The 144,179-nt window shown below is 40.7% G+C and overlaps 3 protein-coding genes across 6 annotated transcripts in view; 2 read left to right on the top strand and 1 right to left on the bottom strand.

Annotated features, from left to right (window-relative positions):
• rbfox1 (RNA binding fox-1 homolog 1) overlaps positions 1–23,682 on the bottom strand; it is a 2,011,452-nt gene extending 1,987,770 nt beyond the window's left edge. For 2 of the 3 annotated variants that reach the window (XM_059654018.1, XM_059654023.1), the window contains exon 1: positions 23,251–23,681. Coding sequence is in view for 1 of the 3 variants with exons in the window: in XM_059654014.1 (XP_059509997.1) it covers positions 23,251–23,253 (3 nt within the window). In the remaining 2 variants the exon portion in view is untranslated. Of the gene's footprint in view, positions 1–23,250 lie in introns of all 3 variants that reach the window. The other variant, XM_059654014.1, reaches the window with a different exon arrangement.
• A 30,255-nt stretch (positions 23,683–53,937) lies between these two features.
• gid4 (GID complex subunit 4 homolog) lies at positions 53,938–101,575 on the top strand. 2 transcript variants are annotated; one of them, XM_048552657.2, is made up of 6 exons: positions 53,938–54,265; positions 72,147–72,206; positions 77,889–77,996; positions 83,324–83,425; positions 94,915–95,045; positions 99,226–101,575. In XM_048552657.2, exons 1-6 carry the CDS (start codon positions 54,110–54,112, stop codon positions 99,287–99,289), a joined length of 621 nt encoding a protein of 206 aa, XP_048408614.1. In that variant the 5' UTR covers positions 53,938–54,109; the 3' UTR covers positions 99,290–101,575. The 2 variants fall into 2 exon arrangements, with proteins under 2 accessions (XP_048408614.1, XP_048408615.1); XM_048552658.1 differs by lacking the exon at positions 99,226–101,575 and adding an exon at positions 91,985–92,120 and having other exon boundaries at positions 94,915–95,042.
• Positions 101,576–103,904: 2,329 nt separating this feature from the next.
• On the top strand, positions 103,905–137,942 carry drg2 (developmentally regulated GTP binding protein 2). Its single transcript, XM_048552655.2, has 13 exons — positions 103,905–104,087; positions 106,979–107,139; positions 108,670–108,759; positions 114,255–114,315; positions 114,770–114,860; positions 115,826–115,898; positions 122,433–122,523; positions 127,476–127,573; positions 128,850–128,926; positions 130,756–130,844; positions 130,926–130,984; positions 135,659–135,712; positions 135,824–137,942. Exons 1-13 carry the CDS (start codon positions 104,024–104,026, stop codon positions 135,908–135,910), a joined length of 1,095 nt encoding a protein of 364 aa, XP_048408612.1. The 5' UTR covers positions 103,905–104,023; the 3' UTR covers positions 135,911–137,942.
• The last annotated feature ends 6,237 nt before the right edge of the window (positions 137,943–144,179 follow it).

Raw genomic sequence — 144,179 nt, 5'->3', positions numbered from 1 at the left:
AAAGAATCAGTGGAGAGTGTAAAGGCTGCCGTGTGAATTTATTGCCTTCTGTTAAAAAATGCAGCATCTTATTACTACAGCCCAGGATGTTATGGGAATTCACACCATGATGTTGTAATGGTTTAGGGATTGTAAAGCACTCCCACTAACAGTGTTGAACGAATAACTCCTGGATCAATTTAAGCATGTGGAGAACTTAGAAGTCTTAAGAGGTTGATTTTTCCTTCTGTTAAGCATTCCTGGTTGGCAACATTCGATGTTAACAGTGAATTATAGGTTCACCAAACCTTAATTACTGTGGAATCTGCAAATCCCTCTGCTGATTTTGTGCCTCAACCCCTCTCCATCTCACATCCTGGAGACTCTGTGTGTTGTATTTCTCTCATACAGCTGATTACCAACTTTCCTTTCTAACCCCTATTCCCTCTGCCACTGTGAACAGTTCTTGTTTCCCAGGCGTTGTTTGGCTCCCTTTCGTAACCACCACTTCTTCAAAGAAACCCACTCCCAACCCACTCCACCTTGATCAAAATAAGGACCTTCACCCTGTGACGGTGACCATAACGTACTTTTGTCTCCACATCTCTAAGTTTATAAATGTATCCCAAAAATAGAGTCTGAATTATTAAAGAAAGCCAATGATATATGTCAGAGTGTGTAAATTGCCAGGGCAGAAAACAGAGAAAGGATTGCAAAAACCCAGAAATTCAAAAAGCTTCATCTTCAGTGAAGAGCTTCTTAATATTCTTTCTAGTTGGACTATCATTTAGCATAACTATTGGTTCTGATGCACCTGCTTGTGTGGAAACAGCCAGTTCCAGCTCCTTTTCATTTGATGGGGTGGGAAAATGAGCTCATTGTTGATTCACATTCAAAGAGAGCAGCCTTATTATACCTGTCCCAACCAAACCATACCGCAGAGAATCTGCCCTTCTGTATGGCAGATGGTGGACAATCTTTGGAATAGCAGAAAAGCAAGCACAATGTCTCCCTCTGATCTCACAACATGAAGTTGCTGTCCATGGGAGTATCTTGTTATTTGGAGCTCACGCCTGTTTAGCAACAGAACATTGACTGCATATGACATTCTAGCTGGAGTTTGGGTTTTTATGTGGGTTCATGGGAGTTCTAATGTTTTCCATGCTGGCTAATGTTGTGTTAGATAGATGCAAGTGGTTTCCTCAGTTGTTATCACCGTATATTGAAGGGTGGTTAGTAAAGCCTCAGTGACAGTGGCAATAAGTGATAATCAGATTACATCCTTTTAAATGAATGCCTTGTGGATGCTGTATCTCAGGGCTTTGTATTGTGTTGTACAGGTCTGAAGTGCCTTTGGTTTGTTTCCTGCAAAGAGTCAAACTCCAATGTTTGTTTCTTCATATGCTCCTGTACAGAACCAAACTGCTTTAGTGACCGTGCATGTATTTAAAGATGTTCAGAGCTCTGTTGTTCAGGTAGGGCGCAAGCTGGTCCTCTTGTGTTCTTCTGTCACCACCAGCTATTCCTGCTCAGCAATGCCCTCTGATTCTCTCATATACCTAAGTTCTCAGCTGGCTTTGACGCTTGCAATGGATGCAATAAATAAAGCTGACTGCAGAGAGATATTCGTTTCATGCTACTTGGGCTTGCAGTAAGTTCTCAAGGGTCACCTTCAGAGACAAAAATGCATGATGTTAGAAAGATTGGCTGTCTTGATTTGAGTCTATATCAATAGCACAGAGTACCAGTGGATTTCATTGAATCTAAATGGTGTTGTATAAAAAGGGGACCATTCAATCTGTTGAATCGATGCCAGCATTGTGTTTCAGGAGTTGTAAAATCAAAATTTTTTTTAAAACGGGGCCTATCTTTGGGGAGCCCTCCAGCATCAAGCTGTCCTAGTCGCTCTCTAGACAGAATTTACAGGGCCTCAGGGACTTCCCAAGTGGAGGGATGGAGGAGCATAAAAATCAGATGGCATGGCAGTCTGGCACGTCACTTGCCTTCTGACCAGTTGCTGGCATTTGACCAGCGGGTTGGGAAGGTGACAGATAGTTAGCCTTCAGCTAAACTTTAAACAAATTGAACGGATAACCGGGGCACCCTTCTTGCAAGGCTACTATTGTACCAACAGCAGGCAAGTCTTCCATCACAGAGGGTCTTGGTATACCTCATGGCCCACCTTGCAGACTTGGAAGGACAGGGGAATGGCACCCTTCCCAATAAGCATCCTGAAGAGGATACCCCACCCAGCAACAAAAGCCACCTTGAGGAATGTGCTCTCCCCACTGTCTTCTTGACTGAGTCCCTGTCTCTCTCTCACCAGTACCTCCCTAACCAACCCTGGTGAGCTGTAAAATGTAGCCATACTCTAAGCCTTTTTTTGGTTTTGCTGTTCCAGGCCTCCTGTAATCCCAATAACAGCTTCTGCTCCCATAATGCTGCTGAGACTGGCATCCCCTCTGCAGAGACACCAATAGCTCGGTATAGGAATAGGGTTCAGGACTTTTACTCACGTGACTTAAAAGAATGATGAAATAGTTCAAGTCAGGATGGTGTGTAGCTGGGAGGATCCCTCAAAAGGTGGTGGTGCTCCCATGCATCTGCTCCATCTGCCCAGATGGTAGAAGTTACACATTGACAGCATGTGCTGTCTTGGCCAGTCACTGCATTGCATCATGCAGACAGCACATGCTATGGTCACCATGTGTCAATAGTGGAGGGAGAGAGTGTGTTGTTATGGTTGATAGGGTACCAACCAAATAGACTACTTTGTTCCAGATTATGTCAAACTTCTTGAGTGTTGTTGGAGCTGCACTCATCTAGGCTAGTGGGGAGTATTCGATCATGCTCCTGACATGTGCCTCTTGGATGTTGGTGCAAGGCCTCAGTTATATGCCTCAGAATTCCTACCCATGTTTTTCAGTGGGAGACCCGTTGAGCATAAATGTGCAGATTGGACTGATACAAATGGAAAGATATTCTGAAAACTGGTGTAACAGGAGCTTGGAAGGGGCAATGGTAGAGCATGAGGGAATGGAATCAAAGTATTTGGCTCCTTTATCTGTGATGACTAATATCGAAGATGAGGGGCTGCTGATCTGTAATATCAAAACCGAATGACACAGTGAACTTTCAGAATAATGGGTGCTAACTCAAAATAAATTGGACTACAGCTGAAAACAGTAAGATGCATCAAATGGGAACTCAAAAATGTCACTAGGTTAATCATGTGGGAACTGCCTCCAGCTACTCAAACTCCAGTTCAGGATTTTTGACCTTCAGCGATGGCTCATGTCACTGCAGAGCTGTTGAGTGTTTAGGAATAATTGGACGCTATGCCTTAGGAGGTAGTCAACCTGCAGCTAGACATTTCAAGAGGACAGAAAGTGACCGATCATTCAGCAGGATCAGAAAGAGTCTGGTAGTGCGACACACCAGCCAGTTCTCAAAGCTGAATAGCAGGGAGGTGGAAAATACCCCAAAATGAGTTTGAGCTAGAGTGTATCCATAGCACCGGGAGGTAAATGACTGCACAAAAAGTTCACAGAGCAAAGAAGCTACAGGAAATTCAATTGTCACCAGGATTAATAGAGATTTCTGTAACCATTATGAATCCCCCACAGTGTGTTTCCTCCATGTGTCAGGCTCCAGGATATCACTGGACAAATGCAGGAATTTATATTTAATCAGGCACTTTTCAAAACCATTTCCATGTGCTTTACATCTAATATTTTGAAGTATAGTCCCCCTTCTAATTCAGGAAGAATGGCAGCCAATAATTTCAGATAGCAACAGCCACAATTAGCAAGATGATAGTTACCAGATATATTGCCATTTGTGATGTTGAATTAGAAATGGGTAAATGATCCCGCTCTTCTTCAAGCAAGTGCTTGTTTATTTTTAAAAAAAAACTTTCTAAGAAAGCAGTGAGGATCCTTGGTTTAGTATCTCACCCAAAAGGCAGCACCTCCAATTGGACAGCACACTCCTTTCAATGCTGCACCAAAGCTATGTTTTTGTGCTCAAACCCAGGAGTAACACTTGAATACAGCATTTTGCGACTGAAGAAGCATAAGGATGACCAGCTCAGCTATGGCTGATAAATAAAAACATGTCAAAGACAGATGGGCAGCATCACAAGAAAGTTGAGATCAATATCTTAACAAGGTGGTTAGCTAATGCCGTGAGGATGTTATAAAATCAATTTGGCAGGGCGAGGACAATCAGAACAAAACATATGAATGTATTTGCAAGCTGCAGAGAGGTCTAGGGGAGACAACCAGCGTTATAATTTTTTATTTAATTAAACTGAGAATGCAGTTAAAATGCATGAAAAGACTTAATAGCAGGAGCACAACATGAAAGCCACAAAATTACGCTAAGCCTTTCAAAAACACTGGCTACACTTTAGCAGGAGAATTATCAAATATGGCATTTGAGGAAGTCAAGGTCTTTGAATAAATTTAATGGCATATTTCCATGGAACAGGAGTTACTGTTACTGATTAGACCGGAGTAGAAGGGTTGTCCTTAGTTTTGTGATGAGGTTTAAGTAAGTGATATAACTGTTGCTTTCTCCCGCTGTCAGAGTCAAGTTATCAGACTTGACTGACCACGTTGAGAGAGGTTACAAACAAAACACTAGAGAAAGTAGGATGTAGTATCATGCCATGCAGATGTAAATAAAGCAATGTTACAGTATATAAAAGGAGTGGAAAGAGCAACTAGCTTCAAGTGCTGTATATGTAGGCACCTATGGCTCAGAGGTACTACAGACCAGTATCTCAATGTGCAGGTGCTAGAATTGGTTTACAAGCACAACAAGGAGTCATGGGTGGCTCTTGGTTTTGCAGCAGAGATTAAAAAACAAGAAAAAGAGAGATTTACAAGATGCTCAAAGTTGTAGTATGATATAATGTTAATTCATTGACTATAATCAATGACATAATAGCACATTGAAATGGGACCCAAACATTTAGATTTCCAGAAATGGCATCTCTTGGAAATAGAGTTATACTCCATAAAAAGATTGTTGATATTCACGGGCACGGGTGTAGACTTGGTCTTACAACATGATGGGAACAGTTTAGAGACTCTCTACACAGAATGAATTCTAGACGCTGGTGTGCGGTCAGATTGAGGCTTCAGATTCAATGAGCTGGACAGGACATGGGAAAGCCTGTAAGCTGGCCGGCGATATGATCTCAGGGTTGGTCTTTGTCATGATTGGAGAGAAGCTTGAAATCAAAAAAAAAGTCAGCCAGCTGACCAGGCAGGGAATGGAAAAGACCAGTGAACACACTGATATTGCATGGTCCAGGTTCATTGATACTGTGTGCTGCAGAAGACAGCCAAATCAGAAAAAAGAAAAATCAGCCGGCTGAACAATTGACTCAATAACTGACCACACTCAAAGTTACTACACAGAAGTACACTTAAAATTAGGAAGGAGTATAGTGTGCTGTTCTGACATACTTATCGGAGGAAGAATGTTCTTGTGATACAGGGAGTACAGCAAAGATGTATACCAGAATCATTCCTGGGATGGTGGAACTGATATGAGGAAAGGTTGATTTGGTTAGGATTATAATCACAAAGTTCAGAACAACTATGGTGAGTGGAGTGGGTCTTACAGAAACCAATCAGATTCTAACAGGATTGATTCAAGAAGAATTTTCCTGATGGCAGAGGAGTCAAGAACCAAAAGTCATAGTTTAAAGATTTGGGGTAAGTAATTTAGGACTGAGATGAGGAGAAATTTCTTCAGAGAGGGTGGTGAGTCCGTGTAGTTCACTGCCACAGAAAGCAGTTGATTCCAAAAATGTATCATTTTGAGAAGGTATTGGGTGTAGGACTTGGCACGAAAGGGTTCAAAGGACTCGGAGGAAAGCCAGGAACAGGTTATTGAGTTGGATGATCAGCCATGATCATAAGTGAATGGGGGGTGCAGGCTTGAAAAGGCTAAATGATCTACTTCTGCTCCTATTTTCTATGTTTCTATATGGCCTCTCTGAATTTTGTAGACTCTTGACTCCAGTCAAGCAGCTTGTATTTAGCAACATATTTCCATACTGTAGCTCATGCCCATTACTTTGCAAAGTGTTCTTCTCAAAAAGTCCAGTCAACTATACATACAATATTTCAAGTAACATCTTCATGACTATCTATGCTCGTCATATCCTTATTATTTAATGACCTTGGTTAGATCATCTTATAACCATTTAAATTCATGAAGTATACTCACACTTACAGAAGCTTAAATAAAACATAAAAACTTAGGCATCTTTCTGATGATCAGTATTGAGCATCTTCCAAGGTCAATCTCTCTATTCTGAACTTCAGCATTCAAAACAAACAGTATTCCCAAAAGGACCTGTCTACAGCTCTGTAGAACTGAAAACAGAGCTTTCCCCCTGTGAACACTTGGATGAAATAATTCCATTCAAACAAAATGCAATCAGAAAGTCCAGATAAGAAAAAGGAAAAGTTGTGTCCATGTTGCGAAGTAGTTTTAATAAAGCAAAAAAAATTTTTAAAAAACCACATCTGTTTTTTTAAAAACCAAAGCTTTTCTTCCTTCATTTTAATCAAAGAATCTGTGATGTCACATTCAAACAGCCTGGTGCAGATTTACTCTGAAGAAACTATCACTTTCCTAAATTGAAGCTCATTTATTCCTTCAGCCCAAATCATTTCACACCACACACGTTATCTGAAGTGTAGACTGAAATTAGTGAAAGGAAATGGCACTCAGTTGCCATCACCTATTTCTAAAAGTTAAAATTTCCCTTGTTGTTCATTGTTGATGAAAACAAAAGTCAGTTAAGTCTGACCCCAAATAAACAAAACTGCTTTGCATTAGAGGCATTTAGTTTTAACAATAAAAATGTTTCCCTCTTAAAATGAAGCAATGTCTTGAGTTACTGTAGAAAACAAATGAGATCTGTATACTTAGTTTAAATAAGTGGATTATTAATTTTTTTTTAAAATAAGTAAACCTGCTCAGATGAGTTATGGCATACATGAGGCAGGTGGGACTTGCGCCCACATCTCTAGCTCAGTTAGGGAACAGTGCACCATAAGAGCCCAATACGTGGATTAAATGTTTGAAAACAGAGAGTGTAGCTTCTTTAATTAGAAGATTTTTTTATTTCGCACATTGAGAAGTATAAGCAAATGCATTATAAACCACAAATACACACATTCCCATAAGGACCAAAATCTTTTGACGGTAAGACAGACTAAAATGGTCAGTAGCACACAGATTGCCTCCTAGTGACTCAAGCAGCTGCTGCCAGGTCTTTGCCAGTTTTCAGAACATGGGCAGCAGAATTTCAACCTGTTGAGGACTGACCTATTAGAGGTCAGCTGCTTTCCTTTCAGGGCATTGGTGTGGCTGCCGTGGTCCTTGTTGCACAATGGTCTGCATCAAATCCAAACCGTAATGATAAATCCAGCATGACAAAGTGTTGTCAGAAGTGTACCCAGGTAGGATCACAGGGGAAAAAAGGAAGACAGGAACAAGTGTAGGATATTGAGCTTCCAGCTGGTTCTGCCATTAATTTAAATAATAGTTTAAAAATCTAAAAATCTCCTTGGTTCCATGGCAATGTGCAACTTTGCCTAAAAAGGAAACCATCAAACCCAAAATTATAACTTTTCAATTCTCTTTTTGGGAGAAGAGTTCTAGATGGCACCAGCTTTTACAAGAAGAGCAGCTACCTGACATCCATTTGAAAAAAAGTTAAGCTGAAGTGAGGGGGCTGACTTGTTCTGGACTGCATATGCTCAGTTGTTTACACTCAAAGCCATAGAATTCTCATCATAAACTTCTCCAAATAGCTATTTCTGTCACTCTCTCCCCTCCATTGAAGTGTTCTTGGACCACTTATTAATTCACTCGCAGGACATGGGCACCAATGGCTGAGCCAGGATTTATTGTCCAGCCCCAGTGCCCTTGAAGGGTGGTGGGGAAGCTGCCTTCTTGACCCTGCAATCCATGTGCTGTAGGTGGGCCACAATGCTTTTCAGAAAGCACATCCAGGGCTTTGTCCCAATGACACAAAATGAAAGGCAATACATTTCCAAGTCAAAATGGTGAGTGGCTGGGGAGGGGGAACATTTGCAGGTGATGGTGTTCCCATATATCTGCTGCCTTTGACCTCTAGATGGTTGAGTGTTTGGAAGGTGCTGACTCAGGAACCTTGGTGAATTTCTGCAGTGCAGTGCAGTGAATAGTACACACTGCTACTACGGAGCATCAGTAGTGGAGGGAATGGATATTTGTGGATGGAGTGCCAATTAAACAAGCTTTGTGCTGAACGGTGTCAAGCTTTGAGTGTTGTTGGAGCTGCATGCAAACATACACATGGAGAGTACGCCGTCACAACCTTGATTACACCTTGTGACTGATAGGCAGGCTTTTGGTATTCAGGAGGTGTTTGCTGCTGTATTCTAGTATTTTAATGTGTCTCAATATTAACTTGCATTTGATAACATTCTGATGAAGCACCCTAACATTTTGCCATGCTCAAGGTACAACTTAAATGTTGTCACAGAGTTGCACTACAATCAACTGATTTAACATCTGGGAACTTTCATTTGCCAGAAAATAACTTTAAAGTGAGCCAGGGCACAGTTTTAATATCATCTGATATATAAAAGTTACCAGATTTCCTCAAAACCATGAGGTTAGATTCCCTGGGCTATAGCTGGACAGTTCTTCCTGAAGACCTTCAAACTGCCATGATCCTGGCTGATATTATTAGACAAGTCAAATTTCAGACTGAAGTCTAACTTAACAGATCTTTTATTTTTGGGTTTAAACAGGACGATCTTTCGTGGAAAGAATACGAAGTATAGATATGGTTTTAAACAATACAATAAAAAAACAAACTTTGTTATGCAAAGAAAACATGAATAAAATAAATCAAACCATTGATATTTAACTCAATTTAAATATTTCAGAAGACACACAGTAATATACAATCCTATTAATGCCAACAGCACCCCTCGACATAACTCATACCAAAGAGAATTCCCCTTTCTATCGTACTAAACTTTAGAAATCTAACCTCTTCCTCAAACCTTTATGCAATTTAGCAAGACACTCAGCTTTAAGTACACTCTTCAAGATTTGAACAAAGTACTTCTGGTCTGGAATTTTTCAAACTAAAAATTCTTATGCTGAGGTGATCATTTTCCATCTTCTGGAGGAGTTGTTGTTATATATATCAACTTTAACCAAGTCATTTGTAAACTGAAAGCAAGAAAAAAAAATTTTCCAAATTATGAGTATTTGTCTCAGGCCAAAAAAGAACAATATTCCAGATGCTTCTAAATAAAGCCAAATGCACTAGCGAGTGTACCTTGTCCTCTTACAAAAAATTCTCCCAGTGTAAACAAATTCCTATTAGTCAAAGAACTCTTGAAATTTAAAAGGAAATTACAAAATGATTACAGAAACACTTACAAGTTTCACTAAATCCTTCGCACACGGAACAAAGCCCACATGCCACTTGTTCAAAATGCAAACTCTAAATTAAGAGATATTAAAAAATATACACAAAAAACATGCATCATTTGAATTCTCAAAACAAAAAAGGATAAATAAGCCACAGGAATATCACTTATAAAATCTACCAAAAAAAAGTGAAGGAAATGGACCAAAACCTGTTGTTAAGTAAGAAAAGGTGCTGAAGACTCACTGGTTTAACATTTTGATTATTTGGAAAATGGGAGACAGAAACTCATTAAAATGGATTATCCCACTGTCTGCCAACAGTTAGCTATCACATGACAAAATATTACCTTGTTGTAAGCTATGGTTAGAAACATGTGTTAGTTACAAAGGAGGTATCATCAAGAAGCCTGATGCTTAGAAATGGCAACAGCTCTGACTCTATACTGTTTTTCCATTTTGGGCTCAATCCTGGTTATGAATTGGAATATGTCACAGAGATAGAAAATTTTAAAATTTGAACAAAGAAAAAAAAAAAAGAGGGACTTGAAATATCATAATACCCACTTTGGAAAAAGACAAAATTGCAGCTTCTATTAAAAAAAGTGTCCAGCAATACAGCCAGCTTCCATTGGTCACAACTGTACTAGATATTCAAGACCCACAAAGGAACATCACTATGTACTGAAGAAGGGTCTAGGACTGAAATGTCAACTTTCCTGCTCAGCCTGATGTGTTTATCCAGCTCTACACTTTGTTATCCCATTAATTTCAATTGGTTCCAATTTGGGTCTCACTCAGCAATTTAATGGTTCCAACACATGTAGGGGAACTTTCCAGGGCGTGCACACTCCTGAGTACTAGCTTCAGTTTTCCTACTCAGGTCAGCCCTTGTATGGCTCTTTTGTTGTCTCAAGTCTATGTACCAGGAACAACTACAATGGGCCACCAGTCCTGATCCTAAGGAACCATTTAGCCATTTGGCTGGGGTTCAACTTTGTTGTGGGATTCTGCAGTGGGTTGACCTAAGATCCCCTACTCAGGATATACCCTCTGATTGCCTACACTCACATGGGATTCCCCAAGCTCAAATTGGACAGCTGAGGGTGTTCACTTGTTCAGGGAATGCACTGTAGTTCCTATTCTCCACTTGCCACATTTTCTAATGACAGTGCCAGTTTGAAGTCCAACTGGATTTCTGCTAGTAGGCACTTCTGCACGATTGAATCATTGACCCCACATACCAAAATGTGGTCAGTATTACATTCAGGGTTAACCCTGTATGATATGCCTATTCTAGTCATTGTAACATCAAAAGTCCTGATACAAACTCCCCCAGTTCTGACAGCCAAATAAAACAGATAGCATCTCAGGATTAGAGGAGGTTTGGTATTGTAATATTCCTCAACCAACTATCAACTCTTGGAAAGTTTTAACATCTGGTGCCACTGGGAATGATAAGCCACTTATAACCAAAAATGCTGCAGGTCCACCCATCGTCAGAAGGATCACCCATTGCTTTTCATCTACTCCAGTATCACTGTCCCAGTTAAAACAAAAATCTCCTTTCAACATACTGGGCCCAGTCTTCATCAGCATAGTCAAAACAGTCAAGCTTCCCAAATAGAGGCACAATGCCAGAAATGTTTACCCCAACCCAAAGATGGCAGTGGCACATCCTGTTTTCTCCTATCACCACTGAAATAACTGCACAGACACCAGTATCGTGTCATCAATTCACCTTCTAATTTACCAGTACACTGGCTATGGCCAGACAGCTTAGAGTCAGTCCTCAACTGAGGAGATTCTAATCTCCTGATTATACTGGTCAGCCAAGGCTTTCCTGATTGGCCCAGGTTAACAACCCCAAATCAAGAACCTCGTGGCTAACCAGGTCCACCTGGTTCTAATCAGCAGAGAAGCATTGTGTCGATATTCAAACAGAGTCAGAATTTGGAGCAATGGATTCACATGAATGTAAGAATTCACTGATGCCTTCCTTGAAAAGGATATTTAAAGCCATCACTGCTTACAGGTAAATTTCTTTCCCTGCAAAAGGCAAGAAGCCTGATACAGAGAGCAAGACAGCATGGTTGGAAGTTCTGAGGAAGGCAGCAGCAGGATTCTGTTGGTCCCTGTATAGAGTCCTAGAAGAGTTTTAGTGACCTAATCAACTTGGGAGAGCCTACACATCCCATCATGTTCCCAACAAGGTAACAAATCTCTCCAGCCAGTACCTTCCTACTCCAGTATATGGCTTCTGCCTTCATATGGAACAACATATTCTGCCGAGTGTGTAGTTTTTTTACCCAAAGCCTGACATTTCACAAGTGATTAAGAGTGGATTGGAAGTAGCAGTAAAGAGGGCTTAGAGCAGCTTTATTCAGTTGTGCACAGAGATAATGGGAACTGATGAAGGGTCTAGGCCTGAAACGTCAGCTTTTGTGCTCCTGAGATGCTGCTGGGCCTGCTGTGTTCATCCAGCCTCACATTTTATTATCTTTTATTCAGTTATGCAGTCTACTTCAGGGATAGTCAAGGATGTGAATGAGGGGGATGGCACATTGGCCAAGGGATACTGTAATAACTGTAAAGGGGGAGCACACAGTAGGAATTTAATGGCCTTTAGGGAATTCAGCAGTCAGCTAAGTTGACAGGTGTTTCTGCAACCACCTAAGAAAATCTCACACGGTGAGCTGCCTCTTTGGTGCCAGGGTAAAACATCACTGAACGCATGCAGAATACCTTTCAAGAGAAAGGGATACACCCAGAATGAAATAAATAACGGACAGGAAAAGTAAAGACCTACAGAGGGTTTCAGCAACAAGATGACTGGTTCAAGAATTAGATTGAAAGGTAATATTCTTTGGATTACTCTTAGTGTGTTGAAAACATTAAAAGGGCTTTAGATTCCTGGGTATCAGGGCTACTTGGGAGGAACCAGTACAAAGTGAACAGGTTGCATTTCATCAAGGCTGGGACTATTATCCTTGCAGAAAGATAAACTTGTGCAGTGGGAATTGTTTGAAAGCAATTGATAGGAGGATAGACACAAAGATCAAATAGGGAAATGATATAAAATGTATGAGACCTTAAGAGATACAGCATTAAAGAAAAATGCAGTTCACTATCAGGAGCAATCAGATGGAGGAATTGCAAGTTAAATGGAAGTGGGTATGGAATGCACACGTGTAAATGCGTAGGACAAGCACATAAGGTTATAATACTGTGGTAATAATGACAACTGCTCAAATAAGAAAATGATTGGGTCATAATACATTGTAGGCAAGAAAATAAAATGAAGGAGACAGATGGCTAGGGAGAGAAGAGGCAGTATTGATAATGGTACTGCTCAAGGACTAGAAAGGGATTTTGTTGTGGAAGGTTAAAAGACAGCTGTTCTATTAATACTTTCATCAAAATAAATGCTATCATGTTGCTGGTGGGTGAGACAGAGAGCGCAAGAGAGAATGAATAGTACCACTGCACAATCAGCTAATGAGGCCAGCATTTATTTACCCTTCCATAGTTTCTACAGAACATTGGACTGAGCCACTTTCTTGAACTGTTGCAGTCCATCTACTGTATGCACACCCACGGTGCTGCCAGGAAAGGAGATCCAGATCTCCATGACAGTGAAGGAATGGCACTATAGTTCCAAATCAGACATGCATAACTTGAAGAAGAACTTATAGGTGGATATGTTCTCATATCTGTTGCTTATACACTTCTACGTGGTAGAGGTTATGATTTGGAAGGTGCTGTCAAAGGAGTTGCTACAGTGCATCATGTTTGTAGTACACACTACCTTCACTGTGCAGTAGGGATTGAGGAATTGCTTGCTTGAGGTAGTGGACAAGCTATCAAATCATGTAGACATCTATGTCCAGGATACTGTTGAGCTTCTCAAAAAACAAGTAGAAATAGACTCATCTAAAGAACATGAAGTATATTCCAACACACTCTTGATTCATGCCTTGTAAAAAAAAAAAAAATGGACAGGCTTGAGGGAGAGAAGGCAAATTACTTGCCAGGTATTTCCAGCTTTGTTCCTTCAGCCATAGTATTTTTATGGCTGGTCCAGTTCAGTTTCTGATATTCTCAGGATGTTGATTTTGGGAGATTTAGTGATGGCAATGTCACTGAATGGCAAGGAAAGATGGCTCTTCTTGAAGACAGTTATTGCTTTGCATTAATACATCTCAAATAGTGTTTGACTCATCATGCCAAACCTGCATTTTGGTCAGATCTTAATGAAGCTGAGCCTGCACACAGCACCTGAGGAGTTGGGAATGTACTAATTGCGGTGCAATCAGCAAGCATCCCGCTACTCGTGATGGAGGAAAGATCAATGAAATAGCTGGAGATAGTTAAGCTGAGGACACACACCTGAGGGACTTCTGTAATGATGCTCTGATGCCAAAAATCACAACCATCTTCCTTTTGCGCTCAATATAAATCTAGCCAGTGAGGAGTCCCTGACATCCCACCTCCATGCAACTTCCTATTGACTTCAAGTTTACTTTGTCTCCACATGCTAAAAACAGTCAAATGTTGCAAGGCTAGTCAGTTTCAACTCTTCTCTGGAATTCATCTCTTTATTCCATGAGCAAACCAAAGCTATAAAAATCGCACAGCAACTTCGCCATGGGGGTTTCAATTATCTCAATATAAACTTGGAAGGTTAGAATATAAACAGAAATGAGGGAGAGGAACTCTTGAAATGTGTACAAGAGAACGTTCCTGAACTGTGTGTTTCTGAACCTATGATAGATATCAGGTTTGTACTTAAGGATATAATGAGATAAGAAAATAGGAACATGTAGGCCTCGAGACAATTAAGCCTGTTCTGCCAATCAATGTGATCATGGCTGATCTACACCCGAATTCCATTCACCTTGGTGTCTATATCACTTAAAGCCTAGACTAGCAAAACCCTGTCGTCAATCTCCTAATAAATAAGTGATGATAATAAAGGTCAAAGCACAGCATCAGAGTATAAGTAACAGAACTGTAACCAGCCACCTGGAAGACTGAATTGAGTAGGGGTATTTGATATCTATTCAGAAAGCTAAAAGGTGGGAAGTGGTAACAAGGACAATTGCTGTTGCACTTTTGTCCACAATACACATTGACAATTTAGACCTTCGAATCAAAAGCACAACTTCGAGGTTCACAAACAACAGAAAATTCCCAGAGGCTAGTTTTTACTGAAGAGGGCTGGAACAAATTACAAGACATCTATAAAATTGTAAAATGAGCATATGTTAGGAAAACAAATTTCAATATAGATAAAGCAAAGATTTTATAAAAAGGATCTAAGTGCATTAGAGGAGCAAAAGGATCTGGCAATACAAACTACACAAATCACTAAAAGTAGCCACACAGGTTAATGAGGGTACCAAAAAGGCAAAAGCAAACACAAAGGTTTACTTCTAGAGGATTTAATTTAAAAGTAGAGAGGTTATGCTAAATTTGTAGTAAACTTTAGACCTCATTGAAATTTTGTTGCCATATTCTGGAAAGGATGAAGACCATAAGATCCAGGAGCAGAATTAAGCCATTTGACCCATCAAATCTGATCCACATTCGATCATGGCTGATATGTTTCTCATTCTTCTACCTTCTCCCTATAACCCTTGATCCCCTTATTAATCAGATTTTATGTACACACAATGACTTGGCCTCCACAGCTTTCTGTGGCAATGAGTTCCATAGATTCACCACTCTTGACCTGAAGAAATTCCTCTGCATCTCCATTCTAAAAGGGTCATCCCTTCACTCTGAGGCTGTGCCCTCAGGTCATAGTCTCTCCTTCCCACAGAGGAATCTTTAAATAATCAATTAATCTAGGATTCTCTTTAATTTACCTACAAACAAACACGTCATGGGAAGGCTGCCCATCCCTAATATGCATTTTATTTTGGAAAGTCAATGATGCCATTAGCGCTATGACTGAATTTTCATGTCTCTATTGGGAGGCCCATGTGGGCCAACCATAATACACAAACCATAGTGAGATTCTGAGAGTGGACAGAAAGATCCAGATTTACTGTAGAATTCTTATGAATCAGGAATGCTCCTCCAGGCCTACAAGCAGTTTTGCTCATCTTTGGCTTGTCTCTCTTATCCATCCCCATGTTACCGATTTACTCTCACTCTTCAGATGACTAATTTTTTGAGAAATTGGCATTCTCAGATTCCTGACCTGGCTTTCCCTCCCACCTACTGGATCCAAAGACATTCCTGATCATTTCAGGCAGAAAACATTCCTACATGCAAATGAAGTTTGAACATTAAAACTGCCGTCATAGAAAGGTTTCTTCTGGCCCACCATACATGCCCACCTTGGTCGTAGTTTAAAAGTCAATCCCAAATATGTGCTGTGTTACTCCAAATAATCAGTTTACACTCCCTGATTACTGTATTATCTACAAACATTTAAATTTCATCCCTATGTATAGCATCATCGGAAAACAAGGATCTAATTGTTCCGTTTTTGTTATGAACAGTAAAATGCATCAGGGAGGAAAATCACTTTCCTGGCAATATTGAATGATTAGTACTATGGCTGAAAAATGTTTTCCATTCTTCCAGGCAGAATATTATTATAAATTATCATAGGCCTATATTCCCAATTTCCCTAGTCTATTGGGTTTACTCTGAATATCAATTACCCAACGCAGTTTTAACAACTGAATTTGCTCAAACTTCTTTATTAGAGCAAAACTGATGGCTAAAAAACCGCAAAAATCTTAGCCAATGCTTACAATCTCAAGTGAGCCCATTTACAAGGATCAGGCCAAAACAGATAGTCAGACTACACAATCCCAAATTCCAGCCATTGTGCAGGTGACCTCCTCCTGAACTAGCTAACTTTGCTCTGAGGCAAACTTACTTTCTACCCTTTTACCAGACAATCAAGCTATGCATTCAAATTTTTACACTGTCCAGTCTCCAGTAAATGATCAATTTGACCATTGGCAAAGATCACAAATGTGTCATGATTTCCACTTTGGTTTAATCAATTCACACATTAGGATTTGCTGGTCTGAACCTGGTAGGAGACGTATCTCTTGCTTTTATGGACTTTGACCTCATCTTTAGCTTGTTTTGGCTGTTCACCATTGTTGTCATCTAATCAACTATATGATATTCACACCACGCAACTCTGTGACAATCACAAATTCAGCTGATAAATAGTCCACATTATCACATCTGATTCAGTGTGTCGGTTTTTAAGTAATTCTTCAGCTGTGATTTTTCCAGTGTACTGCTGAGTTACAACACTTGCTATAAACACACACACACCTTTTCCAACCATTGGGTCATCATCAGGCTTCATTTTATTTTCTCATTTCATTCTACATCATTTAACTTCATTTTGACTAATCCAGCAAATTTTAGGCTAATGTCTGCACTAGCGTTCAGTTAACCTGAGAAACCTTGAACTCTAGAAAACACAAGAGTAAAAATCCATGCCATCAAGAAAGCAACCTCTGACAAATAAAATTGAACCCATAGAAGTACAATAGGTTTCCAGATAATTATGTTTATTCTTACTAATTATGTCCATATAGTCAACAGAGGTAGTCTAGAACTGGGTTGGTGTTCTCCAAAATGCATATTACTGCTTGATTTTTCTGCCTTAAATCAATTTCCAGGAATTCTCTTGTGTTTTGACTACGTCAAACATTAATTGTAGTTCAAAACTATTACAAATTGCTTCATCACCCCCAAGATACAAAATTAATTCAGATAAGTGGGCCGTGCTTTTATTTGATCTCGTTTGTCCTGTATTTATTTTCCATCACTCTGTACTATATTCTATTTCATGTCAATATTAAGCATTGATTTCCATGCACTAAACTCATTACTGACACCAGAAAGTGTGCTCATGTTAATGACTATGAAAACCCTGATCCACAGGGTTAAAGCTTTCTGTTTTTACTGAATGCAAGGGGTATAATATAATGTCATTCACAAAGGCAAAGATTACAATAGACAGAACTCACTATTTATTGGAGCCAAATTGCTAATTTGGAATAAAACCATAACTTTTACTTCTAGAAGACAAAGAGAAGTGTGCATGCATGGCTGGATTTATACTTAAGAAACAAAACAAAAAGCTGCTTTTGCAACTTGAAAACAACAATGCAGGTACAGCTGGAAAATTGTTAAGTTTACAAATTTTCACATTCTCAATCATGTGAAAGAGCTCCATGCAAAAGAAGGATCAAAAAAACATTCTGGCCTTATCAATGGGATAAAGTGCAGCCATAATACAAGATGATCAAAAAGAAACAGTACTTTCTCCCTGGAAGCAATCATCAAAAACTGTACATGGGGGAAGGGGGTGGGGTAGGAGGTTGGAGGGTGGTGTGGTCAAGGCCTGTGCGCAATTTTGTTTCAATCGTACTGCATCCCATCATTAACGTAATAATATGAAGAAAATCAGAAGGCACTTTGTACAGGTTGGTGACAAAAATCAATGTCAAGGAACATTTGAATTTATTCAGATGACCAAACAGATAAGTATTCAATCCCACTTACCAGTTTTTCATTTTATCTATGATCTATGCAAGCATCTTTTTCATTTTGAGCCTTTAAATGAGAATGACCAAATTAGGAGGTAAACTGCAACAAATAAAATAATCGAGGTACTGACATTATTTTTCCTTTCAGAACATTGTGGCAAAACAAATGCACTATTGTTCAAGTAAAAGGATGGAAGCTGCAATTTCTAACTGGATTCCACCAATCAGCAATCAAAAAGAAGACAATGGCAGGACCAAAATGGAGGAGTTAACTTACCAATTTTTGGATCTACTTAACTCCTGTTAGAACCAGTTGAAAGTTTTGAACATTCATGCAAATACGAGCAAAACAATTTTATTGTCATCTGACCCACAACCCCTGTTCTTCACATCCGATTAAGTTTCTGCCTACTTGACTAGAATCTGGTGCTTCCCAACAGCTATGCTGACAAATTAAGGGCAATGCTTATCTCTGGTATTTAAATGATACTCAGCTTCTATCACAAAATACTGTGTGCATTGGGCCTGGATACATTTTCCAGTCAGCAGCTTTTGACTTATCAGATTTAAAGTGTGATTCAGTTCCTCCTGTAGGTTATAAACAAATTGCTGGCTTTCGTTACTTTCTATTCTTGACAAAAATTGCACGACCCCTTTAAGCAGCTAGTGTAGGGCCTTGACACATGGCCAGTCAGCTCAATAGCATGCCTTAAATTCAGCCAGCTGCCTAATCAGAGCACATTTTACCCTGGCTAGTCACTGAACGCAGGATAGTGATGGATGGCCCCCATAATTGCACAGATTTCATGCCAACTCCTCTTGACATCTACTAAACCTGCTCCACCCTCCCGTTTATTGTGCGCAGGGGAAAAAAAAAATCACCCCACATGCTGTTTTATAAACCCAGGTACAGTTCTAACTGAAAATATTTTATCCTCTAGCCACATTAAAGCTGTGCAGAACTGCTGTTTTCTTCTAAAGGGCTAAAATATCTAATTGATGTCAAGGTCAACTGCAAGTTAATTGTTACTGGTAAACAGCTGAGGTCATTTAAAGAGCATTTCCTGTAGCTGGATGTGTTTCTCCACAGATTGACAGGCACTAATTAGTCTTCAGTTTCTCTGTAAGGTCAGAAGAAACCAAGAGAAAATAACTCAATTGATTTTTTTTAAAAAAAACCTTAAAACATATTGTGACTCAGAAATTTGACAGACCAGCCTTAATACGCATATTGAGCATAAGAAATAGCCAGAGCGGATGTTACAATCCATAAGCCGTTCTGCCATTGTGTCATGACTGAACTTTGACCTCTACGTTTTCACCTGAACAGCACATGATTCGCTTGATTTCTATCACCTTCAACTGTAAGTGAATGAGAATCCTTGGCTCTTTCAAAGACTCAGCAACCTCTATGTTTATGAATCGCTCCTCAGTCTGAAATTGCCAAACATTTTCCCAAATTCTAGACCAGCTTGTGAGGAGAAAAATCCTTATAACTTCTACGCTATCTACCCTTTCAGATCTTTTGTTTCAGTCAGATCACCTCCCCTCTCTTGTGAACTCAACACATGCTACTCAATTTCTCCTCATTGACTCCTGGATGAAAAGGTTGTCCAAAGCTTGTGAACGTTTGAAGCATCCAGTCTATTGGCAACTAAGGGGAAAAAAAACTGTACAGTATTCCAGGTGTGGTCTCACTAAACTCCTGGACTATTACAGCAAGACTCTCTCAGTCTTCCACTCAGATTGTCAGTAAAAAGCAAAAAAAACGTATCTTCCCAATTGCTCATTCTACCGCATGTTAACTTCATGTTGTGTGACTTAAGGGCTGAAATCCTTCTGAGCATTACAAATGACTTGCTTCCTACATTTTAAAAAGTTTGTTGTTTTTCTATTCTTCCCACTGACAACGAATTGTCTCCTGCTGCTCCAGATTGTACTCATCATTTGGTGAATTTTCTAGCAGTACATATTCCTTGCTTTCACCACCCCCCCTTTGTCATAATACGCGTGGTGCAGCCTTAAGACTGAAAGTTGGGACTTCTGACTCTAAGAAACTGGAAATCCCACTCTGGAATATAATCCCAGTGTCAAAAGAACATGGTAACCTGGGAGTATATGGACTATAAGAACTGAACATGTCTCCCATTGAAGAGAGATTTGGGAGTGCTTCAGGTTTTAGAAACCACTGAAGGATGTAGAAAGTGCCCAATCGGTGCTGGGTATACCCCCACCTCAAAAGAAGTACCCCCTTTGCTGTCTAGTTTTGGCCTACACAGTGAAACCTGCTTGGCTGTCACCTTCATTCTGTATTCTCCAGCAGCATGTATTCCCTCATACCCTCCACCAGTTGTGCCCTCTTCTTCCAAATGCAATCCCCACTGTGGCCACTTCTCCCTGTGTCACTGACCTACCGATCAGCTGACAGCTCTCTGGATGGGCTATTCTCTTTATGGGGTTAGATGCAATCCTGTGTCCCGCCGTTCACCAAAGCAGGGTCACACCTTGCTTTCAGACACATCAATTAGACCTTGTTGCAATAGATAATCTCGTTCTTTGTTACATTTGCCATCTTCCATCTGCTTTTGCGACTGCAGCATCTAGGGAATTGTGGAAGATCTCAACCAATCCATCCATTATCTCAAAAGCCAGGCTTTTAAAATCCTAGGAAGTCAACCAAAAGTCCATGAGATTTGTCACCTGTGGTTCTTAAGAAGATCCAGGAAGATTAGTTGACCTTTGCACGTAAAAACATCCTCCATTCTGATTGTAACTTTTATCAAGAATGAGGCTTGCATAGCCAGTAGGGGGCATCAAATCAGGTAACCAGACTGTAATGTCAGGGAGACTTTTACACTTGGTTCTCATTTACAGAATTGCTTATACACTGACTCCCAAAAGCTAGAGGAAATGCTTAACTGAAATGCAAAGATTATATTTGGTACTCACACTGCACTGTAAGAAAACATACAAATGTTGCACTGGATAGAACAATCAGAGGTGCTCACCATTTGTGTTTTAAGAAAATGGCATGAGAAAATTACATTACTTTCAAATTTGTATGTACTTTTGTAATAACTTAAAACTCACAAGCTGAGAAATAATAAAAATCTAGACTTGGTATTTGACTTCTTATTGAGCAGTTGGACTTTAATACTCAGCCAAGCATATTTATGGAAAATTTCAAATGATGTAGTCCAAAACTAAACATTGCAAGTGTAATTGCTTGAAATGTATTTCTCATTTACTGCTCAGTGTGCAACATTTGTTTCTGCGACACATATGCAGAATCAATTATGAAAGATTGTATTGTAGCTCAAAGTCTTGTTCTATTATTTGACACGGTTGGTTGAATTACTTCACTTTCTGATTTCAGAAGTGTTAACAGTTGTGGCAGTTAAAAAATTATTACCTTCCAGCTGTTTGAGACATTTTTAGTTAATAAAGTCAGTGATGTTTACAAAATCAAGCTAGCAGGTTTGACTTATTTCTTTATAATTTTCAAACTATATCCAGTTTTCTAAGTATGCTAAAGTAGTCAGTTAAGTGCTAACACTGTTACAAAATTGAAAGAATCAGAACATTATAAATAAATACAAAATGATGGCACATTGTGCTGTTCTATTTCTCTCTACAGTAGGTGTAAGACAACAAGCAATACAAAGATCTAAATTAGTTCCTGGCCTAAACACAAACATCATTGCATTTTGATTAACTACAAAGCAGTTCTATTGACAATTTCACATATCGATTGAATCACAAAATGTCAAAATATATGACAAAATGAAGTCATGGAACAGCTTACATCACAAATTAATACTCAGATAAATGTCCTCCTTGATAATCAGAGATTTATTGATGTTTTTTGATACTGACTACAATTACAATTAGGAGTTAACTCTGTATCAATTTACACGTACACTTTACACACATACTGTATGACAATGGTCTGCTCTTAGCTTACCTTGTGTAAAATATTAGCATAAAATAAGCTAATAGTATAGATATTTCTTATCCTATGGTTGATTGCATGTAGAACAGACACCTTATTTAAGTAGATAAACTACCCTCCAGAAAATAAAAGTTAATGACACATCTGTGGCCATTGGAACCTGGCTTAAACAAGTAATTGCTGCTTGAAATAGAGAAAACAAATCCCCTAAAAAGTGTGTTTTTTATATCAGCTCTCTTATTTGAAAATATAGCTATTCGTACATGTCATGTATACTTGTGTTTTTTCCTCAGTCCAGTACAAGTGCAGTTATATGTTCTATCAGGATTAAACATAGGTGCACCTTATTCTCTGTGTGCAACCCTGAACATTGCCTGTCCTTCAGTTGTACAGCCCATTTGATAAACATTTGATAGCAAAAATCTAATTCTGTAGGTCTGCAACTCCCTAATGGCTATTAATTTCTGTGTTAACAACCTACAGTCCTGTGCAGACATCTGGATGCTGAATAATATACCTTCTCTTCAAACCTCCCATGCCTTAAAAGCTTGTTAGCATTTAGTTAATTAGCTTTCAATAAAAGGTAAAATCTGATCAGCTGGGAAAAACTGGGATGTATAAATTCCCATTTTGAGATATTTACAGTCTGTCTGAAAATCCCAATAATCCAATACTACACATTAATGCCACAAGTAATTAAAAGCTGCTCTGAGGTCTGTAGCTTTTAGTTTAGACAATTACTGCCCATTGAAAATGGCTGATTTCAAAGAATGATGAAAGCAAGTAGAAAAATTTGGAGATGTGTAATTAGCAATCACAGCTCTGAAAACGAAGAGGAGTTTCTAAAACATTCTACATGATTTTTTCACCATTATCAGATATACGCTATGAATTTCTCTCTCAATATCCTTGTATCAAATATCTAGAGTTACTGTAAGCAAAAACAGTCAGGAGTTGACAAGAGTTGATGCTGGAAAATATAAACAGGCTACATTCTTCAACATGCCAACTTTCCCAGAGCAGAGCATTTCAGAGTGCAATAAAAAATAAAACTAAAATTCACATTTCTCCAACTCTGCAGAGCATTTCATATCACATAACTGCATATTAACGCAAAAAAAATACAAATAATACCTCTCACAACCTAGAGGAAAAAATGCTCAATTAAAATGCAACTGCCCAGGGTAGACCATCCAGTACACTCTCACTCCATAACAATCTCAATAAGTCTTTTTTAAACTGACAAGCATATATCTTAATACTGCCAGACTGCAACTAGCATTTCCATAATAACATTAAGGAAGGATCACTTAAACTAACCATAACAAGTCAGGAGAAGCCCAGATTTCTTGCAATCAGCTTGTAGAGTTCCCTTCGGTTTTCCAGGTTTGAAGCAGAAGGCTGTAGTCTCCAGTGCAGAGGGTAAAATGCCAGAATATAGGAATGTGTTAGCTCAAACAAAGGATTATCTTTCTCAGTCTGCAATTCTCCTCAGCTTCTTGAGACAATCTGTCTGGAGGCTATTGTAGCAGTGCTGATTATCACACTTCTGTGAGCAAGTACAAAGCACTGTACATACTGCAAGTTTTCCTTTTTTCTTAATTACTTCGGTTCAGTCCAATGCCTGACAATAATATCAAGTATATCAGTGTCCACTGAAGGTTCTTTCCAGAGGAAAGCACTCTTTCTTCCCTGCCACACGGTGTAAATGCATACAATCAACACAATCTGAATTGTAACTGCACTGAATTTGGATAGCAAATGACAGCATACATTTAGTGAACTCTTGACTCCTGTCATCAGATTGACAGGTAAAAGCTCATTTTAGCCAAACAGTCCTCAGCAGTTGTTGAATATAAAAAGGCAGGATCTGATTTTCCTATATTAATACGAATCCCCAGTTAAATATTCTACAGAACAAAATATTCAACAAAATGCCTGATCTTCAAAGATAGTTACACATACGTGGGGTACTCTTTTCCAAGTCAAGGAGGGCAGTATAATTACTTGGATTATGAAAATGATTGATTTTAGCTAACATCAATCAGAAATCTATACAAATTTAAATCTGAATGCACTACTTAAGTGAAATGATATCTAGGTGGCTGATGCCAGAAGTGTATCCGAACGACGAATATTCAGCAATAACCATGCTGCCAAATTGTGCTGTAGTTTAAAATTGGATTTAATTGAGGCTTTATCTTTTTAATACATACTGGTTTTCCAGTACATGATACAGATCACAAATCAAAGAGCAATCCAATTCTACTCAAAATTACTGTGCTAATTATCATGAGGGTGGACAAAACGAAAACAATACAGAATATTTACTGATTCTTAAATATTTAATAATACTATATTGTACAATTTGAAGATTAGCCTGTTTCAATTAATTTTAAAGCAGTTAAAAGTTTGTCATGGCACTGAAAATGCTAAAGGAGGAAAACCTCACAGAATCATAATATGGTATCTTGTTAATTTTTTTGAATACAGAACAGAAACATTTAGGTTGGCTCTAAAAAAATTAGAAGCAGTAAGTGTTCCCTTAGAAATGCACAATTTAAAGGGAGTTCAGAGAAGGTCATGAGTGACATATTGTTCCAGAGCTCAGAGAGTCATCAGTATTTTTAGGGCAGCTTTTATTTAACACATATATGTCTCATATTCAATGGCACACAACATCGGAACTACGCAAGCCCCGGACGATCAATGACAAAGAAGTCACCTAGGCTGGTTTCTTATTACAAACTGGGACCAAGAGTTTCATCACCTACATTGGCAACATTCCGTTATTCATCTCTATCTGTGTCACACAGTCCTCCAAATGTAATCTGACTTTAACCACGCAATTTATTGCCTTTAATTAGACTGAGCACTACAGTAAGGATACTGACAGAAATAGTACTGATTCAGGCTAACCTTTAGAAGATTTGAGGATATTAATCTAAATTTTAAATGTCAATTATGTGTTTTTAGGCTATTATGTTATTACCACAATGCTATTTGTTCACCTTCACAGCAACCCCATCACTTACCCCATGTGAAATGAAAGCAAGCATGTTGTCTTCAAGCAATTTTGATTGATTCGGGTTTGCAAATGAATAATCAGATGTAAACTGCTAAACTGGCCAAAACCTACATTGACAATTCTCATTAACGGTTGAAATTGTAGATAAATATTGAATCAGAGTGTCATACAGCATGGAAACACACCCATCAGCCTAACCAGTCCACACCAGCCATGTTCCCAAATTAAACTAGTCCCACCTGCCTACACTTGGCCCATACCCCTCCAAGCCTTTCCTATTCATGAACTTATCCAAATGTCCTTTAAACATTGTAATTGTACCTGCATTCATTACTTTCTCTGGCAATTCATTCCACAAAGAGCCACTCTCTGCCCTTTTAAATCTTTTTCCTGTCACCTTGAAAATATGCCCCCTAGTTTGGAACTCCCTCAACTTAGGGTAAAGACCTTTGTCCTTCATCTTATCTATGCCCCTCATTATTTTATAATGTCTTTGTGTATTTACACTGTTATGCAATTAAAAAACTTCTGGACCATTGTTAGGTTAGGAAAGAGCTCCACTCACTATGAGGGTAATTCATAGAACCCGCAACTTCAAAAGGAAAATTCAACCTTCCAGCACTAAGTGGCATTTCCATTTTCTCTTGTATTCTATCTTCCTGTTGAGCAAATAGCTACAGAGAGAAGTCCCATCTCACAGTATTCATACATGATATTTTGATGATATTTTAAATTGCATATTGGCTCTGGTTTAGCTGCAGCAGGGCATCTCACCTAATCATGGTGAGTTGAATCTCCTGCTTTACGTTTAGGCTTTAAATCTTTTTGTGTGGCAAGTTGCTGAAAATGCAGGTTGTTATTAGCACAGCAAGAAAACAGGGCATCTGGCACCTAATATACCAGGGAAAGAAACTGTATATCTCCACAAGCAATCTGTTTGAAAGTTTGTGAAAAAATATCTGGCTAAAAACAACTGAGACGGATGTATAAATTAGAGTGGATAAATTAAATGTCAAAGCAGGGACTGGAGAAGAAGCAGAAAGGGAAAGAAATATTGATTCAGGAGAATGAAGATAAAGGGGCAAAAGGGATAAGCCAAAACCGTTTACATTTTGGAAACAATTTAAGAATCTCCGACAATAAATAATGACCAAAATAATGAGATAGAATCATACAGCACAGAAACAGACCCTTCCGTCCATCCTGTCCATGCTGACAGTAATCCCAAACTAAAACTAGTCCAACCTGCCTGCCCTCGGTCCATATCCCTCCAAACAGCTCCGATTCACATAATTATTAAATGTCTTTTAAATATTGTAACTGTACCCACATCCACCACTTCTTCTGGACGTTCATTCCACACACAAATTACTCTGCATGAAAAAATTACCTCTCATGTCTTTTTTTTTAATCTTTCTCCTCTCACTTTAAAAATACGCCCTCTAGTCTTGAAATCCTGAATCCTAAGCAAAAGACATCTGCCATTCACTTTATCTATGCCCTCCATGATTTTTCCAACCTCAATATGGTCACCATTCAACCTTCTAAACTCCAGTGAAAAAGTCCCAGCCTATCCAGCCAATCCTTATACTTCAAACACTCCATTCCCAGCAACATCCTGGTAAATCTCTTCTGAACCCTCTCCAGCTTAATAATATCCTTCCTCTAACAGGGCTATCAGAACTGTACACAGTATTCCAGAAGAGGCTTCACTAATGTCATGTACAACCTCAACATAACATCCCATTACCTCTACTGAATGGTCTAAGCAGTGAAGGCAAGCATACCAAAACGCCATCTTAACCACCCTGCTAATTTGTGATACAAGCATCAAAGAATTATGTACCTGAACCCTTAGATCTCTCTGTTCTACAACACCACCCAAAGCCCTATTTTTAATTGTAAGTCCTACCCTGGTTTGTTTTACCAAAATACAATACCTTGCATTTATCCAAATTAAACTCCATTTGCCACTGTCCAGCCCACTGATCCAAATGATCAAGATCTCTTTGTAATCTTAAATAACATTCTCCACTGTCTAAAATGCCACTGAATTTGGTGTCATTTGCAAACTTACTAACCTTGTCTTCTATATTGTCACCTAAATCATTTGTATAACTGACAAACAAAAAAGTAAACTCAGCCCCAATCTCTGTGGAACACCGCTGGTCACAGGCCGCCAGTCCAAAAAGCAACCCTCAACCACTACCCTCTGTCCCCTACCATTAGGCTAATTTTGTATCCAATTGGCAAGCTCTTCCTGAATCCAATGTGATTCAAGTTAACTGATTAGTATATCATGAGGAACACTGTGAGTAACCTTGCAATATTGATAATTTTCTGTGTCAGAGCTTGAATGGCAATAATTAACAATTATATCATCAAAAAAGGGGTACTTGTGCTTGCATGTCCTGCTTTTAGTGTGTTTACTTTACATCTATCAAAAACAGCAACTTCATACCATTCAACGTCAATAGACAGTAAGATGCTATTTCTGCAAATCAGCAGAGTGGCACAAACCAGACAGTGACTTTCAGGTCCTGCGTGTGTCTAAAGTTATAATACCATTTGCACTTAAATAAGTGAGTGCCATTCCCCTGATGAATATTTTGACAGCCAAATCTAGGTCATCCACTATGTAAAAAAATACTGATTTATTCTCAGTTGGAAAGTTTACAGGCCTTGATTTATCATTTAGTGAGCACATATGTGGATATGAATCTGTTAGATTCATATAAGCTAATTTTCCTTGTCCTCTCCAGTGACCTTTTTGAACTCCAGATAGCGAGTGGACTTAGCATCCCTGACTTGGGACATGGAAGCATATAGCTTACATCATTTACACTTATTATTGAAACAAAATGGTGGTAAAGACAGATAGCTTCAAGTGTCCCTGTGAAGTTGGCTTGTCTGAACAAACTTATAGGGATCCACTATCAAAGCAAATCAAATTAACTTCTTTGAGTTAGGGTGCCTTAAGTGAAACTAGGTTGTTGCATATTTTGATCCTTCATCTTATTGCCTCATTTATCTTCTTGGCAATTTTCTTTGTGCTTCCCTGTTTCATTTTGTGCCTGCCTATTTCAGGGTGTCTCTCTCTCTCCCCCTTTGGAATTTTGTCTTTCTTCCTGCTGCAAGTTCATCTTCAGTCCAGATATTGTCTCTGCATAATCTATACACACTTTCTTCAAGATTCACCACCCACGATGTGAAGTGTGGAGATATATACATCTGGATTCATGAGAGTGTAGAAATGAATTTTTCCAGCAAAGCTGGGGCATTTAATCACCAGAGGCCAATTTTATTTATCAGTGGTACATTTACAAGTAGGTTTTGTGGTATTATTAATTCTGTGCAAAGTTCTACCTTGTCTTCAGTGTTAGTTACAGTCCAATTCCTTAGAATCTGACTGTCAACCAATGATTCTTTGGAATTCATTATCTAAAGATTAGCACATCAAATCAAGAAGAATATTGAATTGTGGATCCCAAGACAGATGGTCAAGTATAAAACCAGATACAAACAATTTCTTGATGGTTGCTTTAGTTTCAGAAAAACAGCAGTATATAAATCTATCTTCTAAACCAGAAGTCTCTCCTTATATGGTCGAAGAAATGTTCTTAATCACCTCTGGAGTAGATGGGACTTGAACTCAAGCCTCCAGGGTGGCAGAGTGGCTCAGTGGTTAGCACAACTGCCTTAGAATGCCCAGGACCCATTCAAAAACTCTACCTCAGCACATCACACAATAATAATGCCTCACACCTGTCTCTTACTGTTAAACATACCTCCAGCTATTCAGTCAAGACAGTGTCATGAAAAACAACTTAATATCAAAAAATGATTTTGATTCAACTAGCTGAAGATACTAAGGCTGCAATCCAGTGACATGAACTTACAGTCAAATATGGTTGCAATTACTGAAGTTTCCATATTCCAACATCACTGAGATGGAGTCTTACCTGTCTGCAGAAACCTAGCAAAGACAACAAGCTACACAATTTGCATCACAGTCCCTCCACATTCCAACATCATTGAGATGAAGTTTGAGTTCAGCCTCTAGTGACTGTGTGGAGTTTGCACATTCTCCCCTTGGGTTTCTGCTGGGTGCTTTGGTTTCCCCCCATAGTCCAAAGATGTGCAGGTCGGGTGGGCTGACCATGGGAAATGTGGGGTTACAGGGATAGGGTGGGAAGCTCTTCGGAGAGCTGAATGGTCTCTTTCTGCACTGTGAGGATTCTGTCCTTGCCAAAGGTAGAGACATTACTATTATGCCAAAAGACAACATCTCACCCCGCTCATAGATGCTTTGATATATTTTCTAATCAACCTGTTCAGAGACACTATTACACACTTTTGGAGCAGTTGGAACATGAACCCAGGCCTCCTGACTCAGAAGTGGGGACGCTCGCACCGCACAACAAGAGCACCCTCCGCCTGTGCACCCCCACCGAACCCCGTACACGCTAAGAGATTTTCTAATCAATCCAATCAGAGATGTTACTATACACCTACAGAGCATGTGGGACTTGAAACTGGTACTCTAGGTCCAAAGATAGGGACCACACAGACTAAAACATTTGTAATTAATCTGTTCAGATGTGCATTGACACACACTGTTGCACCTGCGACTTGAACACAGGCATTTGGCTCAACTGCATGGAAATTACAACTGTTATAAGAGGCCCATGTATGCTAAGATACTTAATCAATCAATATCCTGCAATCAGGGATAGCAAGAACTGCTCTGGTTTCCTCAGTCCAAAGGTGTGCAGGTTAGGTGGACTGGCCATGCTAAATTGCCCACAGCATCCAGGAATGTGTAGGTTAGGTGGATTAGCCACGGGAAATGCAGGGCTGCAGAGATACGGTAGGGGTGCACCGGTTGAGTCTGGGTGGGATGCCCTTCGGAGGGTCGGTATGGACTTGTTGTGCCAAATAGTCTGTTTACACACTGTATGGATTCTATGATTGATACCGAAACATTGTATCAATTTGTGGAAGAGATTAAAACTAACAGAGGCAGTTTAAAAAAAAGTTTCACCCTTTAAGACAGAGATGAGGAGAACTTCTTTTCTCTCAGAGGGTTATGAGTCTTTGGACCTCTCTACCCCAGAATGGCAGATGAACAGATATTGAATATGTTTAAGTCAGAGGTCATTTAATTCTTGATTAAAAGGAAGTTGAGTGATATTATGAACAAGTAACAAATTAGAATTGAGCCAACAATCAGATCAGCCAAATCTTATAAAATAACGGAATGGATTCAAGGGGCTGAATGACCCACATCTGCTCCAAATTTATTTGCTCACATTTAATCCATTTATGTGCCTGTGTATGTCCAAAACTCAGGGAGTATTTTATTACTTTACTTTGACTGGATTCAGTACAATAATATTCAATTTGAGAAAGCACGTCTGATTGTTATGACCACAGTGTGTAAACTGCTACATACACAGCAAACTGGCAAGTAAATCCATTTCCAAAAACCTTGGTGAAATCAGATGAGGAATGGGAACAGAGATGCATCATTTAATCTGCTCATCACCTAATTGTAACAAGGAGGACATCACCTAAATGCAGTCTACCACAAAGTCACTGTCTGAAGGTACCACTACACCACTGTCCTCTCTCAAGATAACACAACAAAGAAAAGAAGAACTAACAGGTACATGATCGCCTGCTCTAGAGAAAATGGCCCTCTGTCTCATGATACTAAGTGCAGTGGGGCTGCCATTAAAAACATTGATGATGATAGTATGATCCTCACTTATGTCTCTTCTCCATTCCAAACCCCTGAGCTCTGGCACACTGAGCAAGCTGCTGGTGATGTGACCATATACCTCCTGCTTCCCACCCTATCCTGCTTCCCTCACACCATTCTTCCAATTTGATTTTCTGCCTACAGAAATTAAAAAAAAAGACATTGCTTGCTTCGACACAGCAGGACAAGGAAGAAGAGCGAGAACAGTACAGCATTAATAAAGAGGCCTCCTCACTGCCAGCTCAAATACTGACACTACTAATGTAGAGTTGTATCCAATGCAATACAAGTCATCCAGGCACAAATGGCCCGCTACCAGCCCAGGGGTTAAATGAAGGTTTGTGTGTCAGCTTATGAATGAAAATGTCTTGGATCAGTTCTGCTCTAGTGGACCCAGATGAAAACCTTGATGAGGCAGGATACAGGAGGATGCTGAGGTATTTGCACACTGCAAGGTTCATCGATACAGTGCTTGGCCTGTCAGACAACCATCTGTTATTGCTGAGGGGCTTAAAGGAATCCAACAGAACTTGCCCTTTCTGCAACATCTATTCCACTTCCCAAGTGTGCTGCAAACAGAGCCGCTGCCCCTGCTACATCCATTCTTGTTGTTGTCTCTGTGAGGATGGGTCATCTGTTCCTGTGCATTCCCCGTGAGAATGCAGTAATATTCTTTGACAATTTCAGAAACTCGTCATTCAAACCTCCTGAAACACACCCGAGTAATTCCAGGCACTTTGCAATATCTGATGTTTTCAAGTTTATCTTTCCTTTGGGCGTCTGGCCCTTTAAATGCAAAGGCAGATTTGCATGCAAATTTGTGACCTGGACTTGTGATCTTCTTGTGTCCTGGATGACTGAATCTGCATGAAGTGCTGTCAATTGGAGGAACATGAGCTTGAGCAGTATCTGGTATCATAGGTGTATCTGTGATCTTAACAGGGATAGGATGTTTCTCAATGGGGTTAACCCACAAATTAAGAGAATGCAGACAGATTAGGAATGACAGGAGAAGATGGCAAGAGCAAGAGTTTCCTGGGTGCATTCTGGCTCTTCAACAGCATTCAGTTCTGAATAATGGTGAGAGTCACGGTTCCTCTGAGGAGCCACCAAAATCTAAGTGCATAGCATCATGAGTATCTCACCTCTACATAGGGCAAGAAGAAAGAAATAGAGTCGGGGAATGCTATGGTGATAAGACGAGAGATGTTTTTGTTACTGTAATTGTAAATCCAAGATGGTATGTTGCCTCTCTAATGCTGGGGTTGAGGAAGCCACCTTCCTTGACAGGCAATTGACAGTTAATTTACACAAAAAAAATTTTAAAAAAGCAATCAACAATTAATTTACATTAAATATCACTTATATAGTGGATGGAACAAGGTTTAAAGATAGAGAGTCATAGAATCATACAGAACAGAAAAGGACCTATGGCCCATCACATCTGCACCACATTAGTTTGCAGCTTCCAGGAGAACCTGTTGACCCCTTTACTAATGACTTTTGCATATTGTAGGAATTTTCTGACTGTGGTGACTTACTAACAGAGCTAATATAAAAACAAACTATTGTCAGAATTTCTGATACATCCCTTTACCATCGTGGTGTCCAACACCTGGATCACAGTAGCCAGCTCGATCCCAGGGTCTCTAATAGTTGATCTCACTGCCTGCCTGCATTCCCTTACCATGTACAAGTCAATCATTCCACCGCTGCATGACTTCTGCTTTGAGAAGCTGTGCAGCTAGAGAAAAGTGCACATATCACTTGATGCTACCACAGTTGCAAATCAAGTGGAATCTTTGTCCAACATTGTCTTTCAGCAACTACAACAGGACCTGGAGGACTTTGAATGTTTCTGACTACAGTTTGTTGAATTCATTGACATGGCTGACACAGCACAGGTTTTTTTGTGTGTGCACGCTTAACATCCATGCTTAAGACAAATGTGGGCTTTATTGGATTTTGCAGAAGTGAACCTGATTTTGTCAATTACCACAATACAATCCACCAGCAGACTTTAAGAAGTAAAGGTATGGACTTTTCTCATGTAATGAGAGTTGTTGTTAAGATTGTAAACTTGATATGAGCAAGAGCCCTGCGGCACTGCTTATTTAAATGCTTACTCCAAGAACTCAATGCTGCCTATGTTTAATTAATCCTCCATGCTGATGTAAGGTGGTTGAGTCAAGCAAAGGTCCTGCAATGATTTTAAGCCTGAAATCGTCACTTTCCTAAATCAAGGAATGAAACATGTAATGAGCGGTCACACAAAGTGCTGTAGCTCACCTTTGTGTTCCTTATAGACATCACATCAAAACTTCGAGCTAAACTGAAAACTACAGGGAAAACAAAGCAACTTAGCATATAAAAGACCATAAGACATAGGAGTGGAAGTAAGGCCATTCGGCCCATCAAGTCCACTCCGTCATTTAAATCATGGCTGATAGGCATTTCAACTCCACTTCCCTGCACTCTCCCCGTAGCCCTTGATTCCTTCTGAGAAGAAGAATTTATCAATCTCGGCCTTGAAGGCATTTAACATCCCGGCCTCCACTGCACTCCATGGCAATGAATTCCACAAGCCCACCATTCTCTGGCTGAAGAAATGTCGTCTCATTTCAGTTTTAAATTTACCCCCTCTAAAATTTTAAGGCTGTGCCCACTATGATTGATGCTGTGAATGCGTTTAAAATTAAAACTGAAGCTGTGGTCCTCCCAATTAAAAAGTAAAACACTGTGACACTTGAGTCTGGAATAAATGCTAGAAAAAAATTTAAAGGCAAAGAAAAATTGTTCCATCCAGAAAACTTCTATGCTGACCTGAGAAGTTAATAAAGGAATTCCACATGCGATTTCAGGAATTAGATGTGATCGTCATGTATGTGTCAAATCTATTTCTTCAAGTAAACGTTGGTAGGTTGGCTATCAAATTCCATGAAACAGTGAAGATGATGTGAAGATAATTATTTTGCAAAATGATATTGAGCTGGAAGTCAGATCATGGGACAGCGATTTTAGGGGGACTTACAAACAGAAAAAAATACCCACTCTTATCATCCTGTGCACTAATGTGAAAGTTTAGTTTGACTTCACATGCGTCTGAGAGACCACATTCTTACAAGTGAAGATAATCAAGTCCAAATATCACAGCCTCCACACAGATGCCCACTTGTTGGAGTCTCAAACCCAGATTCCATGGCACTGGTAGATAAGGTGCAGTCACAGGTGCCACACTGAAACTTGGCGAGTAGAAGACAAAAACATCAGTCGTATATACAGCAAACCTTTTATTAACCAGCACCTAAAGGACCAGCAGTGTATCGGTTGGTCAAATATAGCAGTTGATCAAGATAATCAATGCAAAACACACTAAATAATAGAAACATGATACACATCACTGCTATACTTTATTTTTGGTGTAGGTTACTCAAATAATAATGTAATTTTGTCTTAAATAGAACTTAGCAGCAGAGAATCTTCTCACTCGCACCCTCAACTGACAACTCTGCCATCTTGGAGATCACAACAATACAGTAAACTTCTGGTATTTGGGGCATTTTGTTTGCTGATTATTAAGAGCGCCAGGTCAGAAGGTGCCAGTTGAACAAAGTTTGCTGTATTTAGTTTTAGATTTATACAGCATAAAAAATAAACTGTTTATTCTATATTTCCTTTGGGGAAAATCCTGGGTTATACTACATTTTTAAAAATTATTCAAACATTCAGAGACCAGATCTAGAACAGATTTGTAGCTCAGGTTGAGGTTCTGGATGTGAGTTTGCTCGCTGAGCTGGAAGGTTAGCTTTCAGACGTTTCGTCACTTTTTTTTATTTGAAAAAATATACTTTATTCATAAGATGTACAAAAAAACATATTTATACACCTACCCAGTCGTGCAAGCCGCTCCGGGTTACCCGGGGGTACATACACCAACTAAAGGAAAAGAACAAAGAAGAAAAAAAACAAAGCAAAGAAAACACCCCGGCAGTCGTCACCCCGCACAGTCCCAGTTGGCCCCCTGACCAGTTGGGGAAGGCGCCAGCTGGGCCCAGTTACCAGATAGGGCCCTTTTCTCTATTCTGGACGAGGAGGTTCATACGGTGGTCTTTCCCCACCGCGCCTTGGCAGCGGCTGCCCCAAGCTTTAGCGCATCCCTCAGCACGTAGTCCTTGACCTTGCAGTGTGCCAGTCTGCAACACTCGGTCGGGGTCAGTTCTTTCAGCTGGCAGACCAGCAAGTTGTGGGCAGACCAAAGAGCGTCTTTCACCGCACTAATGGTCCTCCAGGCGCAGTTGATGTTGGTCTCAGTGTGCGTCCTGGGAAACAGCCTGGAGAGCACGGAGTCCCGTGTAACGGAGCTGCTCGGGACAAACCTCGACAAATACCCTGCATCCCCCTCCAGACCTCCTGCACATGGGCACACTCCAGAAGGAGGTGATCGACAGTCTCGTTCCACCCCGGCAGCCGCCTCGAGGGCAGCGTGCGGTGGCGCAGAGATTCCGGGCATGCATAAAGGATCTCACTGGCAGAGCCCCTCTCACCGCCAGCCAAGCAATGTCCTTGTGCTTGTTGGAAAGTTTTGGCGATGAGGCATTCTGCCAAATGACTTTGGCAGTCTGCGTGGGGAACCACACGACGGGATCCACCCTCTCCTTTTCCTGAAGGGTCTCGAGGATACTATGTGCTGAGCACTGCCTGACGGCCTTGTGGTCAAAGGTGTTTCCCTTCAAAAATTTCTCCACAAAGGACAGGTGGTACGGGACGGTCCAACTACTCGGAGCGTTCCGCGGCAACGAGGCCAGGCCCATCCTTCGCAACACCAGGAACAGGTAGAACCTCAGTAAGTCATGACACTTGGTGTTTGCGTACTGAGGATCTACGCACAGCTTGATGCAGCCGCACACAAAGGTAGACGTCAGGGCGAGGGTGGCGTTTGGTATGCCCTTCCCCCATTTTCCAGGGCTTTGTACATGGTGACCCGGTCCATCCTCGATCCCCAAATGAAGTGGAAGATGGCCCAGGTGACCGCAGTGGCGCAGGTCCAGGGAAGAGGCCAGGCCTGCGCCACATACAACAGTACCGAAAGCCCCTCGCACCTGACAACCAGGTACTTACCCGCGATGGAGAGGGACCGGAGTGTCCACCTGCCCAGCTTCCGCTTCAGTTTGGTGATACGCTCCTCCCAAGTCTTAGTGCACGCCCCAGCTCTACCAAGCCAAACACCCAGCACCTTCAGGTAGTCTGTCCTGACGGTGAAGGGGATGAAGGAGCGGTCGTCCCAGTTCCCGAAGAACATGACCTCGCTCTTACCCCTATTGACTTTGGCACCCGAGGCCAGTTCAAACTGGCCGCAGATGTCCAACAGCCTGCTCACGAACGACGATTGGTGCAGAAGACACGACGTCGTCCATGTACAGGGAGGTCTTGACCTGAAGGTCTCCGCTGCCTGGGATAGTCACGCCCTTCAGGCTCATGTCCTTCCTGATGGATGCGGCGAAGGGCTCCACACAGCACACGAACAAGGCAGGAGAGAGCGGGCAGCCCTGCCTGACTCCAGATCGGACGGGAAAACTGTCCGATTCCCACCCGTTGATCGAGACTGCGCTAACCATATTGGTGTAGAGCAGCCGGATCCAATTGCAGATGCCCTCCCCGAACCCCAATTTGGAGAGGACGTCCCTCATGTAAGCATGAGAGACCCTGTTGAAGGCCTTCTCCTGGTCCAGGCTGATGAGGCAGGTGTCCACCTGCCTGTCCTGCACGTAGGCGATTGTATCCCTGATGAGCGCGAGGCTCTCAGCGATCTTCCTGCCCGGCACAGCACAGGGTTTGGTCAGGGTGAACACTGACTCCAGGACAGACCTGACCCAGTTGGCAATGACCTTGGCCAGGATTTTGTAGTCCACGTTTAATAGTGAAATGGGACGCCAATTCTTAATTTCTTCGTTCTCCTCCTTCCTCTTGTAAATGAGGGTGATGATGCCCTTCCTCATGGACTTGCACATTTCCCCTGCCCGAAGCGCACTATCGTACACGTCCAGCAGGTCCTGGCCGACCAGGACCCACAGAGCGGAATACGGCTTGACTGGTAAGCCGTCGCTCCCGGGAGTCTTATTCCTCTCCGAGGGCTTGAGGGCTGTGGTCAGCTCGTCCAGGGATATCGGCCGGTCCAGCCACTCCCTCGTGCCGTCATCTAAGACCTCCGTGATAGACAACAGAAACGACTCGGAGGCCGTGCTGTCCGTGGGCTTCGTGTCATACAGTCCGGCATAGAAGGATCTGCTGATCCTCAAAATGTCGGGCCGAGACGACGTCACCGAGCCGTCGTGCTCCTTCAGCCGGCTAAGCACAGAGCTCTCTTTGTGCACCTTCTGAAAGAAGAAACGCGAGCACATCTCGTCCTGCTCCACGGAGCAGACCCTGCACCGGAAGATTATCCTGGAGGCCTCTGCGGCGAAGAGCGAGGCTTGCTGGCCCCTCACCTCGGAGGTCCTCTGTGACATCGACCCCCATCTACTGCAGAAGGAGTAGGTTCTGCACCCTTTTCTGGAGTCGCGACAGCTTTCCCCACCTCTCTCTTGCCTTCCGAACACCCTTGAGGACAAAGAACCTCTTGATGTTCTCCTTCACTATCTCCCACCAGTGACCCGGAGACTCAAAGAGGGGTTTCACGGTTCTCCAACCGGCGTATTCCCTCTTAAGCTCCTCGACGTTCTCTGGGGTCAACGGAGTCGTGTTGAGCTTCCACGTCCACTTGCCGGCTGGCTGGTCGTCCTGTAAGTGACAGTCGGCCAGCAGAAGGCAGTGGTCAGAGAAGAACGCCGGCTCAACACCAGTAGACCTGACCGAGAACGTCCGTGACACAAACAGGAAGTCTATCCTTGAGCGAATAGACCTGTCTGGCCGCAACCAGGCGTACCTCCGCAGCTCTCCGTCTGCAGGGGTGCTGAAGACATCGAGCAGCTTGGCATCCTTCACTGTGCCCATCAGGAATCTGGACATGACGTCCAGTTGACTTCCCCCGACCCGCTGTCCCCACTCGGGATCTTCCATCTGCATCGATGATGCAGTTGAAGTCTCTGCCTAGGATGACCGGCCTGGACGTAGCCAGCAGGGGTGGAAGCCGCTGCAGGACGGCCAACCGCTCACTCCGTAACACTGGGGCGTACATGTCGATCAGCCTTAGGGGAGCGTTCCTGTAGGTGACGTCAGACACTAGGAGGCACCCCCCCCACGACCTCCTGAACTTGAGAGATGGTGAAGTTGCGCCCCCGCAGCAGAATAGCCAGGCCCGAGGAGCGACAGTCGTTACCCCTCGACCAGATTGAAGGCCCACAGGTCCAGGCGCCCAACCATTTCCCATACCTGCCGAGGTGCGGTATCCCGCACTCCTGCAGATACAGGAGGTCCGCCTCGATGGTGGTCAGGTAGGCCAACGTGGACACACATCTTGCAGTGGACTTGACACTGCGCACATTAATGCTCGCAATTCGTACCCCCATTGTGGGCAGTGACCGCAGTACCCTCCCCAAGTCCAAGGTCCAGCCCCTCCATCTGTCCCTTCATGCCCATTGCCCGGGCTAACTGCTGGATGCTCTCCGGGCTTAGGAAACCGTCCGTGCTGCCTTCCGGGTGGCATCCCCCCGTCGGGAGTACGGGGGCAGGAACGTCCAACTCTGGGTCAGGCTGGGGAAGCGCTGTTTCCTCCTTCCCGGAAGCGGGGTGCTGCTTTCCTTCTCCCTTGAGATCTTTAACTTCTGCTTCGGGCGGGCCCTCTCCGAATCTCCCTCGTCAGAGGAGCTGTTGTAGCCCCCCTGTAGCTGCCTCTTCCCACCTGATGGTTGCGGTTCCTGTGCCCGCCGACGCGCCTTCCTCCTTGCTTTCTGGACCGTCATCCACTCCCCTGGGTCGCCTGTCGCCGCCTCCATCGACTCCGGGTTGTCGGGGGGGGAGCGGAGCCTGGAGGTGCGCTTTGCTGGCCTTGGAACCATCCTGTGGGGCTGGGCCCTCCTGCACGACCTGGCCCTCCTGCACATTAGTGGGGTCCTTGCTGGGCCCTGGTGCCTTCCTCTCCTCCGGGGACCGGGGGGGCTGGCCCCGTATTGCCCCTGTCGGCGACCTGGGCGTAGGTGGTCCCCCGCCGCGGGCATGCCCTATAGAGGTGGCCCGCTTCCCCGCAAAGGTTGCAGCTTTTTTCTTGTGGGCAATCCTTTGCAAGGTGTCCCTCCTCCCTGCAGTTCCTGCAGATGGTGGCTTTGCAGTCGGCTGCCACGTGACCTGACCTACCACAGGCATGGCAGACTTTAGGTTGCCCTGCGTAGGTCAGGTAGCCCTTGCACCCGCCGATGGCGAAGCTGGATGGTGGGTGTACAGTGTTCCCGTCCGCGCCCATCCTCAGCGTCACCTTGACCTGCCTCTTACTGGTCCATGATGTCAGTTAGGTCCCCTTCCACCTTCACATACCTTCCAAGGAAGGTCAGGACATCAACAGGTGATGCTGGCACATGCGCGTTGTACATGTGTACAGTCACCATACGGCTCCTCTGCGCTGGAATCACGAACAGCCGGACAGTAGTCAATACAGAGAGGGGGCCCTCACCTCCTTTCTCCTTGAAAACCTCCAGGAAGCGCTCGCAAAGCTTGGCACTCCTGAAGGTCACATCATAGAAACCTCCTCCAGGGAAATCCTGCAGGCAGCAAATGTCCGCAGCAGCAAACCCACAACAGTCCAACAGGACACTCTTCACAGAGAAGGTGCGGTCCACAGGTGCACCTTCATCCACCTTCTTCACGGAAACACAGACAGTGTTCTGGACCCCCTGAACTGGGGCAGGAGCACTTGCCACAACCATTGTTGCAGGTTGGCTGCTCACCTGAACCAGCATTAGGCCGAAGCCAGTATTAAGATCCACCGGTTGCAAGGATGCACAGCCAACCCGACGTCTTCAATTCACCTCCAACACAGTCGCGGTCTCCTCTTCTCGGTCCACAAAAGAGTGGGTCTGTATTTTGTTCCGGATGTAAGCTGGTTCACTGAGCTGGAAGGTTTGTTCCCAGATAACAAGTCACCATTCTAGGTAACATCATCAGTGAGCCTCCAACAAAGCGCTGGTGTTATATCCCGCTTTCTATTTATCTGTTTAGGTTTCCTTGGGTTGGTGATGTCATTTCCTGCGTTGGTGATGTCATTTCCTGTTCTTTTTCCCAGGGGATGGTAGATTGATTTGGAGCCAATGTATTTGTTGATGGAGTTCCGGTTAGAATGCCATGTTTCTAGGAATTCTCGTGCGTGTCTCTGTTTGGCTTGTCACCAGGATACATGAACATCAACTAGCCACAAAACGACATGACCCACTATCACTCATATCCTTACATACAGATGAGGAAGGACACCACTTTGATTGGGGCAACACATCCATCCTAGGACAAGCCAAACAGAGACACACACGAGAATTCCTGGAAGCATGGCATTCCAACGGGAACTCCATCAACAAACACATTGATTTCGAGCCAATCTGCCATCCCCTGAGAAAAAGAACAGGAAATGACATCACCAATGCAGGAAATGACATCACCAACCCAAGGAAACCTAACCAGATAAATAGAAAGTGCGACATAACACCACTGCTTCATTGGAGGCTCACTGATGATGAAATGTCTGAAAACTAACCTTCCAGCTCACTGAGCAAACTCACATCCAGATCCAGATCTAGAACAGTTCAGAAGAAGAGGCTGAAAAGGGTAAGATATTTTTCCACTAGAGCATAGGAGGTTGAAGGGTGATTTATAAAAGTTTATAAAATCATGGGGGTATAGATAAGGTGAATAGCAGGTGTCTTTTTCCCTAGGGTGGGGGCCTTCAAGACTTGGGAGCATATTTTTAAGGTGAGAGGAGAAAGACTTAAAAGACACCTGAGGGACAACTTCTTCACACAGAGGTTGGTTTGTATGTGGAATGAGCTTCCTGGGGAAGTTATGGATGTAGGTACAGTTATGTTTAAAAGATACTTGGATAAGTACATGAATGAGAAATGTTTGGAGGGATGTGGCTGGTGCAGGCTGGTGGGACTGGTTTAATTTGGTAACATGGTCGATATGGACTGGAGGGTCTGTTTCAGTATTGTATGACTCTGTAACTCTAAAAGTGATATTGGATTAGTAATGTTAACACTGTTTCTCTTTCTCCACAAATGCTGTCAGACCTGATTAGTTTCCCCAGCACTTTGTTTTTGTTTCAGGTTATTGTTTCAGGCAAGTTCTGTATCTGTTGCAGTTTCAGCAGCAGTAACATGGAATTACTTACATCGAGCCTGGTGTCTCACAAGAACCCATCATCTATCTCACATATAATGGAATCAGCTTATACATAATACATAATAAACCTAGGGTAGGGGAGTTCAAGACTCAGGAGCATATTTTTAAGGTGAGAAGAGAAAGATTTAAAAGGCATGTGGATGGCAAATTTTTCATGTGCAGGTTGGTTTGTATGTCAAGACTGAGCCTAACACCTGCCTAAAATGTCAGGTGGGCATACTGTATTTCCCCACAGTATCAGTAACATAGACTGTCAGGAGGTAGGGAGGGCAAGGGACAGGATTGGAGAGTAATAGATGGGAGGGGTGGAGGGTGAGTGTTAGGGTCAGAGGTGGAAGCTGGGGAGGGTGAGCAGGGTCAGGTAGCTACAGGGACATGGTGCCTGGAAGAAGTTGTAAGCAAAAGGGAAATGGTGAGCTCTAAAATCACAGGATGGGGTACAGGAATGCTGTCTAATTTGCTGGTTTGCAACCCAGACCTTATTCACAGGCTTCACAACAACATTGTATCTCCCAGAGTCTCAACACTGACCCTCACCCCACTCTTCTCAACTTGCTGCCACTCCCCTGACTCTTGTGTCCCACAAACTTACCATGGATAAACTAGAGTTACAGTGGTAAAAGTTTAGGAAGCACTGTCTTACATGATACAATAAAACTTTAAATGAATCAACAAAAAGCAGAAAAGTTGAAAATAAGGTAAGCTATCAATAAAACAACAGTTATTATATACTGTGGGAGAAGCAGTTCTACTTCTATTCCAAGATAATAAAGTGTGAAGCTGGATGAACACGGCAGGCCAAGCAGCATCTCGGGAGCACAAAAGCTGATGTTTTAGGCCTAGACCCTTCATCAGAGAGGGGGATGGGGTGAGGGTTCTGGAATAAATGGGGAGAGAGGGGGAGGCGGACCGAAGATGGAGAGAAAAGGAGATAGGTGGGGAGAGGATAGGTCAGTCCAGGGAAGACGGACAGGTCAAGGAGGTGGGATGATGTTAGCGGGTAGGAGATGGAGGTGTGGCTTGGGGTGGGAGGAAGGGATGGGTGAGAGGAAGAACAGGTTAGGGAGGCAGAGACAAGATGGGCTGGTTTTGGGATGCAGTTGTGGGGGGGGGGGGCGTCGAACTGGGCTGATTTTGGGATGTGGTAGGGGAAGGGGAGATTTTGAAGCTGGCGAAGTCCACATTGATACCATTGGGCCCCACAGTAGTCGAGAACGCCCTTGACCGCGTCTCCCACATTTCCCGCAACACATCCCCCTCACCCCGCCCCCCCCCCCCCCCCCCCCCCCTGCCACAACCACCCAAAGAGGATCCCCCTCTTTCTCACACACCACCCCACCAACCTCCGGATACAACGCAACATCCTCTGACACTTGCGCCATCTACAATCCGACCCCACCACCCAAGACATTTTTCCATCCCTACCCTTCTCTGCCTTCCGGAGAGACCACTCTCTCCATGACTCGCTTGTCCGCTCCACACTGCCCTCCAACCCCACCACACCCGGCACCTTTCCCTGCAACCGCAGGAAGTGCTACACTTGCCCCACGCCACCTCCCTCACCCCTATCCTAGGCCCCAAGATGACTTTCCATATTAAGCAGAAGTTCACCTGCACATCTGCCAATGTGGTATACTGTATCCATTGTACCTGGTGTGGCTTCCTCTACATTGGGGAAACCAAGCAGAGGCTTGGGGACCGCTGTGCAGAACACCTGCGCTTGGTTCACAAGAAACAACTGCACCTCCCAGTCGCAAACCATTTTAACTCCCCCTCCCATTCTTTAGATGACATGTCTATCATGGGCCTCCTGCAGTGCCACAATGATGCCACCCGAAGGTTGCAGGAACAGCAACTCATATTCCGCTTGGGAACCCTGCAGCCCAATGGTATCAATGTGGACTTCACCAGCTTCAAAATCTCCTTTCCCCACACCCCCCCCACCCCACTGCATCCCAAAACCAGCCCAGCTTGTCTCTGCCTCCCTAAACTGTTCTTCCTCTCACCCATCCCTTCCTCCCACCCCAAGCCGCACCTCCATTTCCTACCTACTAACCTCATCCCACCTCCTTGACCTGTCTGTCTTCCCTGGACTGACCTATCCCCTCCCTACCTCCCCACCTATACTCTCCTCTCTATCTATCTACTTTTCTCTCCATCTTCGGTCCGCCTCCCCCTCTCTCCCTATTCATTCCAGAACCCTCACCCCGTGCCCCTCTCTGAAGGGTCTAGGCCCGAAACGTCAGCTTTTGAGCTCCTGAGATGCTGCTTGGCCTGCTGTGTTCATCCAGCTCCACACTTTGTTATCTCGGATTCTCCAGCATCTGCAGTTCTCATTCATTATCTCTCTCTGCTTCTGTTCCACCCTATTGTAGTGAATTGACAGAACCATTAGATGGCAGTGTGGTACTACAAAAGGAAAAAATAGCATTCTCTCCTGTTTGTGGAAAACAAAATCCTCTACTAGTACTACATATGTGGAATAAGTTAATCCTTTCTTTCAGGATCTTCCAAGAATGATTTTCAATATTCCTCCAATGAAGCTTTAGTCAATAGCAAAGCTACTGAACACAGAACAATTGCAAATGAGAGAAGCAATTCAACCAATGAGTGACACTTTTTTGTAGTTAAAGGTAGGAACCTCACTGTTTGAATCTGTATCAGGACAAATATCCCAAATGTACGTAGAAACATAGAAAGCAGGATTAGGAGGAACCATATTTCAATATAATCATGGCTGACCCTCTATCTCAATGCCATATTCACATTTACTCCCCATACTCTCTTTATGCCTTTAAAACCAAGAAATGTGTCTAACTCTTTCTTGCATAATTTCAGGGACTGGGTCTCCACAGGCCTCTGTGTTCAAGAATTCAAATCTGTGACACTTCCAGTGGAATACTATTTGAATAATTATGGTCCTGGAAGATGAAGGATAAAGTAGCTTCCCTTCTTAATTCAAACACTGGCTTGATTGATTACAACAAAGTTAACTTAAAGATCCACTTCTTTATGGATAACCTTTTTTGGTTGAAGTCATATCTGACGCATAGGAAGGTGTTTGTGTTTGCTGGGGGTCAGTCATCTCCGTTCCAAGACATCAGTAACAGACTGTCAGGAGGTAGGGAGGGCAAGGGACAGGATTGGAGAGTAAGAGATGGGAGGGTCAGAGGGTGGAGGGTGGAGGCTGAGTGTTAGGGTCAGAGGTGGAAGGTGGGGAGGGTGAGCAGGGCAGCAGGATCAGGTAGCTACAGGGACATGGTGACTGGAAGAAGTTGTAAGCAAAAGGGAAATGGTGAGCTCTAAAATCACAGGATGGGGTACAGGAATGCTGTCTAATTTCTTGGTTTACAACCCAGACCAAGGGTTCCTCAGGGGAGTGTTGTGGGCCCAACCATCTTCAGCTGCTTCATTAATGACCTCCCTTCCATCATAAAGCCAAAGTGTGGATGCGCGATCACCAGCGAACAATGTTCAGCACCATTCCATGTTCAAATGCAGCAAGATCAGGACAATATCCAAACTTGGTCTGATAAGTAGCAAATAACATTCACACCACACAAATGCCAGGCTATGACTACCTCCAGTATTAGACCATGTAACCCCCAGCATAGAGATGGATAATGTTAAATAAAACTACTCTAAATGGCAGTGGAGATCTAAACCAAATAAAAATGGCAGCGAAACAATGCAGAAAAGAGCAATTCCTCTCCAACTCTCACAGCGTAGCCCACCCGATTAAAGGTGATATGACTTTATTGTCACAATTTAAGAAATACCACTCCAAAATAAAAATCTAAGTAAGGGATAAAGAATATGAAAACAAAATGAATGAAAAAGCACTATAATTGTGACCAAGTATAGGCGGTTGGATATGCAGGGAATTTTAGTATCTTCAAACAGGAAGAACATAATCATTACAAACTTACAGCTCACGAGGAGGCCACTGAGCCTGCCATGTCTGTACCAGGTCCTTAGGATGCAGTTGAGTACTTAGGTCCCTGTCCCATTTTAGCCATGCAAGTTCATAACACACAAAAATATTCAATTCAATAGAATTCCTAAATGAAACTAGAAGATAAAATGAATTTTTAATGAACATGTTAGTCATAAGTGTTCTCAGATACTATGAGAGAAGCAGATAAATTAATTCAAAGCATTCCTCACAAATTTCACTTACAGACTGGGAATGTATTCCTTGTAAACCTGTAGATTCCTAGCAGAACCATTAGATGGCAGTACAGGATCACAAACGTTTAGTATTATGAGGGCTGTCTTTTTCTCTCTCTCTCTATCTCATTCTCTACGAGCCCTGGGGGGTTTCCTCATGTTATATACCTGTGGCACCCTACTCATCATATTCTCCCAGCTACCATGGATTCCTGGCACTGATGCTATCTTTAAAACCCAGCCATACACCTAGTCAAGTGCCAGTGGTCTGCAATTTCCCTGCACAGTTCCAGTTAATTACCCCAACTAATGTTAGATTAAGGAAATTTTTTTAGCATCCTTACAGTGAGGGCCTTCAGCCCAACAAGTCTGCATCCCACCCAGACCCATCCCCCTATAACCCACACAACCCTGAACACTACAGGCAATTTAGTATGGCCAATCCACCTAGCCTGCACATCTTTGGACTCTGGGAAGAAACCAGAGCACCCAGAGGAAACCCACACAGACACAGGGACAATGTGCAAACTCCACATAGTTGTCTGAGGCTGCAATCAAACCTGGGTCCCTAGTGCTGTGAGGCTGCAGTGCTAAACACTGAGCCACCAAGCCAAACTAATGGGCACTCCCACTCCCCATTTACTGGCAGCATCATGGTGAACAGGTATATGCTTGTGGCCACTGCACCTGGAGAGTACCACAGGATATCAGTGCCTGCAGCTTATTGCTCTGACTTTTATGTCGGAAATTGTCACAGTCTAGTTTCTGTCTGAGGAGGATGAATGGAAAACTGCACAATAATAAGGCGTGATGACATAATAATGAGGTTGTTAATGCATGCAAATAGGCTTCTCTCCAGTCATTAGTGAAAATTTTATCTCACAATTTAGCGATTGGATGGAAAATGGGAATTTTTGCCCTTGGCGTTGGCTATCACCTCACTGCCAATCTCAGACAGTTCCACCAACTTCCTTACAATTGCCCACTCTGTTCAAAGCCTGGGAAGATTCCACACTGTTTTGTCTTCCAGTTCTTAAGCAGTTGTCCAAACAGCTTGTTTTGATTCTCTTCATCCTTGCTCCTCTTCATTTGCTGAGTTCTCAGAGCTTGTTTGCAAATTAGTTTAAATCTGTGCCCTCTCATTCTCAATCCTTTTACAAATAGGAATAATTTCTCTTTCTTTCCAATATCCAGACCCCTCATGTTTTGAAAAATATCGGAGTTCCTTTAGCTTTCTTCTGTCCAAGGAGAAGAGTCCCAACTCCTTCAATCTGTCCTCATACCTGAAATTTCTCATCCATCGAACTATTTTTACAAATCTCTGGTGCACTCTCCACAAATCACTCACATACCGTGGGACCCAGAACTGTATACAATACTCAGCTGAAATCTAATGAGGGTTTTCTAAAAGTTCAGCATAACCACCTTGCTATTGTAATAATGTCATTTATAATAAAGCCCATGATATTATATGGTCCCTCCATCAGTCCTGCCACATTCAAACATCTATGCACGTATGCATCCAGGTGCACCACACAACCAGCCCAGCTCTTCCCCTCCACCCACTGCATCCCAAAACCAGTCCAACCTGTCCCAGCCTCCCTAACCTGTTCTTCCCCTCACCCATCCCTTCCTCCCATCCCAAGCCGCACTTCCATCTCCTACCTACTAACCTCATCCCACCTCCTTGACCTGTCCGTCTTCCCTGGACTGACCTATCCCCTCCCTACCTATCTTCTTTTCTCTCCGTCTTCAGTCCGCCTCCCCCTCTCTCCCTATTTATTCCAGTTCCCTCTCCCCATCCCGCTCTCTGAAGGATCGAGGCCCGGAACGTCAGCTTTGTGCTCCTGAGATGCTGCTGGGCCTGCTGTGTTCATCCAGCCTCACATTTTATTATCTTTGGATTCTCCAGCATCTGCAGTTCCCATTATCACTGATACAATCTTCCTCTTGTAATCTCAGTTCATCCTTTACTTATTCACAAAATGAGGGTGTTGCTGGCTATATAGCATTCATTGCCCAGAGGGCAGTTATGAGTCAACCACATTGCTGTGGGTCTGGAGTCATATGTAGGCTAGACCAGGTAAGGATGGCAGCTTCCTTCCCTCAAGAACATTAGTGAACCAGATGGGTTTTTCCTGACAATGGATTCATGGTCATCATTAAAATCTTAATTCCATTCTTAATTATATTGAATTCAAATTCTACCATCTGCCTTGGTGGGATTCGAACTTGGGTCCCCAGAATGTTGTCTGGGTATCTAGCTTAGCTGTCCAGTGATTAAAACCACTGATTTTTCACATTTCCCAAATTATACGCCATATGCCAGACTTTTGCCCACTCATTTAACCTAGCTAGACGTTTTTGTAGCTTATGTCCTCTTTCCTACCAATCTTTGTGTCATCACCAGACATTTAATCACCTGAATTGATGCTTATTACACACCAATTGTTACATCCTGCCACCTAATTTTCTTTCTACAGCACTGGGCGTGGTACAGTGTCCAGCACCAGAGACCCAAGTTCAACTTCTCCCTCAAGCAATTGTCTGTGTGGAGTTTGCACATTCTCCCAGTTTCTGTGACATGTGGGTTAGGTGGATTGTGGGAATGTCGGCTGTGGGAAATGTACGGTTACAGAGCCAAATGGCCTGCTTTCATGCCGTGGGGATTCCATGATTAAATATGTCATCTTTAAGTCTTGCTTTCCATGATAGCCATTGAGATGACACGTTATCAAATGCCTTCTGGAAATCTAAGTACAGCATTTAACAGATCTCCCCTTTCGACAGCACATGTTAATTCCTCAAAGAACTCCATTAGATTGGTTGAAGAGGATTTTCCCTTCACAAAACCATATTGACTCTGCCTCATTAACTTATCAAAGTGACCCACAATAAACTCTCTAATAATGGCTCTCAGCATTTTCTTTCACAACGTTCAGTTCCAATCAAATGGGACCATCATTGAACCTAGGGATTTTGGAAAATTAAAACCAATGCATCATCTATTTCACTTGCCACTTCTTTTAACACTCCAGGGTGAAGTCCATGAGGAGCCAGGCACTTGTCAGCCTGCAGCTCCAACAGTTTCAGTTCTCTCGTGTGCAATTTTCCCACCTTCTTCTCTCCTTTCCATTTCCTGGTGCATAGCTACTTTTGGAATGTACTTGTATGCACCGTAGTGAGGACTGATGCAAAATACCTTTTCAATTAATCTCTTTATTTTCCATCATCAATTCTCGACTCATTTTCTCCAGGGCCAATGCTAACTAGGTTAATTTTCTTTTCAAAAAATATTCGTGGAAACTTTCTGCCAGTTTTTATATTTCTGACTAGCCTGCTCCTGTACTCTTATCTTTTCCCTCATTATTTTTTCAAATATTAGATTTTTTAATATTCTGTCCAAATTTATGATGTATCAGATGTCTTTGCACAATTGTGTTTTCCTTTAAAGTTTGATACTACTTTGTAACCTTTCTAATGAACCATGAATAGTAGTCCATCCTTGAAAGTTTTGTTATTGGAATGCGTCTACTCTATGCAGTGTTTGTAACTGCATCACCAAAGATATATCCCATCACAAAATTTACCTTTCACTTTAGTCAGCTCCGTTTTTACAATTGCTCTTATTTAAGTTTCAAACTAAAATCTCAGACCCACTCATCACTCCTTCACACAGATTGAATTTAACAATCTTATTATGATTTCTGCTGCCTGGTGGTGCCTTCACTGTAAGATAATTGATTAAACTGATCCGGTCACACAGTAGCAGGACCAGACAAGGTATACAACAAAATATTGACCCAGGAGAAGGTGATAGTTGGGTAGATGACCAAAATATTGATCAAAGGCAGGATGTTAAGCATCTTTCATGAATGAAGACATCAAGACTTATGTTTACTGGAAACTCCAGCATTCAGGGTGTTTGCAGCTCAAGGCATGGTTTTAGTAATGTGATTAAAATTAGGGATGCTCAAGGGGTCAGAGGAGCATTAAATTTCAGAGGATTGTGGAGACAAACAGAGCTACAGGAATAACAAGGGACCAAGCCATGAAAGCATTTGAAAATAGGATCAAGAAATAGTCTCTACTTAGTGTTCATTGTCATGGAGGGCCTATACAACATATCTGTAAGTGACTTCTTGCCTCTTTCATTTCTCATCGATACCCAAACTGTTTCCACATCTTAGTTTCCTGAGCTTAGCTCACCACTCTCTATCTTACCTACTAGATGGAACTAAGAGACGGTTGTGTGCTCTGCTTCATGGAGACTTGACTCACCCCTGCCATTGCCGAATGTGCCCTACAAGCAAGTGCCCAACAAGTGTTCTCCATACACCACATCGACTGTGTGGCATCCTTGGGTAAGGCGAAGGGTGGTGGGGTATGCTTCCTGAGCAATATCTCCTGATGCTGAGACCCTGACAAGCTACAGCTCTCCAGAACTAGAATACCTTATAGTAAAATGCCTCTCTATCCCACCTAAAATGCTGTCCCTACTACCTACCATGTGAGCTCACCTCTGCCATCCTGACAGCAGACTACATACCACCACATGCACCTGCAAAGAATGCCCTAGACGAGATTTATAATGCCACAAACACCCTAGAGACAAGTTTCCCCGAGTCCCTATTCATTGTGGTCAGTGACTTCAACCAAGCCAACCTCAAGCAGGTGGTGCCAAAATACCACCAACACATCTCCTGCCCCATATTCTGGACCAATGCTACACAACCTAAAGACACCTATTACTCAATATCCTGCCCACACTTTGGAAAATCCGATCACAGCACTGTCGTCCTAGCTTACAATCAGGAGCTGAAACATGACAATCCTTTACAAAATGAAGTACAGTGCTGGTCCAAGGCAGCGGCAGACCTTCTCCAGGACTACTTGGACTCGGTGGACTGGACCATGTTCAGTGGAAAACCTAGATGAGTATGCCACCACTGTCAGGGACTTCATTAGTTTATTGGGTGTGAACCAAAGAAATCAGTCTGTGTTCCCCAACCGTAAACCTTGGATGAACCAGGAAATCCACTCCCTACTGAAGACCAGACATGCAGCATTCAAGTCGGGTGACCCAAACCAATACAAGAAATCCAGATTAGACCCCCGCAAAGCCATCAGGGAGGGCAAGAGGCAGGTGGAGACCCAGACCTACCAAACAGACTCCCGCTGTCTATGACAAGGCCTAAATGACATTACGGGATATAAAATGAAACAGTGTAAGATAGCGGACAATGACACATCCCTCCCTAACACGCTCAATGCTTCCTATGCTCAGTTTGACACCTGTCCACACAGCCCCAGAAACACCTGTTCCCTCTGTCACCAATCTAAAAGTCAGATTGCTCTTCCTGGGAGTCAACTCGGAGAGCAGTGGGACCGGACGGTTTCCCAACCGAGCAGTCAGATCCTGTGCAGACCAACTGGTGGAGGTATTCACAGATGTCTTCAACCTCTCCCGCCCGCAGGCCACCGTCCCCACCTGTTTCAAGAACACCGTCGTCATCCCTGCACCCAAGAAAACAAATGCAGTGTGTCTTAATGACTACCGCTCAATAGCCCTGGCTTCAATTATCACAAAGTTCTTCGAGAGGCTGGTCATGACCCACAGTTTGCCTGCCGACATAACAGGTCCACAGAGGATGCCATATCATAGCCCTGGAACATCTGGACAACAAAGGCACCTTCATCAGGCTCCTGTTCATTGACTACAGCTCTGCCTTCATCACCATTATCCCTTCCAGAGTGATCTCAAAACTCTGTGACCTGGTTTCGGTTCTGCCCTCTGCAACTGGATCCTCAGCTTTCTGACCCATAGGCAGCAATTAGTGAGGATAGGTAATTGCACACCCTCCACAATAATATTCAAACAGGAGGCCCCCTAGGATGTGTCTTCAGTCCCCCACTGTACTCCCTGTACATCTATGAATATGTCGCTAAATTCCAAACAAACATCATCTACAAGTTCGCTGATGACACCACCACACTGGCACAGATACCTAACAACAACATTTCAAAATAGAGGGGAGACAGAGGCATTGGTGATATGTTGCCATGAAAACAATCTGTCTATCAACGTTGGTAAAACTAAAGAACTGATCATCAAGTTCAGAAAGAAAGGAGAAGAATATGCCCCCATCTACATCAACAGAATTGATGTTGAGAGGGTGACCAGAATCCAGTTTCTCAGTGATAATAACCAGCAACGTGTTCTAATTTTCCCATGTAAATGCAACAGTCAAGAAGGCACAACAATGCCTCTTCTCCCTCAGGCAGATCAGGAAATTTGGCTTGTCCATAATGTCCTTCACCAATTTCTACAGATGCACCATTGAAAGCAAACTGTTCAAGTGCACAACGGCCTGATAAGGCAACTGTTGTCCCCAGGACTGTAAGAAACTACAGGCGGTGGTATGCACAGCCCAGACCATCATGGAAGCCAACCTTCCACCCATGGACTCTATTTACACGGCTCGACTGCAGAAAGGTGGCCAAAATCATCAAAGACCTCCCTACGATCTTTTCCGTCAGGCAGAAGGTACAGAAGCCTGACCCCACACATGCAGGTTCAGGAACAGCCTCTTTCCAGCAGTTACAAGACTGTTGATAACAAAGTGTGGAGCTGGATGAACACAGCAGGCCAAGCAGCATCTTAGGTGTACCTAGGTGTGTTCCTAAGATGCTGCTTGGCCGGCTGCGTTCATCCAGCTTCATGCTTTGTTATCTTGGATTCTCCAGCATCTGCTGTTCCCATTATCTGAGACTGTTTGAATTGACTCTAGCCTCAAATAATGTAACCTGTATTTCTATGTCTTTTTGATCTGTGCATCCTTTGCTTGCTGTGATCTGCCTGTGTCACACGTAAACAAAGCTTTTCAATAAAAACCACAAGAACGGCAGATGCTGTAAATCAGGAACAAAAAACAAAATTGCTGGAAAAGCTCAGCAGGTCTGGCAGCATCTGTGGAGGAGTAAACAGAGTTAACGTTTTGGGTCTGGTGTTCTAAGGAAGGGTCACCGTACCTGAAACGTTAACTGTTTTCTCCTCTGCAAAGCTTTGCACTCTGATTATTTCAGTACATGTGACAATCAATTGACCCTATGGAGCAGGCTCAAGAGGCCAAACAGCCTACTTCTGATACTATGTCGTTTGGTTTTATCTTTCTACTACTTTAGTTTTCTCTAATCTTATTTGTTGATTTATTCTTAGATTTTTAATGTCTCTCCCTTCCTGTCGCAGTCTGTTTATGATTTCCCAAACTAATACCTTTCCTTTTTTCCTTGTATATTTTCTTTGATTTAGCATGCCTTCCCAAAAATGATTCATTGGCCCCAGTAATTAGTTTTTAAATTCCCTCTACTCCCCTACTTTATACAGCTCATAAGAACAGCAGCCGGGTGGAGTCCAGACAGAGCTTGGCCCAATGGTATAGATCCCACTTTACCCAATACAGGTGTCAAAGGTCCATGAACGAGTACTTACTTCTCTAGCACCAGACTTTGAGCACAAATTCATCTCTCTAATTTGATTTGAGCCCATGGCTCAGGTAACAATCCTCAGATCATGACCTTTGAATTTCTTCTTAGTTTTGTGTCGATGTCATGGAGCATGACAACTAGATCTTCCCCCTGCAAATTCCACTTCACCACCATTCATGAATGGCTGTGACAGGACTGAACAGTGTTAAACTGATCTGTTGATTGTGAGATATATGGCTTGCCCTGTTGTATGCATGTCATGTTATACTGTAGTTGTACCAAGTTAGCACTCATATTTAGATATATGCCTGGTAAAACTCATAACACTTCTCATTGCATCCCCATTTAGGTCTCCATTAAAAGACTCATCAATTTAAAACCCTCAACTTTTTTTCAAACTCCACCTTGGTCCTGCAGTGTTTCTATAATTCCCTCTATCGCCACAATCCTCTGAAATTTTACACTCCTCTAATTCTGCCCCCTTGAGTATGCTGGATGTCTCCTTCTCCACGATCAACGTTTGTTTTCTACAATGCTCCAGCTATGTAAACTTGACATCTTGTTTTACACAGACCAGAGATAAAAAGAAAAGTTTATATGAAAGCAACGTAGGTGTAACAAAAAAGTGTAGATCCTGGAAATCAGAAACAAATTCAGAAATTGCTGTAAAAACTCAGCAGATGTGGCAGCATCTCTGGAGAGAAAGCAAAGTTAACATTTCAGGACCATTGAACCTTCAAAACTCAATATGTAATATATAAATGCTAAGAAGGTGTTTAGTGAGAATCGTCCCCCGGAGGACGATTCTCATGGTCAAAGTCAAGACTTACAAAGCCAACGAATCTCTGCAGGCATTTCCTACAGCAGGGCAGTGAGACACGAGATAACAAGGTGTAGAGCTGGATGAACAGAGCAGGCCAAGTAGCATGAGAGGAGGAGGAAAGCTCACGTTTCAGCTTTGCTGCTCCTAAGATGCTGCTTGAGCAGCGACGTACTGCCAGTTGTGACATTATTCAATAGGAGCAGATAGTCAATGGGAGCGAGACTGACAACTAAGCGACTATATCTCCCAGAATGCCTCGGGGGGCTGCACATGCGCAACAGCTGAACGTCTACCGTCATCCGAAGGTGACGGCATGCCTCCCCTCTCTACCAATGGGAAAGTGCCGTTGTACAAGGTCGGCGGTGACGGCAGAAAGGAGCCAATGAGAAAAAGCGATGCTGGCTCCGCAGGCGCCGTCTGTGGGAGGTTTGCGGCCATCTCGCGTTGTCAGGGTTTGACGAGGAGAAGTGGCGGTTGTAGTGGCCGAGTTTGCCTGCGATATTTATTTAAGCAGACTTCCCCCTCCCTCCCTTTACCCCCTTCCCCCTCCTTCCCGCTTTCGGGCGCTGGGCCGGGCTGACATCGCGCGATGCCCGTCCGCACTGAGTCGGCCTCGCTGATCCCGCCGCCCCCCATCAACACTCAGCAGCCTGGGGTCGCCACCACGCTCCTGTACAGCGGCTCCAAGTTCAGGGGCCACCAGAAGAGTAAAGGCAACTCGTATGACGTGGAAGTTGTGCTGCAGGTAACATTCTAAGTGCGCATCAGTCCTTTAAACCTCTGCTCACTCCTTAGGAGGAGGATCGGTATCACATCGAAACTCACTGTTGACATTCGGCTTACAATTTGTTTCTGCCTTGTTTCCTGTAAACACTATGAATGCCAGCACTCAGCGGATAACCTTCTTTGCATGTGTAAAAAAAAACAGATCAAGGGAGGATAATTTTGATCAGCAAACCCGTTCCCTCTCTGACCCGGTCTGTTTGAGTTTCTACTGAGTCATTTTATAAAATTACCGTATAGTGCCTGCCTGTCTTCGATGTTGTTAGAATCAAAAGTGGCAAATGTTGGAGGCACTCTGGGACAGTATTTGTAGAGCAACAGTCCGATTCATGTTTTCAATACTAATCCTCATTTTGCTCCTATAACGTAGGAGATCAGTAATTTGATTCTGTCCTTTTTATATTTGTTTTCTTTCTTTCTTTCTTCAGATTAATTCTGATACATGTTCTGCTTGTAGTAATTTTGCTTTATAGATTTGTGTCTTCTTTCCCAGTCACTCCTCATTGGCTGTCATCGAGTTACAGTTGAAAATGTTCCATAGAATCACTACAGTGTGCAAGAAGGCCATTTGGGTCATTGGGTTCACACCAACCTTTTCTGAAGACCATCCCATCCTGACCCTACTCTATGCCTGTAATCCTCCAACTCTCATGGCTAACCCACCTAATCTACACATCCCTGGACACTGGGCAGTTTAGCATGGACATTCCACCTAACCTGCACGTCTGGACTGTAGGAGGAGACCAGAGCACCCAGAAGAAACCCCTGCAGACACAGGGAGCATGTGCAAACTCCACATAGTCTCCTGAGGTTGGATTTGAACCCGAGTCCCTGGTGCTGTGAGCCACCATGATACTGTACTCTTTATAAACCTTTTGAATTGGTTATCTGCAATATCTATTTTTTTCTGTAGCTTGCAGACCTAAGTTTGCTACTGCTAGGAATGTAAGTAGGCCGTTCAATCTCTTGAATCTGTTCTATCATTCTAGCTGGTAATGACTGGTCTACACCTCAGTAATTACTTGCTGATGATGTGTATTATTTGGTACTTTTACCTAATAATAAGTATCATTATCTGTGTTAATATTTCAATTAACCTATTCAATGTTTCAAATGAATTTATTACTTTTTCTGTGGGGAATAACATCCTTCCTGAGTGATCTCACTGTAATTTTATTTTGAACTGCAGGAGTGTTTTTCTGCCTGCACTGTGCAAAATCATTTTGATTACCTTGCATCTCCTGCAACTTACTAAGTTTGAGAGAGTACAAATCAAATTCACACAGAGTATTCATAATTCAGCTCTTCTAAGCCCAAGTATCTTTTTGTTGAGTCTGTGTTGCACTTCCTTGAACACTAATTTACCTTCCCTGTAATGTATCTACAGTACAGAAGGAGGCACAAGGCAGGTATAGACAGCTGAGATCAAGTGAATCAGCTGAGGATATAAGGACAGCTGGAGTATATTCGAGAGCAAAAAAGGGGATACAAGACAGCTTTAACATATAGGTTTAAGGAAAACCCAAAGACATTCTACAGATGCACTAAGTGCAAAAAAGTTAATTAGGGAGAGAATAGAGCCCCTTAAAGATTAACAGGACTATCTACGTTTGGACCCACAAGAGATGGGTGAGATACTAGGGTATTTCAAGTCAGTATTCACTGTGTAAAAAGATACGGGAGCTAGAAAACTTGGAGAAATGAGTAGTGATATCTTGAAAAGCGCCCACATTACAGAGGGGGTGATTCTGGATGTCTTAAAAAGCACAAAAGTGGATAAATCTCCAGTACCTGATCAGGTGTATTCCCCTCAATGGGAAATGAGGGAAGTGTTTTCTGCGACCATTGCTGAGATATTTGCATCATCGATGGCTATGGGTGAGATGCCGGAAGACTGGAAGGTGGCCAATGTGCCATCATTTAAGAAGAGTATCAAGAAAAGCCAGGGAACTATAGACTGAACCTGATGTTAGCGGTAGGTAAGTTGTCGGAGGGGATTTGGAGAGACAGGATCCGCATGTATTTGGAAATGCAAGGTCCAATTAGGGATAGTCAACATGGCTTTGTGCATGGGAAATTATATCCCGTTAACTTGGTTGTTGCTTCTTCAATAAGTTCAAAGAAGATTGAAACCAGACCAGTGGATGTTGTCTAAATGGATTTCACTAAGGTGTTCAGCAGGGTTCTGCATGGTAGACGAGTTAGCAAGGTTAGTACACATGAAATCTAAGGAGAGCTAGCCATTTGGATACAAAATTGTCTTGAAGGTAGGAGACGGAGGATGGTGGTGGAGGGTTGTTTTATCAATTTTTGGAGGTCTGTGAACAGTGGTGTACCACAAATATTGGTGTTGGGTCCTCTGCTTTTTGTTCATGGTATAAATTATTTGGATATGAATGTACAAGGAATGGTTGATTTGTAAGCTTGCTGGTGAAACCAAAATTGGTGTTGTAGTGAACAGTGAAGAAGATTATCTTAGGGTACAACAAGACCTTGAACAGATGGGCTGAGAAAGAGCAAATAGAATTTAATTTGGATAAGTGTGAGGTGTTGCATTTTGATAAGGCAAATCAAGGCAGGACTCATACTGTCAAGTTCGTTTTCAGAGACCCTCACAGACTTGATGCAATAGCAAGACACTGACCTGGCTGCAAAGACACAAGCCTTTACTATTTAGCAAGTGCAAGCTGTGGAGGATTGTTGTACTCAACCTGGCACAGAGCGCTGAGTTTCATAAGCAATTCTCCTCGAACAGTGGACAGTCCCTGCTTTTTATATTCTATGTATGAATTGGCTAATACAAAAAAAATTATTACATTCGAAACATAAAGAACAGGATACAGCACTGATCATTCACAAAGTGACTGATAACGACAGGATGTGTTTCCAAGTCACCGAAGTGTCTGGCTTGAACAAAAGGTCACTGACCTGGTCACTTCAGTATGAACAGGAGTTTCATACCTTTACAGAAGTTTCATCCCCTTACAGAATTACAGATGTCTCTCACCTTTACAAACATTTCCCACCCAATCCTACTCAGGCAGGAAGTTTAAAACAGTTTCCACATACCCCTGTTTAGGAAGATAAGAAGCATAAATATTAATGGGATGTTATCCCGTTAACATTTTATTCCCTCCTTTTATCATTCCATGATAAGCGATATTGGGGCTGAGAAGGGAGCTACTATTCTGTTGGTAATAATTCTGCAGCAGGAGTTGAGACACACCATGAATACACAACAAACAGTTTTGACAATCACTAAGATAACCAACCCATGCAGTAGGTATGAGCCCCAAGTACTGCCCAGAAGCCATCCCAACCGTCTGTCCCCAGGTTGGGGTTCCTCTCTGTACCAGTCCAACTGTCAATATATGGCTTGGATGGCCTGGGTAAAATTATAGGATTCATTGGTAATGTGGGTAATGCAATTATCCCCTGTAATTGTACATACTCCTCCTTGTTGAGCCAGCTGATAGTCCACTGCATACCGGGTTTGCTGAGCATAGAGCCGAAGGTTGGCTAATTCTTGATTTACTGCTTACAGTGCCAACATTGTGCTGTTTCCCAGGGTAGTGAGTCCACATACACGGTAGTTTCAGTGTTTAGCGGGCACCACCCCTGAGGATAGTTCCCAGGAAACCGTATCCCAAGGGAGATCTCAAGGTGACCGGATCCTGCCACTCAACGCAAAACTCCTCACTTAGAGCGTGTGACAATTCGTCGTCGAGTATGTGCTCTTTGGGGACAAGGGACCGTGAGAGGTCCAATGGTCCCAACAGCAAACAGCACCAGCAAAGTTGGGGTAGCAGTTGAAAAGGTCCAATTGGGAAGGAAAACGAATCCCTTCTTAGCGTGGTAGCAGGTAATGGACTCATGTACTATCTTGTAACTATTCCAGGATAATTGACCCTTAAATGGTTGGAAGTCTAGGGAGTGAAACGGAAATATTCCATACCGCGTGTTACGTGGGTGTCATTACAATTCCCACAAGTCCACCAGGTGTCTGAAAAAGTCATATTTACCAGTTTTGATTCTAAACGGGCATTTCAATAATCCTCTTTTAGTTGCGCAAGTTCTTTTTACTCACCAATGGGGCCAGGAAGCATCATGGGGATGGTTAGTGATGTTTACTGAAGCATGTACACAACAAGTCCCAGTATCGTTAAAACAAAGTGGATAGCTGTTAGGATTCGTACAGTTGGTCCCTTTCTTCCCAGGCTTAGGTTTAGTACCTGCACAATGGTGTATATCTGATGATTTGTTAACTATCAGTTCTACACATTTACCCTGTATGTCCTCTTCCATGTTACTCCCTCCCCTTGGTAAGGCCTACCAGAATAATTTACTTCATCAAATTTGGTGGGTGTTCCATCCTGGTGTTGCTACAAATACAGCCTCTACAGACTGTGCAAGTGGGTAACACACTATTCGATTACCATGCAGTTGGACGTGTGTCCTGTAAAACAAATTGTCCTCTAACCCATGCACAGTCAGAACAATACTCAGTCCAATGATTAGTTGCAAACTGGTGAGGGGACCTGTCGTTTGCAGTCACTTAGGTGGATCCAGCAATTTTGTCTCTTAACTTTAAGGGCTGTCGGAGTCTGGAGAAGCACTTGAAATAGTCCTTTCCACCTTGGTCCAAGCTTGGGATGATCCCAGTCCCGAATGAGCACAAAATCTCCTATCTGCGGCCACAAAGAGCAATTCTGATTCTCGAGGTCCTGGTCTGATATCCACGAAGGTCGTCCGATGACACACTTTATCTGTGAATGGAGGAACTTTATAGATGACATTAGCTGCTGGAAGTACTTTTGCATTTCCTCACCCATAGCATTCAAGTCTATTTAGATGGTTGGGCTGGTATTGGCATCCCAGGTGTCCTACTAGGTCGGCCATAGACTATTTCTGCCGCCGAGAGTCCAGTGGTGGAGTGGGGTGTTATTCTCAAGTGGTACAGAGCTAAGGGCAAAACCTTTAACCAGTTAAGGCCACTTTCAGATATTAGTTTAGTCAATTTATCTTTGAGAGTTCTGTTAGCTCTTTCCACTATTCCTGCCGCTTTGTTATTTATTGTTGGAAAAGCCTCTATCCACCTACTGAACACATCAACAATCACAAGACAATACGTATAACAGTGTACATGTGGTAATTCAATAAAATCTAGCTGAATACATTCAAACGGTCAACCTGACAAGGATGCCGCTCCTGGTGAGCATCTCACCCCACCCCCCCACCCCCCCCCCACCACCGCAAAGGCAACAAATCATCAGATATACACACTTGGCCAATTTGAGTAACCTAAAGGCCTGATGGCACAGAATGCGAACTTCCATGCACCTTCCATATTTCTTTTTCTGATTCGGGGTATCCCCCTGTAAGTGCTGAACAGGCAATGATAATCCATGAAAGGAACCTTTACAGCAAGCAAACATTTCCAAGTACAATCAGACAGTTTCTTTAAGTGAATAACAAAGCAATGAAGTTAGATATTCATGGTACACGGAGAGTAGGATTTGCCGTCTTAGGTTTTCCAACTCTTCCTGTAAACTAAGACTACAGTTTGAAATAGCAGAATAGTTAAATGTCCAGTCTTATTTTTGAGGCGACCAATCAGTACAGAACAGTCATATAAAATTTATTTCCCAAAAAAAACTATGTATAAAAGAAATTTATGGTGCTCACTCTGGCCTACTGGCCTTAAACAATTGAACAGGTTATCAGCTTGAAACTTTAGGTAACAGTAGGCCCCAAGAGGAGGTACTGTGTAATTGATTGTTCAACGTATAGAGAAATACATGATAAACATCATCATTTGAGAGGCTTTCAAAGTGAAATGTCCCAACGAGTAACCAAAGGCTTCCTTTAATATGCATTAGACCAAAACAAATTTCAGAAAGTTCTCTTAAATCAAAATTCATGGAATGACATTTTAAACAAATCACAATTTAAATAAAACATAAGGCAGAAGATAGAACTGAAAAAACAAATTTTGGCAAAAATGCAACTGGTTTGTTCGTCAGCTTTCAATGTACAGACGGATATGTACCATATTGTATGAAGAGCCAGGTGAGTGTGTGTCAAGGTTTTACAAATTCTGATGGAAGCCGGAAGGAATCAGCTTTGGTTGTACTTTGGCTCAACACTAAAGCCTTACTGTCAGAGATTCTCCTGAGAAACTACACCCTCCCCATTTCCCTGGCCTAATAAATGTTAAAAGTAGCAATATTGTCAAACAGAAAGCAAGATAAAACTCTACATAAGAAGCACTTTAAAAATACATCTGGTTGAAACATTACACTATGAAAAAAATCACATTTGTGTAAAATATATGAAAATATGAATCAAGTATGTTTCTTACAATCTACTAATTTAAACGCGATTGAATTATACAAAAAAAACCGACCTTGTTGCTTCCTACTTACAAAGCTTCAAGTTTACTTTGAAGGTTTCAGAATAGATAGTAATTTAAAATGCTTTTGTATCCAAGATTTTTTTACAGAAATACTTTGATTAAGGATTAGTTGCAGTCCTAAAATTTTAATAATATTTTAAATGATGTTGATAGTTAACAAGTTCATTTTTTTTCATGTCAGGAGGTAGGTTTTGGTCAATTGATTAATCCATTTTTCTTGAATTCATTTGAGGTACAAACCTGGACAGTTAAATTTCAAACATTACTGATAACAATGAAAAGTCAAAGCAATAGAAGCATTTCCACATTATTAATTGTAACACAAGAAAAGATCTGTTAAAATCATTGAGTAATTCAGTAAAAAGAAAATTGCATTCAAGTAAAAAGTATGTACAGAAAATGAGTTGTACAAACTGGGATTGAATAACTTGTAAATTTCAATTATATGGCAATATAGAAATGCTATCAGGTTTTCTTGTTTCCTTTTTCAATATTTAGACTGTAAAAATTAGAACGAATGTAAACTAAATTCAGGTATCCGTGTTTAACCATCCATGCAACCGAGGGGGAAAAAAGATCCTGCTTTGTATGTCTATAGCATCATGCATCTGAGAGACTGTCAAACTAATTGATTTAATCAGAGGTAGTTACAGATAATCGAGTAATATTGCAACTGTCACTAAAAGTGCTGATTTAACTGAGTATTCACATGGATTGAATGAATTTGCTCGATCCATCCACATGGCAGGGCCTCAGAGATGAAGTCACTTTTATATGTGATTCTTACTGGCTCACTGAGGAAAATAAGTTCCTTTTCCAAGTTTCAGTGACTTAGACTGAAGTGGAATTTCTTGATTTCTGTTTGTATCCCCGGGGTCGTTCCGACACCCAACTCATCCAATGTCTGTCCCATTTAAACGCTTTTACTTCCTACTTATTTCTGTATACCAATCCAGTGTCTTTGGTCTCTACATCCACGTCAGGATCCTAACCCTCGCTTGGAGGATTTCCCTTCTTAACAACTGGCCTAAGGCAGGGTGTTTGAGACAGACACTGTGGTTCTCCGAATTCCCGACACTGATCTGGGGACTGGCACCCTGGTATCAGAGGACTCTATCCTCTGAATTCCTGATACTTATAGTTGGGAGGACTTAAACCTCCAAATTCCCAACACTTACTTGGGTATTGGAACCCCTGTCACCAGGGGACTCTAACCTCCTGGACTTACTGTGGCAGTGTCCAAGATCGTGAGTCATCTCAGGTTCTGTCAGGACAGAGCCACGTAGGGACGTGTCCGTCTCACGCCACCAACACCCGAACGATCACTTATTCAGTCCTCCACGTGTGACCTCTGTAAATGTTGGAACCCTGTTCGAGGCGCCAAATGTCAGGTTCGTTTTCGGAGACGCTCACGGACTTGATGCAATAGCATGACATCCCCCTGGCTGCAAAAACACAAGCCTTCATTATTTAGCAAGTACAAGTTGTGGAGGATCGCTGTATTCAATCCGGCACACGGCGCTGAGTTTCATAAGCAATTCTCCTCGAACAGCAGACAGTCCCCACTTTTTATACTCTGTGTATGAAATGGCTAATAAAAAAAAATCAATTACTACATTCGGAACATAAAGAGAACAGGATGCAGCATTGATCGTTCGCGAAGTGACTGATAATGGCAGGATGTGTTTCCAAGTCACCGAAGTGTCTGGCTTGAACAAAAGCTCACTGACCTGGTCACTTCAGTATGAACGGGAGTTTCATACCTTTACAGAAGTTTCATCCCCTTACAGAATTACAGATGCCTCTCACCTTTACAAACGTTTCCCACCCAATCCTATTCAGGCCGGAAGTTTAAAACAGTTTCCACATACCCCTGTGTAGGAAGATAAGGAGCATAAATTCCACGTACCCCTATTTAGGAAGATAAGGAGCATAAATGTTAATGGGATGTTATACCATTAACATCTCAAGACACTTAATAGTCAGGTCCTGGGGAGTGTTGATGCACAAGGAGACCTTTGGGTGCAGGTTCATAGTTCCTTGAAAGTGGAGTCACAAGTAGACCGAATAGTGAAGGTGTTGGGTATGCTTGCCTTTGTTGGTCAGTGCATTGAGTACAGGAGTTGGAATGTCAAGTTGCGGTGTACTTAGCTATGGTTAGACCACTTTTGGCATTCTCTGTTCAATTCTGGTCTCCCTGCTAGAGGAAAGATGTTGCTAACTTGAAAGGGTGCAGAAAAATGTGCAAAGTTGTTGCTGGGGTTGGAGAGCTTGAGCTATAAGGAGAGGCCAAATAAGCTGCCTTCCCTGGAGTGTTGGAGGCAGAGGCGTGATCTTAGAGGTTTATAAAATCATGAAGGGCAGGAATAGGGTGACTAACCCAGGTCGTTTTCCTAGGGTTGGGGTGTCCAACATGAGAGGGCTTTGGTTTTAGGTGAGAGGGGAAAGATTTAACAGGGACCGAAAGGGCTAATTTTTTCATGCAGAGGATGGTTCATGCATGGACTGAGCTGCCAGAGGAAGTGAAGGCTGGTACAATTAGAACATTTAAAAGGCATCTGTACAGGTACATGAATAGGAAATGCTTAGAGGGATATGGGCCAAATGCTGGCATATGAAACTAGATTAATTTAAAACACCTGGTCAGCATGGACAAGTTAGACCGAAGGATCTGTTTTCATGCTGTACAACTGTGTGACTTTTACTACCGATTGTTCTAGATTGTGAGCTGAGAAACTCTGTCCAAAATCCCCTCTACATTCCAGTCCGTTCAGATGAAGTTTTTCAGTTACCTTCTGTACCTGTTTGTGAACTTAGTACATGGGCACATAAATTTATTTGTTCTTTCACAGACCCTAGTCTGTCACGTAGAATATGTTTTGAAGTTCCTTACTTGGATCAAAATCGCATTTTTCCACATTGCCATAGTTCAGTCCATGCACATGAACCTGGGAAACATCACGTCACATTCCTGTAATCAGAGTTGATTGTTTTTATTGATTCCTGCTCTTTATTTCTTCACTGCCAACCCATTTCTTAAGGCTGCTTTATGACTCTGAATACTTTTGCTAAGAATTCCTTGCACCTAACCTTGCCCGATGGCTGCAGGAAGTACATGCAGAAAACATCCACTAGCACTTTATCCATTGTGCCACTGGCATCAACTTTTATCTGTTAACTTCAGTATTGCAAATAAGTTTTCTTGTATAATAAAATGTGAGGCTGGATGAACACAGCAGGCCAAGCAGCATCTCAGGAGCACAAAAGCTGACGTTTCGGGCCTAGACCCTTCATCAGAGAGGGGGATGGGGGGAGGGAACTGGAATAAATAGGGAGAGAGGGGGAGGCGGACCGAAGATGGAGAGTAAAGAAGATAGGTGGAGAGAGTGTAGGTGGGGAGGTAGGGAGGGGATAGGTCAGTCCAGGGAAGACGGACAGGTCAAGGAGGTGGGATGAGGTTAGTAGGTAGCTGGGGGTGTGGCTTGGGGTGGGAGGAAGGGATGGGTGAGAGGAAGAACCGGTTAGGGAGGCAGAGACAGGTTGGACTGGTTTTGGGATGCAGTGGGTGAGGGGGAAGAGCTGGGCTGGTTGTGTGGTGCAGTGGGGGGAGGGGACGAACTGGGCTGGTTTAGGGATGCAGTAGGGGAAAGGGAGATTTTGAAACTGGTGAAGTCCACATTGATACCATATGGCTGCAGGGTTCCCAGGCGGAATATGAGTTGCTGTTCCTGCAACCTTCGGGTGGCATCATTGTGGCAGTGCAGGAGGCCCATGATGGACATGTCATCAAGAGAATGGGAGGGGGAGTGGAAATGGTTTGCGACTGGGAGGTGCAGTTGTTTTTTGCGAACTGAGCGGAGGTGTTCTGCAAAGCGGTCCCCAAGCCTCCGCTTGGTTTCCCCAATGTAGAGGAAGCCGCACCGGGTACAGTGGATGCAGTATACCACATTGGCAGATGTGCAGGTGAACCTCTGCTTGATGTGGAATGTCATCTTGGGGCCTGGGATGGGGGTGAGGGAGGAGGTGTGGGGACAAGTGTAGCATTTCCTGCGGTTGCAGGGGAAGGTGCCGGGTGTGGTGGGGTTGGAGGGCAGTGTGGAGCGAACAAGGGAGTCACGGAGAGAGTGGTCTCTCCGGAAAGCAGACAGGGGAGGGGATGGAAAAATGTCTTGGGTGGTGGGGTCGGATTGTAAATGGCGGAAGTGTCGGAGGATAATGCGTTGTATCCGGAGGTTGGTAGGGTGGTGTGTGAGAACGAGGGGGATCCTCTTGGGGCGGTTGTGGCGGGGGCGGGGTGTGAGGGATGTGTCGCGGGAAATGCATCTACATTGGGGAAACCAAGCGGAGGCTTGGGGACCGCTTTGCAGAACACCTCCGCTCAGTTCGCAAAAAACAACTGCACCTCCCAGTCGCAAACCATTTCCACTCCCCCTCCCATTCTCTTGATGACATGTCCATCATGGGCCTCCTGCACTGCCACAATGATGCCACCCGAAGGTTGCAGGAACAGCAACTCATATTCCACCTGGGAACCCTGCAGCCATATGGTATCAATGTGGACTTCACCAGTTTCAAAATCTCCCCTTCCCCTACTGCATCCCTCAACCAGCCCAGTTCGTCCCCTCCCCCCACTGCACCACACAACCAGCCCAGCTCTTCCCCCTCACCCACTGCATCCCAAAACCAGTCCAACCTGTCTCTGCCTCCCTAACCGGTTCTTCCTCTCACCCATCCCTTCCTCCCACCCCAAGCCTCACCCCCCGCTACCTACTAACCTCATCCCACCTCCTTGACCTGTCCGTCTTCCCTGGACTGACCTATCCCCTCCCTACCTCCCCACCTACACTCTCTCCACCTATCTTCTTTACTCTCCATCTTCGGTCCGCCTCCCCCTCTCTCCCTATTTATTCCAGTTCCCTCCCCCCATCCCCCTCTCTGATGAAGGGTCTAGGCCCGAAACGTCAGCTTTTGTGCTCCTGAGATGCTGCTTGGCCTGCTGTGTTCATCCAGCCTCACATTTTATTATCTTGGAATCTCCAGCATCTGCAGTTCCCATTACCTCTGATACTAAGTTTTCTTGTACTTCCTTTTTGTACCTCAATTTTTTTTATTTGGTCATTACAAACAATCCGCTGGATTTCCTCTTCCTTTTATTTCTGCAAGGTTGATTATTGAATCTATCTGAAATTTGAACATCGATCTTGACCAAGCATTTGTTTATCTCACTGTTTCCTACTGATCCTTATTATGACTGAAGGAATATGCATTCAATATTTCCTCTGATCTCACTGTGTCATCACTAACCCATGAGGAGTCTGCATCTTTCCCTGGCTTTCAATTATCTTCTGTGACAGTGCTCCTTTTGAAAGGTGGATATTGCAAAATCATTACATATGCCTGTCACTTTAAAATCATGATTGCAACTGTTACACTCCAACTGAGAAATATATAAATGAGAAACCTAAAGGCCAAGCGAACAGATGTCTGTGGTGAAGAAATCTGAGTCAATAACCTGTAACAAAATTAATTGAGAAAGACTTCTATTTCCTTTTTGGCAATCAGACAATTATCTGTAGCTGTATACTTAAGGTTGATAGTCTCCTTTGCCAATCTGTTGCAATACTTTAATAAAACCTTTGCTTAGTTTAGATATTATTTGCCCATTTATTTTCATGGTACTTCTTGCACCTTGTATTACTCTTCTTATGGTTATTAACTCTACCCATGTGCTGACTGAGTAAAGACCAGCTGAAATGGCAGTGCAGCAACTGAGTCCTGGGTTCTGTGTACAAAAATCACCTGAAGGTGGCAGGATCCATGGAGAATGCTAAAAGTATGGGATCCTTGGCTTTGTTTAACAGTGAATAGCAAGGAAGTCATGCTAAACCTTTATAGCCCATTAATTAGGACTCAGCTGAAATTTTACATTCATTTCTACAAGCTACACCTTGGGAAGGTCATCATAGATTTGAATTGGGGACCCGAAGGGATTTAATGGCATAGTGCCAGGACTGGGGCCTTCAGTTATATGGAGAAGGTGGTAATCTGCTAAAAACCTGCACAAGTTTGGAGGGGATTTGATAGAATGATACAAAATCATGCATGGCTTCGACAGGTTAAATTGGAGGGGAAATGGTTTTCACTGTCAGGATAACAGTTAACCAGAGGACATGTGTAAATTACTTCTTTTTACCATTTTGGATGTTTGATCAAAATAACTGGTGCTGAACAGAGCAACAAAGATATTATCACTAAGTAAAATACCAGTGATGCTGGAAACATCAGATCAGGTAGCATCTGTGGAGAGAGAATATCGGTAGGGTCAATGTTTGAGGTCTTTGACACTTTGTCCAAACCCACAGAAATTATTTGGGGGCAAGTACAACTGTCCTGGTAAAGAGCGAGTTTGAGACATGAATGCATTAGCACCTAGTGGAGAAAGTGGGTCCTATGCAGCAGTATTTAGAATTATACTGAATAACACAAGGATGACTGGGCAGAGGTGGTGTTTAAGCCAGAATCCATGGTGAGTAAGCCAGAATGATTGAAGCTTGCTGAGAAGAAAGGCTGTCATTTTAAGGAACACGGGAACAAAAATGCATTGCATAGTGATTTGACTAGAAGAGTAAAACACAACACAAAGATGCGCAGAACTTTTGAGATGGAGAGAAGTGGTGGTGAACTGCAGCAGATCAGCTGGTCAGATAGCATCTGTTAAGAGACCAATAGTAGATTTATAGCATTTCTGGCAAGGCCCGAATTTGTTGGCTATGCAATTCTCCTTAAAGTGGCAGGTTGGGTCATTCCAGAGGGCAATTGCAAGTCTGTTATACAGGACAAATCAGGTAAGCATGTAAGTGAAATGGTAGCACGACTCATTGGAGTGGCAAGCTGGAAGTCAAGCCCTGCTATTCCCGGAGTAGCAAGAAAAGTTGAAGGGGTGTCACCGGCATGGCCAGCATTTATTGCCCATCCCTACTTTTTGGAGGACGGGTAAGAGTCAACCATGTTGCAAAAGGCCTGGAATCACATGTAGGCCAGGCCAGGTAAGGACAGTAGGCTTCATTCCCTAAAGGGCAAATGGAAATACTTTTTTTTTAATCATAATTAGATTCTAGCTACAATTAAACTGTTCTCAGCCATCAGTATATAATAATACAAGTTAAAGCTAATCCCTTAAACTCCCCCTCTCTTGCAGATGAAAACAGCGAAAAATAACACATGGTTGGGGGGGGGACTGGTAAAGCGGTTCAGTTGTCTTTATTCACAGGATCTGTTAAGATGGTTCTCACTGGTCTAAAGGTTTATTTTGTTCTCCTTTTCCAAATGCTTCCTCTGGTTTGCAAGAGGTACAGTGTAGCTGGTTCACTTAAAAGCATTAACTTTTCAAATTGAAAAGTTATGAACCATGCAGTTGCTGAAGGAAAAATAAACTTGTTTTCTTCAGGTTTAAAGCGAGTTTTGACTGCACCGAAGAGAGAGACAGCTCTAGAGATCTGGTCATTTCTTTGTATATTATCCCCAGTCTCCAAAATATTCAGTTACTTGCAAAAGAATAACATGGTTGTTAACAGGCAAAAAGCCTTTGGCATCACTAACAGTCACTAGCCCATAGACCAGTGAACTATTTGTCAACCAGAGTTCCATCTGAATAGGGAACCACCCCTGACTCCAGTATGTTTGCAACCTACCTTTCAATTACTGCCAATTCTGGCAACTGTTTAAACAATGAGTTCATGAGTTACTTTGCTTGCTTTCCAAAACATGCATTAACTTCTTAAAATACTAAACCGTTCTTTCTCGTTTGAGATCAGTTTACAAAAGCACAAAAAAATGCAGTCTTTAGAATTAATTTTTACCTCAAACAGCCATAGTTTCACAGCAACCATTCCTATAACTAGCTTTCAATTCCAGTTTTTCTTAATTGGATTTAAATTTCACCAGTTACCATGGTTCAATTTGAACCAATATGCCCACAATTTCAGTCTGGGCCTAGACCAGTGAATTTAACATAATATTACCATCTCCCTGACAAGGCATCAGAGGCAACAGTGTTAAAACAACTCTTTCTGAAGCTGAAAATTCAAATTGCCTTATCAGTGAATACATAATTCTTCATAGAGCTCTGTAGATCGCATGTGGTTGGTGTAGATATCCTTGTTCACAATTTTGACAACATTTTGTTTTGAACTTCATCTTCTGAGGGATGTGGTATACTTGTATCTGGAATTCACCAGTAATTAAACAATTTGGGTTGTATCATGGTAGAGAGGTTCAAAGTAAAGCCTGAATAGGGCCATCAGGGAAAGGTCAGGTGTTCACTTACTCTTAGACTGCATCAATACACCTGCTGACCACCAGAAATGGCATGTTATTTGGGAAAGCTGAGTATTCTCCTGTTTCTAATCTGCTTCACTGCTTGTTTAAGGTCTTCATGAAAGCTTCTTTTCTCAATCTATTTTATCACCAGTACTCTAATTACAGTTCCTTACAGTTTACTCTTGTTCCTAATTATTGTACTTCTCTTCCTCCAAACAGAGTCGGCATGGATTCTCAGTTATTGCCAATTCCCCTCTAATTCGTACTCTGAAATCTTTTGAAGCTTAGATTTCACTTCCTTTTGTCTTAGAATGTGAATGTTTTAATGTCCCAGTTTTATGTTACAACTACGTTTATCGGAGGTTGCTGATTTTTTTGAAAGAGTATGGTCTTATTGCAACCAGCTGCACTACTACTTTGAAGTAACCATGTAAAGTGTGACTCAAGACAATTTGGTTGATAGGCTGTGAATCATGGAGGGCATTATAAGTTGTCCTGACAATATTTGATATTCACAGAATTGTTAACATGCAGATAATGCTATTTGACCTATCATGTCTTATTTGGATACAGTGTGCAACTGATCATTTGTCACTAAAATGGAAATCAGGGATTAATTCTTTTCTCCCTTCTCTTCATTGGCCAATGTACAAAACTAATGTTATGCCTGAACTCAACTTGGACAAAATAGCTGCAGTAATTGTCAACAAATGTGTTTACAGAAATCCTCTCCATCATTAATCTTTAATCTTTATTTTTATCCAGTGCATTACCCAGAAAACTTTCTATAAAAGTTAGCTTGGACTTCGTTGGTGTTCTGACTTGCCCGATATCAACGATTATTTTTAAGCAACATTTAAAAAGTTGGTGATTTTTAGTGTCTTTATACTGACCTGTTGATGAACCGGTTCATTGCTCAATTTAAAAGGAAGCTGTATCATTTTCTAAACATTTGTGTATGTCACGCTTCCTTTTTATTACCTTTTTATCTCTTCTGACATTTGCAGCAATTCTTATTCAGCTTCCTCTTCAAGGAAATTACTTGAAACCATGGAAGTGCATTTGAAAAGAATAATGCTGGCTGGCTAAGCACATGATAGTTGAATGCTATTGCTAAAGATTTGCTGGAGGAGTTGCAGACCTTCTTGATTCATTTACTGCATTGTATACCTGCTTGCCAGAAGTTCTGTTGTCGTAGATTTTTTTCATAGACTATTGAAATATAAGAGTTTGTAAATCCTAACCAGGAATGCTGCTGTTGTGTCCTTTCAGATCCTGAGCCACCTTTTGGTTTTATTACACTACCACAACCATTCAAAGGGAATGGAGGACACAAGGCTACAGTTATTTTCAAGTTCTAATTGTCCTTGATAAATAAGCTTGCCTATCGAAGTAGTAACTTGTAGAACTTGATTTAGTTGACCATTTCTAATGGCAATAGAACATATTGTGCATGCTGGCCAGTCCATGTAGGAATGCCAGCTTCCTTATCTTAATGGATATTTGTAACAACCTGATTAAATTCTGTACCTAAAAATTCAGTGTCATAAGATGCAGATAAAGGTTTAAATTTGTAATCTGTAGTGTTCTTAATTAGTTCGTACCAAATATGTTTATTGGCAAGCATCAAATTTAAACTTTCTTTTAAAAAGATCAAAGCTATCATTAATAAATGTGCCCTTTTCACTTCCAATGAGATTCTAGTATGTTCTACTAAACCGACAAGCATGTATCAATCAATACTATGGGCTAAAATGCTCATTCTAGAAATGCACTAGCATAAATAAATATGCAAATAGGCCTATATTTGTCAACAAGCGTACCTTTACCTTGTAATTTTCCAGTTTGTGATGACTGCAATTTGCTCAGCTGAGTGACAGCTTTATAATTTTGGTTGTAGCCAACTGCTTTTCAACTTCTAACATTTTTTACCCATCAGATTAACAATGAAAATATGTTTACAGCAAGGGAGATTATTCTTAATCAATTGCCGTGCAGTTGTATAGAATGATTTTATTAAAATTGAGTTTAAGAAAAAGTAATTAAAGCAGAGATATACATGACTTTTTGATTAAAGCAGTTTTCTAATCATAGTGGTGGAACTGGAGTCTGTGTCCTATGTTGCAACTCATTCCATTTTATATTATTGCTTGGCTGGTGCTATATTCTGTTTCTGACCATGACATTATGGAATGTGACTCTTGATAACCTTCTGAAATGAAATCAAGTTACTTAATCTACAGGATGGCAAGGCAACATATGTGTACTACATTTACTTAAACTGGCAAGAAATATTCAAAAATGCAGTTGGCAGCTTTGTTCAGTTAAATTGTGAAAGTTGTTTGAGTATTGAAGTTTACCACAAGAGTCAAGGATGATGAGGAAACTTGAAGTGACTGCAGATGAACTGTTAAGATTTCAGTAGAAGCTAGAGACAATGACGAATATGTCATGAACAGAATCTAGAATAGTGGGATAATTACAAGATTAATTCTGAGACATTTAGAACAAAACAGGAGAAGCTTCTTCACACAGATGACACTTGAAATTTCCTTCCAGGGACGCATGAAGGGGTAGAGGAACAAGACTAATATCATAAATATTCGGTCATAAGCCATGCAAGCCTTTTTGTGAACTGGATTGGCCAAGTGACATTTCTTTTTGCCTTGTGGCGACTTATCTTCATGGTGGTACAGACAAATCAAGGTCAGAAATGTGGAATTGTCCCTGAGCATAATTCAGCATCTGCAAGACTGGGGAAAAATTTGTACATCTTGACCATTGAGGATTACTACATGTAGGGTGTTATTCTGATCATCATCTCTGTGCAGACTGTTCTCTAAATTACTTAGACTAATCCCTGCCTATTGCAGTCTTTCCAGAGCCTTGCATTTGGCTAGATTTCAAATTTATCATGTGTTACTCTCTCTCAAAGGCTTCAATGGTTTCTTCAACTATTTTTCATGACAAAATGTTTCATGTTTTCAGTATTTCTGCATAAATAAGTTTGCTAATTTTAATGTCTGCCTAAATAACTCTGCGTGGATCTAATTGCTTTGATAAGGGCAAACAAAGCAAGTTCTGAATAACTTTTTGTTCTTTTTTGTAGCACGTTGATATGGAAAACTCATTTCTCTGTGGATACCTAAAGATCAAGGGGCTCACTGAGGTAGGTTGTTCAGTATACAGATTGAGCCAAATACAGTCACTTACTAAAATATTTTTTGAAACAAGTCAGCCAAAACTCTATCAATAAGCAGTTAACATCTTTCAGTTGAAGTTCAACATCTTTATTTCTGACTTGTATGATATGTTGTCAGCTAAGAGAAGTCCTTGCAATGTGTTCTCCCCATGCAGAATGAAATTTTCTTTTGAATTAGGTGTGTCTGAGCAGGAGTGAAAACTTCCACTCATTTCTTTTTCCTTCTTATGGCACCAAGTTATTGAATTGCAGCCAGATACTCCCAGGTTGCCATTAGCCTAGATCATAAATAATGGTGACCATTTAATGGAAAGCATTAGAACAAAATCCAATCTGCTGTTTGCCTGAAGACTGTATGTGTAGTTTCCACCAGAGATTTCAGCATTGTGATCAGGATTGCTATTTTGATTATTCTTTTGCTTCCTCAGCCAAGAGAGATTACAGTCATAGAGCTGTATAGCAGACTGTCGGGTCCAACTTGTCCATGCCAAATAGATCTCGTAAATTAATCTACTCCCATTTGCCAACATTTGGCCCATATCCCTGTAAACCCTTTCTATTCATAAACCCATCCAGCTGACTTTTAAATATTGCAATTGTACTAGCCTCCTTCACTTCCTTTGGCAGCTCATTCCATACATGCACCACCCTCTGCATGAAAATGTTGCCTGTTAGGCCCCTTTTTAAATCTTTCCCCCCTCAATTTAAACCTGTGCTCTCTAGTTATGGACTCTCTTACCTTGGGGAAACGACCTTGGCTATTTGCCCTATCCATGTACGTCATGCTTTTATAAACTTCTTTAAGGTCACCCCTTAGCCTCTAATGCTCCAGGGAAAATAGCCACAGCCTATTCAGCCTCTCCCTACAGCTCAAGCCCTTCAACCCCAGAAACATCCTTGTGAATCTTGAAAGGGTTCAGAAAAGATTTACAACATCCTCCCTGTGGTAGGGAGACCAGAATCACAAGTAGTGTTCCAAAAGTGGCCAAACTAATGTCCTGCACAGCTGCGCTATGACCACCCAACTCCTCAATGCATTGACCAATAAAGCTGCCTTCACCGTCCTGTCTGCCAGCACCTCCACTTTCAAGGAACTATGAACCTGCACTCCAAGGTCTCTTTGTTCAGCAACCCTACCCAGGACCTTACCTTCAAGTGTACAAGCCCTGCTCTGATTTGCTTTTCCACAGTGCAGCACCTCATGTTTATCTAAATTAAATTCCATCTGCCACTCCTTGGCCCATCATCCCATCCGATCAGAAGTTTGGTGTGTTTTGCTGAAATAACATATATGAAGAGTCAAACCTGATCCCTCTGACTATGGATCAACATTAGTGCTACATAGTAGTATGTTTATCCATTGGATCTTTGTGAAAACCGTGGAATAATAAAACTGATTCAACATTTTTGTCACATTATCATAAGATTGAGGACTTGAGGAAAAAGTATTCTTTTTTTTTGTATAGGTGACACTGCTTCTGCAAATCATGGTAGTTTTAGTCTTCTATCTCAGGAAGTGGGGACCTTTCATAAACCGCAAAGACTATTCAGTGTAATATCATTGACTTTTCCCAAAACCTCTCCTCTTACTCAAAATTGCCTTCCACTACTTTTACATTTTTCCCTGCAATTTACTGTGAAAGATTACAATACAACTATGATGCAGTTTTGTTTTGAACAAGAACCCGTCTGATTTTTGTGTCCTAATTGTCTGAAAATGTATCTGCCCTGTTAACATAGGGAATATGTTAGCTAAATGAGCTCAGTCATGATTTCGGTAATTTCAATTTTGTCACCTTGAAATCTGTCTCTTTAGCCAAAACAAAGATGAAAGTCTAACCATGTGAATGTTTGGAACTTCCTTCCCTGAGGGTTGTGAATGTTCCATTGTTGAATATATTTAAGTTTTGAAGTGGACTGCTGCTTGGTCTCTGGGAATCCAGGAATATAGGAAGCAGGCAGAAGATCATCAGTGATTACAAAGGGTGGAGCTGGATGAACACAGCAGGCCAAGCAACATCTTAGGAGCCAAAAAGCTGATGTTTCGGGCCTAGACCTAGAAGGGTCTAGGCCCGAAACGTCAGCTTTTTTGCTCTAAGATGCTGCTTGGCCTGCTGTGTTCATCCAGCTCCACCCTTTGTTATCTCAGATTCTCCAGCATCTGCAGTTCCCATTATCTCAGAAGATCATCAGTGAACGTATTGAATAAGAACAGGTTCTAGAGGCTATATAATTACTCCTCTTATTCTTGTGTTTATTATAACTAACATACAGTATGATGTGCCAAAAAGTGAATCAAGTGTGGGATTAGGCCATTCAGTACCTTGATCCTGCTCTGCTATTCAATTGCTAAATTGATTGTTAGCTCAAATCCAGAATTCTGCCTTCCCTAGTAACCTTTCATCCCCTTGTTTAACCAGAATCTATCTACCCCTACATTAAAAATATTCGAGGACTCTGCTTCCAGAACTTCACCCAGAAAAAAGTTGTCTAATCTCTATTTTAGATAGACAACCTCTGATTTTAAACAGTGACTGTTAGATCTATCCTCTCCATCTCTATTCTGCAAAGACCCCTTAGGTTTATATTTGTTTGAATTAGACCATAAGACATAGTAGTGGAAGTAAGGCCATTTGGCCCATCAAGCCCACTCTGCCATTTAATCATGGTTGGTGGGCATTTCAACTCCACCTCCCTGCACTGTTCCTGTAGCCCTTAATTCCTTGTGAGAATTGAGTAGCCTTTAGGCCTCTGAACTGCAGCAGAAAAGACCCTCACTTGTTCAACCTTTCCTCACAAAACAAACACCCAAAAAAACTCCCAGGTATTAGATTTGTGTTGAAGGCAATAAGAATTATAAAATCCCTACAGTGTAGAAACAGGCCCTTTGGTCCAACAAGTCCACACCAAACCTCAGAACATCCCACCCAGACCCATCCCCCTATAACCCACCCCCCTTTAACCCACAGAATCTGCACCTCCCTGAACATTACGGGCAATTTAGCATGGCCAGCCTACCTAACCTGCACATCTTTAGACTGTGGGAGGAAACTGGAATTCCCGGACGAAACCCACGCAGACACATGGAGAATGTGCAAACTCCACACAGACAGTTGCCTGAGGTGGGAATTAAACCGGGTCCCTGGCGCTGTGAGGCAGCAGTGCTAACCACTGTGCCACCGTGCTGCCCCAAAGAAAAGAAGAAAATTTACATTTTACACCCTTACTTAAATAATGTGACAGTACTTTGCACAATACTCCAAGTGGAGTATGTTGCGTGCCATGTATGAATTAAGCATAACCTCCCCATTTCTCCATTCAGTTCCCGTTAAGATAAATGAAAATATCATACTGTTGTCCAATTACTTGGACCTGCAGATTAACCTTTTGCAATTTATGCAGGAGGGCACCCAGATCTCCCCGCAAATCCGAGTTCTGAAATCTCTCTTGCCATTTAGATAGGATTTTAAAAGAACTTTCTGCCAAAATGGATAACATCACATTTGCTACATCTTTGCCCACTCACTTAATCTGTCACTTTCTCTCTTTGTTACTTCCTTTTGTCCTCAAAACTCATCTTCCTCCCTTTACAGGAGTTCTGCTGTAACACGATAGCTGCGTTTCTGTGCAATGTTGCATTATAGAAAATTGCGCTTATAGAAATAATGGGGCCTATGGAAAAAGCAAGGTTAGTGGCAGACCACTGAAAAAATCACTGAAAATCGTTCAAAAGTCACTCTAAAGCCTAATAGAAAGAATAGCACACTTTGAACAAATAATTAATTCATATCTTAATACCTTACCTTGGAAAATGTGTCAAAATGACTTGATGGGGAGGAGCTGTTGAGGTTGCTGTGCTGTTCATGCAGAGGCTGAGGGTCATTATCATCATGATAATCATCATCACCTTCAGATTCAGTTGTAGTTGCAGGATTAGGGCCAAAAATGGTTCATCCAGAAGTGGATGCCTGTGGCTCATTGTCTTCTGACTATTACTTGGGGGTTGGCTTAAAAAGGCCATTCAGTTTTTGCTGCTTTGTCCTTTTTCTTCTTTCATGAAGAAGCTGGTCGTAGGGTAATAATAAGATCTTATTCCATGAGCAATCCACCATTTCTCTCGGGTCCATCACCTGCCCCCTACCAAAAAGGGTGCTATTAGCCAGGGCTGTCAACCACATCCAGCTCATTTCCTGCACCTTTATTCTCAGCCCTTCCCTCCTTCCCAGCACTGTGATTGGTTTAGAGCCCTCTTCTCCCTGCTTTCAGCTATGCCAGCAACAACAAGACATATTTTCTGCCACATCCAGCATGATGCCAGCACTAAACATATCTTTCTTTCCACTCCATTCTGAAGGAAACATTCCCAGCATAACACCTGGTCAATTCCTCTATTAAGGCCCAAACACACTGATCCTTCGAATGGCACCTTCCCATGTCATAGCAGGTCTGTAACACCTATCCTTCTCATGGTCCAAGACTGCAAATGCTCTCCTCAGTTGAAGCAGAGTTTAGTCATAATTCTTCTAATTTAGTATACACTGTTCACAATACAATCTCCTGTTTATTGGAGGAATGAAAAGCCACATCTTTAACAACCGACAGACTGCGACGTTGAGGGTATTCCCTACCCAAAGTCCTCAAAAAACCTGGATAAAATTCAATTATGGGACAACCAGTCAGACAAAACTAAGTTCAACTGTCGGAATCTGAGAAAGTCCTCCTCCAGTCACTGGCTGCAGAGAATGGGATGGAGTGATAATATAGGGGCAGAAATTTCAGATGTTTTAATAAAGGAATACTCAGAAAACTGGGAAATGAATTCCTTGCAAATTAATGTGGAATCTCTAGCTTGAGTCTGCAGGAGTTCACAAGCTACAAAATGAGGGATAGGCAAAAATGTTGATACTGTTGCAATGAACTTTGAACAATTTAATACTGAAGTTGTTTTTCATAAAGATCTGCAGTTCTATTTCTGTGCAAGTCTAAATTCCCCACCCCACTTAGCACAAGGCAGAAACTGTGGGTTTTGTTACTACATGACTGCATTATTTAATGATGAAGTTAGTAAGAATGAAAAGAGAGCCTCTGAAAACCAAGAAGTGGTTGTGAGGAAATCTTGAGGACCCCTCGGGCGCGGTGAGCGGGGAAATGTTTGACCACTCTTCTGCTCATTTGGCAAGCTTCCAGATGCTTGGCGTTTTAATTCACCACCTTAATGTTATGCTTGTTTTGTTACTTTTCTTTTGATTCATTCATGTGATTTGAATGTTGCTGGCCAGGCCATCACTTATTACCTGTCACAAGATGTTACAGTCTGTCTCGTCTCAGTACACGCCCCTAGTGCTGTTAGGTTGGCTGTCCCAGTTGGTTGCAGTGTCCACTGAAACTTAAAGAAGCACTGTGTCTTCTGATTACACCATTTTTTTCCAGCTGCTTGGACTGAATTTTGACTTCTGGCACTTAAAATGATGAACTCTGTGCTCTAGTTTGATTACTATTTTTTACTTTGTACCAGTCATAAACTTGATTTTATATTTCCGCTTTTGAACAGTCATTTGTTATTACGCTATTCATTCTTACTCAGGAGAGACTTTTTTTGATGCTTGTATCTGATGTTTTGCGTTTTTTTTTCAATGTTGTACAATACAGGAGTATCCAACCCTTACCACCTTCTTTGAAGGAGAAATCATCAGTAGAAAGCATCCATTTTTAACAAGAAAATGGGACGCAGATGAAGATGTGGATCGAAAACATTGGGTCTGTGAGAAAATTTTCACACATTTTTCGCACTTTTTTTTTTAAAAAGAGATTGGCCTTGTTGACTTGGTTACACACTGACCACACTGGAATTTAATATAATTTAATGTTGTTCAATTCGGATGCAATATTCAGTATGCATACAAAGCTTCACTTTTCAATCTACGTTAAAAACACTTCACTTGAGCCCTCTAACTGCTGGCCTCTTGGCGTAGCTGGTGCAAGTGCCTGATTAGTCATTTAACCAGTTCAAACTAATAGCTGAAATATTACCATAGCTAAAAATTGTTGTCTAGTTGTAATATCATATCATTGATCATCTTTTGACCCTTTGTCTCAAAAGTCTTGTGCAATGGTTGTTTCTGAAGAGAGGCTGCAAACCTCTTTCTATGTTGTTTGTCTTTTGATATCTAAAATGTACACATGTGCCCCCTCAAATGCGATCATCTGTGGGGCTTTGTTTTTTCCTTTGAACAATGCAATGCTGTTTTCATAAGCGATCAGTTGTGCGCAAGGCAGAATAAGCTATTTAAACATCCATTGTCTGAGAACCTCTCAACTGTCTTGAACAGTTGATGTAGTTACACAATTCTTTTGTTGTGAAATGCTTACAAGGGACCCAGTTCAGATTTGTTTCAGTAGTTTAGGTTTCCTTTGCTTGGCCATTTTTCTTTCTAGCCTACTTCAGTAAGTTCTCTGACTAGTCATTTTAGATTACACCCTGGATATTATCAGTAGGACAAGGAAGGAAGGAAGGCGTTTTGGGCAACTAACTTTGAATTCCAGGTCTCTCCACATGTGATGGAGTTTGAACTCCAGTGTGCATCTTTTCCAAGTTTACTTTGTTGGATGTCAGTATCACTGGCTTGGCTGTCAATCAGGCAGACAAGATTCCAGGACAAGACACAGAAGTAGATCGTTTGATTAGTAACCAGGGAAGGAGTGAATCTGCTTGTGAGAGTCTGTTTGTGACTCAGGCAATTGAGAAGTCAGAGTTGCATTCCCCTGTTACACATGTATTACATAAAGACACTTGTCTATTCCCTGCCACTTCAGGTTTTTCAATTCAGAAGGCCATCTAACCACTTGAGTAGGCAAAATAAGCTAACTCCTCATGAAAGATTCAAGATTTTTTTATTACATGGTCCCTGAGAGGAGGGTTGACTGATACATGCTTATGCAACCTCTGTTAAGTCCGGGTTGGCGATCCTACAATGTTTACATTGGCTCATTGTTTTCACATTGCTTTACTTGAATATTGTGGTCGTCAAAGTGAAAGATTCTGATGCAGAGGAACAAGCGCTTCAGCTCGTAATGTGCCAAATATGACACCAAATTAATCAAATCCCGTCGCATGCCCATGGTCTGTATCCCTGCATCCCTTGCTTATTCGTGTGCTTACCTAAAAGCCCCTTAAACGCTCCTGTCATATTTGCTTCCACCAGTGTCCCTGGAAATGCCTCACATCTTCTCTGAACTTTTCCTTCCTTATCTTAAATGCATGCCATCCAGTATTAGACATTTCAGCTCTGGGGGAAAATGATTCTGTCAACCCTATCCATGCCTTTCATAATTTTATCAATTTCTATCACATCTCACCTCCACCTCTGCTGCTCCAGAGAAATCAATCCAAGTTTGCCCAGCGTCTCTGTTTAGCTCATGGATTCTAATCCGGGTAGCAACCTAGTAAACCTCTTCTTCACTCTGTCCAAATATACGTCCTTCCTGTAGCGCAGAGACTAAAATTGAACCCAATACTCTAAGTGCAACATCATCAAACTTTTCTAAGTCAAGTTAGTAAGATGTGGCAAAGCCATGCTAACTGTCCCTATTTAGGCATTGCTTTTCCAAATGTGCGTAAATCCTATCCCTAAGAATCATCTCCAAGAGCTTCCCAACCACTGAAGTGAGACTCGGTGGTCTGTAATATCCTGGATTATTGCTATTTCCTCACTTGAACAGAGGAACAATGTTATGACTTGCCAGTTCTCCAGGACCCCTCCGTTGACTACCGAGGATACAAAGGTCTTGATCAAGGCTCCAACAATCTCCTCTCTTGTCTCTCTCAAAAACCTGCTGTGGATCTTATCAGGCCCTGGGTGGGGACTTATCCACCTTAATGCTGTTCACGAGACGCAACACCTCTTCTTACTTGAGCTCAAAACGCCATAGCATATTAATATGCCCCACGCTAATTTAACTATCCTCCATGTCCTTCTGCTGGGTGAATACCAATGCAAAGTAGTCATTTAGCACCTCACCCGTATCCTGTGCCTCTGAGCACATGTTCCCACCTTTATCCTTGAGTAAATACGTAAGATTGTCCATCTTTTTTGCATGACAGCGTTACATTTTTATTATTTTTCCTCTTAGCATTAGTACATTATTTTTGTCAGTAATTGTGAGGGGGGAGCAGGTAAATTAATTTCAAAAAGATAATGTTTGGTAAAGTGGTAACATGACTTTCAAAGAAAAAATTCCAAAGCAATAAAAGTAAATGAACTATTAATCAGTGGTCATAAAAGTGCAAGGCTACAGAGCTAACTTGTTGAGAAGCAGAACCAGAGAGAGGGACACACGCACGCACTCACATGGCCCTAGGTAAGGGGAGGGTCCCAGGACAACCTACCATTGGCTTTAACTACCATTGACCTTGAGTTTGCTTCTAATGGCATGCACCCCAAGGTGGCCTTTCACGTGAAAGTGAGGCTTGGAAGTAGCTGCTTGCTCATTCTGGGTTGTTCTCCTCTTCCAGCCTGTTTTGTGAATAAATTTCTGTGGCAGGACGAGGAAGAATGTGTCCAGTTCACACTCTGTCTCAGACTTCGCGTGCAGTCCCCTCCCTCTACCCATTTGCTCTCCATGATGGCCCACAAGTTTAAATGTCCACTCCATCATTTTGACATTAGACCTTCAGGGGTACTATGCCTTAGGAACCCTTAAAGCATCCTTTCCCCTGCAGCATCTCCTTAATCCTCAATAGACTAGCATCCCTGCAGTCACCGTTTTTAGTGCGAAGGTGTTCATTTGAAAGAATCTAAGCATATTTTCACAGTTTGCTACTCTTCCAATTAGAGATTATTTCCTTCCCATATTTGCTGCTAGGAACCTCCCAAACATGGGAGAGAAACCGCCTCTAATTGGAGGAGCATCTCCTTGTAAAATCTTCCACGACGTCCCATCTTTGGAACAATAGCGGTGGACCAGATAGGATCTTTTCGGTAGGCACATTTAGTCACTGGGCCCCTCTTCGCCAAGCCAACATGAAAAGATATACTTCATGCTGTACCCTGGAGGCTTTGAAGGTAGGGCTTTACTTGCAGTTTTGAGGTATGATGAGCTTCCAGTCTCGTTACAGAGCTGACCTAGATACTAGACATTTCTGAGATGGTTTCCACATTTTTTTAGTGAAAGACATTTCAGTGTGCACCTAACGTTAACAGACCTGGAGAAAACTGCTAGTCTTTCATAATAGTACTTTCTCCAACAATGTAGATTGTTTTAAGTGTGCATGACCTTGGTGGTATTGGCCTAGTTATATTATCACTTGACTGTTAATCTAGCCAGATAACATTCTGGGTTCAAACTGTGGAATTTGAATTCAATAAAAAATCATTAGAATTAAAAATCTAGTGATAACTATGAGTCAGTTGCCGATTGTCAGAAAAAAACATCTGGTTCACTAATGTTCTTTAGGCAAGGAAACTGCCATCCTTATCAGGTCTGGCCTACATATGACTCCAGACCCACAGCAATGTGTTGACCCTGAATTGCCCTCAGGGCAATTAGGCACGGGCAGTAAATGCTGCCGAAAAGCGACTCACTCATCCTGTGACTGAATTTTTAAGTATTTGAAAAGCATAAGATGTTGCTCCTCACAAGTGCTCAGAATATCACGGTAGTGTTCTCTAACCTAATGATGCCAAACTGAGACAGAATGACTGCCTGCTGATGTTGTAATAGCTGCAGATGCTGTCTTAGAGTTAGTAAGAGCTGCTGATGCTGGATTCAGAGATAACACAATGAGGCAACGCCAGTGCAGTCATCGATACAATGGAGGAAGAGAAGTGCCACTGTAGCTGCGGAAGAGGAACAGTTCTATGTATCCTACAAAGAGGCAGGTACAGCATGGGCCCATGGCCATCCCCTTAGTCTGTAGGAAATCTCCCCATCCCCAGCCTCATCACAGGACCAACCCTGTTGACCTGATGCAACTTGTCCATCTTCTCTCCCACCTCACTGACCAATCCCCACCACTGCCTACCTGCACTCGCCTAACACCATTCCATCTACCTTCCCCGGGCCCACCCCTCATCTTTCTATTTGTTTCTGAGCTCCCTTTCCCCTCTCCATTTCTGAAGAAGGGTCCCACCCAAAACATCAACTTTCCAACTCCTCTGCTCCCTGGCCTGCTGTGTCCTTCCAGCTCCACATTGTGTTATCTCAGATGCTGTTGTGTACTGATTAATGTGATCTTCGGGAGACTGGGAGCTTCCAGTCTCTCTGCCAAAAGCTACATGGGGTTGTATTTTTATATACTTGCTGTCAGATATTTAACCTATCTCCCACATGAGATATCTGTACTGATTGTGAGCATGTTCAGTTTTGCATTATAACTAAATTTGGTACTTGAAAACTTTGACTTTCTTTAAATTGGAGTTAAGACTGCTAAGGAATTTTATCCTGAAAAATTCTTTTTAAACCAGTGCTCCTGGGAATTGAAATATGCAAAGTACATCAGCCATGCTGGAGAAGTAGCTGAGAGCCATCTCAAATTATGGTTGGACTGCACAGTTTACCCTGTCCAGCGATAGCACTCATGTTTACACTGAATTGAAACAGTTAGGTCTATCCTATGACTTAATCCTTGCGTTATGTGATTTAATTTGGTTTATTGTCATGGATACCCAAGTACAGTGAAGAGCTTTGCTTGCGAGCAGTACAGGCAGATCATAGTAAGCAAGGACGAGCAGATCATAGGGTGGAAACAAATACTGGACAGAGAGAGGCATGCAGGTTATACTGCATAAGATGTGCACGAGGCAAGATCGACGCTAACAAGATGATTTGAATGAGAATTTAGCCACTTGGAAGCAGATTTTCAAAGATATGTCACAGCAATATGGGACTAAATAAAATCATGTAAGTGTCATCGCACAATCCTGTTCTGTTCTTATTGAATCATTTTAAGCCCTCTGTTTTGAATTCAAACTTCCATGTGCCGTAATTAGGATTATGTATTTGCAGATCTTTGTCATCTAGGATTTCGATGTTGCTTTGGCTTTTTAACATGGATTTCCTGCTTATCTCTCAATTTGATTTTCCAGGGGAAATTTTTGGCATTTTACCAATATGCAAAAACATTCAACTCCGATGAGTTTGACTATGAAGAGTTAAAGAACAGTGATTTTGTCTTCATGAGGTGGAAGGTAACACATGATATTTAAGTATGTATGTTGAAACTTATGTGTTATCCGAACAGGAAAATATACAAGACCTGCAACTTAAGTCTAGAACTGCAGTTTTATTTTGGGATATAACCGAATGTAACTAGGGGAAAGAGTTCAGAATACATTTAAAAAAGATTTTGAAAACATGATTGCTGCTGTGAGCAGGGAAAAGGTCCAGTGATCTTGTGCTGATCGTCCAAGGAACAAATCTGAAGCTTTTCCGCACAGCAGAACAACCTGACTTAAGACATTATTAATGTTTACAGTTTCTCCCACTTGTAATAAAGTAACCAAAGTGCTGTGTATTCCGTGGGCACTTGGCTTAATTGTGCTTCCAAGACAGGCTGATTATTGGGATGCACTGCATCTTGTCCGCCAGTTTACACTTAGTGACTGCATTCAATGGATGCTGATTGGAAGCAGAAGCTTTGATTAATTCCATGTTTGTAAAGTTCCTAAAGGCTGGTTCAGCATGAGTGAAATGTTGTGGCCGGGACCTTCATGTTCCTTGCATCTTGGTACATTTGGTAATGCAACTGTCAAAAGACTACTGGAATAATTGTTCTATTCATGGGGCATCTTTTCACAAATAGGACAAGTGTATTTTAAACTTCATTCCTGCAGTAATATGCAGATTTTTAAAGTTGAGTTGTTATTTTCAAGCTGGAAATATGTGATAGGAAAAATTAATTGCTTGATCTCATCTACAGTGCCATTGAGTTCGAGCACTAGTATGGACTCGCAGCTGTTTAGATTTTAATTGAAAGAATAACAGTTGTTTTTCTTTAGTATGCTGCACAGGATTACCACAATTTGTACTAAATATGTTTAAAAACTACAAGCTGTTAATAGTATTGGGGTGACTTAGAGTAGCTCTTTTATTTCACCACTGTGACTTCAATAAAAACCCTCCATTCCTGCATAAGTGGGACTTCTACTGAAGTTACAGTAGTGAAATCCTAGAATGTGAAGAATTTCACTGCTAAATATCTCAAAAAAAAATGAGTTTCAAGTAGATCTACTCTCCCAAACATTGGAGATGATGACTCTGTTAGGGTATTTTAATCCGAAGAGCACTTGCATAGATGTGTATTGTGAGGAGGAAATGTTTCAGCAGAATTACGTTTCATTCACTTCTCTGAAGCAAATTTGGAAGTGTGGTATTTATATAAATTTGCATTTGAATTGGAAGAGGAAACTTTAATTTTGAGAGGAGGAGGAAGTGGGATTAATTGTCTCGGTTCTTCTGTAGGATATAGCCCCCACTTACGATTAGGGAGGTGATATGACCTGTGACAGGCATCTGTTGTTCTTTAAAATGGATGGTTGTAGTGATCTATCTCTTTTGAACCTGAAATTAAATTTATTCTCTCATTGCTTCAGTCTTATCTCAGGCTTTCCTTTCCATGTGCTTTCCAATCCATCCAAAATATAAATTTCAGCTGAGACTGGGACCACTATGAAGAAAAGTCAAGTTATGCTCAAGTGTGTGTATGTATTAATGCTAAGAAACATAAATATCATTTTCAAAGACAAAAAAGGTTTGTTAACAAAATAAGTTAGCAACCCACAGTTCACTGTATCGAGATACTTCAGTTACCCAACTGCACTTAACTGTATTGCATTAGTGAAACGGCAATCTTGTCAAATATCATTAATCGCATTTAATTGTGCCTGTCTTTAATTTACATGTTGGCCAGTTTAAGTTAATTCAGAGTGCTTCTTGAATTAAAAATTAGATCCAGAGTATGATTATCAAACTATAACCAGGAAATTGTTTACTCCAGATTTTTAACTCTGATTTTGTTTTCCATTACACATCTGGCACATAGGACTTTAATCGAAAACGTTATTTTTCTTTTTCAAGTAGGCCAGTCACTCCTCCTGAGTCTGTTTTGAGGCTTTCATGTTCTGATGTTCAACAGTTATTGCAATCTTCAATGTTTGAGTCCTGGATGCTATTTATATTTGTATGTAGTCTGAGGACTATGCATCTGTGCTGAGTATGAGTTGACCCAGCTGTGTCAATTTATATTCATGTTTCATTACAAATTGTAGAAAAAATGATCCAAAAAAGCAATTCTAGAAACTCGTGATATTGTGCTTTCTCGTCTCAGCTAAAAGTTTTTATTGCAATAGTGTTTTAATTGAAGTCTTGCAAAGCAAAAAGAGACAAGTTCCCATTTTAACTTTGAGAGCTGCAGATGCACATTGTAACCAGTTTTACTGGTTGTGATTGAACACAGTGTGGAGCTGGAGGAACACAGCAGATCAAGCAGCATCAGAGGAGTAAGCAAGTTGACATTTTGGGTGAGGACCCTTCTTCAGAACTGAAACATTGACTTTCCTACTCCTGATGCTTCCTGACCTCCGGTGTTCCTCCTGTTCAACACTGTTGACTCTCAATCCAGCATCTGAAGTTCTTGGTATCTTACTGGTTGTGATTACTTGTCTTTCATGCTGAAATTGGAGACTGTCCTTGGAAAAGGTTGTATATGTAATGCAGCTGTTAAATCTTTTCCCGTAATGTCTGAGCAGCACTCTTGGTCTTGGCCACTATAAATACTTGTGCTTTTGGTCTCCATAGGCTGATCAGTCAACATTGGATTCTGTTTTACTGGTATTCCTCTGTGTTTGAAAGGAACCCAAAAATATGAGACTGCTCACTGCAGCACTTGTTCTTTGGTTTCTTTGTTTTTCTTTAGGGAAATCTTTGGCCTTGGAAACAAAAAATAGGACTTACTTGGAAAACTCAGCAGGTCTGGCAGAAACTGTGGCTAGGAAGCAGAATTAATATTTTCTGGTCCAGTAACCCTCCTTCAGAGCTCAGTCATTGGCCTTTATTTGTTTAATCACTGCCTGAAGTAGTGTGGCTGAATTACAGAGCTCAGTTCGCAAGGAACCCCGGCACCAGCCTACTTCCTATCACTTATAGTTCTAGTTCCTGGCCTGGAAATTCTACAGTTTAATTTGCAGTGAAGTAATTTTTATTTCCTTAACTGCTTTGAACAGCCTCCTTTTTCTAGGAGAGACTAAACCAGTGTTTTACTGCCATCGGTGGTTCTTCAAACTGCCTAAACGTTTTTCGGTATCTGGGTGTTTCTTAGCTAGAATCACTCCCGGATTAGTTGAAACCCAAAAGCAAGCAAATATTTTTCTGTTTTCTCACTCTGGTCATAAACCAATCCCCTCATCCCAATTCCCAATGTAAACAGACTTACATTAACGCTCCATGAGGCCTTCAGTCAACTGGTGTGACGTACACTGGTTTAAAATCAAATCTCTGGAAAGATTGAGGTAGTTATTTAGTAAATCCCTCCACACAAATGGACCAACACTGATACTAAACACTAGTTTATAATTGAAACACTTAAAAAATGATAATATAAAAATTTATAGAGCTTTCATCATGGGTGGCACCCTTCCGATCCTATAGGCAGAATTGGGTAATGTTAGTCTCCACTGAACACTTGTAGTGTTTACTTCGTAGTGGAGCGTCCTAACAAGGAGCTTGGTGATTCATGTTCTTTATGGATTGTTTAGTAACATCTCTGACTCTCAGCTAAATGTGGAAACTAAAAATGGAAGGTTTCTACAGAGAGGCAAAAGTTTTATAGAATGTGCCTGCCAAAATTGAGTCACCCAGTTGAGATTTTAAATCATTTACCTTAAAATTACACTCCTTCATTTATTTTTAAATTGTTGATTCAGGATGCTGAGAAACAAGTATAAATCATTATTGTAATTAATTCCATTCATGTTACGTTTTCTGCATCCTGTATTCTGAGAAACAATAGCTTTATGCTGTGTTCATGTTTCTGTGCTTGAACAGGAACTAGTCAATCAAGTGTTCACCAGACTGATTCCCAGGACTGACATTTGAAGAAAGACTGGATCAACTTGGCTTGTGCTTACTGGAATTTAGAAGAATGAGAGAGGGTATCTGATAGAAGCATATTAAAATCTTACTGGTACTGGACAGGCCAGATGCAGGAAGACTGTTGCTAATGTTGGGGAAGCCCAAAACTAGGGGATACATTCTAAAAATAAAGGGTAAACCATTCAGGACTGAGATGAGGAAGAATTTCTTTAGAGATGTGAGCCTGTGGAATTCTCTTCCGCAAAGCTGTTGGGGTCAGTTTGTTAGCTTTATTGAAGAGGGACCTGGGCATAACCTCTTGATCCTTTCTGGCTGTAAGGGCTATGGACAGAAAGCAGGAGTAGGATACTGAAATTGCATGATCAGCCATGACCACATTGAATGGTGGTGCAGGCTCAAAGTGCTGCGTGGCCTACCGCTGCACCTGTTTTCTGTTTCTATGATCTGTTATTCTCTCATCCTGAAGTTTCTAGGTTTTTTTTATTGTTCTTCAGCCTGAACATCTCTCTTTTTTTGGTATAGACTTTGATCGCCCTTGACAGTATTTTGTAGTTAGATTACAGATTTTTGGGGATATGGTTTTCAGTTCTACTACGTCAGAATGGCTGCTCCCAGCCTTTCACCCGATGCTACAATATTTCTTAATGATCTTATCCTTTGGATATCATATCGCAAATTACCTTGGCATCATTAATTTGACTGACATCGCAGCCACCATCTTCAACATTTGTTCCTTTCACCATCAACACAGTAGCAGAAGTATGTGCCATTTACAAGGTGCACTGCAGTGATACACCAAGGCTCATCAAGCAGCACCTTCTAATCCTGTCACCTCTACCAGCTGGAAGGATAAGGACAAGATGTGTGGGAACGCCACCAACTCAAGCCACACTTAGCATCCTGAGGTTGAAATATATTACTGGTTCTTTGCTATTACATGGTCAAAATCCTGGAACTCCCTTCCTCACAGACACTGCAGCAGTTTAAGCAGGAAGCTCATCTCTATATTGTCGGGGCAGTGTGACACCCACGTCCCATGAACATGGTTTTTAAAAAAGCTAACTGTTAGCCTTGGAGAAAATTTAAACATTGTTTTGAAATACAACCGAAGAAAATGGAATGTTTAAGAAGTCAGTAAAAGTAAAACACCTTTATATGTATATGACATTGTGCAGGTATGAACATTTGTTTTAAAATGTATTGTTGGAAGGTTTTTTAGCAGTTCTGGAGTATCAAAGCTTAGGTTTTGTAAGTTTTCGAACTAGATCCTAGGGAATTTTGAAGGCGACAAACTGACTTTCTGGTCACAACTTTGGCTCTGTTGATTTGGTCGTGTGTTACTTTGTTTTCTACAGTTTTTTAATGTCAGGGCAGCAGTTTCTTCCGGGTGTGTTGGCAAAGGCATATTTATAAGTTGGTGTCATGGCTGAAGGAGAAAAGAAATAATATTTTAAAAATCTGGAAATGAATAACCTTTTTTTTAACATCCACAGCACACCTCAAAGCTTTACATAACCAATTGATGCCTTCTATATATTGTCGCCCTTCTTTAGTAGTAACTATTTTCTGCATAGACAGGGCCAACAACAATATAGTGATGCTGAAAGTGTTTCGTCTTATTTACTCATGGGATTTTGATATCGCTGGCTGAAACAGCAGTTATTGCCCACCACCTGTTGTTTTTGGAAAAAGTGGTGAGCTGCTACCTTGAACCACTGCAGTCTATTTGGTGCAGATAGACCCACAATGCCATTAGGGAGAGAGAGTTCCATGATTTTGATCCAGTGACAGTGAAGGAAGGGTAATATATTTCCAAATCAGAATAGTCACTGTCTTGGAGAGGAGCTTGCAGGTAGTGGCTGTCTCATGTATCTGTTGCCCTTGTCCTTCAAAATGGTTGTGGATTTGGAACGTGCTGCCTTGGAAAGGAGCCTAAGTGAATTTCTACAGTGTTGTAAATGGTGAACTCTACTGCCACTGAGGATCAGTGATGGGATATGGAAAGTGGAATCAAATTGAAAATGGGAAACTGCAGGCCAGTAATTCTGTCATCCGTCATTGTGTTTCTGTGAGAACCATTTATCAAGGAATTAATAACAATCTGGTTAGAAAGTCATCGTACGATCAAAGTCAGTATGTTTTATGAAAGGAACAAGTTTGAGTTTTTTTTAAGGACGTAACTACTTGGGTAGATCTTTGGGAGCTAGTAAATTATACCTGGATTTCGAAAATGTATTCCATAAGGTGCCACTGAAGGGTTAGTAGAAATGATAAGGGCTCATATTTAGTGCAAAATAGAGTTAGACATACATTTTCAAGTTGGCAGGCTATGATCAGTGGAGTGCAGCAAGGATAGTACTGGACCCCACCTGTTTACTTTGTACTTATATGTTGAAATCATTAATGGAGATTGTAATGTATCTAATTTTGCTGATGATACAAAGCTAAGAGGAAATGCAAGTTATCAAGGGGGCATTAATGCTCCAACAGTGAAGTAAGTGGGCAACAAGATGGCAGGTGGAGCAGGGAAGTGTTAATTTATTCACTTTTTGATTGTAAAAATGGAATAGAGAAATTTTTTTTTGAAGCATAAGGTACCAGAAAGACTTAGATGCACTTATGCACGGAACACACATTTAGAATCAGCAATTAAAGGCAGTTCGGCTTTTAATTGAAGGGGATTAAGTGCAAGAACAAAGTCTTGCTATGATTATACACGGCTTTGTTTTGGTTTTCTTAATTTAAGATGTACTTGTATTAGAGGCAGTACAGCAAAGATTCACTAGATTATCCTTGTGCTGGAAGGACTAACCAGTCATGACAGACTGAGTAAATTTGGTGTGTGTTCTCAGGTGGTAGATGAGGAAAACACAAGATCAATCATTTTGGAATTGATATGGTGAAAGATTTCTCCTCCAAAAGATTTGTGTACCTTTGAAATTTGCTGTTCCGAAAGATGGCTGATGTCCCATTACTTACTATATTTTTAACCTGAGTTATAACACAGGTGTATGGTGGAAATCCAGGGATGGGAAGAAGGTGGGAAAATGGTATTGAAGCTCAAGCTTAGCTACTGTCATATGAATTGGTGGATCAGATTCAATGGCTGTATGGTGTACTCCTCATATCACTTGCATCCTTGTGGAAAAATCAGCTGTGTGGAAAAGGCAAAGAGGCTGCAAAAGCACTTGGATAATTTTGAATTAACTGGAATGCCTGTAGTAGGAGGATTGTAGTATGAAGACTTGTGGAATTCACTAATTTTGCAAGGTGAACTGGAGAAGCAGAATTTTTATGAATGAGATGAGACTCAGAAATTTGTCTTAGGATGTGAATGTCCTAGTACATGAATCACGAAGTTAACATGCAGTTACAGCATGAGGTAGGAAAGCAAATGGTGCGTTTGCCTTTCACACAAACAAATTGAAGTATAAAAGTAAAGAAGTCCTTGTATGATTGTATGGGCCTTCATTGGTCCACATCTAAATACATTTTGAAGTTTTTAACTTCCTTTATCCTAAGAATAGGTCCACTATCCGTAGAAGATCTGTAATTATGTTTCATAAGATGGATTCCTGAAATTGGGACATTGTAGTATGAGGAAAGTTTGGATAAGATTGTCATAGGATTGAGTGGAATGAGAGACCACCTCTTTTGAAATCTGGAAAAATGAGGCTTAACTGTGTAGTTGCTGAAACCATGTTTCTCCCAGCTGGAGATTCTGGAAGGAAAAGTCTTAGAATATGGGATCAAGTACTTAGGAATTAAATGAGAAATGTCTTCAGTGTTGTAGACCTTGGAACTTTGTGCATCAGAGAGTTTTAGGTACTCCGTCCTTATGTATTCAAGTCTGAAATGCACTCATTTTTAAATTTTTTAGAGACTTGAGGCATACTGAATAGGATAATGTGGCCAATGTATCTGAGGTAGAAAATCATCCATGATCTTCGTAAATTGTGGAGCAGATTTTGAAGGATTAAATGGCTTAGCTTTGCTGTTTTTAATTTTTTTGTTATAAATGACAAGGGCATGATGACTTTGAGAGTATTTATTTTGAAGCACAGCAACTTGGTCATGAAAGAAGTAGCATTTTAACAAGTAATCAAATTTTGTCAGTATATCCAACATTTAATGTCAGACACTACTAATTTACTTTCAGGGTCTGATACTGTATTATGATGAGACCAAACAAATAAATTATCAATAATTTACATCCATTCTAATTTCCTGTGAAACTCCATTTCCATTTGTCCCACAATTAATATTGGTTTTGTGGGGGGGGGGGGGGGGGGGGGGGGGGGGGGGGAGGGGGAGGTAAAGGAGGGAAGTGGAAAGAAAGCAAGGAACAAGCTGGCATCCAGAGGCAAGGCACTTCTCCATTAGCGGGGAGGGAGAGTCATCCAGAATCACTCTCTTTGGGCACTTTTATCCCATTATTACCACGTGTGCACTGAAAAATAAAAGAATACTGGTGCAAAGGAACCGTGGTTTTCTCTTTTTTTTCATCACAACATAAACAGACTAAATTTTCTACAAAAACTGCCTCAAATTGCAAAGGATTTCCAGGATGTTGAACTCATTAATGTTTTGACTTCATCCTTCTGCAACTGCTCCGTAAAAATCCTCCAACTCAAATAAATTTCAACACCTCTTTTTAGTCCCGTCTACAACCGCTCCACGACGTGGATGCCATGCCTGCCTCTACCTGCCGATGCACAGCAGCTTCCCTCCATGATTGCGACCCCGAAACACAGGACCTCAAAGTATCCTTCGTGCACAAAGGCTGCCAGCACAGTAAGTGTATAAATTAAAAGTCTGTACTTATTGCCTTATTAAACACAAGTCACGCAGACAGAGAGGAGTCTGGGCGAGTGTCTTTTATTCATTTGCCTAATTTGTCCAAAACAGTTGTAAAAATATGTCACGGGACAATGGACATGTGAATCAGGCTGTCAGAGCAAGCAACGAACCAGGATAAATTAACTTTTTTAAACATAAATCAACACATGAGGAAAGGATTCTGGTTATAGATTGTAACAAGACTCCTTTGGTTTTAGATCGCATCCCTTTTAAAATAGGTCATTAACAGAAGGTAGCGTTTTCAGTTTACACTCAAGATGTGGGTGTCACTGTTGGAATAATATTTATTGCCCATTCCTGTGTGTCATTGAAGGTGGGAGTGAGCTGCCACATTGAACTGCTGCAGTCCGTGGTGGGTAGGTACACCCATAGTGCTGTTGGAAATTCCAGGATATTAGGAGCGGGTCCATGACACAATGAGCTTAATAAACTGAATGACCTATCTGCTTGGCCCAGATTTTATTCTTGCTTATCACCTTCTTGTTGACTCCTTGGACCTCATTCATTTCAGATTTCTTTCCCTGCACAGCTGCTCAGGTAGTACTGGCTGGATGGGCTCATCTAATGCTTAAAGCTGTTGCCATGATTTATCCAGTTCACACAGTTTCCACATTAATTCGAAAATGACTTATTTTGCAAAATAGATGACTCTTGTCCAAAATTCAGTTCATCACTAACTACTACAATCATTGAACGCGTAAAATAATTGAGTAGAATAATTAAGTGAATTCAATGATTATTACAAATCTATCATATCTTTTTAATAAAACTTTTCACAAATTGCACTACTTACTCCCTTTAAACTTCCATTTTTTTTAAGTTGTAAAAAAAAATCCGGTCATGCAATTATTGATGAGTTCTAGACCTGTAATTTCAAGACTGGTTTTGTCATTGAAATGTACTAATGTCTAGAAATCTTAACACCTATTGACATTGGTTATGCTTGAAGGCAAAAGAAGCCTGAAATCCTAGATATGCCTGATTTCTTTAACTATATGCTAATTTGATGTGTTTTTGGGGGGAAAAAATCCAATACAAGTAATATAACTGACATAGAAAAGTGGATCTTTAATGCAAAAATAGATTTTCAATAGTCGGTTTAAATCAATTGAGTTAAGAGGAGCAGACTGTAGAGAAAAGTGTCAAGTAGAATTAGACCTGAGCTGAAACATGAAACAAATTAGTTGAAAGCATGGTCAAAAAACTTGGTTTGCACTAAGTTTTGAAGATGACATGTCACAAGGTAACAAGTTTGAGGAGGCGAGTTGCAGGACGAAAATGGGGCTCCACTAGTAACGTTACAGCATCGGGAGTTGAGAGCGGCGATATAATATAAATCAAATATTTGTTCTAAATCTGCAATAAAAACAGAATGCTGATAATAACTAGGTATAACAGCATTTGAAAAACATGAAATAACGTTGCATTTGTATAATTCAGAGTGCCTCAGAGTCAGGCAAGTATTTGAAATATAATTTTGAAATGTGTATATATATTTTGAAAATATATTTTGAAATATAATTTCTGTTGTAATGTAGGAAAACCTACAGGTATACGGCAGGGTCCCCAACGCAGGAAAGAGATTTGATTATGTTGATGGGATAAATGTCACCTAGCCATGTCTCAACTTCTGGGGCATTCCTTCCGTACTGAAGTAACTTTACAGAAGTAACAACAGCTTAAATGCTTAGGTTTTTTTTGGCTTCGGAGTTCAGCAAAGAACATTTTAACGAGGCAGGAAAGAATGTTATGACTTGATCCTGGGCTGATACCTAATATGTTCAGTTTTCTCACAAGATCCACAAGTCTATTAGTCTAAGCCTGAAAAACTGAGACTGCGTTTAAAAAGTATTCCATTGGTTGTAAAGTGGTGTGTGATTATCCTGAGGATATCTTGAGGTGCCATATCTGTTGTATAAATATATATGTTGATTGTTCCTCCTTTTTATTATTATTGATTTTTGTATATCCAGAGCATTTTGTTTTCCCTTTTCACTCTAATTTTGTAAATGATAGTCAATATTTACAATTTTTCAGTGACATCTGGGGGAGATACTTTAAGCAAAAAGTACCTCCCTCTAATTTTAGTTTTAAAATGCTATAGTTTAGATGGGAATTAAATTCTCAAGCAAAGTGGCTTAACATGAAATAACACTGCTTAGATTCCAATTTTTTTGGGTAGGTTTATTTCCCTGTTATGTAGAATGTAACTTGTAGAATGTTTTTGGCAGCCATAAGCAACCATTTTGTCCTCCAGTACTTCTACATAGCTAAACTGTTTATGATCTTTTGTGGATTCTGGATTTTTCTCTCTTGGTAATGTAGTTTCTCACAAGGAAAATTCACTGTAATGCTTCCCCACAATTAAAACTTGGTGATTTTGTATGCAGGTTCAATGTGCAAGTTGCTTTCCCTCACAACATAGCTATGTAAGAAGCATATTGCTTTTCAGAATATTTTAATCACACTAATCTATGCAAGTGTCTCCTCATTTGTTTGGCACTAAATGTACAAAGTGTGCATTGCCTCCTTTACAAACATGAGCCTTTATTGGCCATTGCAATTGACTTTGATTCATTCATTCCTGATATCTACACAATATTTGAAAAACTCAATGGGTATGATGCATTTGCAAACAAAATAACATCTAATTTACAACGTGTTTTGTCATATTATTCTGTAAATTGATTCAATTGTACCAAGTTTCTTCTTCTTTCTCCGCCAACAGGAACAGTTTCTAGTCCCTGACCACACAATCAAAGACATCAGCGGTGCTTCCTTCGCAGGCTTCTATTATATTTGCTTCCAAAAATCCACAGCTTCGATAGAAGGCTATTATTACCACAGGAGTTCAGAATGGTGAGAGGAACTAGTAAACGTTTGAATTTGAATGGCACTTTGACCCAGGATTATGAAAATCATCAATATATCACAATTGGTTATTCTGATGCATCCCATTTGAGTGTGTGAATGTTAGGAAGGAGGGGGCCATTAGCCAGTTGAGTGTGAGATAACAAGGCGTAGAGCTGGATGAACACAGCAGGGCAAGCAGGATCAGAGGAGCAGGAACGCTGACGTTTCGAACCTAGACCCTTCAGAAAAATCTCAGCCAGTTGAGTCCGTTGTAATGTTGAATTTTATGTGACGGATCTGTATCTCAAATTGTAATTTTGCTCTCTCTCTCTCTCTCTCCCCCCCCCCCCCCCCCCCCCCATTTCCTCTGCCCTTACCTTAAGAAAGTCCATGATTTCTGTTTCGGGAATTCCAAATCACCTCCAAACTCTACCATTTTTAGGAAGCAAACACTAGAGGAACTAATTTCTTTGTATCTGCTGTCAAAGCTCTTTCTAATTTTATTAAGATTAGATTACAATGGGATCACCTTCAAAAGAACAGCAGTCAACATACTATTAACCTTGCTTGATACTTTCCATTTTTATCTGCTGACCAAAATTGATTTGGTCTTAAGCAGCACTTATCGCCATTTAAGGAAATACTTTCTTTCATCCTGGATCCAAAATGGATGACATCATTCTTCCCCACATTGAATTCCATCTACTATAGAATGATACATTACAGAAGGAAGTCAATTGGCTCATTTTGTTTGTGCCAGCAGTTTGAAAAAACTATCCAATTTCTTCCACCCAGCTTATGCTTTTCATCTTTTTGTATTTTCTTGTCACTTTCCGCTCCCAATCTGTTAAATTTGGTGTAATTTGTGAACTCGGAGACAAGTATTCAAAGGATCATCCTTCACTAGTTTCCACCCCCTCTAGCAAGATGCCACCACCAACACATCATCTCCTCCCCTCACTGTCAGCATTGTGTGGGGAACGTTCCCTCCACCTTGGTCTACTCCTCTGTCACAAGCTGCTTCACACTCCTGTGACACCTTGTTATGCAATCCAAGAAGATGTAACACTTGTCCATTCAGCACCTCACTGTCCAGCATCAAAACATGCCTTTTAGGTGAATCAGATTTCACTTGTGCTTTCTTCAATCTAGTCTACTGCATTTACTGCTCACAATGTGGTCTCCATTACATTGTTCAGACCAAACACAGACTACATGACTGCTTTGCAGAACATCTCTGGTCTGTCTGGAGGAATGACCCTGACCACCTAGTTGCTTAGTATTTCAATAAACCACTTTGCTCTCATGCTAAAATTTCTGTCATAGGCCTGTCGTGAAGTTCCAACAAAGCATAATGCAAGCTTGAGAAACAACATCTCGTTTTCCAGCTAGGCATTTTACAGCCTCAAAATCTCAACATTGATTTCAATCACTTCAGAAATAATTGCATTATGTCTGCTTTCCATTTTTCTTAAACATTTCCGTGCCCTCCACAATCTTGTTTGTGCCTTGTTCACTTAGCACTTAATAGGACCAATTCTTCCCCTTTCACACCTTAATTTACGTCCAATTACATTTTTCTCCACTACTAATGACAGAGGCTATGCCAAAACAAAGGTATTTGTCAAAAGTATGTAAAAATTGTTTCTCAGCCCCCTCCGTTCGGAAGAAGGGACGTACTGGACTCAAGGTTAATCCTGTTTCCCCATGTGCTGCTAAACATGTTAAGTTTCTCAAGCATTTTGTTTGTTTCAGATTTCTAGCTTCCACAGTATTGTATGTTTGTTCCCAAAATTACACAATTTGATACATTGCTGCAATCGGAGAACACCTCCTGCATCCTAATCCGTTGCCAAGCCATCTATATTGCCTCCTGGTGCCAGCATCATGAATATCTCTTCAGTTGGCAAGCCTTGGTTTCCTAAATGGCCCAGGATATGCATCATCCTGACCTGGCAATTTATCTACTTTTAGAATTACTAAAACCCTTAAATGTTACTTCTTGCTTATTGTTATTTTCTTCAATTTTCACACTCAACTAAAACATCTGCATCTTCTTTGAAGAGGTGTAAACTATGAATTAAGAAGCATGCCTTTCTTGCACCTCCATAAACTGCTTCTGTATGTAGACTTGAGAGAGTTCCTCTCAAAATGATTTTGGTTTTCTTTGATCTTCTTTTCCCAATGTTTTTCATGCCCTCCCTTTGCTTTCCAAAGTTACTTTTCAATTTTACTCCTGTACTTTCTATATGCCAAATTTCCAAAGTTTTAAGCTCTCAACATCAAGCATAGGTTACCCCAGTACATGCTTTGACATCATACGGGCTGTTGACTTCAAAGTAAATTCTTATTCTTTGTGGGAACACATTTCCTTTGAATCTTCTCACATCTGCTCATTGTCTGTAATGAGGGAATTCAATGATTTTACTTCAAGTACCTGTTTTCAGTCTACTGCAAAATCACCCTTCAGTTTAGTAAAATGTGCTTTCCCTGATTTTATTCCTGGTCTGTCTTTGTCCTTTTAACATACCAACAGCTAAATCTATTTTGATCGCTGCTGACCAAATGCTGTGCCAACAATACTCCTTCCATCTAATACCCAGCTTTTTACTTTAAGTCTAAGTAAAGAACTGGTTGACTGGACTGCAATTACTTGTCCTCTTTGTCCCTTTTTAAACAAGTTGGCACTCTTCCAGTATTATCTTCCAATCCTCTTTGGCCACAGGTATAATGTTTACAGCCCAGTCAACCTAACCTTGGCAGTGGGGAAAATAAAATGTTCTGAAGGGGTAGTGTTGATCGTTTGGAAAAGAACTAATTAATCAAAGCAGTCAGTGTTAATTTCTTAATGTCTGACTCACTTGATTTGAATTTTTAGCAGGCAATGAGAATAATAAATGTACATAACACATTTGTGATCTACATAGCCCCACTTGACAGACTTAGCACAAACAAAATTCCAAAGCGTTCAAGGAAGTGTGACAGGATCCAACTTGGAAGCAAAGGATAGTAGTTGGTGGATGTATTTTGCCTGGAAGGCTGTTTCTCATGGGTATCCGCAGAGTTCAGTTTTGTGTACTTTGATGTTTCATCCAAAAGACAGAGGTTATGATCTGGAATTGTTGAATTCAGTCTTTCATCTAGAAGGCTGCAAATTGCTTAGTTGAAAGATGTGCTGTTCTTCAAGCTTGAGTTCACCTTTGCTGGAATTGTTGAGACAAAAGTGGAAAAGCCAGGAGTGAAATCGTGAAAGCAAAGAATTAAAATGACAGCAGACCAGAAAAACTTGGAGTCACACTTGCAGACTGAACAGCGTCCACTAAACAACTTATTTCATTCCAGTGACGCTGCCAAACTTGCTGAGTTGTCCAACATTTTCTGTTTATATGTCGGATTTCCAGCATCTGCAGTGCTTTAAAGTTTGTTAGAGACAACATACTTTTTACTGATGTGTGTTGATTCTCTGATCAACTTGTACTTGTCCACATGCTCATTCACTTCTTCAGAACTGGTTCTGGCAGCTTCTCCATAAATGAAGTTAGTCTTACAGGCCTATAATTTCCTACTTTATCCCTTTCTGCTTCTTTTGAAGTGACTTTAATCTTCTTGCAAACAAAACTAATTATTATCTTTCAGAGCTGGATTTGACAGTACTCCAGAATACGGTGCAGCTGCACCATACAGTCTTAAAGAATAAATCCCTGCATATAAGTGCATTATTTTATATATTGTTGCTGTATTTGGAATACTACATTCTCTAACTTACTACGAGGATACTAGAGATTATAGAAGTAAAATTTTAAATCTAAGACACATTACTAATTGAAACATTTGATTAGAAGTACTGAAAATTTTGGGACACTGACTTTAAAATTGGGTTTATGAACAAAAGTTACATTGTTCAAGAGTTCAGTTCTTCCTTAACTGTTCCATGTAAAGGCTGAATTGTGAATGGGTATTGATGACATTGCTTAATTTTAGGTACTGAGACTGTACAATTAAACTATTCAACCATGGGAATGGGACCCTAGTGATGAACTTAATGTTCTCTTAACCCAATTACACAGTGTTTCAAGTCGCAGAATAGTAAGCTATGAGACATGCCACCAATTATTGGTTTGTTTATTTAATTGTACAAATATAGGTTTGAATCTTGAAGTCTTAAGTATTTTGTTCTACCCAACAGGTACCAGTCTTTAAACCTGACACATGTCCCTGAACACAGCACTCCCATCTATGAGTTTCGGTGACATTCGGCAATACAACCCTCCTCGAACAGTTGGGGAGAAGGGGAGTAAGCAGATGGTGAAATGTTTAGGGGGAAGAAAGTAAGAGAAACAAAATGTTCTATAACAATGAGAACAATTACTGTTTTCTCTGCTGCTGACAGACTGACCACAACACAATGAGGAGCTCGAGCATCAATATTCTAATCCAAGTGCATGACTGTTGGAGCTTGTTTTCACCAAGGAAAAAAAAGAACTAATTTTAATCTCATTTTTAATGCTAATTTAAACTGCACTTATTGATTTTTAATTTTGGTGTCTGGATTTAAGTTCTTTTTGTTGTTCTAACTTTGTTGTACAAGAACTAATGTGCCAATAGCATAAGAGTTGCGTGCTATTGTTTTTTTTGTTTTGTTTTCCCCTTTTTGCTGTTGCTATTTTTATACATTGCTAATCAAGCTTGGATTCTTTAGATGGTCTTTTTAATCTACTCTACTGGTGCTGTTGCACATGTTCTGTGCTAGGTTTTTATGGGAGAACAGAAGTGGCCTTATCCTAACAGCAGCAGATGTTTTAGATACCACAAAACAGTATTGGAGGAGAGAAGAAGTTAAATACTCTAAACAAGTAACTGAATTCTGTATGACTCAAGTTGTATAGGGAATTTCTGAAGTGATATATATATTGGATACCTGGCAATGTGTTAGTTAGACCTGTGACCTAATTGGGGAATTGAGGTTTAAATCAAATCCTTTGAACGCAGTTGTCAGGCTGCAAGTTCATAATTTCCTGCTTATGCGTATTACATGCGGAGTTTGAGTTGTACTTTTTGGTGCGTGTGGCAGGAGAGAGTATTCCATTGTTGGTGCTAACCCAACTTTTCACAGAAGGATACTGTGTGCCTTTCTTGATGTAATTCTGTCAGATTTACAGAAATATTCAACTTAACCTTACAATAGTGGGAAAATTCATGCACAGTATATTTCTCATTTTAAGGTTGAAGCCCATCTCGCCCTGTCCCAGGAAAGCCTTTGTGCAGAGCATGTGCAAAGCATTGGGTTTTCAGGTTAAGTATGCACAAAAGATGAACATAAAAAATTCATGTTAGATCTAGCTATGGGTCTGACTATCCAGTTGTTGGTGGATGTTGCACTTAAATATTGGGTGGGGGAGAGGAAGAGAGGTTTCCAAATTGGACAACCTATTTAATATAATTGTAAAAATATAGATGTTTAAATTAAATTGGTGCAAAAACAATTTTTCTTCTACTTACGACTAGATATGCAGGATGTTAAAATGCGTACACAGCAAAAATGAAAATTTCCTGTACTAACCATTACACTGACTGAAATTCTAGTTATAGAACTGTTAAGTATTCAAATTAAATTTAACATTGAATAAAATGGGCAAGCTTGTAATATTATAACTAGGATTTCAATAAAAGTGAAATTATCATGCAACTTCACAGCATTTCAACATCCAAGGGAGGAGTTACTGCTTCCTCTTCATATAAAATTGAAGAAAAATTATTTTCCAAGCATTGTAAGCCAATGATGTACAAAGGAATTAATACCACCACTTGTACAAACTTATTGCACCAGCCAATTTGTCCATTGTGACTTGTATAACGATAGCTAAATCTTGATAAATGCTTTACTGATTTGCCAAGAAGGATGCTATACCTGAATCAGGATGTATGTCTCCTTTAGTATGTGTGCCTGTGTGTGTGTGTGTGTGTGTGTGTGTGTGTGTGTGTGTGTGTGTGTCCTGAATGAAGTGAGAGTGAATAGAATGGAATTTCACCCTTGGATCAAGATTTTGCATTGATTAGGTTTGCATTCTTTTAATTGAAATCTCTCCTATTTAAAAAAAAATCTGAACAGACTCTAATATTAGAACCTACGTGTAAAAGTGAGGGCAGTATTTTGCTTTATCCTATTGCAACCTTTTTTGGAAAATAGCAATTTCTAATTTCACACAGGTCAAGAATTCCTTTTTCTCTGACTTGTACATTTTTTGGAATTCCACAAAGTAAGCTGAAAGTCCTTTTTTTTAAAATTAAAACATGAAGAGTTGTGTAAGTGGGAGGCAGGATGGATGACTAGGGTAAAACAGCTGAGTTTGACCTAAAGACACTTGGAAGAGAGCAACAAACTAGTTTTGAAAATGAATTGATTTTACTGTATAAATCAAAGCATGGAAATGAATGTTGTATTACATTGCATTGTTCATGAGACATCAGGAGCTTTAAGTTTCAGGTCTGTGGTGAAATAAGTGAGGGTACCACATACAATAAAGTTCCTTGTGAAAGACTTCATGGAGTTTGAATTCTTTTCCTCTCTTGTAAATGGAATTGAATATTACTTTAATGCATTCCAGGGAATAAAATTGGAATATTCATAATATTAGCACATTAACTTGAGAAAAATCTAAACCAATTAGATTTTATTCATGATACCATTAATTGTATCCAATCCAGCAGGACAATTTTACAGAAACATTGAGATTATAAAAGTAGCTCATAGTTTGTCATTGAAAAGCAGCTCTGTGGTATGAAACTGCCAATTTTATTTTTGTAAAGCGCACTACTAATTTGGCTAAAGTTCAAACACTAATGTTTTATTTATTCATGAGATGTGAGCATTGCTGGCTAGGCTAGCATTTATTGCCTGGAAGGGTAGTTAAGAACTCACTACATTGCCATGGGCCTGGAGTCCCATTTCAGCCAGACCAGGTAATGTTGGCAGTTTCCTTCTCGAGACGACGAGTGAACCAGGTGGGTTTTTCCGATGGTGGACTCATTGTCATCATTACACTCTTAATTTTGGATGTTTACTGAATTCAAATTTCACCATCCATTGTGGCAAGATTCAAACTCTGGTCCCCAGCATACTAACCAAATCCCTTGATTAACAGTCCAGTGACAATACTATGAGGTCATCATCTCTCTTCACTTGAGGAGTAATGTTTGTTTGATTGGGATATATCACCTTTCAGTACAAGGTGAAGTCACTGTAGTCCCAGAGCATCATAGTGTTGTTCTGTAATTAGAAAGATGACCCATGGTTAACTTTTGGGTAACCACACTAATGGCATGGAGAGAGGTAGAGAAGGAGTGATCATGGTAATCTCAAATGGTGCGGGAATTGAATTCATGTTATTGGCATCACTGTGTTGAAAACCAGCTGTCCAACCAACTCCGCTAACTGACCCCTCACGTATAGTGGTGGGGCAATGGGTCCTTGTGGGGCAGTTGCAGTGTCTATCTACTTCTGGGCCAAAAGACTTGGATTTGAATCCCACCTGCACCAGAGATATGTCATAACATCTGTGAATAGGTTGATTGATTGGAAAATATCTACACTGTTGGGAGAGATCCTCCTCGTAATTGGTCCTACCTCTTCATAATACAAACAATAAGCAGTTACTCTGAGCAGATTGCATCATTGGTGAAATAGTTTCACACTCAATGATAGTAAAGTTATCTTTTTTGGTAAGGGCATTTTGCTTGAGTAATAAATTTAAACAAGAGGAATCTGGAGGTTCGGGTACACAATTCATAAAGAAGTATGGGGGCTTCATTAGACCTGGAGCTAATTTCAAGAATTGAAAAGCAGATTGTATGCACTTAATGTTAGTTAGATGCTACTTCAAAAATAACAGGTTCTGGTCTCCATGGGATAAAACTACCCATTGGAAAGGAGCCAACAACGTTGTTTTGTTGAAATGGTCTAAACAGAAGAATGTTTGGTCACCTTGTTAGTAATTTGAAGCAAATAATTACTTGTGAACGAACATATCAAAGCTCGACCACAGCAAGCCAGGCAGAATCTGGAGGAAAGGAGAAACAAACGTTTTGGGTATTACCCTTCTTCAGGACTGAATGTGGTGGCAGGGGAAGCTGTAGTTAAAAAGAGGGAGGGGAGGGGTGGAAGCAGCGAATACAACCGTTCTGCTTCTTCCCCCGCCCTTTATCTGCAACTTTCCCCTACCTTGTATTCAGTTCTTAAAGAAGGTAATACCCAAAACGTTGACTTCTTTCTTTCAGATACTGCCTGGCTTGCTGTGTTCTTCCAGCCTCCTTTCTCTACCTTGAATTCCAGCATCTGCAGTTTTTTTTGTCTCGTCAAATTTTGAAACTTTTTTTCCTATTCGAACGAAACTAACATCTTTTAAATGTTTCGAATGAAAACTGGTCTTCATAAGACGATAAGAAAGTCCATTTCTTAAATTCCTCGATTACGGACTCAATTGAGCAGAAAATAAACCAACAATGAGCAAAAGTTTCTGAAGGGTCCCGGACCCGAAACGTCGGCTTTCCTGCTCCTCTAATGCCTGGCCTGCTGTGTTCCTCCACCTCTACACCTTGTTATCTCAGACTCCGGCATCGGCATTTCTTGCTATCTCTTGAGTGAGCAAAAAGTTTTAGGGATTTGACAACAAAGTTTCAGGATCGTCGTGGGAAAGGCGAAGACTAAAAGACTACCAACGGCAGTACATCGCGGGATGTTTTTAAAACGAGAACGGCGACCAAAAAAAAATCTATCCTATTTCAGAGCGATCTGGAAAGAGAGAATTTAAATATCTGAATGATCAGGCAGTTCCCCGGCGGCCGGGGACGAAACTGCCTGTTGCCTCAACGTCAGCTTCCGGTTCCTGGGTTGTCCACGCGGGAAGTTTCCAGAATCTCGTAGAATATTCGCCGACTTTCCCGAAGAGAGACAGAGGGGGAAAAAAATCACACAAGAGCCTGCAGGCATGGGGATTTTAGAGAAAATCTCGGAAATCGAAAAAGAGATTTCGCGGACCCAGAAAAACAAAGGTAGGGGCCCGGAATAAAAAAATCATTATTCACCCACCCCACAAACACACTCCTTCCCTCAACACTATGTGTACCCCTGATCCGTTCGTCCCAAACCGCACTCCTGACACAGCCCCAGTACGGTGTGCTGTTGTGGCACGCTGATAGTGACCCTGCCTCTGGACCAAGAGGCCCGAGTTCAAGTCTCTTCCTGCTCCAAATATCCGGACAACCGAACCGTCCCCCAAACTGTTCAAACATACCACATGCATACAACTCCTGCATCCAAGCCCTACTTCACACGCAGATGCCTGGACATCGTGTATTTTCTACGCCGTGATCAACTCCCACCTCCGACTTGGGTACAGCTCAGCTCTCTGTGGATATTTTTAAACATCCCCGAAGCAGGTGGAGCTTGAACCTAGCCCTCCTTAGCTCACAGGAAGGGACGCCACCAAGAGCCCGCAGCACACCGCATCTATGTTATCCACCTTCTGTACACCCCTGCACCCTTGAGACCCCACTGTACAACTCCTGTATTCTGTACACTTGCCAGCTGACCTTGTACTCACTATCTTCTCCTATCCCCACAACTTGGTAATTGTGTAAAATGCACCAATACTCCCAGGTGACAAGGTGGTGTATGGTCCACCAGAAGTACAATTAATAGATAATAAAATGTGAGGCTGGATGAACAATTAATTGGAAGTACAATTAATGTTGTTTAACTCAGACAATCCTTACCACATTTGTTTTATTTAGTGCCTGAAACAAGGGACGTGCTTGAAGTGTGGATAGCTACTAAACATTCCTAACTACATTAAAATCAGGAAGGATCCAAAAGGAAATAAAACAAATGAGAGGAAAAACAGGATTGGAGGTCAAGGATAAAAATACAGTACTACCAAGAGTGATATACTTGAAGGTTCAGAGAATTGCACAAAAGAGAGTTATCTGATCAATTTTTTTGAGTAGAACAAAAAACGAAGAGATGCTGAATATGGATCTGGGAAATAAAGTAGGCCAATGGGAGAACAGTTGGACGGCAATGATTAGAATGAAATTTATCTTTAAAGTATGTATGTAATGGGATAAAAGAAAAGTTTAAAGGTGAAAATATCCAACTAGTAAAACATCTAATTTCATTATTTTGAGAAAGGATCTAACATAAGTAAACTGGAATCAAAGATTGGTAGGGACAGCATTCATCCAACAATAGCAGAGCTTCATTGTGGTGACACTTTAGTTGTATGCCACACTAAAGGTTGTATGGGGCAGGCATCCAAAGCTGGAGATCCATGACTGACAAAGGAAGTGGAGACTAAAACAAAATATAAAAAAGCTTATAGCATATGTTAGTTACAGAGTATTGTCAACACTCAGGCAATGTAAAGACTGCAGGGAAAGTTGTAGACAGGCAATTAGAATGAGAAGAGGTTAGCAGATAATGTAAAAGAGAATTGATATTGCTGACAAAGGCAACATTTTGTTACTGTTATCTAATTATCCTTGAGAAGATGGTGCTAAGCTACTGTCTGAAACTGCTTCAAGCGGTTCTATGCGCCTGAGTAGTTTGCTCAACTGTTTTGTAGGGCACTAAAGACTCACCCACATTGCTGTAGATCTGGAGTCTGTAAGCCATGCTGAATATTCACAATGGTTACCCTTGTTGATATGTTCACGCTTTTGGTTTCTAAAACTTTTTTATTCATTTAAATCAACTTAAATTCTCAGTGGCTGTGGTGGGATTACTTCAAGCCTTTGGATCACTCTTTCAGAAACAGAATGCTCATGTATCTGTGAGTAATGCCAGAAGATTGGTAGATTGGAAATATTGCACAACCGTTTGAAAAACAGCAGAGGGATTAACCTGTAAATAAAGACACATTACTGTTGTACCATTGATAGGAAAAGTATAAGAAATCATCAGCAAGCACAAATACAAAATTCAAAAGGAATAATCAAGCATGACAGGCTAAATTACTTCTTTAGTGGCATTAGATGAATTTGTCAAAATCAAGTGATGTCTAACCTGTTTGTGTATCTGATGAAGTAACAAGAGTTGACGATGGAAATCAAGGAAATGTGTGCACATGGACTTTCAAACAGTACTTGTGAATGTACTCGTAGGAGATGAAAACGTGATATTAAAGGAATGTTAGAAACTTAAGTCTGCAATTAGTTAAGAAACAGCAGTGCAAGTATGTTGGATTGTTTTGTTGGATGATATTGGAGCCAATCACCATTCATATGGACAGGATTAAGCATTACAAGCATACTCATCCAAGTTCAACCCATGACTGTTTGTTTCTTAACTGTTTATGTTCTAATGTTTTTGAATAGCCATTACATCAATTTCACTAAAAGTCCAAATGACATTTTTCCCCTTTTTAAGGAACTCTTATTAATTTTTTGAATGTACAGTTATCTGGATATGCCATGTGGATCATCTGATACATTGTGTACATGGTTATTTGCAGTATGCAATAGATGCTGCATATGATATAGGTACATTGCATAATATGTTGGACATATTATGTAAATTATATATACTACTTATACTAGACAAATGTCAACATAAGGATATATTTATGCTATGTCTATTTATATAGCGCCATGGATATAGTGTATGCCGAATGGAATTATATATCCAAATCATGATGAAATGTTACTTGGATTTGATGGTTTAATCCGAGTTTCTTCATTTTAGAATGTGTTTGATTTGGAGTTCGCCTTTTCAGCAGTAGAACAATAGTGAAGATACTGATCGTGGATCCATTTGAAGGAAAGAATCAATAATCTTTTCTATTGTCAACTTAGTTTTTTTAATTCCAATAGTGGTATCAGTCTGCTAAACAAGACTAGCGACAGCATAAGTGTGAGTCTCATTACATTTTTTTGCTGTTTTACAGCTACTGAATACCATCTGGGCTTATTAAAGGCCAAACTTGCTAAGTACAGAGCACAGCTCTTGGAGCCCTCAAAGGCTGCAGGATCAAAGGGGGAGGGCTTTGATGTGATGAAGTCAGGAGATGCCAGGGTAGCATTAATTGGATTTCCTTCTGTGGGTAAGGTAAGAACACATTAACATAGCATGTGAGTAGTTTTCATTCTCTTCACCATCATGCTAGCCTCTTGATAATTGTGAACTGTGTAGGAATAGTTAAACAAGCTGGAGTAAATAATGAAAAATACTATTGTTAACATGTCGTATTGTTTCAAATACATTCAGACCTTTAACCTGCCCATACTCTGTATGTTCCTGACTTTTTGTGATGCATTTCCTATTTTGACGTTCAGTTTTTTTTACTACTGTATGCAAAGTTTAAACATTACGTCTTGCTCTTAATATACAATCATGTGTCGTGGCCTTAGTTATTAAATCCATTACTTAAGGCTTCTGCCGCAATAGGCAAACCTGTGCAAGACCCTGTACATAATGTTCATACTTAAGAGTTGTTCCAGGACTTCTCCTCCTAGCCCGATCCCCCACTCCATGAGATAGTCACAGCTCCATTTACAGTTTAGTTGTACTTCAAAGTGTTCTCGGAGTTTAGATCCATGTCTCTTTTCTGGCTCTAATTACTAGTGTTTCAAGAGTGTCAGAGCCTGAAAACTGTGCTACAAGTAAGAAAATCATCATGGGGAAATCATCCCTGACCCTGTATTTCTTTTTAATACTGCTTTGTTATGGCTCTCCCAGTCTTTGATCATGGCTTCAGTCAATTTTGATAACGCTGCTCCCATTTTCTGCATGCTTTCCATTACTTCCATTGTAAACGAGTTTAGATAGCCTCTTTGAAAATATTAGTCACCAAAACTGCATTGATCTGACATTTCACCTTGAAAGTCCTGCATGAAACTATACATAGTTCTGATTTTTTCTTAGTATCATCATCATTTTTGGACCTTAGTGGTACTTACTGGAGTCTGTGAGGAAGTGGTAATTTTGAGTAGGTTTCCAAATAGGTGCTGTCTTAGTCAAGAGAGACTACATAAGCTTGCTGTCGTTGATTATGAAATTTAAAATCACAGAAGTAAAAGAAGGCTGCAAATCATCAATAAATGGCTAATAAATTTTGCTTTCTGTGAAAATATATTTCATCTTTTGACAATGCAAACTTAATTATAGCCAAGAATAAACAAGTTTAATGAAATATTGTATGTCCAGCAACTTGGCATATTTTGTAACACTGTTCACTCTGCATCAGAATTTTGCTTTGCGACCTCCATTTCAGATGTTTCTCAATGTTATGAGTTTCTATCTTTCAGCTAAAGCACAATATTGAAATCCCACAACTTTCAGTGGTTCAAGCAGATATTAAAGTCAAAGGTGATATTAAAGAATTTACAAACTGTTTAAGAGGTATAAAAGGTGCTGTAATAAATATAGGTTGCCTGATATATATGGAAAGATCCCCAATCGCCTCAATGTCCAAGCAGCAACCAACTCTTAAAGCCACAAAAAATGGGACAACAAGGAGAAAGATCGAAACATTTATCAAGTAACCTGGAAGTATAGGCAAAAATATTGTTAGTCAACCAATTGTGATGAGCTTGCGTTTTGAATTTTTCTTAAAGTTTAGCAATATTTGTGTTTCAGTCGACATTCTTGAGTTTGATGACTTCCACTGCAAGTGAAGCAGCTTCATATGAATTCACAACCCTTACCTGTATCCCAGGAGTCATAGAGGTGAGAAGTTCTCTTATCTGGTTCTTAATCTGAATAAACAACACTGGTGTCATAATGTGTGTCTTGAGACACGATTGTAATTGTTGTTGGTGCTTTGCCCGACCTCTCCTTGGCTTGAGGTGTCTTCGCAGCCGAATCCTAACTCAGTAGGGTTTTTGTTTATAGCTTCAAGCCATAATTATTTGTGGAGCTCAATGTTTTGTGGTTATATCTAAATTGATTTCTAAAACAGTTCAACAGCTGTAAGTGCTACCGACATATCTTGGAGCACTAATGTACTGGTGTGGTACAGCTCTGTCGTGTTTTTAATGCTGTTTTTGGTAATATCTTTTTGGAACATCCCTATATTACAGAGCACTAATGTTGAGGTAATTTGCTCCAATATATGTATCTGCAGAATAGCAAGCGTTTTCTTCTATTTCTGAATGACCATAGGTACTGGCTCATGGTGTTTGCAGCTCCTACTGATTTTGTCTTTGAGGGTAAAAATTCAGTGACAGGAGCCTAGTGAGCTTTGTTAATGGAGGAATAAAAGCTAGAACTATACCATGCTCTGCCCACTAGTTGTGATGGGAGGAATGTGCTTTTGGTCAAGCCCTACCATTCGCAATGTTAGTATAAATGTGTTGATCAATCACAATTTCATTTTTATACTCCTATCCAGAATAAAAGAGACTTTCACCTGGAATGAGTAGATTGCCTTATGAGGAAAAGCTAAACAGGCTAGGCCTGTATCCTCTGGAGTTTATATGCGTCAGAAGAGACATAATTGAAACGCATTAGATTATAAAGGGACTTAACTGGGTGGATGTGCAAGAATGTTTCCTCTTTTGGAGAACGTAGGACGAGGGGTCATAGGGATTGCTCATTTAAAACAGAGGTGAGAGAACATCTTTTCCTCAAGGGCTGAGATTCTTTGGAATTCCCTTTCTGAAAAGGCAGCAAATGCAGAATTTTTAAAAACTTGAAGACAGAACTAGATAGATTCTTGTTTTCCAGGGAGATGAAAGATTATAAAGCAAGAGTATAAAGTTAAGGTGAAAATTAAGCCAACTATGATCTTGATGAATGGCAAAGTGCTGAGATGCCTGCTCTTACTCCTTGTTTCTGTGTTCACCAAGCATCATTAAAAATGCAAAATCATCCCATTTACTGTAACACAAGTGGCAAACATTGGTTAACATCTAAGTTGTGATCTGGAAGTAAAACCAAATTCTCAGAATCCCAAACACACAAGCACAAATGCACACCCAACCATTTGAAAACAAAGGATAGAATGTGAAAATTTCAACAGTCAAAAACTAATGGAAAATCTTCAGTTTGGATTGAAATTAAGATACACGCATACAATGCAAGAACAGGATTAGGCCATTTCACCATTCCATAAAATCATGGTTGATTTGAATATGACCTCAAATCCACATTCCCACCTATCCTCAATAACCTCTCACTTAAAACGAATCTCATTTAACTATGCATTAAAAATATTCAAGGAATCTTCTTGAAAAGGTAGTAGAAGCAGAGTTCCAAAGACTACTGACTCTTAAGGGGGGAAAAAAATGTCTGAATTCTGTCTTAAATGGGTGACCCCTGATTTTGTATAGTGAACTCCAGTTCTAGATTCTTCTTTGAGAGGAAACAGCCTCCTCACATCAACCCTGCCAAGACCCCTTAGCATTTCTATGTTTCGCTTGTGTCCAGTAGCATACGCAGGATTCAGTGTTGTGTACCATGCTGTTTGTAGTGACCACGAACGATCTAGCCATAACAGTACCAGGTGTGATCAGTGTATCTGCAGATGAGATGAAAATTGATAGTGTGGTAAATAGCAAAGAGGAAAGCCTTAGACTATAGGATAAAATAGATAGGCTGGTCAGTTGGGCAGAACAATTGCGAACGGAATTTAATGAAAAGTGTGCTGTGATATATTTTGGGAAGACTAACAAGGCAAGGCAATACACAATGAATGGACCCTACAAAGCACAAATGATCAGCAGGACCTTGATGTGCATCTCCACATACCCTGAAAGGCAAAAGGATAGGTGGAAAAGATGGTTAAGAATGGATATGGGATATTTGCCTTTATTATTTGAGGCATTGATTACATCAAGGGAGGCTATGATGGAGCCGTGTGAGATGTTGATTAGGCCACAGTTTGAATGAAGTGTGGAGTTCTTGGTTCCCACACTTTAAGAAGAATGTAACTGTGCTAGAGAGGACGTAGAGCGAATTCATCAGGATGTTGTGTGGGCTGGAAAGATTTAGCTATATAGAGAGTTACATAGGCTGGGGTTGTTGTCCTTAAGGCAGAGAATGTTGAGGGAGGACCCAATTGTGGTGTACAAATTTGAGGATATAGATAGGTTCAATCAAAAGAAAACTTTCCCATAGTAGAAGGTTCAGTAACCGGCCCCATAGATTTAATACAAAGGGTTCAGAGTTTTAGAGATTTAGAATTCACCTAGATGGTGATGCGATCTGGAACCCACTGCCTGAAGGGTATTAGAAGAGGGAATGAGTGCACTGTTTAAGTGTTTAGGTGATCACATAAAGTGCCATAGCATACAAGACTACAGGCCAACAGCTGACATCTTCAATAACTTTTCAAAACCTCAGTACAGTACATCTATCAGTTCTCCATTATTCACAACATGTCTTAGCTTTTCAAAGAACTCCAGTAAATTGGATATACATGATTTGCCTTTCAGAAAACCAAGTTGACTCTGCCTCGTTACCTTGAACTTGCCCAAGTGCCGTGCTGTAATTCATTAAATAGTTACTAACATTTTCTCTACAACAGATGGCAAGCTAACTGACCTATTGTTGCCTACTTTCTGTTTACCCACTTTTTGAATAAAGGAGTTATATTTGTGATTTCTGATCTAAAGGGATCATACAGTGGTTATACAATTTGCCAGGTCAGTGGTCTCAGTCAGGGTTCTGTCTGAATTGCATGGGCTGCTCTGACATTCTGTGTACAGTGATTGAAGTACTGATGCATTGTTCTGCATTGACTTCCAGTTCAGGAAGTCGCGCTTGTGCACTGACAACAGGTGTCCGCAGAGCAGGGGAGGGACAAATAAAATGAGAGGGAGCGTAGGTTCCAGCACGGTTCACTTGAATTCCATCCCACTGGTTTTGGCTGTGATTGTAGTAGCTGCCAGATGATATTTGTCCATTTTTGTCTATACTCTCAGTTCATCTGTTTTCTTTTGAACGTTACGTCCATTCAGGTACTCAACCTTTACTTTTATTTTTTCAGCCGTTTGTAAATTCTATTCTTATCTGTTGGTTGACTCTTAGACTCATACTTTCTATCCCTTCCTGTCATGGTCTGTTTAACCTTTCCAGTACTGAGAGCTTTCCCTTTGGACCTGATTCTACTGTTTGATTTACCATATCTTGCCAGTTTGATCCCTTGCCCCACTATTCAGTTTAAAATTCTCTCTGCTTCCATAGGCATGCACTTGGCAAGAACACCTGCCCGAGTACAGTTCAGGTAGCGATCTTACGTCAGTACAGATCAAACTGAACTGACTTGACCATGAACAAAGCATTCAACCTTCTAATCTGATTTACCCTGTGCCAATTTGTCATTTGAGACACTGCCTCTAAATTTGGTAGCGAGCTCCTCTGTGCAGAATCTTCTTCTTTTGTCCTTCCTCTGTCATTGTTACCTACATAAACCATGACAAGTGGATCCTCCCATTCCCATTCCAAGCTTCTGTCCAGCCCTGATCGATGTCTCGATCCCCGACACTAAATTCAACACATCCATATGGACTTTCAGTCTTGGTGGCAGAGAACCTAACACTATCCCTGTCACTATACCACAACCTTATTCCCTCATCCACAACACTCCTCCTCTTTCCCCCTTCTTTTGGCTTTTGTGCCATGTTAACTTATCCAGAAAAGTTGGAAAAAACTGAAATCTGTTGGACATTTGCTAATGTTCAGGCTCCTGTGCTGTTGCCCATTGGATCCTTTACCTGCCTCCCTCACAGTCTCACACACCTGTCCCTGAGTACTTTCCAGATCAGATGATCTAATCTGAAGAGGATTGACTGGTATAAAGACTCCAGGTAACTGTCCCCCTCCCTGATGAATCATTATGCCTGTGGTTCTAGGTTATAAAGTCTGAACTAAATTTCTCTGAACTTCAAATGCTTGCTGTAGACTTGTTTGCTGTGGATCAAACTGGTATCCAGGAACTCCCATGTCCTGCAACTGTGAACATTTCCTCTCTTGCTATCTTTAATATGTTCGAAGGAACTATTCAATTATTGTGAGGAAGGGTCACCAGACCCTAAATGTTAACTCTGATATTTCTCTGCACAGATGCTGCCAGAGCTCCTGAGCTTTTTCAACAACTTCTGTTTTTGTCCTGATTTACAGCATCCGCAGTTCTTTCAATTTTTATTTGATTATTGTATTTAATGTTATATTTAGTTATATTTTTATACATTTTATTAACCTTACTACCAGCTGTTATATAATTCTAAACCTTAATCATTTACCAGATACCAATGATCCAACTTCTCTTGTAGCTGAATGAGAATCCAATCCTGGAGGCTGAAAAAGTTTAGTTCTCTGCTACTTCACTCAACTCTGGCATTTTAGAAGGTCAAATTATTTGACCAATGTTTTCCAGACATTCAGGGAAACAAATAGGGCAGAGAGAGAAAAACTATTTCTGCTTTTGGAGATTCTTAAGAGGAGGAAGCACAGTCTTAAAAGCTAGAGCCAGGATTTTTTAAGGAGTGAAAATAAGAAACTCTTCATGTACAAAGTTGTAGACATTTGGAACTCTTTCATCACTGTTGATTGATACACAATCAGTTGATTTCAAATCTTAGATTTATGTTTTTATATGTTATCCTAAGATATTACAGAATATGAGGCATGTGCAAGTATTATATCTTGTTTGGCCATGCAACGTGGTCTTATTAAATTGGCTCAATGGGATAAATTACTTGCTCATAACGTGGTGACAGCATGGACTTCTGTCCTTTACCCATTGTGCCAATGTGAATCTTCACACAATATAAGCAGATTAGAGAATTTAATAAAATGTTCTTACTGTTTTGGTTGACTTCAATCAAGAAGGAGGATTTATGGTCATCTGTACTGTCAAGTTTCATTACTCTATATCACCTAAAATAGGGCGAAGGTTTGCAGGTAATTTCTTAATTTCATCTGTATTGAAAGAAAGGTGGAAATTAGGAACTTTCTTATCAGTGGGAGAAGAGATTGGAAAGGGACAACCCAAACTGTTGATGTACATCTGCACAAGCAGATGACGAACACACTGGCAAGACTTCCTGTTGTAGTTAGCTTCTAGTTGTGAATCAAAAAAATTTCCATACATTAAATAGGACAGGAAATTTTTAACTTTAAACTATGAGCCAGAAAGTATAATTCTAAAACAATTCTGAGCAGGTCTTTAATACTTTTTTAAACATGAGATAACTTAATTATTTTGTTTTATAATGCAGCATAAAGGAGCTAACATTCAGCTTTTGGATCTGCCGGGTATCATTGAAGGAGCAGCTCAAGGTCTGTGTATATTTTTGTTGAGTTGGAATTACTTAGATTGGTTTAGGTGTAGGGATTCCCCTGCGGTGGGAAAAATGTGTGCAGAGTCCTAGACTCAGTTTTTCCCTTCGTCTTTCTTTGGTTTGAAGGAGAGGCTGTGGGAATGATGGGACGCTGAGTCCTTTTGCACATGAACGGTATGGCTTTTGTAGCAGTTGAATTAAATGAGGTATCTTTGGAAATGTCTGGTTGGATTCGTGAGGCTGTACATTTTATAACTAAGAACCAAGATTCTACTTTTTAAAAGTGCTTTGATTTCTACAAATCACTTCGGGGTCTTTTATAAATACTTCTTGACAAACTTACAGTACAACAACTCTTTCAAATTTCTGGAAATACAATGATGATTAAGTTGTTTTTGAAATCTGATTTGGAACGGTCGATTGATAAAATATTATTTAATAATTCCTTGCAGGTAAGGGTCGTGGTCGACAGGTGATTGCAGTTGCTCGAACAGCAGATGTTGTAATAATGATGCTGGATGCAACAAAGGGTGATGTGCAGAGGTATGTAACCAGAAATGTGCATGTGTGTATACATACAAGCAACAAATATGTCAGCGAATGTTGTTTTGAGAAGGAGATAAATAACCTGGAAATATAGCATATTGATAGAATGTGAAAAGTGAAAACATAGATTAAAGGTTCAGATATGGAGTGCAGTTGAAGGATCTTGATCGCTGTTCTGATTTGATTTTTAAATAATTCAACACAATTAGAAATTCAGCTTTGAGAACAATTATCTGTGTGACATCAAATGACTCCTTTGCTCAGTACCTAATTTTCTTTAGCTTAAATTATATCAGCTATATTATTACACTTTTTGAACAACATGCTGTAGTTGATTAAAAATATATATTTTTACAATCTGTTTGGACATTTTATGACACACTTCTGTGGTAAATGGGACTTGAATATGGATCTTTTGGCCCAGAGGTAGTGGTACTGCTGCAAGACTCCTTTATACTATACAGTAGTAATATTTTATTGTGAAGTTACTCCAACTCGTTTGCTAATACCAGCTTGGTAATTTAGCAAAGTTTGAGCTCATGCTGATCCATAGTTGATTAAAATGAATCAGCGGGTTCTTGTCGTAATCTCCCTGTCTCTGAGTCAGTATAGCTAGGTTCATATCCCACCTCCTTCAGAAGTCGTGGAGTCATGTGTGTCATAATATGTGTGAACAGATTGTTTAAAGATATTTGAAAGGAATCAGCAGCTGGAGGCTGTTACCCGATCATCTATTTGCAGTGCAGCAGTGGCTACGTTTCAAAAATAATTTAGGGCATTCTCAAGTTTTAGACAGCACCATAAAACAGCATTTCTTCGTCAGCTGGTTTTAAAAAAATGGGGGAATCTTGTGTTTACTACTATGTTCAGAATTCGATTGCGATGCATGAGTTATACTTCGTTTAAACTGTTTCAATAGATTAATGAATAAACTGAAATTGGGCTTTCTTTCATTCATCTAGAAATTTACTGGAAAAGGAGTTGGAGTCTGTAGGAATACGATTAAACAAGCCTAAACCCAATATTTATTTCAAGGTGAGGGCGGAGTTTTCTTTTCTGCAGTTGAACGACAGTTTGTGAATTCAGACCACTCAGCTTGACTGTTTAGCCTGGAGGACTTTACTTTCCATACTTTACATCTGGTTTTCTTGTTTTGCTCTCAGCATAGCTGACCGATACTCTGCTAATAACAGAATCTGCTAATTACATCTACTTTGGACCTGTCTTTTGATAACTGTTATCACTCCCTTTGCTTTTTTTTTGTGATGCCTATGATATCTAATCTCACTCACCCTTTAACTTTAGCCTTACCTTCTTTTCTGTTTCACATGCTCTTCCCCACCTTTTCCTATAATATTAAACACATCATTTTCCATCTCTCATTCTCTCCCTTCATTTCCTGAAGAGTCTTAATAGACTTGAAATTATAATTCTGTTTCTCTCTTCACAGCTTCAGCAGACCTGCTAAGTTTCTCCGGCATAATGCTTTTATTTTAAGTTTTTGCCTTCTGCGCAATCTTGATTTTGTTTTAAAGTTGAATTCACTGCCAACTTTTATTTAAGGAGCTTTGAATAATTTCTGCTCTTCTCTCAGATGGGATTTCCATTTTCCCGTTTCATCTTGTTTAATCCTTTTGCTTTCCATTTCCCTTCTGGTATTTGATGAAGTGATATTGAAAACTCACTTTCACAGAGAAAGGAGATACTGCTGTCACTGTCACCAGCTCTGACTTGCCCCATATTCCAACTGAAGATGTTTTGAACCTATCCAGGATTGCAGGTGGCTTCAAGACATTTAGTGTCCCCTGAACTGTTGTTCTTGCCACAGCCCGAGATCCATGTTCAGTGCCATAAACTGCCACATACATGTACTTGACCACTCTCACCAACAGACCAATCACCCTGACTCAAAATTGTCCTGGTCACCAGTTCCGTTTCTTTATTCATCTCATGTGATTCTTCAACAAGAAAATGTTTTTCCCTTTCTTTCAGGTGTTAAGGCACATGTTTTTCTGACACCATCCCTTCCTCTAATTCCACCTTTTATGTATTCTCCAGACCACCCGACCCTTCTCTCTCCATTGAACAATCTGAGCCCAGAAAAGGACTCAGCTTCATCCCCTTGCACTCCCACCTCAGTGAATTTCAGTCACAATAAAATTTCGAACTCTTATTTTGTCATCTTTGTCTCCATGTCCTTTGGGTTGGGAGCCCTGTCCCCACTTCACAGATCCTTTCACCAGTATCCAATATACTCCTTTCACCTTCTTTTCATTCCAGAAATGTTGGCTAACAGCAGTCACCTCAGTTTCTTTGTTCTCACTCTAACCTGTGTTTCTCTGAACTTGTGCACACTGTTCTGTCAGGTCTAATCCTGACTTTAGTTATCAAATCTAACCATAAAGTTAGCACCGCTACCCTTGCACTGACCTCTAACTTATAGAAGTCTGAGCTCCAACTCTCGCACTCTTCTTCCTGTTTCCCCAAGATCAGAACTAAAGCCCTCGTCACCTCCAGAGATATTCCCTCCGTAAATTCACATCAGTATAATTCCCCAACCGCATGCTGCACATCTTCTTCCCAAAATCTGTTAAAATAACATCCAGCATTTCAGTTTGCACTTACTATGCTGAGTTGTTTTTCCAAATTTGACTGAGGTTTTTTTTTGTCTCCCCTTATCCAGGCTTTCTCCACACACATTCAGAGCTGTCAGAAGAGTCGTATGGGTCTCAAACCATTAATTATGTTTCACTCTCCACTGATGCTATCAGACTTGATGAGTTTCTCCAGCATTTTCTATTCATTTTCTATTCTATGTGAGCAAACTCACATCCAGAACCTCAACCTGAGCTACAAATCTTCTCAAAACTTGCTATTTTCTATTCATTTCAGATTTCCAGCATCGGCAGTATTTTGCCTTTATATGACGGGCGCTTTGCTTTGGGATCCAATAGGCTCAGGACAGTTGTGAATGGGGACTTTCTGAGCTTGTTCTCTAATTGAAAAATTTCTCCTTAAACTTGACTCATTTGTTTGAAATGAAAGATGTGACCGTGGGTACTAGTTATTCACACCTTTTTTGTTGTTGGGTATGTGGAATATACCTTGTTTCAATCCTGCTTGAGCCCCTTGCCAACTGTTTTGCCAGTACATCAATGTCTTTATTGATACTACTTCTTTCTATCCCTGGAACCAGAAAAGAAAATACATTTTGCTTTCAATTTCCACCCTTTTCTCTTCTCACCTGGTCATCTCCCTGAGTCTTCCTAAACTTCTTCGTTGCAATTTCTGGAAATAGGCCATCTGTTGATATTCATTACAAACTCACTAACTCCCACAGCTACCTCAAATGCACTTCCTCACACATTACTTGCTGTAAGGATTCCATTTCACTTTCTGAGTTTCTCCATTTTTATTAAATCTGTTCTGACTATGCTACATTCCACAACAGTGTTTCAAACATGCATTTTCTGTTCTCTCTCTCTCCCTCTCCATCATGCGCACCCCAGCCCCACCCCCAACCACCGCCAAAAGGAAAAGCTGCAGAGGAAACGATTCTGCACTTTGTCTAACCTATTACTTGCTCCTGTGCTCACTTCTGCCACTCCAATCGAATATAATGTTTGGACACCTGTAATTCTGAGTTTCCATTTCACCAGCTTCCATATTCATAGGATAATCTTCTGCCATCTCTTTCACCTCCAGCATGATCCCACCTCTAAACACATCTTCCCTTGTTCTTCTTTGTCAGCATTTCAAAGGGACAGTGTCATTTATTACACCCTGGTCCAATCCTCTATCATTCTCAACACTGTGGCACCTTACCATGCAATTGCAGGCAGTGTATTACTTCTTGTTTTACCACCTCACCTGTCCAAGATCCCAAATATTCCTTGCAGGTGAAACAGCAAGTTAATTTTACTTTATTCCATGTGGTCTTCTGTATTCGCTGCTCATGCTGTGGTCTCCTCTGTGTTGGGAAGACGAAATGCAAACTGGCTGATGTCTTTGTAGAACCCCTTTTGCTTGATCTGCAAGCATGACGCAAACATCTGGTTGCTTGCCATTTTAATGTGCCAACTTGCTGTCATGCTCACCTTGCTGTCTGTCAATCACAGTGCTTCACTGAAACCCAATCTAATCTGGAGGAATGTACCTCATTTCTGTTTCAGCACTTTAAAGCGTTCTGGACTAAACATTGCGTTAAACAATGTAAGGACATGAGCCTTGTCCTCTGTTTTGTCCCAAATACTTCCACATTGCTTTTTTGTTTAAACTTTGGTTTTGCTTTCAGCAGACCTGACTTATATTCCGCTTTTAATGCGCATGCAAACACCTTCTCTGGACCTAGTTCTCTACAGCCATTACTAGCTCATTACACTTCATTTCTGTAAGCATTAATGAGACCAAATCTGTGATATTATGTGCAGTTATGATGCTGTGACAGAAGGACGGATGTAAATGTTTTGGAGACATTTCAGAGGGAGTGTACTAGATTAATGAACTAGAATGAAGGGGTTGTTTTATGCGTATAGGTTTATTGGATGAGGCCTTTTACCACTGAGGTTGAGAGTTGACTTGAAGTGTAAAAGATCCCAAATGGTCTTGACAAGAATGACATGGAAAGGATGTTTACTTATAGTGGAACTAGGGTGTACTAATTTAAAATTAGGAGTTCGAGTTTTAGGGCATAAATTAGAAGAATGTTTTTTAAAGAGGGTTCTGCAACTTTAAAGCTCCTAGTCTGGGAAAGCAATGAATGCAGGATCATTGAATATTTTTAAGAAAGAGATTGACAGACTCTTATAGGCCGGACTAGCAAGACTTGATTGGTACGTGGAATTTGAAACACAGACAGATCAGCTGTGATCTTGTTTAATGGCAGAGCAGGCTCAAGGGTCCAAAAGTCTTCTGTTCCTATTTCATGTGCTTGTACTACTGTACCTCTGTCTTTTGTTCTACAACATGTGTGATCTCTAATCTCATTCACCTTCAAACCTTTCCCTGACCTTCCTTTCTGTTTCTCTTGCTCCTCCCCAGCCTTTCCTACATTGTAAAACGAGCACATTTCCATGTCTCCCTTCAGGTCTGATGAAGAATCATGTATTAGACTCAGAACATCAATTCTGTTTCTGACTCCTCAAATGCTGCCAGTTCCATTGAATTTCTCCAGCATTTTTGCTCTTTTACTAATTCCCAGCATTTGCACTATTTTACTATTGTAATCAGTCCAAATGTTTAACTTTAAATCTTGTACATGATTCCTATCCTTTGCTTGTTTTGTTTTCAGGGTTGCTAGTGTTGTTCTCATTTATGAAGGCTATTTCTGTGGACAGTCTTTTTGTGAAGTGTTTTTGGTTGATCTACTGTGCTAAATATGCAATTTCAGTACGTTCTTTTTTGCACCTAAAACTGATGAATGGGTATTTTCATAGCTAGCGTATCGTGTCTCCTATGAATATCTTTTCAAAATTACAGGTAACGTGCCAGAATGACAGATGTACAAGAGGTTGAGATTAAGGGATCTATAAACCTGATCTGGAGATAAGAGTACCTTTGGAGGAAAGAGGTTAAGCTTCAGCAGATTCCCTTCTACATATCTGGTTGAAATTGGAACTGACCCATAATGTAGAATTTAAGTACAGTCTGCGTACCACAATTATCCTGGATGTGAGTTTGCTCGCTGAGCTGGAAGGTTAGTTTTCAGACGTTTCTTCACCATTCTAGGTAACGTCATCAGTGAGCCTCCGACGAAGCGCTGGTGTTATGTCCTGCTTTCTATTTATAAATATTTGTAAATAGAAAGCGGGACATAACACCAGCGCTTCGTCGGAGGCTCACTGATGACGTTACCGAGAATGGTGACGAAACGTCTGAAAATTAACCTTCCAGCTCAGCGAGCAAACTCACATCCAGAACCTCAACCTGAGCTACAAATCTTCTCAAAACAATTATCCTTTATGTTTTATAGAATAACACATATTGTGCATTGTGTTTGGCTCGTGTATTCACTGAAATTCTCACCCTCACCAAGTTGGTACTACTGCTGACAAAGAACTTATCCCAACATAAAAGAATTTCCATTGACAAAATATAGTCAGTGCGTACAAGTGTAATGAGGATTAAACAGAAACTAGACTATGTAACCAAGTGGTTGAGAAGCTTGATATTAGCGGTGTATTCTGGACAATGTTTTGAATTTATAGAGTGGCTTTGTTGTGGCTGTTTACATTGTTGAAAAAGGACTAGAGCTATTTTACCTTGCACCGCAAAAACCTTATCCATACTGTTGTCAATTCTGGACGTGATTTCTCCAACAGCCTTCCGTTTCACCCTCAAGTGCCAAAACTTCACTGCTGACTTCATGTCCATTTCGTATTGGTTTCTTGTTCCCAATGCACTGAATTTAAAATACTGCGTTTCCTCACTCAACTTTCTCTCGTCTTTTATTACTTTCCATGCCATCTGCATTCTTACTTGAGCCTTACGCATGTGCTACCCTTCCTCCCATCTAATCCTGGTGGTAAAGGTTTTCACTATTTCATACCACCTGTCTGAAACACTAACTTGGAATCAGTCCGCCTCTCAATTCCTTTCTGTGTTCCAAAAATAAAATCAAACACTTTGGACACCTTTCCCCAAGATTTGACAGCACTGTTTCAAGTATGAACTTTATTCCTTCATTTCAAGAAGCACCAATCTAAGTGTGGGACAGTACTCATGTAAGTGGATCAATGATCATCACCGTTATTATGCCATTCTGCATTCGGTTAAAGGAATTGTGATTCGCCATCTCTGTTGTAGGGATTCCAGTGTTTTGAAGCTGAAGGTTGGACACTTGTGTTAGCCCTCAGATATACACAGGTCAGACTTCCCCATAAGCACAAAAGTAATTAGTCCATATGTACACAGTTCAAGTCTTTTCCCACTCATCCCCATTCCACTGGCTTTTTTTTTTCTCTTGTCAGACCTCGTTTCCTGAAATATTATATTGTGAATCTTCAGCATGAAGATTAGTCACCAGAACTGCTTCCTGATTTCTGTGGCCACCAATGAGGAAGCAATCTTGTTGCATTGTCCAGGCTCAAGAGTTTCAGAAATCCATCTAACCCAGCTGCAATTTCCAACTAGTATACAAAACCAGTATCAACTCTGTTCAAGATAATAAAATGTGAGGCTGGATGAACACAGCAGGCCAAGCAGCATCTCAGGAGCACAAAAGCTGACGTTTCGGGCCTAGACCCGATGAAGGGTCTAGGCCCGAAACGTCAGCTTTTGTGCTCCTGAGATGCTGCTTGGCCTGCTGTGTTCATCCAGCCTCACATTTTATTATCTTGGAATCTCCAGCATCTGCAGTTCCCATTATCTCTCAACTCTGTTCAGTTCCATTTGAAGAAAATAGCAAATTGCTGTCTGGAGTAACAATGATGTTTTTGTTGGAAACATTCATTCTAACAATTTGCATTCTTAACCTTGACTAAAATATGTAATACATTGTAATTTTTTCAATTGTTTTGTATTTTTCGGTTATGTTTGTAAACTTTTATATTTGGCTTTATTTCTTTTCAGCCAAAGAAAGGCGGTGGGATCTCTTTCAACTCAACAGTTACATTGACACAGTGTTCTGAAAAATTAGTACAGCTCATCTTGCATGAATACAGTATCCTTTGGCCTACAGAGAAAAATGCAGAAATCTGGTGTGTCATAGGAAAGATTTTCCTTGAAGATGCTCATCTGTGATTTTGAAGGAATGCCTTTTTGTTTAAGCAGCCATCTCATTCTGACCATCTAACATGTAAGAAAGTACCAAAGCACTTAACAGATCCAAAGGAAAACAATGAGAGCCAAATCAAAAGAAGAAAATATTACCAGTGTGGCATGAAGTTTATTCAAAGAACTGTGTTTTCAGGGTGATCTTGAAAAGAGGTGGAGGCGTTTTTTGAGGGTGGGATTTCAATGAGTTGGAGGCACAACTGGAAGTATTGAATACCGTAAGAAGGGGATGCTGGAGATGGAAGGTAGGGATAGATGTGTTTATAGTGTTGACGTAGAGGTGTGTGTGGTAGGTCCTGGTACAGATTTAAAACGTGACATTTTCTGCCAGTGTTGCTGCCCATGTTCTTGTTTGGAAAGACTTGTATTTATATAGTAACACTTTATCCAGACTTTCCAAAGCCTCTTGCAGCCAATAAAGTATTCTGTGAGGTATCGTCTTTTAAGTAGAAAATGTGGCCATCAGTTTGCACACAGCATGATACTGAGGGCCATATAGAAGATCTGTTGATGGAAAGATAAGTATTAGTTCATGGATACTGAAGGACTGCTCAGCTCTGCTTTAAATGGTGCTTTTGGATTCTCTGCATCCACCTGAGAGAGTATATGGGATCTCTGCTTAATATTTCATCCAAACCACACTACCTGTCAATTTTAGAATTCCCTCAGTGCCGCACTAGCGTGCGAGCAGAGACTATGCTTAAGATATTGGAATAGGACTTGAAACCAGAATCTTCAGACATAGCATCATTGCTTGTACTAGTCAGGTATTTTCATGACAATTAGTCATTGGGAATAATGATTCTTCGATTCGATCAGCCTCGCATTCAAACATTCTTTGTATCTTTTCACACTCCTTGAAAATGAAGAACAAATTAATTTGGTAGTCCAATGATTGATTCACCAGTTTATAACTTTATTCACCAAAGTTTTGAATAGTTCAGTCTGAAGAAAGAATAAATTCTTTCTCACTATAAAAGAATTTAATTTTGATGGAGTTGAAGACTTGTGTTTTTAGGTATCCATTATCAAGCACTTTATATGCCTGGCAGAGCACAGTCAGACTTAACATAGAGCTCCCTTCCTCAGATACTAGCACCATAAGGCTCACTATTTGTAAATTGCTTTTTCATTTTTTGCTCAGACCTCCCTTTGACTTCTGAGTTAAAGTACTAATTCTAGTCCAATTTCTCCTTGAAAACAAAATACCTGGTAAAACAGCAATAGTTTTTTTGCTTAATTTTAGTTCAGATTGCGTTATAAATTTAACAAACATCAAGTTACTGACTGATATTTCCAATTCCTGAAAGAATGAAGTGTTGTACATACTGCAAGACTTAGACAACATTTGTGTTTGGGTTGATCAGTGGCCAAATAACATTCACATCACAGAATTCCCTCCCCAAAGTTGCAGCAGTTCAAGAAGGCAGCCCACCACCATCTTCTGAAGGGCCTTTGGGGATGAGCAATGAATGCTGGCATAGCTAGCAATGCCAGTGTCCCATAGGCGAATAATTACCATTCTCAGTAAGTGAGAGTCTAACCATCTCTCCATCACATTCCCCACCATCAGCATCCTGCAGGATTATTATTGACCAGAAGCTTAACTGACTCAGCCATAAACTCTGTGGCTGCAAGAGCAAGTCAGAGGCTGGGTATTCTGCAGTGAGTGACCCTGCTGATTTCCCAAACCTTTCCCACCACACTTTACTTGCCTCTAAGTCCAGCTCCAACAGCTTTCCACTCAACACCATCGAGCACCTTGAACCCCACCGGCTTTGGCACCAACATTGGGTCCATTTACTGTGCCTGCAGCATTTACCATTTGCAGGGTGTTCAGTGGCAACTTGTCAAGGCTTCTTCAAGAATAACACCCAATCCTGCAACCTGTACCACCTGAAGAACATGAGCAGCAGAAGTATTGCAAAACCACACCTACAAATTGCATCCGTCTTGGATTTGGAAATGTATCACTGTTCCTTCGTTATTGGTCAGTTAAAATCCAAATGGCACCAGGATCACAGGAAGGGGGTGGCGACTCAGTGGCTTAGTGTTTAGCGTTGCTGCCTCACCGCACAAGGGACCCATGTTCGATTCTATCGTCTGCTGTCAGTGTGGGGTTTGCATGTTATCCCTGTGTCTGCATGGGTTTCTGCCGGTGCCCTGGTTTCCTCCTGCAGTCCAAAGATGTGCAATTTAGTGGATTGGACATACTAAATTAGCCATAGCGTTCAGGGATGTGTAGGTTGGATGTGTTAGCCATGGTAAATACAAGGTTACAGGAATAGGGTAGGAGGATTGGTCTGGGTGGGAATGCTGCTCAGAGGGTCAGTGTGAACTTGTTGAGCCAAATGGTCTGTTTCACACTGATTGGATTCTACGGAAACTTCAGCAGTTCCACTGCAGCAACTCACCAAGGCTCCTTTGACAGCATCTTCCAAACGTGGTCCCTACAATCCAGAAGGGCAAGTAAACTGCAAGTTCCCACCAAGCTACACACCATCCTGATTTGCTTCATTACAGCCAGGTTGAAATCCTGGAACACTCTTTCTAACAGCACTGTTAGTGTATCTACCCCCATGGATTTACAGTTCATGAAAGCAGAAAGTCACCTGAAGGGAATCTAGGGAGTTATAAATGCTGATGTGATCTACATCATATGTAAGCAAAAAAAATGATGCATAGCGTTTTAATTGGTAATTTAACACTATGTCCTTGGGCATTTTTGTTTGGGAAATTAAGGTTGGCCTTGCCAATGATGCTAAGAATCTATGATCTCAGAAACATTTTGTAGTAAATTCTCATGTATGACAATCACTTTGCTTTCATCCTTAGTTTTGATAACCTTCCCAATTGTGGATGTTGGAAAAATTTTTTTAGAAGTTACATTTGAACTGTATGTTCCTCCCTAAATACATTAGTGGTTTGTGAAATGGCTTTCATACAGAATCTGCTTTAGTAACTCCATTGACCCACTGGGTGCTTCGTAACATTTTCCTACTACATATGGTCAATGCATTCATGTTACTTGTCTCACACCTGTTGCCTGATGTGTGAATTAGGTTTTGTTTGCATTGGGTTAACAAGATATCACATGTACAGTGTGCTGAGTGGCAGAATGAAAGCCCAAGAGACAGGAAATCTAACAGTTTTTTAACAGCCAAGTCAGAAAAGATGTCTGGAGAACCTAACAAGTAGTTGTGTTGAGTTCTTAAAGCCTGTTTCACCATTCAGTGCAAGTATAGTTGCTCATCTGCTTTAGTTGCCCCATGCAAATGGCTTTTAATTTTCTTGGTATCTAAAAATGTCTCAAGCCTTGTCTTGACACCTGATCCCCTGCAGCCTGCAGTAAAGAAATTTTGAAAGATCTACTGCCATGTGAATTTCTTGGATTTCTTATCTCTGTCTAAATGACCGTAATTCCAGCAACTTCTTTATGAAATCCCTCAAAAAATGTGTACACTTCAATGAAATCACCTCATTCTTCTAAATTATTGGTCTAGTCTACTTAACCACCCTTCAAGGGACAAACATGTCACCCTGAATCAGTTTAGTGAATCTTTGGGGCTGTCCCCCCCCCCCACCAGGTTAATATGCCTTCCCTTTGTAAAACCAAAATTCTTTATTACCTAGCTGTGGTCTCACCAATGCTGTTTCCAACAAAATAAGATTACTTCTCTTTTTACTCTCCTAGTTCCCTTATGCTCCCTTTCTAGTAAAGGCTAAATTGTACCATTTGCTTTACTAATTGCTTGCTGCATCTGCATGTTAAGCTTCTGTGGTTAATGTACAGACTTCCAGGTCCATGCACCAAACTTATCTAGCATCTTGATACTTTAAAAAAAAATTCTGTTTTTCCTTCCAAAGTTGGTAACTTCATGCTCCCCGACATTATATTTCTTCTGACGTGTTTCTGCCGAGTTATATAATCTATTAATGTAACTTTGCAGCCTGTTTCCGTTCTTAATGACGTATTTTTCTATCTGCGTTTCTGCTGCCAGCAAACATTATACATTGGTAATTGATATAGGTAATACAGAGCCCAGTCCCAAACTCTCATCCTTGCAGAACCACTCCCTCTGCCCAACTTGTTGCCACGTGGTAACATAAAATATTTATTCTTGTTCTGTTTTCTTTCCGTTCACCAATTCTCAATCCCTGCTAATATGCACACGTAATCCAATGAGTTTTTTTTGTAATAACCTCAAGTATGACATCTAATTGAATGATATTTGAAAATCCAAATGCATTTAAATTCTGTGGTTACCTCCTTATATGGAAGATTAGGTTAGGTTCCCTACAGTGTGGAAACAGGCCCTTCAGCCCAACAAGTCCAACACTGCCTCTTGGACCATCCCACCCAGACCCATCCCACTATAACCCTGAACACTACGGGCAATTTAGCATAGCCAATCCACCTAGCCTGCACATCTTTGGACTGTGGGAGGAAACTGGAGCACCCGGACAAAACCCACGCTGGCACGGGGGGAATGTGCAAACTGCACACAGACAGTTGCTTGAGGCTGGAATCGAACCCAGGTCCCTGGCACTGAGAGTCTGCAGTACTAACCATTGAGCCACCATGCGTCCCTGAGCTAATTTCAGTCTGTAGGGAGTAGATCTCTGGGCAGATTAGCTTCCTATTTCCAGGCTCGCCAGAAGATTGCCTCGTGGTGACCAGGATAGACAATTTTATGTATTTAAAAAGAATCATTTTTAATCTACTGCTTATCCTGTTTTCCAGCAATAATTGGCTAAGCAGCAATCAAATATTGTTTTAATTGTAGCTTTAATTAGAAAAATTAAGCTTTTTTTTGATCCTTAATATTTCCAATCTAGAAATCTTTAATGCTGAAGTTCTCTTCAGGGAAGATGCATCTCCTGACCAATTTATAGATGTGGTAGTTGGAAACCGTGTCCACATGCCTTGTCTTTATGTAAGTTAGACTCAAACAATCTTTAGGTGTCCAAATTTTGACAGCGTTTAAGCAATTTTTTTTTACATTTTAGCCATTAATATCTACAAAAAAAAATGTGAAAACGCCGATTCTTTTTAAGAATAAAAGTTCTCCAATGTCTCTGCGAAAGATTAATTTTACCCTAAAGAGATAGAGAGCAGAGGCTGAATATTTTCCTGTACAAATAATGAGGCCAAGCCTTTCGCATTGCAGTTGCAGGACCTTGGGCCTTGATAGGACATCTCCCCTGAAGCAACATAAACAAATAAATAACATAGGGAAAGCAAAATACGGAGACCACCATGTCTCAGGAGATGTCTAGATTAAGTATCCCAATGCATTTTAAAAACTGCTTTGGAGTATGTATTCATGAAGAAATGTATAAACTGCTCAATTTGTTTAAATATTGGAATCTGTGCTACTCTTTGAATTTTTTACATTAGGGTTCTTTATAACTGAGGTGCTTTAAAATTGATCAAAAACAATATTTTAAAAAGTAAAATGCATTTGTAAGTGATGAGCCAGTTGAGAAATATCAGATTATGAGCACATAATTGCAAAAAAAACAATACTGGTAAACTTAATACTGTACATTAAAGGTGTTACGCAACATTTTCATAATGTGTTGCTGTTCTGCTGAGCTTTATTGTTCTGTTGAATTTCAGCATTATGTGTTCTGCTGTGTTCATTGTGACAACCTTAGTATGACCTCAAGCTCCTGCTCACTATCTAGGATTTCTAATAAAAGATTTATATGTATAAATATTGGGTGAAGACAAGATTGAGCTCCGCTGTGATGATATCTATGGCAACTATCTTGCCATCGTACTGACAGAATGAGGTATAGGGAGGTTTTTATATTTGGGGATCTGTATGCCAACAGTTGTTTATTAGAGGCAGCAAGGAACAGCAAAATTACCCTGGGAAAATGAGAGTACTGTGTTGGTGAGAGAAGATTTTGTTGAGATGTTTTGTTAGTCCAAATCTACTTTAGTAATCAAAATATTGTTCATGCAGATTTTATTGAAATTTCATGAATGCTTATTCCCAGTCAGAAGGTGTTAATGGAATCTTTGTGCAGTTCCTGAGTTGTTAACTTGCTGTCCTGAATAAATGCAATTTCTGTGCAGTTCACAAAATGCCAGCTAAAAAACACAAATTTCAAGCCTATATGTAACCAGTGCTGTGATTTACTGTGAATGCTTAATATTTTTTATATAATCATAATGTTTTGTTTTCTTTGCCAATTGAAAAGGTTTATAATAAAATTGACCAGATCTCCTTGGAGGAGGTGGACCGTTTGGCCAGGCAGTCACACAGTATAGTGATTAGGTAAGCTTTTTAAACAAAATTACATCTGCCATTGCTCAGTTCAAATGAATACACTATGCTATGCAGAAATTAAAGTCTTCTGTTTACTAGCTTGCTGAATGACTGCAGACATTGTGGGTAGGACTCACTGGACTGCTGTAAGAAATAGTAAAAAGCTGCTTTACACTGCACAGAAATCCCTAACTTTACTTCAATGGTTCCTGGTCACCTATTGATGTCTTAATTAGCTGGTCATTGTTTTGTTGGGCTAGGATATTGATGTCAGCAGCTGTTTGATTTTGGAGGATCATCAGAGACATCTCCAATCCTGTCCTCATATAAGATATTCAATGATGTGCATTCGATGATCACAGTTACCAGCAGAAAATCTTGATATTTAACTTGGTTTAAAAGAAAACAAAAAATGGAAATTAGAATACTGGCAACATTGTAATCTCCCTTTTGGAATCCTGAGAGTGGGATGGAGTATTCAAGTGGCAAATGACTGGAAGCTCAGCATCACAAGTGGAAGCAGAATAGGAATGTTCACTGTTCAGTAAAGTGAGCACACAATCGCTTCTATCTGACAAACAAGAAACTGCATTGTAGGCAATACATTAAGTCAGATGAAGTACAACTTGTCACGTTACACCTGGAAGAATTAGTTCAGTCCCTAGAAAGAGGTGGAAGGGAGGTGATGCATCTTTCCTATGTTTCATATGCAAGTGCTGATGGATGAAAAGCGGTATTAGGACTGCTGGACGTATGAGCCAGAGCCACACAGGGAATGATCCTTTCAGAATACAAGGAGAGGATACATGTTTTGTGGTAGGTTTGTGATATAGAAGTGACAGATGAAGATCAGTTGAGTTGTTAGCCATTGAATGTTGATACTGTTTTTAAAGTTATTTTACAATGGTTGACATTTGAAAACAGAGTGCCAACAACTAATCCTAGGATCCTTTCTGTGTTCCCCAGCTAATTCATTGCATTGATTTGTACACAAGGGATTTGGGGGTCTAGTTACAGAAATTGCTAAATGCTTATGAATAGGAAGACAAATTAAAATGGATAACGGAATATTGGCTTTCATAACATGGGGACTGTGATGCAAAAGAGTAATGATTGTGCTACAGATGTACAGATCACACTGCAATGCTCCAGAACTCCAGAGAATGGAAGAGGAACACCTGCACAAAGTATTTACTGTCATTGGATACCCAAGAAGTTTTGTCCATCGATGCTTACAAAACAATCAACAGTCAGAGGACACAATACAACAAAAGGCATTAGTAGCTCTACCCTACATCAAAAATGTATCGGAAATGACAGCCAAACTCCTTAGTCTTACTCATTCAAAGAGTAGTGGAAATTTGGAGACCTCTCCCAAAAATAGTTGTCAAGGCTAAGGTCATTTAAACTCGGGCATACAGATTCTATTAAGCAACGTTATTAAGGACTAGGGAAATAGAGTAGATGGATCAAGATACAGATGTAGATCAGCTCTGATCTGATTGAACAGTTTTGAGGCTGTAAATGGCCTCTTCATGATCCAGTGTTCAATACTTTTGGCTGTTATGAAATACTTATAATGTGGAATTTCACATTTCTACATATGTGGCTTCCCAATGATATAACACTTAAAATGTCTTTACTGGATTCTCTCGTTCTGACTTGCAGTTCTGGATGTTGCTGAGAGGTTTTGCATGTAGTTGCTTTCAGTGTCTCAGTCAGTTTGAAGATGAGAAATGAAAGTTCACAAAGTGGTCCAAATGGAAGTGTTTCTCCTTTACAATTCATGAGCTTGCCAGGATGCATATCATTTATTTCTACTGTGTCTGTCTCTCTAGCTGTGAAATGAAGCTGAATTTGGACTGCCTGCTTGATACGCTGTGGGACTACCTTGCACTAATCTGCATCTACACAAAAAAGAGAGGAGGTAAGAGAAGATTTGACAGAGTTACTTGTGTTGTAAAATTGTGTGCACATTTCAAACATTGTGAAATTTTGTTTTGAACAGAAAGACCAGATTTTTCAGGCGCTATAATTATGAGAAGATCAGCTTCGGTTGAACATGTGGTAAGATGAAGCATCTTTCTGGTAAATCTTCTCTTTGATTCAAGTTATAGCAATCTTCTGTCATTCTGCTTAAAGCCAACTAACTTAGCATAAATCACAAATTGAGTTTGTGATCATTGTGGTCAGTGAATGAGCCTGTCACTGTCATTACCCACTTGGCACCTTGTCTTCATAACCACTTTCTCAATCTATCCTGCTGTCTTCAACAATTTGTGCATATGTTGCCCAAGATATTCTGTTTTATTTTGTCTCTTCTTGCTTTCCCTACCACAATGTATCACTTTACACTTTTTTGAATTCAATTTCATCTACATGTCTCCACCCATTCCACCTGTCTGTCTCTCTGCCTTCTTGAAGTCTGTCTTTGTCCTCACCATAGTTTGGAATATTTCCAAATTTTGTCATCTAGAAGTTTTGAAATTATGTGCTGCACTCCCAAGCCAAGGTCAGATGATTGTGTAAAAAGGAAAAATGTAGTGTAAACTAGATTACCTTAGAATTATAAATTAGTGTTCGTCCCAGATCAGAACTGTTGGGATAAAACAGTGAAGAGAAACAAATGTATGACAGCTTGAGGAACAGTTCCTAAATGTTGATGTAACAAGTGACTTAAATAAAGCTAGGTATTAGATACAGAGACGCTGATATGAGTATTATGCACTTGTGTTTTGGGTATTATATAAGCTGCTTTGTTTCTTTACAGTTTATAAAGGAAGGTTGTGGGATTAATGGTATTATACTTTTACTGTTTAACAATCCTTGAATTTGTGCCATAAGTAGATAATATGAAATATTCCAAACTGTCTTCATTTCATTTGTTAATAAATTTCCATTTTGTTGTTAAAGCAAAATCTACAGCATTCATGCTTATGTTCCAGCATTTTGTTAAAATCAAAAAAAATAAAAATACGACTTATCAGGCCAGGTTTGTCTGAATTTTGATTTATCCAGTAATGACATCAGCTGGGATCATAACAATGTAAATTTGTCCAGTACGAAAAATGCCTATTCAGCCCCATTTTCTCTTCACAGATGGAAGCCTAGTACTCGATTGGTACATTAGCCCTGCTGTCTTTCTTCATGCATGATTGGACCATCCTCTCCTTACAACCTTTTTTCCTATTTCTATGCCTAGTGAAGGCTTTTAGATTTCCTTTTAGGTTAGATGGCAGTCTCAGCTTTTTTATTTCTTCTTTCACTTCGCTTATGAACTTTCTCATGGTTAACACAAATTATCAATTTGACATTTTTCAAATGCTTCCTTTTCCTCCTCCATATTCTTCCCTGTTTTGTCACCCAGACATCTCTGCATTTGCTATGCTATTCGTCCTCCTCGTGTGCATGTTCCTCGAAACTTTCTTTACTCGAAAAGCAATCCATATTCTGTTAGTTTTGGCTGCTAATCTACTGAATCCAATTTTCCTAGTCCAGATCTGCTCCCACCCATCTGAAATTCTGTCTCCTCCAATGAAGTATTGCCTCTCCAGATTGGTCCATTTTCAGGAATTAACCTAAAACTAGGATGTTATGATCACTTTCCCTAAGTGTTGCTCTACTGACAGTTGACCCACTTGCAGTTGTAGAATCATAGAAATCTCCAGCACAGAAACAGACCCTTCAGTTCAACTCATCCATGCCAACTAGATATCCAAAAAAATCTTGTCCTATTTGCCGGCATTTGGCCCTTATCCCTCTAAATCCTTCCTATTCATATATCCATCCACATGCCTTTTAAATGTTGCAATTGTACCATCCTCCACTGCCTTCTCTGGAAGCTGTTGCCATACACACAGCACCCTCTGCATGAAAAAGTTGTCCCTTAGGGCCCTTTTAAATCTTTGCCCTCAACGTAAACCTATGCTGTCTAGTTTTGGACTCCCACCCCAGGGAACAAACCATGCCTAATTACCCTTTCCATGCCTGTCATGATTTAATAAACCTTTATAAGATCACCCCTCAGCCTCCAACGTGCCAGGGAAAACAGAGAGGATTGCTTTTCGGATTGGAGGTCTGTGACCAGCGGTACGCCACTTGACCCAATTTATTCCTCAGCCCAGAAATACTTATGTAATCATTGGATCGCCAAAATACTGATTAAAAAATTATTCTTGAACACATTTCAGTGAACTCTTCGTCCTTTCTTCCCTTTTCATTATTAGAATCTCAGTCTACATTTGGAAAATTAAAGTCCCTCGTTATCACCAATCTATAGTTTGCACACTACTGTTTATCAGTAATGGCTACATTTGGAAGCATTCTTGCCTCTGCATGATCACAATCCAAATTCAAGTCCCATTCCATGATTTGAATACAGATATCAAAATTGACTCCTCTATTCCAATACTGAGGACATACTGCACTATTAGAGGTGCCATCTTTTCGGTGAGACTTTAAACCAAAGTCCACATGTCCTCAAATCGATGTAAAAGATTCCATGGCATTATTAAAGAGTAGTGGAGAAATCCCTAATGTCTTGGCAAATGTTTGTTTCCCAATGAATATTACAAAAATACAGATTTATGTTGTCATTATCACATTGCAGTTTTTAAAAGATTGCTATCTACAAATTGCTTCCATATTTCCTACATCACTTCAAACATTTTTCATTGGGTGTAAAGAGCTTTAAAGTATCCATTGGATACAAAGGCTTATATGAATGCAAGTCTTGGTTTCTCTGTAACTTCCTGCAAATATGTACCATTGTATCTTTTTTATTTGGGGGCCTATCAATTTAGTTAGTGCTTTGAAGTCTAATGCATGCCTGAAAACTACTAACTACCTGTATTGTTTGTTCTTTTTTTCCTTCAATCTCTGTATAATATTCCTCCTCCTTGTGCGAGGAACGCAAAACACTAAAGCAATCTAGTGGTTGGAACTGCAAATTATGCCACCATTGTTTCTGACTACCGTACACTGTGTTTTGTCCTGTTTTGCAACTTTTGTCTCCTTACCTCATGCATCCTTTATCACTACCACAACATTTAAAACCTCTGAGAATTACTATTATAATCTTTCTCTCAACTTTCAAAAATCATGTAGCTCTGGCCAGCTCAACAAAGCTGGAAATTTTCTGTCGCTCTTTTACCTGGACTGTTCCTGAGCTAGTCTGCCTTAAACTGTTCTCATTTGGCAGTCTACCTCACTGATGTGAATGATCACTGGACCATTAATCCATATTGCAGAGTGAAAAGTTTGTCATCGATGTTAGGATCAAAAAAGAAGTTACTCCCTCAAATCTAACACAGTTATAAGTATCTGAAAGGTCTTAATTCCTGCACCCAAATGCTATTGGATTCTTTTGTTCTATTTCCGGTGTTTGATGTTTGCTTTGGCCTGAGTATTCCTTTGTTCAAGTACTAAGTTGTTCTGTGATAGCTGCTCCCCATTAGTCACCATTGGTCACTAGTCAGTGTGAGCACATAGATGCTGTGGCAGGATAGATTTATAATTCATTAGATGCCATGTTTGAATCATCTACCCACATTCAATTTTCAGGCTTACTAATGGAAAACGGTAATTCAAATGAAACTCTAGTAAAGTGATAGTTTTGATTTCAAATGTGAATATTTCTTCATAAGTTGCAGTTAATTGCAGAAATTCTTATTATCATTCTTTCTCTCTATAACTTCCTCAGTCATCAGCATTTTTTTTCTGGTAAGCTGTTGTGGCCTCTATAATTTGAAATCAGTGTTAATTTCACATTCCCAAAATTAGATTTTGTTGCAGTTACAAAACAATATTTTCAAAAAGATGGAAACTAGTGTGATCTGTAACTTGGAAGCTGCTAGCAGTTGCCCTCCAAATGGCATCACTTTAACAGCAACTCCAAGTAGCCGGAAGTATGTACTTGTCAGAAAATGTCCCTATGTATACTGTTTGAATGGAAACCTTAAAGGGACAAGGCCAATTTAGTTGCTTACTGCAACAGCTGTGCTATAAAATGGAATACAATTGAAGAGAAAGAAATGGGAAAAGAAAGATTTCCAGGCCCTTAGAAAGTCCAAAGTGCTCCATCATAACTAATTTGTTGATAGTTTAGATGCATCATTGCCATTCAGTGGAAGGGGAAATTTGATACATAATTATGACACACAAGTGCTGCTGTATTCTTATGACTTTTGGCGAGAGTTAAGTCATTCAGGTATATATTTATGAAGCATGTAAGGAGGCTTCAGTAGCTAAGTTTTGTTCGTGACAGTCTTGTTTTCCACTTTAGACAATGATTATAAATATTAAAACAGTCTGATTTTCTATCTCACTTCCAAAACAAAATCTGAAACCTTGGGTATTTACAAACAGAATGAAACCAAGAGATTTCATAGTTTAAAAACATAAGAATTCTTATTATACAAGAGTCAAACAAAGCAAACACTAAATATCTTTGCTGACAATCAATGATTGTACAACTAAGAATAGCCATAATTGTAAATTATACATTCGTCAGCAGATATAATCAAGATAAATCGTATGACTTGACTTCGTTAAGAAGTAACCCCCCCCCCCCCCGCCCTTTTCATAGAATCCTAGAATCTCTGCAGTGTGAAAGCAGGCCATTCGGCCATCGAGTCCTCACCGACCCTCTGAAGATCCAGATGAATCAGCAATAGGCTTAACCTGTTACATACCTAGCAGCATGCAAGATTTTAAATGTACTTTCTTACCTTCCTGTTACAGTGCCATCGAATTCATCGCACTTTAGCAAGCCAGTTCAAATATGCACTTGTATGGGTGAGCATTTTAATATCCTGCATTGAATTGAAAATTTACAGTATTTTGAGATTTGTTCACTTCTGAAATAAATTTTTCACTAATGAAGAATATCCTTTCTGTCAATTCTAGGGAACAAGTACAAAGTATAGTCCTCAACGAGTGGGGCTGACTCACATAATGGAACATGAAGACGTAATCCAAATTGTCAAGAAGTAAATAGTGATCAATGTTGCACAATGAGCTGCAGTATATCACCAACCTTCCCTTTTGCTTGCACAACAGGCAATATGAAAATGGACTACTTAAAAATTGTAATGAAAACATTGTGTTAAACTGTCAACAGAAATGGTTTGCTCTGGCAGCCCTTTCTTATCAGATATACATGGATTCCGGTATTCTAACAATTGACTGTTAAAACGAAAGCATGTGCAGGCTGTAAAGGCCTATACTAGACTTCATGGCCCGTACTCAAATTGTAGCACCCCTTTACTTGCAACCTCTATCAGTTTATAACTGTAGTACTTCTGTATTGCAGAAGACTCTTGACAGTATTTCCATTTTTAATCTACTGGCTTTCCAAACAATTTTGCTTCCTTATAGAACTGCAAAAATATCCAACTAATGTGCGAACTACAATAATTCAAATTTTTATATGTTCTAATGAAGGTGAGATCCAGTTGTTTGGGCAACAGCTTTAATCAGGTGCTTTAGTTAATTTGGTATTCTCTTTCCTCATAATTACAGATCAGAGCTTGCATCTTCCTATACCAATACACAAAACAAAAAAGCATTTGTACAGTTGGTTCCTTTTTTGTTTTTTTTCCTATTCCCCCCCCCCCCATAGTTTATATAAAAAGAGGTATAATCCTTAATTTTCTTTTTTCCTGTAAGTTGTTGACACTGGCACTTTGATACTTAAGACATTCATTGTGAGATGAGGGAGTGAATATCAGCGTGATGTTCAAACAATGGAGGATTTCATTGCCAAGTCTATACCATAATCCTTGCAAGAGAAAAAGCTGCACTTTTCCAGGAAATCTCTGGATAATAAGCAATGTGGTTTGCCTGCCACTCAGTTGGTGCCCTGGCATCAATTTAAAAGCTGCATGAGCTTGACAGCTGGCCAAAGGAGAAAAAATAAGAGCTGTGCACAGAGTTTTTGGTTCTTTCTATCACAGCTTTTCTTTTGAATGGCATCACTATAAGTGCACGACAGCATTTGATACTAAATAGGTCGATTAAACTTATGGTTCTCTTAATTATTTGGTAAGTTTGAAAACTTTCTAATTCGGTATGGATCACTGGAGTAGCAATATATTGGGCTTGCTGTAGAACTTGGAGAATTCTATTGTCAGAAGGTTGTTGTCGCATTCACAAATATCCAGAAAATTGATGATCCACATTTTGAAGAAAAACTAATAGAAATAAATGTGTTCACCAGAGAGAAGAATGAGAAGAGATTTTACGCAAATCAGAAGCATAAATAATGTTGATGTGAGTTGGATATTTAACATTGACTTTGAATAAACAACCACAGGACTTCTGTTCAGAATCAGCATACCCAAAGTATGTTTTAAGCAGTTGAGTTGATCATCTTGCAAAAACAAATGAATAAATTTTGTTAGGAATGAGATGAAGTATTAAAGGTTTGGCGATGTAAGTAAACCAGAATGTTACAAAGTTGGAATTGCTTGTTTCTGTGATTAAAAGGTAGACTGTCAATTTGGTCATCTCAAAGTAGTATCCTTTGTTGTTTTGTTTGTTAAATTATGAAAATTGTGTTTATCTGTAAACTGGTTTGTGAAATAGGCTGCGGTACATTGTGAGGCACTCCAAACAGAAGATAAACTTGAAGTCTTCTGCTACAGCTACGAATATTGAGGGGGTCATCTGATGGGAATGTTCGAGATTGCAAATATCATTGAGAAATGTTTTTTACATACCTACAGTACCTTTTATGATACATGTCAGATTGCTTCATAGTCATTGAAAGCTTTTAGATGTTTAGTCACTGCTGTAGTTCAGGAAAATGTGCACATTTAAATTTTATTTGTGCACATCAACAGAACAAATGAGCAGGTAATCTATATTTTCAATATTGTTTGGTTGAGCTATGAATACAGCTCGCTAGGTAACTGAAAATGTTAGTTTCTCTCAGTCATTCTTCTCTTATCCAAATTGAATTGTTTTTTTTATGGTTTTATTTAGGCGAGGCTTTGGTCCAAAGGTATATTAGTGGACAGTTTGTTCTGTTAACCACAAGCATGAAATTGAAATTGACCACCATTCATCATTCATTGCAAAATATATTATTGAAATGCACACTCGTCTGTTTGACACTTCTGTTTGGAAATTGGAAACTGGGTTCAACTCTGTAAATCTTCATATATGGGATGCACATGACGTGCACCCCAGAAATTGGAAGAAGTCAGAAAAAGGAGACAGTTTGATTATAATTCTACAAGGCATCTTTAACTCCAAATTAGTACAACAGTTGGGGTACAATGAATGAATCTGGTAATTGTATACCTATTTAGCTGAATCTTTGTTGTGCCTACATGCTTAGAATCGAGAAATGGAATTTGAAAAAGAGAAACATGGAAATGTCTGAGACAGTTGAAGTTGACAAAAATTGATTTTTTTATTGAAGGCATATCAAGCTTACGAAAGATCATTAGTTTGTATGTGTATTTATCTTGAACATTCGCGTCATCTGCATTCATTTTATATGTGGATGTTCATGGTGTATTTTCGCCAGCTAAGTTTTGGAATGACTGAAATGATCTTTTTGGCCCTTCTACAACTCAATTTTGCTTGCAAACCCACTCATTTCTGGCAACTATTTCAGTTTGAAAAGGTATGATAAGTTGTGCACCCTGTTTTGATCTGAAGATGTCCTTTCAGTGCCAGACCTCCTGCACTACATTGATCAACTGCTTCCTCCTGTGTAAAATTGACCACCTCCCCTGTACCTCACCCTATTTTCTACTAAGTTCCAACTCCATCTTTGTTTATTCCAGTATGCCTTGTTGGCCTCGCATTTTCCATTTCAGATCATCAGAAACTCTGCCACCTGTCGTGAGAGGAAGAGCTGAGAAATAGTGCTGGGAAAATTGTTGGGATTGTAGGCCAATAAATCCCCAAGGCCTGATAACCCAGAGTATTTAAGGAAGTAGCTCTGGAAATAGTGGATGAATCGGTGGCCATCTTCCAGGATTCTGTAGATTCTGGAATAATCCCTGCAGATTGGAGAGTGGCTAATGTCACTCCAGTATTCAAAAAGGCAGGTAAAGAGAAAAGAGGGAATTATCGGCCAGTGAACCTAACATCTGTAGTGGGGAATATTGTCAAATTTGTTGTCAAGGATTTTATAGCAGAGCATTTAGAAAGCAGTGGCTGGATCAGGCAGAGTAACCGTGGATTTATGAAGGGGTAATCATGTGACAAATCTGTTGGAATGCTTTGAAGATGTAACTAGTATTGAACTAGTAGAATGGCTAGTTGATGTACTATATTTGGACTTTCAGAAAGTGTTTAATGAAGTCCCACGTAATAGATTAATGTGCAAGATTAAAGTTCATGGGATTGGGAGAAGTGTATTGAGATGCATGGGAAACTGGTTGGCAGAGAGGAAACGGTAGGAATGAATGGGTCTTCTTCAAATTAGCATCCAGTGGGGTACCACAGGGATCGGTGTTGGGACCCCACCTATTCACAATATATATTAATGAATATAAACAATTCAGATGAGGGAACAAAATGGAACGTTTCCAAGTTGCAGATGATGTGAAGTTGTTTGGGAGGATGAACTGTGATGAGGATGCAGAGATCCTTTAGCATGATCTCGATAGGTTGGGTGCATGGGCAAATCAATGGCAGATGCAGTATAATTTGGATAAATGTGAGTTATTCACTTCAGAAGCAAAAACAAGAAGGCAGATTACTACCTGAGTGACTGTAAATTAGGAGGAGGCATGTGCCGTGAGACTTAGGCGTCCTTGTGCACCAGTTGCTGATGATAAGTATGCAGGTGGAGCAGGCAGTAAAGAAGGCACGTGGTACATTGGCCTTTATTGCAAAAGGTTTGAGTACAGGAGCAGGGATGCTTTGTTGCAGTTGTTACAGGGTCTTGGTAAGACCTCACCTTGAATATAGTGTGCAATTTTGATGTCCTTTTTTGAGGGAGTACAACGAACGTTTACCAGGCTGATTCCAGGGATGGTGGGTCTGATACGTGAGGAAGGATTGACTAGGTTGGGATTGTTTTCACTAGAGTTCAGATGAATGACAGGGGAATTTCAAAGAGATTTATAAAATTCTAACAGGACTGGACAGGGTAGATGCAGGGAGGAAGTTCCCGATGGTGGGTGTGTACAGAACCAGGGGTCACAGTATGATGAAGCCGGCTAGACAATTTCGGACGGAGATGAGACATTTCTTCACCTAAAGAGTGATGAGCCTGTGAAATTCATTACCACAGGAAGTAGTTGATGCCAAAACACTACATGTATTCAAGAGGTGACTAGATATAGTCTCGGGGCAATTGGGATCAAAGGTTATGGGGAGAAAGCAGGATTAGGTTATTGAGTTGGACGATTGGCCATGATTGTGAAGAATGGAGGAGCTGACTCGAAGGATGGAATGGTGGCTTTGTGCTCCTATTTTTTTTCAAGTACTCAATCCTGCTCACACTTTCCTGGCTTCCATTTATTCTATCTCTTAATGGTTCTTAAGTTTTCATTTGTGGTTAGCACTGCAGCCTCACAGCGCCAGGGACCCAGGTTCGATTCCAGCCTCGGCTAACTGTCTGTGCAGAGTTTGCACGTTATCCCTGTGTCTGTGTGGGTTTCCTCCGGGTGCTCCAGTTTCCTCCCACAGTCCAAAGATGTGCAGGCTAGGTGGATTGGCCATGCTAAATTGCCCGTAATGTTCAGGGGGGTGTGGGTTACAGGGGGATGGATCTGGGTGGGATCCTCCACGGGGCGGTGTGGACTTGTTGGGCCAAAGGGCCTGTTTCCACACTGGAGGGAATCTAGTCTAATTAAACATTTTCATAATGTTGCTTATCTGTATATTGTCATTTAGCCTCCCAACCACCATCCCCTTTCTCTCTCTCTCTAGGTCTATGTCTCTGCCTGTCTCTCTCAAATACGCACACACACAAAGTACAAAAAAATGCTTTGAAAATGTATATAAACTGAAACCCTTTAGGGTTCACTGACATACCATCATCAGCTGTTTTGTCTCTCTACAGATATTGCCACATTTGCTGAATATTTCCAGCATTTCTTGTTTTTATTTCTCAATTTTCAGTATCTGTGGTATTTTGCTCATAAGACCATAAGACATAGGAGTGGAAGCAAGGCCATTCAGCCCATCAAGTCCACTCAGCCATTTAAATCATGGCTGATGGGCATTTCAACTCCACTTCCCTGCACTCTCCCCGTAGCCCTTGATTCCTTCGGAGATCAAGAATTTGTCGATCTCTGCCTTGAAGGCATCCAATGTCCCAGCCTCCACTGCAGTCCGTGGCAATGAATTCCACAAGTCCATCACTGGCTGAAGAAATGTCGTCTCATTTCAGTTTTAAATTTACCCCCTCTAATTTTAAGGCTGTGCCCATGGGTCCTAGTCTCCCTGCCTAACGGAAACAACTTCCTGGCGTCCACCCCTTCTAAGCCATACATTATCTTGTAAGTTTCTATTAGATCTCCCCTCAACCTTCTAAACTCTAATGAGTACAATCCCAGGATCCTTAGCCATTCATCATACATTAAGCCTACCATTCCAGGGATCATCCTTGTGAATCTCCGCTGGACACACTCCAGGGCTAGTTTGTCCTTCCTCATGTCAAATATGTAATTCCCTGAACCTGAGTGCAAATGAAAACAATAAAAAAGAGGCCCTCAGCATTTTGGGTTTTAACAACAAATAGAGTATAAAAGGAAAAAGATGATATATTTGCAAAAAGCAGCAGTCAAACCTTTGTCATTGTATGTACAAAACTGCACATAAAAACTAAGTACGTTAAATCCATAGAAAACAAACTCTGGAGTCAGCAAGGTAATATCAGGGATGAGGAGATGTCGTGAACAGAAGGAACTCCAGACACAAACTATTTCCACAGGAGCACAGAAATCTTAGAAAACATAAAACCTTTTACATTATAAAAGATCTTGTTGGTTTGGTTTATATTTACTATAGTTGGGTGTAAGTGATAGGGGACTCCTCAGCTTAAAAATAGTGTGATTTAATGAGAAATTTCCTTGTACAAAATGAAGCATGAATTATTTTGAGGCAATATTTTAACTTTTAAGAAAGCAGACAACTGTCTAAAGAGGAAAGAGACAGCTTTGAGAAGAGAGTGGTCCAAAATCTCATAGAAATCATTTATCTGGTTGGGAATGCATGGAAACTGGCTGCAGAGGGTGTCAAGTCAAAAGAAAGTGAGACTTCTGAATATGCCGGTGTGATTTTGATGGCTTTTGATCTCCAGCTTTAAAGAATTATTTGCATTAAAGAAAAGCTTGTGATACACAAGTTTTATTTTTAATTCAATGAGATTTGTGTTATAGAGATAGTGGGAACTGCAGATGCTGGAGAATCCGAGATAACAAAGTGTGGAGCTGGATGAACACAGCAGGCTAAGCAGCATCTTAGGAACACAATTAGTTTTAAAATACAAGATGTTGTACTGTGTGTCCATTGCAAAACTGTCAAAAAGCAAGAATATTTCTTAAGTTATGAGTGTATTGAGAATCAAACCTGCAGTTATTCTGCAACGAGTTATTAATTTTGCTACTTCTAAGAAGTAGACTCAACAACCTTGCTTAGATGCAGTAGTATTCTCAAATTAATTTGATAGCTTACCCATTGGTTTACTGGATAGTGGTGCCATCCAAAACTATGAAGATGACCTATAAATTCTTAAAATGAATTAGCTTTATTGTCACGTGTAATCAAATGAGTGCAGTGAAAAGTTTATGTTGCCACTTACAGTGTCATCTTAGATACAGAGTACCTAGGTACAATCCTTTGTTATAGAATAGAGAAATTAAGAGAAACAGAAGTTACATTACAGCTATACACAGTATTACCATAGATCAGACAAACAAGAAGCAAATTTAAAAGGTAAACATCACAGCTTCTCGCCAAGGCCTGTCTGCACATGGTCTGACTGCGGGTTGCCACCGTGCTCCACACTGGGCTGCTAGTGGCTGGCATCCTGGCTCTGGTGACCCTGTGCTGGCCTCTAGTATCCCCACTTCGAGCCACTGATTGCCCACCCCGCTTTGGAGGCCAGGTGTTTGAGACCGAGAGAGAGAAGAAAAGAACAAGAACAGGCAGAGTGGAGGAGCTCCAGCTGGAGCAGCCTATTCTGCTGCCATCTTATTGGAAATCAAAAAAAGCAGGACACCTAGGAATCTGCAACATCCAAGGCAATATAAGTTGACATCATTACTGCTACAACTTCAAAGCTGGGTGCAGTTTTGTAAAATGTGCCAGATTGTGGGAAAACCACAACCTGTTATCAAACTGCAATTCTAATTCGCATGCTAATTTTTGTGGAATCGTATGGTAGGCCGTATGGAACCTTTGAAGTTGACACAGAGTGGTTGGGGAGAAGCTTTTCGCTTGTGATAGGATAGAGATCAAGAGGACACAGATTTTCAAGTAATTTGGAAAAGAAGCAAAGCATTATGAGATAAAGCATTTCATGCCATTGTTAACGTCAGGTTTCCAGCATCTGCAGTATTTTTCTTTCACGTGAGTGCTCATTTGGAGAGCCGGTGCAGACTTAATGGGCTGAATGATAGTCTATTGCAATGTAATTATTCTGTGATACAGCCGGCTAACAGGGAAAGAGGGGTCTTTCTCAGCTGATTACACCAAATCAAAACAGGTTTTCAAGTCATAGCAGTTTAGTTATGAAGAGGTCTTTGGTGCAGTGTGGTAACCCTGCTGTTGGAAGGGCCAGGCTGTTCAATGCATGGTGGAAAGAGGGCATTATTGGGAAGAGAAAATGCTGAATGATGGGAAGGGTGTTTTCACACTGCTGAGTGAGTGCATGAAGAGAGGGAAGAGACACTCTCTGACTGGCAGGGAGTTGTGGAGAAGAACGTGTATGTCTTTGTGTACAGTGGAGATATAGCAAGCAGTGTGAGGTGCTTCACTGAGTAAACCTGACCTATGAGTATATTAAATAATACTTTTACAAAGTATTTTGAAAACATACTTTCACAAATGCTGCATTACTATTATAATTTGATCTATCATACATGATCTCTACTTTTTTTTATATTGCTGTTTTAGTTTTCCTGGCAACTGGGTTCACATTAATTTTCAAGAGACTTAGCGAATGTGGATGTCAGTAGCATGTCATCATTAGTCGCCTGTAAAACAATTTGAGGTACTGCCATCATCCTTTTCTTTGCTTCATATATACTTAATGCAGGAAGGCCATATTCTGTTGTTAACATTGACA

Source organism: Stegostoma tigrinum, chromosome 23, assembly GCF_030684315.1.
Source record: "Stegostoma tigrinum isolate sSteTig4 chromosome 23, sSteTig4.hap1, whole genome shotgun sequence".
NCBI lineage: Eukaryota > Metazoa > Chordata > Chondrichthyes > Orectolobiformes > Stegostomatidae > Stegostoma > Stegostoma tigrinum.
This window is presented reverse-complemented; position numbering and strand designations above follow the sequence as displayed.

Excerpts from the sequence above, each read along its gene's own strand:
- gid4 (XM_048552657.2), top strand. The coding sequence starts at position 54,110 with ATGCCCGTCCGCACTGAGTCGGCCTCGCTGATCCCGCCGCCCCCCATC. Across the intron at positions 72,207-77,888 it reads AGATCAAGGGGCTCACTGAG|GAGTATCCAACCCTTACCAC; the intron begins GTAGGTTGTTCA and ends TGTACAATACAG. Across the intron at positions 77,997-83,323 it reads ATGTGGATCGAAAACATTGG|GGGAAATTTTTGGCATTTTA; the intron begins GTCTGTGAGAAA and ends TTGATTTTCCAG.
- drg2 (XM_048552655.2), top strand. The coding sequence starts at position 104,024 with ATGGGGATTTTAGAGAAAATCTCGGAAATCGAAAAAGAGATTTCGCGG. Across the intron at positions 108,760-114,254 it reads GTATCCCAGGAGTCATAGAG|CATAAAGGAGCTAACATTCA; the intron begins GTGAGAAGTTCT and ends TTTATAATGCAG. Across the intron at positions 115,899-122,432 it reads AACCCAATATTTATTTCAAG|CCAAAGAAAGGCGGTGGGAT; the intron begins GTGAGGGCGGAG and ends ATTTCTTTTCAG.